Below are 123,112 nucleotides of genomic sequence, written 5' to 3' on the forward strand. Positions count from 1 at the left end.
AACACATCTATCTGTCTTGTGGGTTGGGAGCTCCGTATATACCCCCCCCCCCCCCCCCCCCCCATGCCGCGGCTTAACGTGATTGCTTTAATGGCCCCATTCTCCAGACACTTCGGCCTCCAAGTTGTCGGCGCTCTGAGCGAAAATTCACCAGCGTGCTTCTGACATGCAGTAATCGGCAGCAGATATGCCCGATGGCTGATTGGTCGTCGGTTTGACGTCACGAGACAAGATGACATGACTGCGTTGACAGTAGCTGCCAACAGGGGCAACTAATTTGATGTGGCAGGGCGAGTTGGGAACTGAACCCTTGGAACCTTTGGACACTGCCCAAATCAAGCACTGTGCCTTTAATAGGCCACACAGTGTATTTCGTATGGCTTGATTAAAGCAGGCCGTTATATTTACCATGTGGTTTCATATAACGCGGTATCTTGAAATGGACATAGGCAGGACATGTAGTGCGAAGAGAGGATAACCGATGGTCGCTTAGGGTAACCAACTGGATTCCAAGGGAAGGAAAGCGTAGCAGGGGGCGGCAGAAAGTTAGGTGGGCGGATGAGGTTAAGAAGTTCGCAGGGGTCAAGTGGATGCAGCTAGCACAGAACCGGGTTAAGTGGAGAAATATGGGAGAGGCCTTCGCCCTGCAGTGGGTATAGTCAGGCTGATGATGATGATGATGTTGATGTTGGTGCATACATCCACATTCACTCCGCACGACAGAAAACGTCCTGCGCATGAACAGTAAAGGTTCGACACATGATTTTTTACTGGAATTTGCGGGAGCTACGATCGTAGCTCCCGCAGATTCCGGTAAAAAATCATATGTCAAACCAACAAAGGTAAAAAAGTTCCAGAAAAGGATTGGTACAGGCTGTAAAAGACGTGCCAGCCGGGAATCGAGACCCTATGTGCTAAGCTCGTTCAGAGATCCCAACCCCTGGAGGCTTGATATTCCATACGTCCACAGCACGTTTGCAAGCTAACTAATCAAAGGGAAGCCGGTGAAGAATGCCACTTTCCTAGATTCTGCTAAACCATCTGCTCCGATTATCCAATGAAATCCGCCCTGGAAATAAAAGAGAGAAAAAAAAAAAAAGCAAACTCTTGGACTTGACAGCTCAAAACACGCCAGAGAAAAGTCTGATGCAGGCCAACAATCGCCAAGGAATAGAATTTGTTGCCCGAAGATACAGCTGCTCACAAGGCATCGAGTCTCTCGAAGAAAGGGCTGACAAATTTTAACTGCTTAATGTCAGATCGGTTATAGTTGTGTGTGGTAGTACTCTGTGTTGTTAAAGCGCCAAGTATGCAGAAACCCAAGCACTAATCACAAACATTTGTTGTAAGTGGTTCGCCGCCGCACTGCGCTCTTCATGAGGCCGAGCAGGTTAGGGGCGCTGTGTGCGTGTATACATTGAAAGAGACGCTGGCCCATCGAACCGAGATAGTCACGTGTTATGACTTTGCCACTTCATTGAGACAAACAAATAGGCCTGCATGACTCTTTCTAGCCGCCTTCAAATTTCTTCTGCGGTTGTGGCACATGCGAAACACGTGACTACCGGATATTTCGCTCATGTTTCCACCGCTGTACAATCCTCATCTCAATCTCGTTTCATCACCACGCTAGCCCCTCCCTCTTAATTTCAATCTCGTTTTGCTTTTGAAATTGAAGACTGAAGGTATGGAAGAGCGAGAAGATCGTTACTGCCGGTAGGCTGGCACAAATTAATGTATTCTCTGGCTCATTCGCATGAGCTGCAAGAAATTGTGTGGTCACCAATTACCCTGACACTATGATGAAATTAAAAGCGGGCATACCATAAAAGCAGGTTTGCAGCTTATGGTCAAGGAAACAGTAAACACCCAGCTAAGGTATTTTTGCATATACAATTAATATGATACACTCAAAGCAGTAAAGAACTGGTAGGGTTCGCTTCAAAGTCTCGAGGAAAATAAATATGTTCAGAAAGACTTTATGCTGCCCTTTAAAATGGCTTGTTTTTCTGTATTTATTCTAAACTGTTTAACGCCTCATCTTTTTTCAGAAGTGGGAAAAAAATTACGTTCTGTTCAGAAAGAAGTAGAATACATGAGATGAATGAAAATTTAGAAATAGAAGCAGGCATAAACATTGACTAAGAATATGCGCGAGAGTAGAAAATAGAAGATAAAGAAGTAAAATTCAGTTATGAAGTCTAGTCTTCATAGGAACATATTTCAGTAAACTGAAGGAAAGAAACTATAGCATTGCAATCTACTTTTGCTACCGGTAATTAAGCAAGCCACGAAATATTCATGGACACGGAAGACATATACAGCACTTTTGCAAGCAGGTAAAAACTCCTACTTGAGTGACAGATTGTCGTTTCTTGGCTCACTGATACGCGCCGCGCTGCTTCCATTGTAAAATAATGGACTGAGAACTGTCGGTGAGCCTGCGCAGCAACAGGCTTAGAGTGAGTAATTAGCGTGACGTCAAGGATGAAGCGGATAGGTCTAGTCTACGCGGCGTTGGATCATGCGCGGCAAGGGTTACTTTGCAGCTGCTGTACCCTCTAACTGGTAATGTAAATAGTGAGAGTGTTGCAGATTTAGCTGTCAGAAAATGGCATCTGCGTCGAAGGGTTTGGGCGTCCGTGATCCACCGAGCGCGGTCACCTGTGTGCAGCGAGCCATGCGGCGGCCCTACTACACACGCACCCTTGCGAAGCAAGCTTGGTGCTGCCCTAGGTCGCTTTAGAGGACGAGCATCCAATATCGCGGTGCCCCAAACTACGGCTGGTGGGCCGTAAAAAAACTGGCCGCTAAAAAAACCACCAGGCCTACTTCATATCTTCCTCGCGTCTTCATTCCTCGTGCGGTGAAAGCGCCATCTGTTTTCCATAATTGAAAATACAAAACGTATCTCTGGCGCGCTACATTCAAAGAAAAGATAACGGGCAGAGGAGCCGGGTAACGCACTTGCGGATGAACTGCGATTTCAGGAAAGATAACAAGATTACAAGCTTCTATGAGGTAGCTTGCTAAGGAGCAGCTGATGGAGCCTATTATCTGCAGGATCTGTTGCTCACAGATCATATTTTAGCCACAGTACTAGAACACAGCCTCCAACACATTTAAAATCTATTAGCGCATGATAGGACGGGGGGGGGGGGGGGGGGGGGGGGTATCGTAGCTCTGATTTCGCTAAATTTAGACACGTGACGTGGTGGGCATTCTTACTTGTAAGCAAGTCCGACACAGTGACTATTCACGTTTGGAGTATATTAACTTTGTACGTGTGGCAGTCGAAATTCTTTTGCACTGAAGCATATTAGCCCCTGACTGTTAACACGGTATCCGTTCACTACCAAACCTACACGAGCGAGAGGCGGATGTTTTAGACAGGCAACACGCAAAGCCTTTCTTACAGCAATTCTTTCGGTTGGTTTTGTAATGAATTGGACGACGCGCAGACTGACACCAAATAAATGGAAGTGTCTAAAGGCACTTCCTACGTAGCCATTCGATTGTCGACAAAGGTACGGCGGACGCCAATATAAGCCCATGACTGAACTCACGCCTAACGCATGTCCGCATTTCGCTTGCTGCGCGTGCAGTCGCGGACAGAAGTATATGGACCACTCTCTGGCGATCAGACTCTACAGACGTGTTAACTAGCGAAACATAAAGCATGCTCTTTGCACATGCTTGTATTATTTACTTTTATCTTTTGCAAGTGAACACAGCAAAGATACATGTTTCAATTAGATGACGGGATAAAAAAGTTTGAATGCGGAAGTCTGGTTCATTTTATTCTGTTCGCGAATTTACATATGAAGCTCAACCTTCGCAATTATGGAGGTGCTACGAAGGATTCACCCATTCTAAAATAGTTGCAGTCGCACATTCAAGCACATTCACGCACATTCACGCAGATCAATGCCTTCACTTAGGGTTGTGTACGGTGAGCATCGCTCTCCTACGCAAATGTTGCATGCAAGCGACAGCGCAGGCGACTCGACGTTATAGCGATGTACACTAGCAAGGATACACACTTTTTCTCGTAATGTAAGCGAGATACCTCTAGAATTTGCGCTCCCTTCGATCTTACATCAACCTCCGAAGGTCGAGCGCCGGCATAACCGCACGTCGCCGCGCTCTGAGAACCCGTCCGTACCGCATGAAATATGCTATGCCTGTTCTTTGCATGTAGATAGAGGGAATATGATAGTTCTAATTAAATAATTCATTCAGATTCTACCTCGCCGCCATGACAAAAGGCATGTCGAATATACTAGAGGTTTACACTATTACAGCGTCGATGATCACTAGGCCGGCGAGCCTGTCGAACTGAAGACACGCTGCACCACATTGCATAAATGTACAACCAAGAAGCAGGAAGCGCGAATGATCCATTTCCGTACGAACAGCTAGCTACCTATGTTTTTTTGGTATTTAGAGAATGATATTGGGTATTTGAGAAGGCACCCAAGGAGGAAAACAGTTCGCCCTGCAGCTTTTTCATCTCGTGAAATTTTGCGTAGATGGCATTTAGTCCGGTAGGTTCGAAGTTAGCGTGAGGCTATTGAACGGCCCCCCATTAGCTGTCGTCACGCATGAGCGGAAGATATGCGGCGCTGCACTTCGGTACCCGATAGAAAATTACATCTGCGTGAAAACAGCCAGCAGTAAATCTGCAGTTCAAAGCTACTGCCAAGCCACGTGTGTCAAGAAGTTAGCTGTTTTCACGCACGTACAAACGGTGACAAGCAATGTATTTTTGGCATTGAACACCAATAATCCCTTTTCAGGCAGTGTGTACACTCGAGAAAAAAAAAAAAAAAAACATTGTTTGGAGCTAACCATCCCGTGACTTGTGCAATTGGTTCAACTTGGATTAGCTGTGTTACAACCAATAGTAGATTGAAATACACCGTTGTATTTGTGGTACTAAGCCTATATATGCGAAAACCTCTAGTGACACGTTGAACTTTGAAAAACGACATACCCAGGGAATAAAAAAGTACTGGGGTCCGTTCGATGTACCGTATATCTTTAGAAACAGCATCAAAATACAGCGGGTGGATCCGTCCGACGTAGCTTTGGCCACAGCCAAAATAAATAGCTGCACTCAAAATCAGTGATTATGAAGTAGCTTCAGCCCGCCTGGGCTTCTGACAAAATAGGTCTTCTATTCCGGTTATACGGTTAACTGTGGTTACGCTTAACGGAGGTTGCCGATCTTAACTGCGGCTAAGGCGGATCGCAGTTCGCCTTTCTTACCCAGCTCACCACCGTTCCCGATTACAGCGCTTATTACCCCTTAGTGAAACGAACTGAGTGACACGGTTATCGCTAGAACGGCATTTCATTTTCAAACGTCTTAGTTGCTTACAACTCACTGTCTAAAGTGCAGACCGGCTGTCGCGGAAATAGCACGCTCAAGTGTGGTCTGATAGCGGTACTGCCTACAGGGCCGCGTCGACTACGCCTCTCGCAAACCGCCCGCCCCAGCGATACGGCGTATCTCTTCTCGCGTAATATAAAGAGAGATAATAGGAACCAAATTAATCTACATGAAACAGTTCTGATGTATATATAAGCGGAAAGCTAATCTAGCCATCTGCTCTCCTGAAGACCTCATGTAGACAATGTGCTAATTCAGCCCTGTCTGTTAGCTACATGAGTTATATCATTCGTGTACATGTTGCAGACTTCTAGGCTACCTTGACTAACTGCATTTAAGACATTTAACCGTTTTGTAGCTCTGCCTCGCCCTCAGTGCCGACCATGCCATCCGCGCTAACAACGGCAGATCTCTTTGCAGGAAAGTAAAGGTAATAGAAACCAAAGGTAATTTACGTCGAGCCATTTTTATGCCTAGTTGAAGTATAAAGGGAAAGTTAACCTAACCATCTGATCTTTTTAAGACGTCCTGTATAGGCTAATGCAGAGGCAAATCTGTTAGATACACGAGGTATACCGTGACGACTTAAGAAATTTGTAGCTGTACCAGACTGACAATGTAGAGCTATTAAGGGAAGAGCCCATTGCTTGATGCCTTAAAAAAAAAAAAAAAAGATGTAGAATCCGTGCAATTTCGTGTCTATAACCGGAAAGCTCTAGAAAAAGTGCATTGAATTACTGTTCCCCCTCTGAATGGATGCAGTGCTGCTTGCTGCACCCAATAAAAGGGTGCATCAGCACCTGAATGCACCCTTACTGGAGGTTGTGGATTATAGAAACGAAAAGGACGCGATTTTGTTTACAACGTGGTAGAAAACTTTTTGCTTGGCTGGCCCTTGTCAGACGTCTGACATTCAGCCTGTCCACAGATTTAAGGCGTGTTTGCTATAAGCAGAGGTCTAGATACCAGACGATTGATACATGTGATGACACTGCAGGCAGCTCCACAAGCTATACTACGCTAAACAACACTCGATTTTATAGCTCTCTTACCAGTCCCTGCCTACATCCGCGCTGTCGAAGTGTGACCAAGAACCGGCAATACTGACGCGATTCGTTCTAAAGCAACCTTGTCCGAAGTTTCTAAAAATGAGAGGAGCGCAGAGAGGAAAATAGAGAAAACAATTAGCATGCACGACACTATGCCCCTCTGCCGCGGTCTGCATAAGTGTACTATAGGACTTTCGGGAAGCTACTGTCCGATCTCTCGACCACTTCAAGCGCCCAATGAAACGAAGGGCCAGAAACGGCATCCATTGCCCCCTCTCTTAGACTGATGGGTAAAGGGCGAGCGCAGACCACACACTGCGTCACCCGATCGTTTCGTACGCGCTTTGCTGTCCCCCGCCGAACACTTGAATGCCAAGAATCAGCGGTGTTGTGTCTGGTTGCTGCTTCACTGCACCGTACTATGTCCCTGTAGATGTTTATTTGTTTCAACATTCTTTCCAAACTGAAACTCCCGATGTGTTTCATTTCATTTGCGAGGACGATGGCTAACTTGCTGTAACTTGATGTAGCGTAAAGGTGAATATTTAATTAAGGTTGACTAATTAACGGTGATGAAGACTTTTAGTGAGACCAGGGCAGTCACAATCGACGTACGCTATCTAACGGACATGATTTGACGCTGTAGCATCTAACTCAATTTTTAATCGCGATTAACTAATTGAAGATACTAAAGCCTAGAATTAGTCCAGGGCCGTTACTCTCGATATAAGCTATCCAAAATTACGACTTGATGATGTGCTATAAGGTGCAATTTTATTCACAATTAACTGTAATTACGGCGCCTAACTATTAGAGCTGTCAATTTGTAATGTGTTAGGGAACGGTCACTGGGCGGTGTGGTCATGCACGAGTTCAGCATTGCACGCTATACTAAGAGAAACTTGTCTTTAGGCTGGCTAAGTTCCAGTTTCCATTGGCTGAGCTTTAAGGTCATCCGGAGATAGCGAGGCGTCCGCAGTTTGTGCCTGGGATAGCAGAGCAATCGCTTTAAAAGTAGAAACAAAAATGTCTCATTAAGTAGGAGATGGAACATGGAGGAAAGGAACTCAGGCCACCTTTCTCAAGCCAAGTACCTTGAATTCAGTCCTTTTCATTTTTTTTTTTTTGCTCTGAGAGTCTGCCTAAAGCATCTAATGCCTTAGTGTCGTATATGTTGTGCGCGCAATGCTACTGCAGCGGCAAACAAAGCAGTTTTTGTTGCGCTGGTGCACTCATGCGCCGGAGAACCAATATTATCGCCTCACGCTATTACATGGCGGGATCACGTGGGCGTCGGACTCTACAATTTTTAGTTCGGCGTCTTGGCTTCAAGGTTAGTGCCTCCTGAGTTTTCTTCCTCCATGTCTATATCTCCAGCATCGAAAAAAAATAGAGCGACTTCGACCTGCGGAGGCTATGGACAAAACAGAATAGTGAAAAATTTAGAAGAAGGTTGGAGAGAGAGAAGCGCGGTGAAATAGCCTGATTGCGATTGCTGTAACTCTGTTAATAGCTTGTAAAAAAAAAAAAAAACTGTTTGCAGCCGTGCGTACCTGTGACAATGCTCCACTGTCATAGGCGTAGAAGGTAATTTTTCCAGGATGGTAGTCAGTGGGCCTGATCGCTAAACATATTTTTGGAAAACACCACCGCTTAGGTAAATTTAAACTGGTCATTCCAGCGAAAAATGTCTGCCTATAAATATCAATACATTGAGTACTGAGCTGCATATTAAAAATGTGTCTTACATTTTTTGTCAGTTTCGATGCTTCTAACGGTTGGTACATCCCTGAACTGGCCGTGGAAAACAAAGCAATTTCGCACAGGCCGTAGCATTGCGTATCATGCACTGGTGATTCGAGACTGAAGACGAATTCTGGAGGACTCTGTACGAAAGACCTAAGCGCAGTGGTTTCGGGGTTCAGTCGAATTTTAATTTTTTAATTTTTTAATTTTTTAATTTTCCTCCCATGTTTATATTTAATCTGTGGTCTATCTGCTGCGATCCCACGCGGCACATATTCCAGAGAGAGAAAGGGTAGAAGTTGCAAGCTGTCGAGAAGTTGAAAAAGAAGAAGCATCTGAGGAAACAGCGTGGAAGCGACATGGACGACCGCGCCCGAGTATGGGAGCAAGACGTCGACCTCGACGTCGATCCCATGGTATGTGTCGTCGCATCCAGACAGATGGATGGGCTATCGCTACAATTGTGAGCTTGGTTTAACATTTTCGGCGTGCCTACGTGTATTTGCTTCCATTATGTGCCTGAGGCACAGAAACCTGAGACTAGCACCTGCATGCTGATTACCTCGAAGGTATAACAATGAAAAAACTTCGTTGTAGAGATCTGTTTGTCAGGAACGTTTTGTCTGACTTGCGGTGGCGTTGTCTAGCGTAAACAGCCAAAGTAGTTTACATGGTGAGCAAGCTTGTCTAATTGGCCAGAGAAGTGTACTGCTTAGCATATAAGCTAAACCTAAGCACAGCTGCTTTCTTAGGGGCACAGTATAATGCCAATGCTGCGAGCGTCCGTGCTCACTTCACATGGAGACGAGCGCAAGCGTAGCTTGTGGAATTAATTACCTGCTTGAGCAATCTGCCTCGTTTGCTGCAAAGAACTCAATTCTCCAGCACTCCGTACAACCCTTTTATTCATTACACTGATGAGGCAAGCAATCGAGTGTGTGCGAGTGTGTCCGCGTGTCTCTAGAATGGAAGCGTTGTACTAGGAACAGAACCAAGCGCAAAGTCGCTTGGTTTTGTTCTTGTGCTTGGCTCTTTTCCTGCGGCGCCTTAGAGCAAGCACCGCAGCAACTGAATTACTGTAATGAAATTACTCCATTTGCATTTCTTTTCTCGGAATTGGTAATATAATCATTAGGTTTTTGGTCTAGTAGTTTATTAGTTTTGTGAAATAATCTATGGCAGTAATTTTGCGTAAAACGTATCTAATTATTTTCAAATTTACTTTTCTAAGGTGCATCTTCGCTTTTTGTGTAAGCAAAGCAACGTACGCCCGGTTAAGGCACCTCGAAAGCAGGAACGAAGCGCGGCATTCGTTTACCAGCATGAAGGATCAGCAAGAAGGCACGGAACTGAGTAGAATTGCGCGTCCAACACCGCCGAGGGGCCGCCCAAGCGGCAGATAGTTCTGGACGGAGTTCAAAGGTAGTCAGGACTCGGGAGAATTCAGTCAGTGACGCTCCTTAGGTTGCGTCGGATGAGGCCAGAGAGATGTCAGGTTACACTCGTCCTTACGGGGTGGGCGGTATACGGAACAGGCGGAAATGGCCATGGCGCGAACATAACCGGGCGGAAGCTGCCAAGATTGATTCCCGGGCACGAAATCAATAAATAACCTGCTTCGGTGGCTTCAACGATGGTGATAGCTCTGAGCAGCAGAGACGCTGTTTGCTGCTCAATTCTGTCTTGAGCGCAATAAAAAAGGCGAGCGCTCGACTAAGCTTCTGTTTTTCATTTTTGTGTTACCATGGTCTTATCTTTCCGATGGCGCGTGCTGTAGGTAAAAATAGAGAGTGAATAGTTATCTGCGGCGGCATTTGGCGTTAAGACGAAATAATGTCTACGTCGGGACATGTGGCGAGTGGTTGCGATATTTTTCACTGAGTTTAGTTGTTTTTTTGTTCACAAAAACTATAAAGTAATTAGTGGATAATATAATTATTTTTCTGAAGTAAATTGAAATGTAATTTTTGTTTAGAAGAGTTTGGTTCAGTTTATGGGGTTTAACGTCCCAAAGCAACTCATTCTATAAGAGACGCCTCAGTAGGAGGGGGCTCCGGAAATTTCGACCATATGGAATTTTTTAATGTGCGCTGACATCGCACAGCACACAGGTGCCTTGCTTTTCCCCTTCATCGATTCGATCCCGCATCATTGGCTGCAGCAGCCGAGCGCCGTACTGCACCGCTGCGGCGGGTTTTTGAGATCAGCAATTGGTAATTTAATTTAATTACCTTTGCGCGATTTTGGAGAGTAATTGATAATGTAATTTAATTCTGTTTCGAAAGTAATTTTGCATCTATGACTTAGCGCTTACATCAAACTTTTATATATTGCTCTGCAGATGCATTCTTACCGGGTCCAGCTGCTCACGCCCCACTTATGTGCTTTCCCACTTGAGTCACTGCCCTATCCTTAGCTTATCCGCAGTGTAGATGGACACATTTTGCTTGCTCGGGAGATTCACGTCTACGGCTGATATATATCGCTGCCGAATCTAGTTAAATCAATCAATCAATCAATCAATCAATCAATCAATCAATCAATCAATCAATCAATCAATCAATCAATCAATCAATCGCAGGTTCGCTACCCGCTACTGCTTTTCAACTCGGCGCTATGGCTCATAGGGCTCCTACTCATGTCTGTGGGCACTTTGCTGCTGATCAACTCCGAGACAAACGCGGCCGACGCGGCGGCGCTGGCCAAGCTCGACCTGTCTGCACTCGTCGTCACCCACGTCGAGGTGGCAGTGTTCGCCGTTGGCTTGGCGCTTTTCATCGTCACCGTGTTCGGATGCGTGGGCACGCTGCGCGAGAATACCATCCTTCTTCGCATGTACTCATATGTGGTCAGCGCACTAATCGTGGGTAGCGTGTGCGGCGGCATCGTCATCTTCTTCATGCCCGGTGAGATGGTCCGCGTGGCTCTGCCACAGTGCACGATGCACACTGCTTTATGGCACGCCGCATATTCGGCCCAGTTTGTGCAGAAGAAAGGTCATAAAAGACAGGGCATCATCCGCGCGCTGTGATGAAGAGACTGATTTGGCCGTGAAAGATTACTTCCAGCAAATCGCTGCATCAAGGCTTCATCGACACTGCTAATCCGTAGAGAAAATGAGCCCGATGACACTTGAAACTAGGTTCAATGTCGATCTGCTCAAATATAATGAATCAATGCCTGAAATGACTCGAAAGCATGTAGACTTCTTAGCAGCCAGCAAATCTGCTTTCGCAAGCACGCATTAACATCGTATCCAGAACGCAGTACATAAATCCTTTCCTAAAGATATGCAGGCCTGGGTGTATGCAAGCGATCGCAATATTCTTGCTCCTCTTATTGCTGCTGTCTTGCCTCTGATTGTCCGGGAATACATTAAGCGATTCCTTGAAGTGTAGCGCTATAATGATCGTAGTGATTAACCCAGGTGTGATATTATTATTTCCAGGAGAAGTGCGGAGGGTTATCGCGCAGACTATGACTCTGTCCCTGGTCATGGCCTACCGCGAAACCACCGAATCTGTGCAAGTTGTGGATGCCTTGCAGAGACACCTTCAGTGCTGTGGAATGACCGAGTTCAGGTTCAGGGATTGGAACGCCAACATGTACGTGGTTTGACTGTGCTGACATTGCAGGAGTGGTTCTCTCTGCACTGCTTCTGACGGAGGCCGTTTCGCTATAGTGAATTTGAGGCGGCTTCTAGTCAGTGCCACTAAGCTTAGCAGTCTAGCGTTTTAGTGGTAGATGCTGGGCTTTTTTTTTTTTTGAATAATGTGACTAATCGTAGCAACAACACACAGGAGCTTTTCGCAAGTTGTAGTTTGTAAGTGATATTTCACAGAATGAGAGCTGCGGCACCTGCCTCAGTCAGAACTTGTATCGACAAGCATTCAATGATATAAAAAAAGGCGTCAATGGAGAGAGCTGAAATTAAGAACTAGTTTTTGGGGACAAAAACCAAATGCCTGCCAAGTCTACAGCTCCGATTGCTTTTTACAGCAGTTACAAATAGAACAGGGACCTCAATTCCTATCGGTGAGCGCCGTGCTCGTCGCAAAAAGAGAAGGTGTCGAAACTGACATTGTATGAGCCGGCTCAACTTGTCTCGCACAGTGTAGAGACACTGGGTATGAGGACATACCGTGGCGCCAACTCTTGGCAGGGCCGCGTGAAGCATTAGGCGGAATAACGTGCAAGACATTGCTGCTGTTTGAAGCTTTCTTGGGCAGTTTAGTTGCGTTTAATGCTGAATCTATTTCATATACACTTCGGTCTGGGCTTGTTGAGGCCTATTTGAGGTATTATAGGTACCCTCATCCAGCAAGAAACTACATTAGAGAGTAAGCGAATTGTCCAAACGTAGTCCAACGAGTTTGAACTACTGCTACGACGTCGCTCACCTCCCAACGTGGCTGTCGCTGTTGTTAAAGAAAGTGAACATGTGACAGATCCAGTCAGAAGTAATCGGTTATATCTCATTAACCATTTTGAAAACATTGCGAGCTACTTTACTCGGTAATCATATTTCTCTGCCAGAGGAACGGAGCTATCAGGGGGTGACATGTGTGGGTCAGTTTGGACAGTGCTGGCAGAAGCGTCGAATTCGGCTGTCCGGGAATAGGCAATTTGTGCAGTGGTGCGAAGAAACCTTTTAATGCAACTCTGCAGAAGTGCGCTCTTTTTTGCACACTTACTGCGGTCATTGCCACTCGAGCTTCGGGTGGGCGTTTTCTTTTTCTGCATCGTTTTGTTGACCGTTAAGTTAGCAGATCATGGTATGCATGGCCATGTGCATTCGTGGTCTTTTGAAATTACTGCTGAAGTTGCTTAAGGCGAATCATAATGCGCTCAAAGTTCATTTCAGTGAGACTTTCGTTTCGGGCATCAGTGCTTTCAGTAAGAAGATATTTGACACATCTCCGCTTTCGGACGAACTTTCCTTTCTCTTTGTAGGTACTGCTCGGCGAAAAATCCGGTATATTTTCTCTCCCTCCAACAATCAGATTTCGGTAGCTCCACAAGCTATAAACGCAACAACATAAACTTTATTTAGCTCCAGTCCTTCGGCCACAGGTTGCAGAACTCTCCACCTCCGTGTAGATGAAATTGGCCCATTGGCGTGGGCCGCGGCCTGGGCTCGTTCAACCAAGGCTTGTTGCGCCGTCAGGTCAGAACAGCCTAACAGGACCACCACGTAGCACACAGCTTGTTTAACCAAGCTTATTTCAGCTTATTTCTCCGGTATAGATGAAACCTCGCGCTGGGATCTGTCGCGTATACAGAGCAGTAACTGGCCATGTCAACAGCTTAAAAACTACAACTGCCACAACGACGACGCACGATGAAAGTTTGCGATGCTAACACTTGCCAAAAAGCAAAACTGCAGAGAAAACCGCGACTCTTAGCTTTTGAAACGCGCAAATTCAACCCAGTGCCTGTTTCAGCAGCAGTAGCGCGCAGTCACGCGATCCCCCTTGCTCCCCTATAGGTGGACGCTAGCGCCGTTCACTCCAGTGGTGGAGCTCGCTGCTAATAATGAAACGTGTGACCACACCCAAATACGTGCCGCAGCTAGCTGGTCGAATTCTTCATGCACTGCATGGAGTCTGAGGTTCTCAGAGGAGACTGTCCCTGCCGCGATGAGGTATTTTTTTTTTTCGGCCGGAGCTGCAGCCTTCCGTTTTCTGCCATGACGTGACAGCGAAACAAGTTAACTAAACCATTCTCTCGTATTCGTGGTAACATTGTTCTGTATTACATAACGCAGGGAAATTTGATTAGCTGCTACATGCGGCGTACTCAACGCCGTGTGTCTCAACTATCACTGATACTGAACAATGTTCGGAGTAGCCTTACCTTGTTATCGGTATTTCTACTTTTCGAAATTTAAATGATTAGCAAAAATAATGAATTATCTAAAACGCTGAACAATCAGTTGTTCATCAAAATATTGGCTTCAAGAATAAAGTGTTAAGTGATATCTTATAGACTGTTTCGAAAAACCACTAGCTGAAAACTTAGTACCATGGTATCGATTGCACAGCTTTATTTGCTTGTCTAAAGAAAGCGCATCATGTGATAGCCGCCAATGCATCTTTCGCCTATGTGCACACCCAAATCCCATTCATGGGCAGTGCTTCAGAGAAAACGATTTTTTCTCCAGGTATGCGTGTTGTGACTTTGAACCAGCTGCCTCATCAAGTGAAAGCTATTTTTTCTCTGCTTCACGTCGATGGTAGCTTTGCGGGAATATTTCAACCACCTGATTTTAAACATTATCTACAATATCTCAGTCAACGGTCTATTCCCGCAGTCGAAATGAACAGTTACCTAATACGTCTAAACAAATTATTTAAATTCAGAGAAGAACAATAGCTCGCGGCGACGCCTAATTATTACAATATTGCATTAACAGTAGGTCTCCGTTCTTTAAACTCCTTCGCTCGTGGTTCTTATCTTCTTTTTTTTCTACGATTAGCCATGCATCTTAAAGACTAATACACAGCGGGAAGTTCCCGCTTGTCATCTGCGTTGTTTCATTCAACTGTGCCGTGTCTTCAAAAATGGCACATACAGTCCCATAATAAACCAACTGGCTATTGCGTTTAGCATTACCAGACCCGTAATTCTGAAGACTGAACGGGCCGCCAGCACAGAGTAGTCGAGCAGCCAGAGCACGCCTTCGTGCAAAGCGTGTGTTCTATGAACAGTAAACAAAAGAATATTAGCTCCCGTCACAAATGCGGTGGACAGCATAGTTCTACAATATGCCGATTTTTGACAAGCACTTGCTTGAAGTTAAGTAAGCGAGGGCGTGTCTCGAAAATCGAAGGGCGTCTACACCGTTGAGGAGCAAATAGCAGAAGTGTATTCGTTTACCATCAGGTGAAGGAGCAAAGCATCATTTGGAAGTCCACATATTTCACAACTCCCGATGTGATGCTAAATGGTCAGAATGCTCATGAAAATTGGCATTCAGGCCAAATTTATGATAATGTCTGTTTGGAGTAAATGTCTCCGAGTCTTGCTAACAGCAGCGAGAGTTGATCTGGGAATCAATAAGGCGATCGAACTTGAAATGTGTGGAAAAAATTGCACACAGTCGAAGAGAGCCAAATAAATTAAAGTTATCACTTGCAGCTATAGTTATAGCCGAAATACGACTAAGGTACGCGCATGCAGGCATTTCTTGAGGCGATTGGCACACTAAGGTAAGAACCGAACACGAGGGGCCCATGCATCCTCAGTCAGACACGGTACTTTTAGACCACACAGGCACTTTCCTGCCTTGGTTAAAGCGGGGCTTTGTATCACTGTCAGGTCACAGGTGGTCTTCAACATAATTTTGTATCTGTGCCCTCGTGAGTATGAGTGAGATAAGGGGTCGACAGATTAAATGATTGGGGTAAAGTGACTTGTAAAGTGCGTTAGTACAAGAAAGAGAATGTGCAAGGTCAGCCGTAGTCGAGAGCCCTTAATCCTGTCGTGTCATTCACTTCTGGCCGAGCTTAAGTATCTGTCTCCACCGGCCAGTACAGGACAGGTTTTCTCCAAGAGGTAAGCGGATGATGTGGCTGAAGGTAATATCGAATATCAGGTGAGAGGTACGCGTCTGTCTGTAACTGGTGGTACATGACAGCTTCCTCTCTCAAGGGAAAGAGTCACAAGTGTGGTGGGAGGGTGGACTTCACCTCGAAGGTTCCTCACCCGTCCCATGCCTTGAACTTTCAGCTACTTCAGCTGCAGTGCCGACAACCCGAGCCACGAGCGGTGCTCGGTGCCGCACTCGTGCTGCAAGACGAACGCGACCACTGCCGGCCTCCAGAGTCTGCACTGTGGTCGCGGAGTGCTCAACATGACCGACAACCAGGCCTGGCACGTGATCCACATGCAGAGCTGTCCGGACGCCGCGCACCGCTACCTGAGGGAGAACGTGACCCTCATCGGCGGATGCTGCCTCGTGGCAGCCATAATCCTTTCCTTCGTCGACATGATGACTAGCTCGGTGATCAGCGAGATAGAGACCATCCACAGGATATACGGCCGCATGCGCACCGTCAACTGTCAGCGCACCTAGCGGAGCGCGGAGAACTACTACATAATTATGTCGTGACCTGTGGGACGAGAGGGCCAGGGGGGATAGATGAAGGTTCGAATCCTTGTAACTTGTTTCCTTTAGTTGCTATTCTTTCTGCTTGGGCTGCTAATATATAACGAGTCCGACAGGTTTCCTTGTAAGTCTGGGTTGCCTAAGTTGACGGGCTGCTTTTTGCTTATGACCTGTTTTCCAGAGCAGAAAGTATGAATAACGGTATAGGCGTAATACAATTGTCATGATGCATCATTTTTTCAGTACTTTTATTTCTACACCCGGCAAGCATCGCCACCAGTGGTTGTGGGTGCATGTCCTCGACGAAAATTTAGAGTTTTAGCGATAATAATGCTCTCCAGAACGGCAAAATAACATGAATGAATAAGCTTCAGCTTTTCACGCAATGCTGTCGCTCGCACCTACAAAGTCAAGCGTCGCTGCAGCGAAGCCGCGACATCATCGTCGTTGCTGAGCAGGCCTACAGTAAGACGAGGACGCCACCTTAAACGTTATGCTTGGGGCATTCGCACCGTGTTGACAGAGTGTGTGCTAGACTAAAAATGCTCCTTCATGCGGCTTTTCGAAAAACTGATACTAAATAAAAGTCCTTTAGATGCCTACTATTGGCGTTAACTGTCCATATTTGGTCCTGATTGATAAGGTCGAGGTTTTCCGGTCCGTCGTTCAAATTGAACGATTTGTGTATGCTCAGTAAGCAAAAGGGTGAGAAGAAAACAAAATGGATTTATTCTCAGTGTCTTTATAATCAGCCCAGTGAGCCGAAGTATGACGAACTTGTGTGCGATGGGAAGTTTGGCATAACTGCTAGTATCACGATTCCATACAAGAAATAACATTTAAACGCGGACAAATAAATAGAATAGCAAGGCTATCCTTGCCTCATTGACTGAGTGCCGGGCCCAATTCTGGCGTGATGCTGCTGCGATGATCTGCGTATAGTACTGGCGTTGAATCAGACGCTACTTCTATAGTGTCGACCGCATGTACAGAAGCTTTCTGAATAGCTAATATTCCTCCAGCAGGAAGCAATTCGACAGCGGAGAACGCTAAAAATATAGTGGCATTATTCAATATTGCTTTTTTAGATAGAGACTCATAACAATTAATTCTCTCCAATCTCTAAATTCTACGTTTAAAACGAACTAGAGAAACTGCGTATTTCTCCGAGTGCGTTGGCAATGAATGCTTTACTGTCCACAAGACTCGTGATTTTCTGCCCCGTGCCACTTGATATGACGGTGTCACACGTACACTTCCTGAACACATGCAGGTCACTTTTGGGGGGAACGCATGATCGAGGTACAGGCATGTATGTACATTCTGACGAACGATGTTCCACAGCCGAAGCGCCAATAAATTGTTTCACACGTTGGTCTTCGTCTTTCACTACAATTGATCTTGGCCAAAATTTCATTTAGGTATGCGATATATATACTGTCACGTGGTGGTGCCAAGACCGATGACAACAAATAGCCTGGAGGGCATCAAGGACACAGATTCTACGCGTCAGACTAACCACAACAAGCGAAGAGGACTTCTCTAAATGGCTCACCGACAACGATAAGAGCGGGAGCCTGCTCCGGTTCCTTACGGAAAATAATTTAGATGAGTTTCTATAATATGTATTAAGGCAAGCTAGCGTAAAAAAAAAAATGCACTAAACAAACTCTTTACTGGGCTGAGTTACACCCGCAAAACAACTAAGCGACTCGACGGCGGTGATAACAGTAAATGTGCTCGCTGGTTGCCGAACAAAGAATGACTGTCGCGCCCATCAACGCTCAATTTATAGGCTGCGAAGAAACATCTAGGTAAAGCGCAAACGGTGACTAGCATAACCAGGAACATAGAAACACATGAGGGTGGCTAGAATCTTCGAGATACATCTCGACGCATCTTGTGCGATAAAGAAAATGATAAAGCGTCGTCTCAGGACAACGACCATGAATAAACAAACAATACAGAATCGATCCGCGCGCTAGATTCAATGATAAGGCCGCATGCCAGCGGCTGTGCATATATATATATATATATATATATATATATATATATATATATATATATATATAATATACGCTATTGACTGTAGGGAGTGTGCTTGCTGAGGAATAGACTCGGGCAGTAGCAGGAGCGTATCTTCCCCTCCGGGTTCCTCGGCCTTTGACGGGGACTTGAACGCGGGCTGTCGACGCGTGTACGTTGTATTCTGGCTTCAGTACAGGCCTGAACGATGTCCTGCGCACATGCACCTGTGCGGTGCCGACGCTGCTGAGTCGGGAGATTGATTTGGCACGTGGTTCTCCGTCATCGCCGGCCAGTGCTGGTGGCGACGCGCCATGAGCCTTCGATGTGCGACCTGCCTCGTCAAGATGCGCTCCGCGCATCCTTTACCCTCATTTGTGAAGTGTCGCATGCGCTTCAACCCTTTGTTTGGCTGTGCGGACTGCGAGGGTCGCACGGCCAACCAAAGGGATTTTTAGTATAGCGCTACCGCCTACCGATACCGCGCGAGCTTCAGTACGCATATCACCCCATGAGCGACAGATGGCGTCACGTTCCTGTCAAATTCCGGAGGACTCCACACGCAGCGACCAATCAGCGCCTGCTATGCTGACGGCGCGCGGTAGCGGTAGACAGCCGCGGTAAGCGGCAACGGTAAAATAAATGTCTGTTAGCACCGCCGCGAACGCATGCGTAACGTTTGCCTTGCAAGCGTGGTTCCACGGCCCCGATTTTGGATGTTGCTACAGGACTATGGGTTTTATTAAAATCTGAGGATTAGTTAAGTGTTTTGCAATGCAGCTAATGGGGTCCTCCTTTCTTCCGTGTGAGAGCGCAGGCGCGCAGCGAATGCTGGCTATGCCTTCAGTTTGCTCTTGCCTGATGCCGATGAGGTGCCGCCGATAACATTACGCGATCAAATTAAGGGAAGTGTTTGCAAATTATGAGGCTTGCTCGCACGTGACTGCATAAACAAAGATTTATTTAACAACGGGTGACGAAAAAGCTGTGCTGTACATGGCATAGACGAGTACATCAGATGTGGGAATACAGTCCAGATGAAGATCTTTGCAGCCTAAAAATCATTCCTTTTGAGGCCCTTTTAAAGAAAAAGCAGCAAGAATCGCATACAGCGTAGAATATAACTTTCAGGAAACATCTGGGGACACACGTTGTTTAGATTTGAAATAAGGGAGCAATTACTGGTTAGCAGGCAACCATGAACAGCCATACACTAGGAAAAAAATAAACTATATACCTTTCTTACGAACTTATATTTGAAAGGAAAATTTGGCCCTGTCTTTTGATGTAGTCCGGGACCATTTTTGCTTGGTAGTCGTCATAATAATTAAGCTACACAGACATGATAGTATATGACAGGAGTTGGCTAAATTTTTCAACTGGAAGTGGAACACAGTCCAAGTGTATAGGGGAACCTACCAAGGTAGAGCAAGGTTTGAAATAATCGGGTAGTTCCTTGTTGGAGTCCACTAGGCGCGGAGATATTTGCTACAGTCCTATGGTTCTCCACTGACGCAAACGCATAACGTTCCCAAGCACGCTGGCAGGGTCTAGCTCTATCCGCACGAGACAGCGGTAGTGGCTCAGCTGCAGAGCCAGTAGCAGGCCCGTGCATTTTCGTTTCATTCTTCCTACATTCGCAGCAACAACAGCGCCTTTCCCTTCATGTGAAGAAATTTATTATTGTTGTTATTATTATTTAATCAGACACGCACCCTAAACAAGTGTGATCGAAAAGATATTACCGACAAAATGCCAGTTTTGTGCAAAATGTGAGCTCTAAATATGTACCTGCTTAGCCGAGAGACACATTGCGATTATTGGAGAACACGCTATAGTTGGAAAAACAATCTAGAGAGTCTAGGCCTCGTCTGAGGTACTAATACCTGCCTGGGCGTTATTTTTTGTACCTAGCTTAATAGACTACGAAACTTACCTTAAGAACCTTTTTTTGCTTATAAGCAAAAGGTTGCTGAATGCTACTGAATGTAGAGATGAAAGGTATCTTTAGCGATGCGAGCGCCGAGTTGCGGTTGGGTTGAGTGTGCTCACACGCGAGTATTCCGCGCTTTGCGTTTCTAATATACAGCTGGGCTCGAGGAGAGCGCGCGCTTCTTCGTGTTCTAACACCCGTGTTCTATTTAGTCTCCCAGTTGTTGGTTTTCTCTGTGCTTGTGAAATGGCGGACGACGGCGAGCATTCAGATTTGATCGCTCAGTTCTGCGTCGTCACTGGAGCTGACAGTTCCCGGGCCAAGCTATGTCTCGAGTCCGCGGGTTGGAACCTTCAGGTGAGCGCCACCTTCATTGATAGATGAAATTAATAGGCCGCTTAGTCATAGAGAAACATACTGCTTTGTTGCGCTGGAGGTGATGGAATTGTGCGCGACGTTTGGACCGGAGAAACAGAGTCCACTTTCAGCACTTCTCGACGACAGCATCTCAAGAATCTGCGCAAACTATCAGCCTCACTGATCCAAAAACCTTGCCAAACAAGGCTGCGGCTAAGTTCAGCTAAGCCCGGTTATGCAGGCGAAAGGTTTGGTGTCACCTGGTTAAGCTTCGGTTCAGCTGTGGCCAGGTCTGGTTAGCATGCATTGTCAATCTTTCGCTCGCCGTTGAGCTAGTCGAAGCTGTAGCTTTTCATCGGTTTCGACTGCTCGTTTATGCGTTTGCGCTCCCTATCGATTGCCGAATCCCTCTCCTGGTTGGCAACGCTGACCGGATGATCAGTCTGCGACCGCCCACACTTGAGGACGTCGGTTCCGACTTTCTTCATCCGTAGCTAGACACTGGATAGGCAGCGCACAGACTCCGCCTTTTGTGAAGCGAGCGAAGACACTATCGGTGGCTGCATCAGGGTCTAGCCACGTGGCACAGGCGCAGAGGCTGCAACAGCTTCAGCGAAAGCGAGTCACGTGGTACGGCAGCGACGTCGGCGGAGCACGCGGCTGCCACTGCGGCGAGTCACGTGTTACGCCACATGATTACGCAGACTCCTGTTCAAGGTCACTCGTGCAGATACGGGGAGGTCGGCGCCGCAAGGCTAGCAAATCCTTCGCTTTAAAGTTGTCTCCCTTCGCACTGTTTTGGGAAGAAAATGCGCGATGCCAGTGTGGCAGTCCAGCTAAAAGCAAGGTGTACATGTATCTGACCCGTCTACCTTATTTATTTATTTCATGCCTTGAGGGGGGGGGGGGGGGGGGGTTAACAATGCTCAATCAAAAGCTGAAGCTACGAGGTTCTTTTATTTAATAGGGGTTGCCGAGGCTGCCAGCGTCTTAACTGGGTGTTCGTTTCCACGTACCTTCAGAAGACGCGGGTTGCAGCTGCTGCAAGCGTCTCAGCTGGCGTTTGCGCATCCACATTTCTTTAGAGCGCGAGGTTGCCCGAGGGTGGTAGCGTCATCTGGCGTTTGTTCTCCCACGGATCTTTAGAAGACGAGGGTTAGAGGTGCTGCAAGCGTCTTAGCTGTCCCTTGAGCTGCACATTTGCTCAAAAATTTCTAGGGGCACTTTGTACCACTAAGGTGCGATGAGGCGAAAGCGTCTATTGCGCGGTAGTCCGAAGCTCTCCACTACGGCACCTCTTTCTTTTGTAGCGAGAGCCACACTACGCTAGACAGCAGCGCATTTCGCCGTGTGTAAAAGAGATCACTAGGGCTCATGCGCGGAAAGTGGCGAGGAGCAACATCAGAGCTCGTGACCACTGCCGACGCAGCAGAGATGCCTGAACAGAGAGAACGTCTTGCTAAGCGGAGAAGCCAAGATGCAGGGCAAAATAATAATAATAATAATAATAATAATAATAATAATAATAATAATAATAATAATAATAATAATAATAATAATAATAATAATAATAATAATAATAATAATAATAATAATAATAATAATAATAATAATAATAATAAAATGGTTCACAGGAAAGGGAAGGGGCTGTGTCTGTCACACTTGTTTCAGTGGGCACCTGTACCGCTCTCTAATGGAAGGTAGGAAGGTGGGAGATGAAGTGGAAAGAAAGAGGAGCCGTGGTGAAGGGCTACGGAGTGATTTCGACCACCAGGGGATCTTTAACATGCACTGACATCGCACAACACACGGACGTCTCTCCGTTTCGCCTCTATACAAATGCAGCCGGCGGCAGAGCGTAAGAAGCACTGCGCGGCTCCTAGGACATTTGAAGCAGACTGTGAACAGTCCGTTTGGACACGTGTAGTGTGCGCGAGAGACTGGGGCACCAAATGACGATAATAAAGAGCACAGCGCTGCTCAGAGGCTCTTCCTCAGAGTCCGTAGCGCGGCTCCCACCATGGCGCGCGGCTTGCCTCTGTAATACTCGAGATGGATTTTAGCGATCATGACTCTCGCCGCGCAGCTGCTCACGCGTTAACCTACGTCCCACGTCAGTTGACCTTTGACCTTGGCTTTGACTTTAACCGTGACCTATGGTGGGACATAGGTACCCAAAGTGGTTGTGGCTTAAGTTCCAACTTGACATCGAAGCTGTTTGGTCACCTGAAGCGTACGGTGGCGTTGGCCTTACCTCGCGTAATGACGCTATCACTTCAATAGGGAGAGGGTGGCCGAAGCGGTCACCATTTCAGCTGCCATTTGCGCTTCCACGTTTCTTTGGAAGGCGAGGGTTGCCAATTTGGGCAGCATCTTAGCTGGCGTTTTGCGCTCCCACGTTTGCTTAGAAGGTGAGACATCTTAGGTAGCGCTGCGCATGCTCTTTTCTTTCCCTGTAAACCAATTTACAATTTTTAGGAAAGGCACTATATCTGTCACTCTTCGTGTCATGTGTCTACGCCGAAAGTGACGATGCTACGCCTTCCCTTTTTTGTAGGGGGTGTTGCTGACTACCGCACCTCTTTCTCTCTTTCCACTTTCATTTCAATCTTTCTGGTATCCCTTAGGGCGGAGGCCAGGTACCCACGAAAAGTGACAGGTGCTATGCCTTTCCTAAAAATAATTCTTCTTCTTCTTTTATTATTATTATCATTATTATTTGGAAAGGTGTAGTATCTGTGACACTTTTTCTGTGGAAAACTTTTGTGCCCTCCCTGACTGTACTACCCATCGCCCTTGAATAGGCATTCGTTTCAGCTCCATTGATTAAAGCTCACTCTTTGGACATCTGACCCGCGTCGTAAGGGAAGCAAGGAAGGTGGGAGCGAAGGTGGAAAGACAGATAAAGGAGCCATATTGGAGGGCTTCGCAGTCATTTCGACCGCCTGGCGATCGTTAACGTGCCCTGACAAGCACACGGAAATCTCGTTTCGCCTCCATCGAAAAGCAGTCGCCGGCGGTCGGATTTTATGTCGGCTGGGCGATATCCATGCACGTTAAAGATCTTCGACTACCTGGATCTTTAACGTGCACTGACATCACACATCTCTCTCAGTGCACGTTAAAGATCCACAGGTGGCCGAAATCACACCGCAGCCTTCCATTACGGTTACCCTTTCACATGCTGTTCTTTCACTTCCATTTTCCTTCCGTCCACAACAGCTCGGTTCAAAGGTTCGCCGAGGGGGAACAGATACTGTACCTTTCCCTTCATACAAACCATTTTACATTTGTATTTACTTTTGATCCCAGCGCGACGAAATGCAATTACACACCGAGTAGTAGCACGTACGCTCTAATCCACCACCAACAAGATTACTGCCTATTGATAGGGCACCGCTTTAGAGCGCACCGCTGTATTGGCGATTTCGCTGTACCTTCAGTTAACCAACTCCGGCAGGTTATCGGCGAAAGCGCGCTCCGTCGGTTCATGCTGCCAATGTAATGGCTGGTGTGGTGGTGGGGGTAAAAACGTTTACTGCCAACAAATGTGGAGGGGGCAAACCCCTTTCCTTTACTTGGCAGGGAGCAGCCCTTACGGGGCCGCCCTTATAGAGCAAAATACAGCCCTTGGAAGGCTATTCGATTCAGGGCGTTGGTGATACCCCAGCGCTGCTCTCTAGCAGTGGAGCTGGCCAGGAGAGTCTCCCAGTATGACTCCGCTGTGGTTGTGGATGGAGGATGTGAGAAGGTAGGGCATGTGAGGAGGATGTGAAGAAAGCCGCTCGGTTTCCCGCAGAGCTTACAGAAAGACAGGAACTGATCTGGGTATCGGGAATGAAGGAGAATTGTGTAGGGAGCAGTGGTCTGGAGTCGGCGCCAGCGGGAGGCCTCGATTAGGGAAGAATCCGGTGGTGCGTAAACACGCCGGCTATCTCGGTAGCAGGAAAGAATATCTCTGAATATAAGCAGACGCTCCTGGCCTGGCGTAGGGGATCCGACTCCTGCCCGGAAAGTGAGATCTCGGGCAAGGGAGTAGACTCCTCGTTACCCGGGAGGCCTGCGTGTGTTGGGGATCGGATGAGGGTCACAGGTTGTGCGGGATGCCAAGAGTGTAGGAGCCGAGCCGCGGTGCGGGGTACCAGGCCATTGGCGAAATTTGTTATTGCTGATCTTGAGTCGGAGAGAATTTTTATAGCAGAGGTGATGAGAGCGAGCGCAATGGCTGCCTCCTGTGCAATTTAGGAGGAATCTGTGGTGATGGAGCCTGATGCGAATAATCGGGCCTGATTAGTAGCGACGGTGAGTACCATGCGCGAGCCCGATGAGTACTCCGCCACGTCCACATAGGCTACTTCGGAACTGTCGCCATACTCCCTGTCCAGGGCATTGGCGCGGGCTGCTCTGCGGTCTCCTTCGAGCTCGGGGTGAATGTGCTTGGGGATAGAAGGGAGGATGAGATGGGAACGTAGGTCTGGAGGTAGCGGGACCCCCTGGGTATGATGAATTATTGGGGTTATGCCTAGCTGAGAGAGCAGAGTGCGGCCTACCCCGGTACCCGACAGTCGAGTCAGCTGTGCTGTTAAGGTGGCTTCTGCCAGCTCCTCAAATGTGTTGCGCGTACCGAGGTTGAGAAGCCGGGTAGTAGAGCTGCTGGGGTGTAAACGGAGGGCGACCTTTGTACAGCTCTTGAGGAGCGCGTTGATACGGTCCCGCTCCTTTTGGTTTAAAGTTAGCTAGGGGAATGCGTACGTCGTGCGACTCGTGATGTAGGATTGTGTGAGGCGAAGTGTGTTCCGTTCCCTCAGACACGCGCGCCGGTTCGCCACGTGCAGGATGAGACCAGTGGCTTGCTTGGGTTGGGACTGGAGACTGGATGGTGTCTCCGTGCGTGCCATGGGAGTTAATGATGAGGCCCGGGATGCGAATCTCAGATACTAGGGGAATGGGGTGATGATCTAGGGCGAATGAGATGGGTGGTGTGGCGGGATAGTGCAGCCTGGGGCAGTAGAGGAAGAATTCTGATTTGGAAGGGGAGCAGGCTAAACAGCGCGCGCGAACGTAAAAGTCAATTATCTTGAGGGCCGATTGTAAGTTATGTTCCATGTCGCCATCACTGCCTCTGTTAGCCCAGACAGTAATCTCGTCTGCGTATAACCTGGAATGTATGTCCGGGACATGGGTGAGTTGGTGTGGGAGTTTTGAGAACGGCTATATTGGGACACGGAACGGAAGGGAGAGGATGGGAGACGGAATAGCACTCTAAGTCGTCCACCAGCTCCCAATGACAGGAAGTCGCGGATGTAGTTGTGCATTCGCGGGCCTACGACAAGGGTGTGGAGGCCTTCCAGAATGACAGCGTGGGTAAAGTTGTCAAATGCTTTTTTATGTCGACGCCGAGGATAGCCTTGGTGTCGCCCTAGGGGAGTCAACAACGTGTTGTTTGAGATCTAGAAAGATGTCCTGAGTGCACAAGCCCGGGCGGAAACTAAACATGCACGAAGGCATGAGGTTGCTGCTCTCCAGATACCGGCTGAGCCTAGTCTTAAGAACATGCTCCATGAGCTTGCCCGCACAGGACGTAAGGGCAATGGACGCAGGTTAGTAAGGTGAATTGGTTTGCCAGATTTGAGGACTAAGACTCCCTGGGCGTCCTCCCACTGCTGTGGGAAGGCGCTGCGCAGCCAGCATTCGTTGAAATAGTTGGTTAGGGCTGTGATAGAAAGGGAATCAAGGTTGCGGAGTGTGTTGTTATGCACTCCATCGGGGCCGGGAGCTGAGGACGTGTTGAGGTGCTGAAGGTCTGCGCTGACTTCCGCCTCGGTGATGGGTTGGCCTAGGAGGTCGTTAGGTGAGCCGCTATAGTCGAAGTGTTCTGCGGAGGGATACGCTGCGGTCAGTACTTCGCTGTCTGCCGAGGTGGTTATTTTCACTCACTGCGCGCACACGTGCGACGTCGTGTGCATGACTCGGAGTTGTAACCACTTCTCTTAGTGAGATCTTTCTTTTGCAGTGAAAGATGGCTTGTTAACATGTCGGCTTTATTTTAATGTCTCGTACCAGTCAAATGGATCCCCATGTAAAAACGTTAGTCCTGTGTTAATTTTGGTTAAATCGACAAATGTTGTCGAAGGTCAGACGGAAAAACAATGGTGAAGGTCATTTCCACCATTGTGGCAATGTCCACCCGGCTGACCCTGGGTAGTAGGGGGCGTACTTATGCTACCTATGACTTGTCTATGGGTACTGTTGCTGTGCTGAGTTTCACAAAGTACACCTTCATGGCCTGATGTGGCACAAGATTCGTGACCGAGTTTGACCGTGTGAGCACAAACGCACTAAAATCGCAGTCGATATCACCGTCGCCAGTATGTGTAAAAACGATATTTATACTTGGTGTTGACAATGCTGAAGGTCGCGAAAGAAGGGATTCTTGTCTCACTTAAATTCACTGTTTGTTGGCTTGTCTTGGGGCTTCAAAACAATTAATCACTTCGGGGACGGCGATTGCAGGAAACATGCATGGCAGTCGTCGCACTAAGAATACCCGTTGCACTTATCAGCGCTCAGTTTGAAGTCTGCGAAGAAGCTTCGCGATAAAGCCGCCAAACCTGACTTGAACAATATCGGCAATAGTGTGAAAAGAGACCGCGAGTTTATTTAATTATTAACAATACTGCATGGGAATCGCAATCGTTTGAGATGACTTGTGAACGTGTCAGCAGCACACTGGTGACTTGCATCGAAACCTTTATTTGCCAATTGCAGTTATCGGTGATCAGAAGGCGTATTTGTGAAGAACGCATGTATAATTAGAAAACTGGCAGTAATTACAGGTAGCTCGAATATGAATTCCTATAGATTCGGTTAAATCTGCCATGACGTTGAAAATGACCAAAAGAAAGAGTTGGTTGTTGGTTGAATGGCCATCTATTAGCTCCGTTGCACTTTGCAGCCATCAGCCAAGTGTATAAAGTGTTCATCGCATTAGCTGATAACTCTGTGGTAACTCCGTTGGCCGCGTGGTGGACATGATTGCAGCGGCAAGCGGATTTATTTTGTCTGTACAGGTGGCATTGGCCGCCTTCTATGAAGATGCGGAAGAGGTCATGGATTGGTCGAGCCCCCGGGAGGCATCCCCTGAGCCTCCCAAGAGCCCCAGCCGTGTGACCATAGCGAGCGCCACCAAGCCGCCTGCTCGTTCAGCTGGCAGGTGGGATTATTTTAGAGTGTAGATGTTTGGTTGTTAGCACAGCCTTCTTTGAAGTGAGAGTCATGCGGGTGTACCTTCTCGGCATATGTTTACTGCTTGAGAAGCACTATTGTCACTAGAAGAAACCGCCGGTTTCTGTGATTAAACCCACTGCCATCCTCAATCCTCCGTCCAACTTCACTCACCAAATCGTTATTGGCAACCCGCCCAACCGCACCCTCCAAACGGGCCAAATCCTGCCACCCTGTAGAAGCCTATTCAGTAGGACAAATGAACGAGCAGGTGTGCAGTCAGGGTTAGATGTGGGAGAGGGAACTGCTTAACAGCTGCCAGAGATGCTGATCGCCCACCAGTTGTTGGTGGGCGATCAACTCTCCAGCTTGTTGGTTGTTCGAAAAATGTGGTAGGGTTCGGGAGTGGACCCCTTGCTTTCCTCTTGTCGCCCCACCATGCTGGTGAATTTATTTGGTACAACTAGCAGGCAAAGTAACATAGCAAAATGATAAAGCATCAAAAGGAAAAGCATACATCAAAAGCACATACCTTGCTGACGCTGTTAATAGCTTGGGACCATATGTGTCTGTCACTGTCTTTAGAGCAGCCTGCCCACCTAGAAGCTGTCCACTTTGTTTCCCCCGTGCAGCCCCCTCCCCCGTCATCTTGCTCGCGGAATGGTGCAACTTTCAGGAAATGGCAAAAATGACAATATGGAAAAATCACCCTCATGAAACTGGAAGCACGTCTTGCTTACCCAGGTAGTTGCGTCAGAGATTTTATATCACTGTTAGTATTTTAGAGTACGGCTATCCGGGTTTTTCGACTATTTCACCTGATAATCAAGTTACTTTCACCAGTTTCCTCTCTCCGGTATAAAAAAAATCTTCTCACAATACTGAGTACAAGCTTTAAAATCGCATGAACTAAGACCGAAACTGAAACCGAGTTCCTATCAGGTTATTTTGCCTGGCGAGGTCATCAAATGGCGTCTCAGTGTCCCCAAATCTAGCAATCATGTTTTTGGTCTGAAAAGCAAAGTCGAAATGTTCTCCTCCAACAAACGCAGAATGAATGTCGATGGCCGTGCGTCCCATGACGTCACCAATTCAACGTTGCCTGTAAAAATCTCACTGACTGGCCCCGAAATTAAAAATTTTAAAAGAAAAAATTTAAAGTCATAGAAGACCAAAAAATTGCGGTCAACGTACCTGGAACATTTCTCCTGAGGAGGTAAAATGTGTCGGAATCTAAATATCTTGTGATATGTCTAAACGGAGAGCGAAAAGACTTGTGAAAGAAGCGTAAAATGCAGCGATAATGATGCACAAGAAATGAGGTGGCTGGACGATAACACATAAATCTCTAAGGTATTTTTATAGTTGTAGAGAAAGGGCATTGATCTACAGTGTCGGAACAGGATTAGAAAGCGTACCGACAGGTATGCAGAAAACCAGGATAGAGAAGTTAAAGATGTTTAATAGGAGCAAGTGAGACCCCTGGGGTGACAAATGTACTGGTTCAATGACAAATAAATTCCTTGGGCATGTACAAGAATGGAAAACACAAATCATTAGGTGACCGATTTATGATAACACAGGCAGTGCCCTAGCCTTTTAAGTGAGTTTAGGATGTGTTTGAACGGGATGATACAAAAAGGAATTTAACCAAAAACTTGAACAGAGGATTAAGTGATATGTATGTGTAGCCAGTGCGTAGAAGCTACGGGAAATAATTTACAAGAATGTGGCAGTATAATGCAGTGTTGTGGAAATGTTCCAACGTTTTGGAATATCGAAGCGAATGAAGCGGTATTCGATTCCGGCTTCGAAGCGAATATCAATGTTCTCAAACGTCGGAATATTCTTGATGTCTGATAATTCAGAAGAATAAGCTGTTTGCACGCTCTGACGCTTCCTCTTGATCGCACTGCTCCGATGTCAACATTCATGTCTCACAAAGCGCGGTGGCGGTAGGGTCACTGAAGGCCGCCAAGTCTACAAACTCGCCCTTAGGAAGCTGTGCGATTCGGCATGTCGTTGACGAGTACACATTGATGAAGTCCGGACGCGAAAGCGAACGCGCCATCGCGGGAAAATCGAAGCGCTCGCCTCACACGAGTCCCGAATAACACTGACAGAGAAGTTATGCAAAGCGACCAACATGCCCGAAACAAACTACCAAATCGAGTTTGCTTTACACAATGTTTATAAATAGTTTGAATTTCGTACATAGTTGCGACTTCGCTGGAAATGAACGTCTAACCTAATTACTATTCACACTCTTTGAAGGCTGAAGGCAAATGAGAGGCGGAACGCAAGTTATAGTATACAGTTACGAGGGGGAGAAAGCAGGGACCTTGGAGCATTTAATTGCAATTGAGTAGTTCACTTCGGAGAGCACCTCCAATTTTTCGCATTCATGATCCTATGATGGCACGCCTCGCCGAGGTTCTCTGCTAGCAGTTCGCCTGTTTAGTGAAAGGTTTCGCCTCCGAAGAGTTTCCTTTAAACCTCCTCTTCCTGGTGAGGTGTACTTCGCACTTCGGCGCTTCTGGAAGTGGGAGAGGGAATTCTGGCATTTGCGCCTCGTGTTGATGGCGCGCCTGCGTCTTGAGCAGTGCAACGTCGTGAAGTCGGTCTGCGCAAGGACCCATTTCCACAAATTGCGGATAACACATTCCCTTATAGGTGCATGACCACGTGCTCTTTCGGCGCGTGCGAGCCTTCGCTGGCATCTTTCGACTTTCGTGTAACGGAAAAATTGGCCCATAACCTCCCCTCTGTTACTCGGTGCTTACCTGCTACTCGGCCCATTGGGGTGAAGTGCTTGAAGAAGAAGTCATTGAATTGACCCATGTAATACAAAGCGCCACTTCAGTTGTGTAGCTCTATAATTACATTAGACATTGCAGGAGAAAGTTTTGGGTGATATTTTTCGAGGAATAATCTTTGATGTGAAAATATATTAACTTGCCTACTACTGACATTAGTTGCTGGTTCATCTGTTTCTGAATCATTCAGTGAGATGCCCTCAGGTTTGTTGGATTCTGATGATCATAGTGATAGGCCTGCCTCTGCCCACTGCAGGAGGAGTGCCTCTTTCATATCTCTCCTGCTAACTGTTCCTTGTTTTGCTCGGCATTCATAATCATCGTCATCAGCCGCAGCAGGACTATACCCACCGCATAGCAAATACCTCAACTATGTCCCTCTAATCAAGCCGGTCTTGAGTCCAATTGACCCCCGCAAACTTCCTAATCTATTTCGCCCATCTAACTTTCTTCCGCCCTCTGCTACGCTTACCTTTTCTTGGAATTCAATATTTCACCCTTAGCGACAATCGGTTATCTTATACTAGCAGTACATGTCCTGCCCATGCCCATTTCTTCTTGATTTAGACTATAAATGTGATAAACTCGACTTGTTGTTTGACCTACACTGCATGCCTTCTGTCTCCTAACGTTACACGTACCATTTTCCATCCATAGCTTTCTTTGTTGTCTTAATGTTAGGCCTAAGTAGAACTCTTTTCGTTATAAACTCCACATTTCTGCCCTATGGCTGAGCGCCTGTAAGATGCGGCTGTTATATAGTTTCTTCTTAAAGATACTGGTAAGCTGCTTTCATTATCTGCAAATACTTGCCAAATGCCCTTCCTCCCAATCCCATTCTGAATAGTTATTTCCTTTTCATTGTGCGGATCTGCGACTACTAGCTGTCCTAAGCAGACTTCTTCCATTGCCAGTTTCAGCGCCTCGCTACATATTATAAACTGCTCTTCCTTTCCCAGGCTCTTGAATATTACTTTGGTAGGCCCTACTATTCAGTACGTCTGACTAGATTATTAATATTTTTTTTAATTTGGCATTGCATTGATTTGCATTACGCGCGATTTAATGGGTATTCCTCTTGTGTTGGCATTTCAGGATCCGGGGAATTTCTGACCTTCCCAAGGAAGACAGTAGCAACGAGGATGAAGGCCAAGCTTTCTACGCAGGTGGCTCAGAGCGCAGGTGGGGTCCCTGCCTTCGGAGTACAGTGGTACCTCGTTGGCATTGCACAGTTGGAGGGTGCTTGAGTGGTTGTTATTCTATAGCACGCATTTTTTCACTTTTGGCATTCTCCCGTTTTTTTTTTCGTTGTTGTTGTACTGCGCTAGCAAAGCACCAGTATTGTGTGTCAGCCTGTGTTTTATGCTGATTTTTTGTTTAAAAAATGCGAGGGCACTCAATCTCCACTTCTGAGGGCGTGTTGCAATAGCGGTATTGGCTCCCGTCTTCCTGCTGCACTTGTCGATTCTCGTTTGCATACATTACATGACGTCGCCTAATTACTAATCCCTTAATTTGCACTTCTGTTACCTCATACAAACAATTCACTACGGTAGTAACTTATAACATTATGATAGCGACCACCTCACATATAAACCTACTTTAACCAAGCTGTGAGAAGTGCGGCTTGGCCTAGGGTTGCATATTTGTCCCGGGATTTCATTTCTGTCTAACTCTCTAATCTCAAAGGATAACCCCGAGTTTACAGCTACTGCTGTCTCAACCATGTCATAGGGTCTTGCGACCTCACACAATCTGCCGAAGAAATAATGCCGGTCGTTGTCGCTTGTTTACGCCACCTACCACAGTCACCCGTGATTTTTCGATTACAACGCCGACGCCACATTTTCCGGAGAACGGTGAATAGAGCCTTCTTCGTTACTACTATAGATGCTTGGAACCAGCAGCTAGGCTAAAAGGGCCTGGTATAGAAAGGAACAGGATGGGTGGGGGTCCTCTGCGGCTGATGCGCAAAATGCGTCGCTGTGTTTAGCACAAAAATATCCCCAGGCGATATGAAGTAGTCTGGAGGCTTGCGGTGGCTGTCGAGACTAGCCTGAGTTGTTTTTCGTCGTCGTTGAACTCCATATGTCATACTGTTGTATCATCAAAAAATTGGGGCGGCATATAGAAAGGTTTCAAAGAATAACATAGCTCAAAAAGACATATACGATATAGATTACTTTACTAAAAGTTTATTTAGAATCTAGTTAAAATGTAGTTAAATTCTTGGAGCATGTCCCCATGGTCTACGGGTCTCTCAGTGGTGTGTAGCACAAAGTGTTTATCTACTCTTCTTGTAGGAAAAGTGAAGGCACTGAATTTATCATCTGTGTGAATGCTGGTAAGATGCCGTTTTGTCTAATCGTGGGCCAGATATACAGACTCAGTGGTAGTAATGCAATTTCTTGATGCAAACCTTGATGTGGGGCTTTACAAAATGACTGAGGCCCTCAGTACCAAACAATTATCTAAATTTGTTTAAAAATAAATCAAATTTCATTAATTTACAGATTGGAGAGAATCGTGGGTGAGCTGTTTAAATCTATAGCCATTGTAGCTTGGCATAGACGCGAATCTGCAGCAGAGCCTGACTCAAACCGAGCCTGGATGAATAATAAAAACGCGTGTTCCCGGCGTTCTTGCATGGTCGATGAAGAGCGCCTTAAAAGAAACTGACAGACACTGGCGCCCCTATATTGACTGCATAATTTTGGCAATATCTATGGTGTGTAGTGTGGTTAATGTGTCCCACCCCTTTTTCCAGTGGGCAGCAGGTGCTTGGACCCGCTAAGAAGGCCGACAGCAAGGAGAACTTAGTGCTTGGGGTGTTCGAGGCGGCGAAAAGGTGAGCAATTCAACTTTCTGTGCGACAGATGCGGTCTATTTTTTGGCAGGGAAGAGAAACACTACTGATTGGAGTGTTTGCCATTGCGTCACTCTGACAATGTTTCAAACGCACGATAGCCGCCGGGTACATTGCTTACGGCATGGCTGCATCACTTCACTGATTGTAGCTGCAGACATCTGTGGACATGCTTTTTAACAGCGTAGATTCCCCAAAAGTTTTGTAATAGAAAAAGTGATTTCGCCAGAACAACCTACCATTGCATATACATCTTACCCCATAAGTTTTAAAAGTGACTATGTTCAACAAAACTCTTCAGTGTACCCGTGTGTTTACTGAATCAATTCCTGGGGATAGCACGGCCCTAAAGTTGCTTTCAGGCATTTGGGTACTTACTCAATGTAGCGCTGCTTTATAAAATATACCGAGATAAGCTTTGCATCCTGACCAAATGTCGTTTTATGTGACCTTTTTTTCTCTAGTATCGTATTTTGCATTACCACACTTTCTGTTTAGTGGACATCTTGGAATTATTCGATGCTCACTGTGACAAGAGTTTGGTTGCAGGTTATAGAAACTAAAGATTTGCATGACCATGGAGTTTCCGTTCGCGGGCTCAATGACTGAGAAATTCGCGCTATATGGTCAAGCGCAGGAAAACCATCCAAGCGGCACCTGCCTCGCGCTTCCGCTTCTTGCCATTGCTGTGTGGTGCTTCACGCTACCCAGTGCTGCGAATGCTGCTACTTTTGCTTCCCTTCCTAAAATCTCACAGGATGTTTACCGTCTTTTCTTTCTCAGCGGACCGCGCCGCGCCTGCTTCGCACTTTCACTGCCACCTTTAATTTTTGTTTTTCGTTTTTGACCCCGCCGGGGTGGCGCAGTGGTTACGGCGCTCGACTACTGTTCCCAAGGACGCGGGATCGAATCCCGGCCTCGGCGGCCGCTTTTCGATGGAGGCGAAAAGCAAGGCGCCCGTGTGTTGTACGATGTCAGCGCACGTTAAAGAACCCCAGGTGGTCGAAATTTCCGGAGTCCTCCACTACGGCGTCTCTCATATCCTGAGTTGCTTTGGGACGTTAAACCCCACAAACCAAACCAATTTTTTTTTGTTTTCCCGTGCGCCACGCACTTCGTCTTTCAGCCCGAAGGCCTTCGCAAAGGTTGCTTCTCGCAGCTCGCTAGCATAATGGTTAAGCCTTCTAAAAAAATGCCACTCAAGACGAAAGTTCTGCTGGTCCTATTACGCGAAAATTTCTTTTTGGTGTTGTCAACACTATAGGTGGTACATCCGTTCCATTCGCCACCGAAGCGCAGAACTATTCATGCACAACAGATATCCCTATGGTAATTCCTTACCTTCCTTTGTCGCCTTTGCTCGCCATGTACTCCTTGACACCCCTAACGACCAGTAATTGTGGCCACATGTTACCCCTATGATCAAAATTGGGAAACAACGGCTCTTCGTGGAGCATTCCGATGTGGTGTCATGCCAATTCGCATCTAATTTGTTATGTACCTGCAAGTGTAGCTTGCGATAGGAATTTGAACTGACGACTCGGGTACCTCGTTTTTTTAAAAATAAAAATAAACTTAAACTTCTAACTTCAGGCATATGTGCTTCCATTGTATACTTACACCTCATTGCACCACGTGACCTAGCTTAGCATGTATTTTCAAAGGAGGAGTGGAGAGGGCGCCATCGCGGAAGCAGGAAGAGTGCATAAGGTATTATTGTTCAACCTGTTGCGTGATGGCGTGTGCCACAGGAGGAAGCCCGGGAACCAGGCGTCGCGGCAGCACATCGCGCGAGCGAGCTTCGTTTTTACACATGTAGGTGGTCTTTAAGTGATTGCGAAACTCTGTCTTCGTCGGTATCCGTTTGCCTGCAATTGGCCTGAGCTGGGCATGTGTCGCGATGCCGTCATTCTTTGGGAAGTACGTTGCCTATGCCAGATGCTAACCTTTCTTTAGTTCAAGATATCTTTACTACAAAGAGAAAAATTCACATTTGTCTATGAAAGGCGTGTTAGGATGGTAGTTCAGTTGACTTATGAGTTTTCATTGCAGCGTGGTTAAGAACGGGTGTTGCATCTTAGTAAGTTTTAAAAGCATGCTAATAACTACGACAGGGGGTGGCATTTCGTGGCGTAGAATCAAATGCCATGTTTCAATTGCAATGCGAGGATAAGCTGTTCCGCAGTATTGTGAGTTGGCAAGCATTGTGGTGGGGAAAATGCGTCACTGGCATTTTGAACTGTGAATAACGCTACTCCATTTCACTTCACAGGGAAAGTGGTAATTTTTAACCTTTTCTGTCCATTTTTGCTGCTCGCTTTCAAAAATTGGACCCATTTATTTCTGAAAACATTGGAATCATAAATAGTAGATTCTTTGTCCAATCATTAACTTCAAATCCATAAGTCCGCAATGAGTGTGGTTGGTGCTCTAAGGGGTGCTCCTGTACTAAAACTTATTTCAACATCGCCTCAGTTTCCTTGCGAAGGTGGTCGGAGACAGCGATGCCTAAAGCCTACGGTCACACATTTGAGCTTTACCGAATCGCCACCTTTTTTACTATTGAATGTTAGCTTCTCCAAGAGCCACAATTGTCGTGCAAAAATTTCCGCCATCAGACCGAAGGCAACCACCGATCATCTGCCACATTTCTTGTGATACGCAATCCAACAGCCTTTTGAACTGACTAATGGGGTAAGTAGGTACTCAAGGCCATGCTCGACACTGTTTCTAACATGTGAAAGGAACATAAGATAGTCATGAGTAGGAGCGCCACTTGCATGGATGAAGCACACCATTAAATGTCCTAAAAATGTGTCTCGTATTGTTATAAGTTCGCACGGGGATTTTTAAAAACACTTTTTTACCGTTCGATATTGCTGTCACACTGCTGTCGATAGGTACCACTTGAATTTGCCAGCATTTATCATTAGTACACACTGCCCCTCTCCTGCGAAGAAGTATTCGCTTACTGCATCTGCAAAACGCTAATGACAATATAAAGTTACGAGTTTGTTCTCTGCAGTGAAGCATTAAAACGTTGCTTTGTGTGCGTTCCGATTGGTTGTAGGGGTAATACAGAACTCTATAGGCTATGGCTGTCAACTGCTGCATTTGTAAGCTCTCTAAAACTTAGCCCCTGAGTCTCAGAGATGCGAGTGTGTGGAGATCTCGATCTAAGCAGCTGCATAGTAACCTTGTTGGAGCGGAAAACCAGAGGCTGCAAGCATCATAATTTCATGGCGCCATGCTACCATGGGAGATGGTCGATGGTCGAACGCTGATTGGTCGACGGGTTGTGTACAACATAATGAGACCATCCATGGGGCATGGCCAAGTGCTGGTGGGGTGTGGAATGTTGTTGTGTTCTTGTGTTTTTCAGTCGAAGAGATGATGCAGCCGAGCACTTTAGTAGCGAGCAGTGGAACACTAGACGTTTATTAGACGAGCATGTCTACATGCTAACACTGACATTTTATCAAAGAAAGTGAGGCTCCGCCTTACAGCTGCTTTTATACAGCTCAGTACATGATTATGATGCATCTGGCGCAGTAGATGGAGCAGAAGGCCGCCACAGTTGCCCGACGGCCATAAAAGAAAAAATCAAATACATCCGAACACCACAGACGTCATACTATGAGACATGGCCGAGAGTGGTGGCAGGCTCCTGCCTTACTTGGTAGATGTGCTGGAGGAAAGACATTCATGCCCAGAGGAGCGGTGTTATCAAAACGAAAAACTTGCAGGACAGTTACTGCTGCATATTTGAGACCTGAGAAGAGTTATTTGGGATGCTTCCTTGTGTTGCTCATTATTATTTTAATGGATAAGCATTAGGTAAGTATGTCGGCAGTGTCGTGTCACCAGAATTGTAATCACGATTACGCAAGAACATAAGAAAAACAATGGTTGCATTAGATAGAGGACCACAAAATCTCGCTGGGAATATAATTTGGTGCATGCGGGTTTTAAGTAAGAGTTCCAGTAAAATGGCGAGATATGAGAGAGTTGGTACATAGAAAACAGCGCTACAACGGAGGCACGGGACGGAGCGGTCCCGTTGTTGCGCTGTTTCCTGTCTAATTAGAGCCAGTAGAGTCAATCAGACGTCGAAATAGCTGGGAGAGGTAATGGCGACGTTCAAAAGCGGTCACATGGTACTTGACTTCCGGTGACGTAGGCCTAACTTCTGGTGGTGCGAACGAGCCGGAAAGGGCGTGATTTGCATCCACATATGGTGCGAATGGTTAAACGTGTGTAGAGAGAGGTAATCGACAAACTGCAGTCTGAAAAATTCTGAGAGTACTGCAGAATCTGCTTGGGAGAAATGCGAAAGCCTGAGCGTTGCTGTGGCACACGGTTTGTCGCGAGTCCCTTGACCTGCGTCGCGCGGCACACGGTAAGTCGAGCGCAGCCACGCTCAGGCTTATGCATTTCTCCGGTGCACATTCTGCAGTCTTGTCGGAAATATTATTTTCTGGCAAACAGGTGTTACATCACTATACTATCAAGTGAGATGTCACCCAGTTGGGCGACAAAGATATTTGGTTGTGGTGGCGCCATACGTGATGTCGCTGCACGGAGACCGGAGCCAGCGCGGTTTTACGCTGACGTCACCAACAAGTTAATTATGTTTGTTGCTGTAAAATGGCAGTTTACTTTGCCCCTAGCACAGTGCTGTCGATGTAGCAGCAGCCGTGTGGTGCCTCTTGCAGGCACGGTGCCCAAGTACTGGAGACGGGCAGCGAAGGGCGTCCCACCACTTTGGCTTTCCAAGGCAGAGGGCACCGACTGGGGGACTCCGCATCGGATGGCAGCAATGACACCGCCGTGGGCACCCCGGCCACGAAGCCCCGGCTGCCCGTGTCACGGGTGCTGAAGATGTGGCGCGATGGTTTCAGCATTGATGAGGGCCCCCTGCACGCCTACGGCGACCCCAATAGCCGAGAATTCCTTCAGGCCATCTGCCGGGGGTATGTAGTTCATCGGGGTTTTACAGCGTATAACGGAGTATCAGTCGAATATGACTGAAAACAAAGAGAGCACTTTGAGGCAATGCAGTCATCATTCTTGTGTGTGTGCATGCGTGCGTGCGTGTATGTGTGGTTGGGTAAACAGTTTGCAATGAAACATTTTTTCTACCCGTTCTTTGTGAGACCAGTGTGCATGCACATATTTCATCGTCCTCAAGAAGACAGAAAACTTCATTGCCCAGGCCCATAGCCTGGAGCTGCCTACGGGTCCAGAGCTTAAAAGTTCACTGAAGATGTCAGTCTCCAAGAAAGTCAAGTATAGGGTTGCCTGTGTCAAATTTAATTATTATTATCTATGCAGAATAGAGATGAAAATAAAATTTATAAAAGAAGAACCTATTCACAGTGTCTGGAACAGTATCCTAAAAAAGCTAGCAAAGCAAGCTCTAACGAACACAATATATGTTGGAAGAATCCCCCCTGATGGAGTAGATTTGGAGTAGATTTGTTTTGGTAGAAATTACTCATTAACTTATCTGCCACAGCATGATTGGTAGTAAGAAATCATTCTATAACGATGCACACTGGTGCATGTGATATCGTATTGTATTTTAATGTGTTCCCTTCCGGTTTATCACAAGGTTCGTTTCAATAAGTGCATCCCCCTTATGGTGGCAGGGAGATCCCTCGCCAGCTGCTACAGGAGGCGGATGGGACAGAGGTGAACCTGAACATGGAGGATCACCGTCACGAGCAGTTCATACCGCCTGCAAGAGCCAAGATGACTCCTTTCGCCGGACAGGGCCATAGGCTGGGCTCGTGAGTGGTCTTTCACACTAGTCTTCCGAGTCTCCAGGATTCGACACTGGGCTTCAGCCGAGACCTATATGCTTGTTTAGCGACTTGGGTTTTACGTGTTGCATGTGAATTTCTTTGTCTGCCCGAAATTAATCAGCTCAATATGAACATTCAGTTGTTTATGAACCAACGAGTGTTTGATTCATTTTTCTTCTCTTCTGGCAGTTTTCTAGTGGTTGCGTTTAGTAAATTAACTATGAGAGGGTCTAATTGGCACAGTAAACCTTGGTACAACGAACGCGGATACAGTAAATAATATTTTTGGGCACCCAATAATAAAAACATTAATAATTTGATGTTTGAAGCCCTGTCTCTGTTGATGCCCATATTAATCTGGCGTCGGACGCTCGTTAATTTGGACATGGGCGAGTTCGAATCGGTTAATTCAAGCGGGGGCAACATCGCATGTATGACTCGCATAGACGACAATTATCCCGGAGCCAGCAGACCTCGGGCGTGCGCTCTATGACAGACACTGCGGCGATCGGAAGTCCCCCATTGCCGATATATAGCCCTGCAGCATATATAATTTTTGCTTCTATCAGATTAAGGCCATATACCGCTGCTGCTAATGGGCGCACACATCGGTCAGTTGCCCCGTTTCGGACAGAGTTGTGTGCTTCACCAGTATTTTCAAGTACGCTAAATCACTGCGCGTTTTTACCATTCTTTAGAGCTGAAGTTTTGCGGTGAAGCATCCTTAAAATGAGAAGATGCGCCGCTGCTATTGGGTCGCACTCCGAAAAGACTGCGTAACGATTTCAGAGCCATTCTTCCGCATTCCCAACAGTGTACGCAAGGAAAGCCCTTCATGACTCCGCGAAATATCGGCGTTGTGGATTTGTTTTCATTTATGTTGTAGACTCCCATAAACTGTATTTTGATTCAATAAATTTACTGCAATGCGAATACTTCTCAGCAGTTCGTTAAGGTCATTTGATAAAACATTAGAGCTAATCTGTCATTTTTCTCAGTCCTTGATGACTAAATATTTAGCAGTACTTAGCGGTTCCTAAGTATTTTAACACATACGTTTTACCTTATATAGATCGCATGCGGACTGTGTAAATTGGATGCAGTTGGCATGAAACCACCATACACTCATGTCACACTTGGTAGACCCACTTGTATAATCGGAACTAGGAGCATGGTCTTGGTCGACACCCATATATGTCTGGCATTGGGCGCTTGTTGTTATGGTCATGGAGAGGCTCGTTGGACAGAGGAGGTGCACTGCATAATACGCGTGCCGCCATCATCACAATTATAAGCCTGACGCCGCTATACGGCAAATGCCACTTTCATATCCCTCCCGTTAACCCGATGTTGTGTCTGCTGCATCCACATGACCCCCGCAAACTTCCTAATCTCATCCGCCCACCTAACTTTCTGCGTTCCTCTGCTACGCTTGTCTTCCCTTGCAATCCAGTCTGCCACTCTAAGGACTATTGGCTGTCATGATTTTGCACCATGTGACCTGCATGTGCCTATTTCTTCTTAATTTCAGCTTAACTCGCATTTTTTCTTCGATCCATTCGGTTCTTTTCCTGTCACACTATAACACCACTGATATATTACTGTTTTGAACAATTGCTTAATCGTCGTGAAGTATACCTCATCGGAATCTGAAATAATCTGATGCAATTTTCACCCGATATTTGTCTTTTACCGCAAAACTGAGAATGGGAAACGTATGGTGTGTATGACGCAGCGTCACTCCAATATTGAGCCGCCCAGAGAGTGGCCCAACTCCGTCCACGGAGCAGGCAGAGGTGGATGCAAAGAAGGCGATCAACCTGGATGACTCTCGGCCGATCACGATTATACAGATCCGCCTTTCCGACGGCACCAGGTATGGATACTGCTGTAGCCCGGTGTGCCTGCCTCCACTAGATAGGTTTTCTGTGAACAGTGGCAGGCGCAACCACTGGGTACAATTCTTCCTTCTTTCTTTGGCACCTTTGTGTGTGTCTGTGTGTGTAGACATCTCCTAGTTAAAAGGTCTAAAACCATCTCGACCGCTGTGAAAATGTGGTTCATTAAAAAATTAGGCATATGCGGTTAGCATACATACTTACATACGTACTTGAGCACCATGACCTGAACTTAATACTGCATCCTCGGCTTTTAGAACTGAACACTGCTACCACTGAATCTCGTCTTGCCGCCGACGAGGTGGACTGCCATACGCAAGTGCTGTACCGCGAGGTTAATCACATTTGCCACTTTACGCACCGTGGTGTATTCCCTGTGGTCGTCCTTCAGACACCGGTGTCGTTTAATGCGTTCGCTGGGGCGTGGTTACAGATGAGTGGCATTACTTAGGGTGGCATTACTTATGATTGCCGCGCAACCAGAATTACAAGGTCACAAAATGAAGAAATGCGACAGACTTTATAGTGATAAGCTTTAGACCCCGCAATAAAAATTTTCCACGGCTTAATTGTGTGACCCAATTCCAGGCTGCATAGCACTAATACATGATAGGATCTAACTGCGACCCCGCCGGAGTGAATGTGGTAAGATCCATGAGTCGTGGTTCTTAGCAGTTGAGTCCTGCTGTGACGTTGCTTGCTCAGGTACGCTTGGTGCTATTTTTAGATGCCATTCAATCAAAAGTACTGCAAGGTGGCATACGCTCCCCATACCTTTTGATCTCAGAGAACCCGAACTGCCTGAATATTTATTTATTTATTTATCCTATGAGCCCGGGACTGGGCATGACATTGTGTGTGTGGGACGAAGGGGGGGAGGTGTTGCTATACAGCAGCAACCGAAAGAAAATGATAAAAAAAGTACAGCAAGCAGAATTCAGTCAACACCTGGGCGTAACAGGGTAATAATGAACTGTACAAATACATTGGTACGCAAAACAACGTCTGGCACTGTTGATATCACAGAGAATAACAGAACATAAGCAGAACAAGAAGGTGCAGGTAAAAAATGTAACGACATTCAAAACAATTACAGGTATCAAGCACTTCAAATCACCCCACTGCTTACCTTTAAAAAGTGGAAAAGTTATCAGCCAATCGCTGGGCTCAGTATGACAGAACCTGTAAGCGGGAACTAAGCGTGCCAAGTCTCACCAAGAAAGCAGTGTTTGTGCGACATTGTTGTTTCAGCGCTGCTTTCCAGGCTCTGCGAGGGTAAATGTAAGAGATGGTACAATGCGAAATGCAGCTCCAGCCTAGAGTTCTTGTTTGTTTCTAGAGCTGCGTCATTAAATTTTCCCAACAATAAAAAATTCGTGTTTTTCCAGGATCATTAAAAACAGTTTAGAAATTGTTGCTGCCCGCTTTAGTTTATATGTGTGCACTTGGTGAAGTTGGTTTTCTTTCACGTACCCGTTTATGAAATTAGTTTATTTATTATATATTTCTGCCTTTTTGCTCGCTGTAGACTCTCCTTTTAAGACTATAGTGATGCTAATGATGCATTAAGGGTTATGATTGTTTGGTTTCCTGTAATCACGGGAAACATTTGAACTGGCTGACACACAAAAAAGTTCTGCAAAGTCATTTTTATGCTGTAATGGGCATAATGTTTCTACAAACTTGTTTCCTCTACTAAATAAACTAGAACGTCTGTAGCGAAGCGTTGTTTTCGCCGGTATGAGACCTCAAATTGCTTGCAGAAATTCTACCTAACTTCTTCTGCTATGAAAACTGCTAGGGGAAGCCTCTGGTCAATCACGACACTGCATTCACATCACTGGCTCAGTATCATCAAACTACATGGAGAAAGTTTCCGTATATACTGGGCATTCAGAGAATAGGAATTCTTTTCCTTTCTGTTTTCGTTGACTTGCCGGGATTGAGGTGCTGGTTGCGTATCGTAATTTTCTACGGTTAAAATACGCAGCATTAAAGGACCGAAGGTCATGGTGTATAGTGCGCAGGTTAGCCGCTCAGTCTTCCAAGATTATTGTTATGGACATCTTGCGAAATATAAGTAATCCTCTGCACCGCTTGAAAACAAGTCAAAGGAACTGTGGTGAAAGGTAGCTGAAAATTGGTTTTTACCGGATGTAGCTCATGAAGCACCCATCCATGTCTTTTTTTTTTTTTTCAGAGATTGACGATTATGGTTTAGGGGTGTACGAAGATCACCTATGAAACAAAGTGTTAGCATGTGTCTAGTTGGGAAATATGCTTGAAAGTATCGCTGATCCGTGTAACAGTGTTTGACCTCTGTCTTACCGGGATTCAGTCATGTGGCGTCATTAGAGAGGAGAGTGTAACAGGAGTACGAATCCATTAATTTAACGCTATAGCTTTAGAGGGCACGTTAGGCAGAAAATCGGGCGACGTCGTAGGTGTCGGCGTCGGCGTGTGAGCGAAAAATCACAGGCATGGCGCTGGCAGGTGGTAGCTGCAGCTGACATTGCTGAGCAATGGTTTTTCGATGGTTTAGGAAACAACATGATAGAAAGTTCGGAGGAGCAGCGAATTCGGGTTACTCATTTAAGGTGGGGAGTTGAAATAAAAATCAAGCTTCCAGTGCTTTTGGATGCCGAGTTAAGCACGCTACTCCTAGGCCGACGCCGGGTTCGTGGTAGACTACATTATCGCGTCATAATGTTAAAGGCAGAGCTAACTGTGTCCCATGTTTTTGTTTTCTCTTCTATTCCCCCAGGTTGGTTGCCCAGATGAACCACTCGCACACCATCGGGGACATCCGCAGGTACATTGTGACGTATCCTTTTCTGGTGCTGCTGCACATATTAAACGAACGTACTATCGCGAGGTCTGTGTGCTTGGATGCCGGGATATACATGGTGTTCTGCAATTATCTGTCAAGGTTGTAAATATTATTGTGCCAAAACTACTGAACTACTTGATATCAACCGAGAACCGCAATGTAACTTGTGATGGCCTGCGTTTTCGATAATTGAATATCTAAGCTTTCCTCCACTCTCAGAAATCGATGGAAAACTAGTCAGCTGCGGCAAAAGTTTTCGTCAAACAAGTGAAGCAGCAGATTTGACAAAGTGTGTCATCTGACCAACTACAACACAACGAATATTGTGAATAGAGCGGAGCTGACCTCGCGGTTCTCCAGATGGGACAGCCTGTCGAATCGGCTGTGCTCGCCGCGATAAAAAGTAGCGCCGCGGACGACTACAGATTTTCGCCGATTCCGAGAAGAGCAGGTAAGTTCAGATGTTAAAATGCTTATCGAAACACGCAGATTACCACTTCTATCGTGGTCGGCATGTGAGCCCAAATAGAGTATTAGTTAGCGCAGGAAACGTTTTCACGACCCGGATAGACAAACACGGAACGCCTTGTATGTGGTCGATTTTTACGTCGAAAGCCCTTTTAGATACTCATGGTGAAAATCGCGCGTTCACGAGGTGCGTTCGCGAGATTGCGCGAGATGTGTCTGCGAGACGTTGCAAAGGCTCGGACGTCGACATTATTTCTTCTGTCAGGACGTTGCAATAGGCTATGACATCGGCATGATTTCCCCTTCATTTTCGAATGTCCTGGAGAGGAGTCTTGAGATGCCGATGTCGCCGATGACGAAACCAAAGAAGGAAAGGAAGGAAGGAAGGAAGAAAGGAGGGAAGAACGAAATGAAATGCTAAGAGGTACACAAACACGCAAATAGAGGTAGAAGAGAAAAGGTAGACAGAAGAGGTAGAAGAATATGAGGAGCACAGGCTTTCGTCATTAAGCTGTTAATCGAAGCAAAGTGCAATACTGCAATTGTTTTTCCCCTGTGAGTTTTGGGAGCACTCTCAGCCGCTGGCTTACATAGCTGTCATGCTTAAGTGCGCATTTCACATTCAGCAAACACGCGGAGGGCAGAACCTTTGGTCAGTGTGGCACCTCATTCCTCGAAAATCGAGGTCTCGAGTCTCTCTCCTGGGCGGCGTGCGAGCCTAGAAAAGATGCAGCTTCTCTTTGGGAAGCTGCATCTTTTCTCTTCTCTTTGGGAAGCTGCAGCTGGAGGGGAAGTGTCAGACAGATAAACCGAGTCAATTTGATCCCTGGTCGTTCAGAAATCCAGTCAAGCTGCTAGCGCGGTCTGGGCCGACTGCCAAGCCAGACTTGCTCCGTTTAATTAGGTGGGTGTCAGTATTGATACATGAATGGCTGCGGCGACGTTTGAACAGTACAAACAGTGATCGACGGAATGGCCTTCATATGGGCTCATCCGAAGTCTATAGATAATTTTCACTCCCGAGACTGTGCCATTGGTGCGATCCGCTGCTATAAGGCATGGCTGAAGTTAGCGTCACAACATCACATGATCAACCCTACAGTACAGTGGTTGTGACTGTTTATTAGTCTGAACAGCATCAATAATTGGCAATGCCCTGCTAAAAGTGACGTACTGTTTGAATGTGTCGTACCTGAAACCACTGGCTCGACGCCGATGGAAAGGTCTTTTTCTAAGTAAAATCTGGCTCTTTGTACATCGCACGAAACTTCTGCAGTTCTGCAGGGGAGCTTTCTTTTCACGCATGACGGCATCGCATGTGAGGAAGCTGCACTTCTACCGCTCCTCACTATACAGAGGCTGTAGTGGCCTTTCCCCTTCGAAGCAGCGCTTTTAACTGCAAGCGGCATCGTGCCACATCATGTGCAATACGTAATTCGTCTCTAAGCTTGCGGAAAGGAAAACCACATGGATTGCTAAGTGCCCGGTCATAGTTTTTTAGAGGGAAAAAAAAATTATATTGCATGGAAGTGCGCAGTAAAGCAAGTATTTCGAATTTAACACCGCAGTCGCTGTAGTACGTCAGCAGCGGAAGTACCATCCGCACGGAGCTTCATGCGTTTCCAGTGCGCTCAGTTTCAATTTCGTGCGCAAAAAAAAAGGGCAACATTTCCTTGCTCCACGGGCATTTCGGTAAATGCCTTTTTCCTTATTTAAAAACTGACATGGTGTTGTCTTATTCATGGGTTCGAATTCCCCATTGGCGTGAACTGCGCTTAATAATTTATTAGAAAGTTTGGTTGTTTAATTGCATAATTAGAAGAGCTATGCATTGATTAAAGTGTGTCCGCCAAGGCTGAGAGTTCCTTCCTGCAAATTTTATATTCCATGCTCCTTAGCATTAGGAATTTGAAAACGTTTGGCTAGAACACACAGTATAATTCATTCCGGAGCGTAAGTTGGTAAATGCACCTGCAGTTTTTGTCAAATATTTCTTAGGTATTTTTTTGTATTTCCATGTAAACACATCTGAAGTAGCACACATGGGTGTCCCATTGTATGCGCCATATTTAAACTACAAATACCTCGAGAACAATATCGAAGTCATGCGAAACCTCGCGCCTTGCCGTTCGCACTATGAGGTTACAGATGCCAAGCAAGCTGACATTATGTTATGGCATTGTGACGAGGTGAGAAGCCTGGAACCTGGAGCTAGATTCGGGCTTGAACTTGTGGACATCGTGTCGTGCGTCGCTTCCTCGCAACTCAGTCGATATGACTGATCTGAGGGGCTTCTGTAGCACGGCATTGCTTGTGAGCAATGTCAGGGTATTCAAGTTTTACCAGTCGTTACAAATTGTTGTTGAAAATGTAACAGATTATACTAGTAATTTATAACTGAAAAAAAAAAAAGCTGATTGCAAGACAAGTTCCACTCTACAAACGTTATAATCACAATAAAAGTTGAAGTTAGTTGTATGATATTATGGTGAAGCTTTCCATGAGGCGGAATTTACAAGCTATTACTTTATAGGTTTTCAAAAGAGGATTGATATTTTCTCTTAACAAGAGTTTCATCTCAGAGCTCGGCCAGAGTACGAGGCGGCGACCTTCGGTCTACTGATGACCTTCCCACACAAGGAATTGGCGGACGACAAGGTGACCCTGAAGGACGCCAACCTGCTGAATGCAGTCATTGTGCAGCGCCTAAAGTGACAAGCCCCGGTGGCGTAGAGAGGTGCTTGTCACCTAATAAAAATCCGTCGACATTTTCAGATTTATTGAGTTTCTGTCAGTGTGATGAATATTGAAGCATGTTTTCTAGGAAATGCGTTCTAATGTCTACCTTCTCCGTGGCAGAGCCTTTATTACCACCTTGCTTGCAAGATGGCAACTCAAAATGAAGCAAATTATTGCTCGTCCACGAATTATTTTGGTAATTTATGGGAAAACTGCGAAATGCCAATGTATCTGCTGGTAATTGGCAGTAAAAGTGTTCAGAGTATACCCGCATGTGCATTACCTGCAAATTTGAAATTTCATGACAGGCCCGCGTCGGTGGCTTAGTGTTCAGGGGACTAAACGCAGAGACTGAAGACGCGCGGGTTTGAGCGCTACCGTCGGTGTCGCTTTTAGATGGAGGCGAAAAGCAGAACGCGCCCTGTGGTGTCGGAAAAGTGCACTCCGAAAGCGACGCTGAGAGACGCCGAGCTCAATGGTGTATCAGGGTGTCTAGCTACCGGGAAAACCGGGAATTGCCAGGAACATTTTATGCACCGGGAAAAAGCAGTGAAATGACAGGAACACTATCAAATATTTCGCCAAATCAGGGAATATCGCATGATATATTCAGCAGTGCATTTTCATTTTAAGCTGGTGCGGAGCAACATGTTATTCATGCAGATTTGTTTTGCTGTCTCGCCAATGCGCTGCCGGTATGGCGGCCGCGCTACAAGGCTAGGCGCAATGTATTACTTTGACGCCAGCACATGGCTGAGCTGCTGCTATAGAAGAACCAATACGCACATGAGATGGGTACTCAACAAAATATGCGGAAGCGCTGCGTCTGTACAGTACGCATCAAAAAGCAGAAATAACCGCCCCGGCAGCGGCCAGTGCTGCCAAGAGCGCGCGCACAGTCATATTATAGATTGTATTGGCTACGCTGTTTAGGGTATGGGTGGCTGCGTGCTCTGAGGCTGGCATCAGAGCGTTTTTAATTTTCACTAAACTCCTGACCATTTTAACGGCCATTAACATTATAATGACAGCATTTTCACTTTTGTAAATTAATAAACAGCTTTTGTTACGAATTATTCTTGTATGCTCATCATCAGCAGCTACATTTTTGAGCCTCTCCACTCGTCAGGGAATTTGAACTGGGATAATCAGGGAAAATTTAGAAAAGTCAGGGATTGAGAAAATAGTGGTTTGCTAGACACCCTGCATTGCGGTTGCCCATGCGTCCGTGCGGAAATGTAACAACTATGTGTTTGGCTACGAGCTATAACACTGTAAGCAGGTACCTCGCGCAATTCAGAAATTCCATCTAGGGAGGACAGGATTGATTCAATCCATCCACCATAAACCAACTAAAGTGATAATCTGAGTCAGCAGTGTTAAAATGACCCTTATCAACGCCCGGCCGCCTGCAAAAGCATGACAAGCACGAATGGGGCGGCCTCGCCCCATTCGGTGCTCTGTAAGAACCCTTAATAAGCCCATCCAATACCAGTTGCATTAAGATTTGGGTAGTGAAGGGAGCGTTAAAGTGTCTGTCTGGTATTAAACACTCAGAAAGGTAGCTCCTTACTTATCCAGCGCGGGCAGTTGTTGCAATGGTATTGTTCCGCCCTTGATTGGTATACTGGCAAAACTGGCGCGTGTGCGCGCGAAAGCACGCCCGCACTTGCCCTCATGTGTACACAGTGTTAAAGAGCTCAGCACGATGAAATTTGTCCCTGAGAATTTCCGCCAGCGTAGGACACATTTCCGTTCAAGAAGCTGCGACGCTGCCAGCCAAAAAGAAAGGTACAAGAGGCAAAATAGAATCAACTTCGGTCGTTTCATGAAGCTATCAGTCAGTGCATCTTTATTTTGTAATGCACAAACCACAATAAATGCGAGAAATATGAGGTGCTCTGTAAAGACAAAAATGTGGGGAGTTTATTTTTTCACAGATTGTACGGTGTAGTTTTGTGCTGAAAAATAATGGGAAAAACTATCTATTCAAAAAGGGAAAATACTAGAAGGAAATACAAGATTGGTTTAATAAAGTACAATTCATAGCAATAACAAAATACAAGCTCGAAACATGTAAACATCAAATGTACGAATGTTATTGAAAGAATGACGTGACTTCTACGCTGCTACATGATATGAATTATAGGGAGAAGCAAGCTAAAGAAAAAGCTAACTCAGAAATCGTAACAGAACATTAAAATTGAAAGGAACAACTGTGTGAATTGTGCAACGCCTGCGGTTATGTTGATGGTAGATGCATTTTTGTTGATTAAATGAACAAAATTGTCAAAGAATCTAGCCTCTTACCTGCCGTGGTCGATCTTATATGTGTCTGTCAGTATTAATTTAGAGAAGCTTTACTCCACTGTCACCATAGAGATGCGTAGGGTATAAGGTGTATCCTGAATGCCACCCGTGTACTTGAGAAGTTATCCTTAAGATTTTGATTCAGTATAAACTGAAGGAAGTTGCTCTTATCGGGAGGCAACGGGCGGCCTAGGTACGAAAGTTTGTCACAAGGATCTTCACAACTTATGTCGGCACTTCCTTTGCCCTTGAGAGCACGTAATTGTAACTGCTCAATCTTGCAAGTACCCCTTTCTGAAAGGTCGTTGACGTTGTAGATGAAGTCCTCATGATCACGCCCTTCTCCATCTGCGTGAAGCGTTCCTTGGTTAATGTTGCTCTGTCTTCGTCTTCGTACCTGAATCGTCATTTCTTCCGCACAACCGTAGAGATGGTCTCACGTTGGTGTCAATGCCGATTCATTTAGCAAGAACTTTATGACCTTCGCTAACGCAGTTTCGTATGCGGCGTCTCGGTATTTGGAAATGCATTCAAAGCATGCTCTCAGCAGCTTTGTACTTGCGACAATGTCTACTGCTTTGAGCTGCATCATGCGCTTGCTTAATTGACATGAAATAGGATATGTCGTATCAAATTACTAGGTGTACAAGAAACTCCAGGTTTAGCTGTTCGACCGAACGTCTTCGGGCCTCAAACCAGCCTGTGCCTGCTGAGAATCAACTAGTTCAAGAAAAGCATCAACTGCCTGGTAACGGACGGGCTTCAGGCTTTGAATTCTGCACTCCCCGGGGGTTGCCGCTCGAAGGTCCTAACGCAAACCCGTGTACATGATTTCTAAGGACCTTTCCGGCTGAGCAGAGAGATAAAACAACTATATATTTTTTGAAGAATTCTCAAAACAGCAAGAGATTTTTTTGAAGACGCTGGAGCATCTCCAATGACGGGATTGATTCAATGACATCCGCTTGAATAAAGACGTGCTTTAGGATTCAAATAAAGAGTTCTTACTTGAACCACTTATGTTTTCGGCTTTATGCTCTCGCCTTTTTTGTTGCCTTGACCATGACAACCTTCAGCTTTGATCTCAAAAACTTGTAACACGTTCAGTAAGGCCCGCTCCAATGACCTCGCTCACAGCTTTAAACAGGGCGATATTTATTGGGTATGGACCATTCCATTAACTGTGTCCAGGAAACGAACTGTAATCGATGTTAACTTCGTGTCGGGGATGTCAGGCGTACAGTCCAGTATTACGTAGGAATAATTTGCAACCTTTATTATGCGATGTGGTTGACCGCCTTAGTTGCTTTGGGACGTTAAACCCCACAAACCAAACCAAACCAAACATTCTTTCCCTACATGTCAAGAATTTCAGTCTGAGTTTTTTTCACTAGAGTGATCTCCCACGTGGGATTCCGTTCTCTCTACCGTGGGGTCCTCTGAGCAGCGTCACTGGCGACAAAGCGGAAATATTGTCAAAACGAATAACGGCGCATTTAAAGCCCTAGAGTCCCGTCGCTTCTGTGGCGTAATGGACTAACACTACTTATCTCAGCACTGGATCAAATTTTCGAATCCCATTAGTGGGCATTTTCTGAATTCTTTTACAATTCACAACATTAAAATAAATTACATCTTTCAGGGTGTGTGTTCCTCTTTCGATTGCAACAAAATATATTTTTGATTCCTAATAGCCGCAAACCCCGCCATGAACAGAGCCAGGAGATGACGGCGTGGCAAAGGTTACACAATGCATTTACTTTCGCCGTAATTATTTCCTGTCTTCAGTGAGTGTATGTTGCCTTTAGGTTGCGTTCAAATACATCTCTCGGCAACAATCGCCTCTTAACCTGCTGAGCGACAACCAGTAAGTTTTTCCTGACACGGGGTCCTGATGTTATTACGGCCGCAACTGGTGCACCTCCCGTATGAGCGTGCGCTCGCCACCAGCTGTTACTTCGACCGCGCTATCAGAGAGAAAGCCAAATGGGCGAAAGTACGTTAACGCTATAGGGTTAGGCGTCCCGTTCAGCTGAATATTTGGCGTAGTTCACGTTATACCGAACAAATGCGGATTGGCAGAGAGGCTCTTGGCATCACACAAAACTGATGTAGATTGAAACAATTGATGAACTGTGGTTATGAAGCCGCAACGTGATTTGCACTTCGTTATGACATATATGAATGTAAAAAAAATTATTTGCGATGAAAAGAGTGTTGGCGTAATCAATGAGAATATCGCCTTTTACCTTCTCGTCGCGAGTAACATCTGCTACCCATAGGTAAGCGATGCGCATGCGTCCGGAATGATGAAAAGGAGTTCTTGTCTATCTTGTGGCAGTAAAACAATAAATAAAATGAAACCATCCTCCCTGTCTGTGATGCGATTTTCAATCATGATGAAAGCGGCGCAAGCAGGAAATCTCACACTATGTATAAGACTTACCGCAAGAGTCTGTTCGTAGAGCAAGAAACACAAAATTAATTTACTTGTAGCATTGAGCGCAAGTGTTGTTTATGTGTCTTTTGTCCACATTAGGGTACAGTATGGAAATGAGGGGTAACCATAAAAGTACATGTGCATTTATTTATTAATCAATTTATTTTATTTCCTAACGATTAATCGCATATGAAAACGCCTTGCGTTCTGTACAGATTAAAAATCGCGATTAAAAACCCCCTGGTTTAAATAATGTCCTGTTTTCTAGCTTCAAAAGACTGGGATGTTCACGGATGTTAAACGTCACTTAGATATTAGCAACAAGTGCAACATTGCGCGGGATATTAGTGGTGGATGTGTGTTAATTCCAGACACTGCACTCTAATTGGTCATTGCGCATTGCAAATCACAAGGAGCCCTGTAATTGCCACTAAATAAATAGACCAAGAACCCTAAAATCTGCCTGAACAGCTCTTTAATGGAAATTCGTTTCACCGACGCTGCGACACTGAGCAAAGAACGCTTTGTCAATGCTGTCACACTATCAGGTGCAGGAATTGGTCAAAGATGCCTGGGTGCAGTCGCACAGCTCGCAGTCTACAGAAATGTATGCGCTTCATGTGGGGGTGTGTGTCGCAGTAACAGCCAAGATTGCATCCAGTATGCGCAAGGTAGGGAGTACACTGAAATATAAGGAGAGAATAGATAGGCTAAGTGGTGGAATTAACATGAAGCTTAATTATTACACAATCGCGGGCAAACATTTTCCCGAATATTCTCTGGGTGAGAGAGGAGTAGCCTATTTGGTAAATCTAGTGCTCCGTATTAATACCTCAGCTATCGGCGATAGCTTACAGGTACTTTTAGAGACTGCCTTCTAACTCTAGTACAAGTCTGGATGTAGATTGTCGGAGATGTACGAGGGAGGCACAACAAGGAGAGAGCACAAGAGAAGTATTAAAGTGTGGGATCATACCTTTTGCTGTGAAGACACAAATACGAAAAACCTCGCAACGCGGGGAAAAAAGGGCAGCAAAGTTTCCGATTTTAATTATAAATTTAAGTGATTTATATTCTGTCAAGTTTTTGCTCGAATAAAAGAGGGCAGGGACGCAGGACAAAGATAGAGAAAGGACACACAAATGTGTCCTTTGAGTCCTTTCTCTGTCCTTGTCCTGCGTCCCTGCGCTGTATTATTTAAAGATACAAAACCAACTCGCCCAAACTCGTTTCACCACAGTTCTTGATATAGTATTGAGCAGTTGTTTTAGAGATATGAGTGAAGCTATTGTTGATTAGCAACCAACGTTTGCATTTATTTTGCCTAACGTAGCCTACAGTGTTACTAAAGACAACTTGCAGCGTTTTACCTTTTCGCAGACTTTCAAATGTGCGATCATGCCGCTTTTCCTTTGGATATCCCGAGGCAAAGAAAGCGATATTCGACTCTGCTAGTCTCTTTCCCCTGATACGTCACAACAATGGGCTGTTCCATATCTTGTGTCCAAGGCTATCGACTCACATCCCTCAGAAAAGAGTAATATGTTTGGGATATACTGCGATATGCTCGAAATGTATTTGAAATATAATTTGTATTCAGGAATGCGCTAAAAATATATTAAAATAGGTTTGTTAAATTTCTTAGCCAATATTCGAAATGTATTTTTAAAGTATGTAAAAAATAACATATATGTGAGTACACTTCGAGCATACATTGAATACGTGCAAATGCATGTGCTTTTAGCATGCTGGGAATGTTTTCAAAATTTGCTTTTGTAAATATAAAATTAATTCGTCTGAAGTACATTTAAAGTCTTGGCTGATACCCAAAATGCATTTTTAATGTGTCAAAAAAGCTAGACTTCAAAGTAGGCTCATATTTTGAATACGTGAAAGATAAATGTTTTTTGCCTACTGGGAATGTATTCAAAATGTGTTTCGTTAAATATAAAATTAATTCTTTTGAAGTAGGCTTCAAGTCTTGCACGATATTCAAAATGTGCACTTATTCCTTGAGCTATATTCCCTGTCGAAAGCAGCCATAACTTAACATGGTACTTTAAAAGAGCAATCGCCTGGCAGCACTCGGAACGCGGCGCTAAGAGGGGTTGAGGAACAAATACCTGATATATAATTCTCATCACTAGCGCCACACTGACATCCACCAGGAATGACGTCTATTGCTACACGACACCTCTTGCTTGCGCGTCTTTCTCTCTCGCTCTTCTTCTTTTTATTTCTTTCATCTTTATTTTCTCATCTGTGTCACAACAGGCAATAGAGGTGGCTCAGCTACAGAGCCAGTAGCCGGCTCGTGCATTTTGTTTTCCTTCTTCCTACAGTAGCAACAACAACCTATTGCTCCGGTCATGTGCCTTAGGTTTATACGTGCAAGCACACAGACGGGTGATCTATCGCGTAATGACCGGGGATAGCATGGATAAGATCGCTTTTCGCCTGGATATCTACGTAATGCCAACTGGCGTAAACATTGCAAAGTTGGATAGCAAGGGCCATGAAAACGGAGGCTAAGTTCACTTATTCGGAGATTAGCGAATAAAAGTCTTTTTTGTTTCTTGTTAGCCAGCTCTGAAAATGTTGTAATGCTTTTTTTTTTCTTACAGCATTTTTGAGTATACGTTTGGTGCAAAATACATTTTTGGCACATTATTTGTATACGTTCTGCTAACATAAAAAAAAAAGCTTCATGAGTACATTAGTAATGCTTTGAAAGTACATTATCACTCTAACGTTAGAAAAATATTCATCCCTGCATAGCTATAAAATACATTTTTAATATGTTAGAAATGCACTAAGCGGGCAAAAATTTATATTTAACATATTTGAAAAAGTATGCAGTGTTGCACTCCTACTATATAAATAATGTATTCACTCTGCATATTAAGTACAGGGACAAAATAACACGAAATACATATGAAATAAATACGTACAATACATTATAAATAATTTTTTAACAAATCCTTTTTTGGGGGTTGTTAAATGGCATCCATAAAAATTAGTTGTGGTTTAGCTCTGGTTAACCCTAGTTGAATTGCGAAAGCAACGGCGGAAGCTTCTTTTGCCTGCTACATTATTCCCCTGTCACACCCTATGAGTGTAAGGTGCTACCTTATTGGGGACACTTAAGCTCATCCTTTACCCACCAGCCCACATATAAAGTCACGCTTCAATTAAGCCGTATGCACGTGCCTGCGTGTAGTAGGTGTAATGAGAATGCCAACAGTTCTGGCAAGGTGATTTTGATATGGCTCTCCCATATGAAAGAAGCACCTTAGAGGTGGCAGCTCCTGCCCGTGGCATATGGGTAACGTGAATTCAAATGTCGTGGCAGGCTGAGTTTTGTATTAGGAGACCGTAGCTACGTCTCTTCGCGCCTCTTCACGGCGTAGTTGCGGCCACCCGAGGTCTCGCTTTGGCTGTCATAGTATTGCTTTCGCAATGAAATAATATGCGCATTGGCGCCCATTTCCCGGACAGTTTACATCGTCACCGTGCTAGAGGGCAGTAGGTACTTTCGTGATTCATGATTGGAGAAAATGTTCTGGGCAAGTAATCCAGCGTAACTTCTTGCACTCAGTGGGTATTGTGGTCAACGAAGTATGCTGTACAAATACACACGGTACGAATCACATCGAATTCACTGTAATAGCTTACAGATATTCCCACACATGACTTTCTTGGGGGCTCGCGCATACAACTTGTATATAGGCATGTGGACCTTTATGTCAGCCTTGCCGCTGCGGCGAAAAATAACCTCATCACCAGTACAAAGGATGTAAAATTCGGACAAGTCCCCTTTCTTCGACGACACGAAACACACAAAATCGGTTGTGTAGGATTTCAAGACTGTTTTAAAGTACTACCGAGGCTTTGAGTGTGCGCCACTTCATTGTGTCAGATGTTGCACATGCTAGCGTAAAAAAACAACAAAAGTCTAGAATGCTTAAGCTAGACAATTAAGACTGAAATGCGATTGCATCATCATGTATTGTTCGCATCCTCTACTGAAAACTCGAACACCGGCTTATGGCAAAACAATTTCATGACTCTCTCTCTCTCTTTCTCTCTATGACTATTATACTCTATTACGTATGTTTGACAGGCGTACACATTGGAAAGGATCTGTAGATAGAGTCCTGATAACGGCGACAGGATCAACCATTCGATTTCAGTGAAGAGATGCTACTTTTACTTGCCACCTTTTAGTCTCGATGAAAGAAAGTCACATATTTTTTCGCATTTAAGGAGCGTATTAGCCTAGATGTATAACATTTACCTAACACCTCCGAAGCACGAGCACTGTTAAGGGTGGAGCTAGGCGATAGAATTGTGTAGCATCATCACTTTCCGACGAAGCCAAAGATTCGATGTAACTAAACAAATAGAGGGATTCGATGCCCTAAACAATATTTCACAGCCGGTCTTGCGTATTGTTAGTAGCTGTAATTGATGCATTATTTGTTCTAGATGGTTACGAAAACAACCACTAAAAGAATAAACCTTAAATTAAAAAAAAAGGTTGTCATGTGACACGTGGACAGTACAAGAATGAATTTCACCAAGCATCGCTCCAACTCCGCTTCACATGTATTGCGTCACTTACTCGGGAAAGGCCACATCTTACTATCTGCCGCTGAATTTCTGTAGGATATGCACTCAGGGGCTTTCTAAAAGAAATAAAAGAAAGCAACACATCGTAGTCAAAAAAGTTATTCTCGAATGAAATAATTGTCGCGACACCTGGCGATGAGGCCAAAAAACAGACTATAAAGATAAAAGTAGCGGTGGTCTCCAGTCAAACTAATGGGAGCTTGTTAATTCACCGTTCATGGATCCCGCAAAAAAAAAAAAAAAATTCGAACGCCAGGCCAGTTATTAAGCTTTTTGAAGAGTGTGCGAGTATAATGACAGAACCTTTAATAAATTTTTCTTGTGCTGTAATTATCACTGCCGGAATATTCGATGCATTGATAATCTCTGTGGATCGCGAAGGAAGTGACGCTGGGACTGCCTGTCTATATTAGGCAGTTCTTGCAGCATGACTTCTATTTCTCGGTGTGTAATATCTCAGGCGGCTGTGGAGTTAATGACGACGATAATTGTGCCGCCCTTCTGCTCGTACTTGCCTTTACTGTCGCAACGTCGGCGCATAACAATAATTATCGTGAAAGAAGCGATAATACAGCTCATTTCTGGCACGTGCTACACAAATAGAATTATGAGAAAATTTGTGTTACGAAGTGAGTAATTTTTCATCCGTGTCGCATCGTGGCTAGATCTAGGTTATTTCACACATGTCATATGTTCTGAAGCAAAAATGAAGTAAACATCGCACGTTGAGGTTAGAGTATTAAGAAACTGATTGACAAATTTTCCGGAAACATTTTCACATTGCCCTGTCAGCTGCCATCGCACAGAAAGCATTGACCTTTGTTAAGAGATGTGTCCTTTAGATGTACCACAGAAAATTGATGCACACGAACCTATTCGCGTACCATAGCTCAGAAAGTTTTTGTGGAGAATTTCCGTATAACCCGGAAATTATTTAAAAGAATAAATTTCAGCTGCACGGCTTAGTCAGAAACAAACAGCTGGTGAATAGTGTTTTATAAAATGAGGTCACCATGCCTCATAGAGAATGAACACATTATTAAGGTGTACGTGTGTTTCATGGCACACGATTGAGGATGATATATACTTGCACAGCCGCTACTGTAGAAGAATCCCATGTTTAATAAACTTCTGTGAGTCCAGCATGTGATAGTGTTGTGTGCGTAGTAAGCACTCAATGAATTATCACCGCTATCTTTTGTTACTCTTCTAAAATATTTGGGCTGTTATAAACAGGATAATTAGACGCATGTGCCATTTAGACGGTACAAGCACTATCTCCGTATTCCCCAAGTATTATGTCTCACAGGCCAGGAAACGAGTAATCTAAGTGACTGTCACAAATTGCTGTCATCAAATTTGCATGCTCTCGCCACAAAGTGCAGATGTGTCAGAGTTCAGGTGATAGGGGCATACTCTGAATGATGATACGCCTGCATTTGACATATATTTCTCTTCAAGTAATTGATTTTTTCCCTATGATTTTTATTATTATTCGGGCTAGTAAGTAATAGCAATATGCGACATGCACAGAATCGTAAAATTGCTGAACGGATGAGATTGCTCGGTCCATTTGTTTTACAGCTGGGAGCACATTATACGATATAATGTAAAGGTCATTCTCAGGAAACAGCGGAGTAAATAGATACTCTCAACTGACGCTAGTGTTCACATTAAGTGAAATATGCATTTGTCATTTTAAAAAAGAATATAAGGAAAAATATGACGAAAAACGCTATTTATTTGTCATAACGCCTAAACACACATCATGACTTGTTACAGTGGTGTTAACGATGGCATTAACGTCCGATGACGATTGGAACTAGAGCGGGGCATTCCTACTTGTCAGTGCTAGGTAGTGAACATTGCAACAGTCGTGTCGCATAACAGCGCAAAATGCAAAAGCGGCCGTTGTTGAAGAATATACGAAACGCACATCATCTGTTGCTAAAACTAAAGATTCTGCAACGCTCTCTTCAGGAGCAGACATCTCACCGCTGCTCGACTGCCTCCGCCAGTGGACCCAGTTGCACTTCGACCACCGTGACGCGCATTGGTGGGCCAAACTTTTGGGGCGTGATTTCGCAAAGGCAGACGTAGCTCTACCACACTGCAGAGATGGTTCAGGTTCCAACAATGGCGTAACGGTAGTACGAAGAAAAGCTGGCTGAAAATTTTCAAAAACAGAATTGTCTCATCTAGGAGACGGTGCATTAAAGGGTACGCAGCTGCCTCCCCAACTGACATAGCAAAGGTGGAAATTTATACATTATTTACCCTTTGCCGGTTGCCTATTGAGGCAGTCGATTTTGACGGTGCGCTTGCCGAAATATTAAAAATATTTGCGAAGGTTTGCCTTTCCATAATTTACGGTTTTGAAACTCGCATCATTTAAAGCTTGAAACGAGGTGAGAAAATTTACAGCGCTTTCAAGGAAGGCGCATGCATTCTGGAAATGGTTGCCGCGACCAGCTACACTCTTTTCCTTCTTTTTGATTATTTAATAATAAACCACTACTGCCCCCCACCATAAAAAGCTAGCTGAGTGGGGCGACGCGGGACACGGTGTTGAGTAACGAATCAGGAACCGGCACGTGTTACGAAACAATTATAAGACTGCACTTAGCTTCGCTTAAAAGCTTACTGGCAAAAGCCCTTTCCTCCTTCTTCTCTTCTTCTCCTTCTTCTGTTTACCTCTTTTCTTCATTTACCTTGCGTGTGTGCGTACTCTGTATAATTTCATTACTTTCTTTTCTTTGGCTTAATCGTCAGAACCTATTGCGACGTCCTTACCGGGGAAATTGTGTTCACGTCAGGACCTATTGCGACGTCTCGCTCAAACATCTTGTGGAATCTCGCAGAATATTGCTGACACATCTCGAGGACAGATCTCGCAGACGTGAGATATTCACAATGAGCCGAGAAAGGCTCTCGCCTTAAAAACATGGCGTTAGCGTTAGGACCTACAAGCTCTCACTGCTCGAAAAGAAAATTATGAAAAACAAGCCTGCCCGCAATAAAAGTTCTGATTGCGACTGAGGGTCTCATAGAATCCAGCGTAGACAAAATGATCACTTACTTGGTGCCGCGTGCATCTGTCACGATAATGACGAACCATACGGCAGCGATAAAGCAGAGTGGTCTTATATAAGAACTCATTCGGCAGCGACTGTAAAGATCACGATGTAGAGAAACTTTGCTGCGGTCTGAGCTTCCGCACCTCTTAAATGCGTCCTCATAATGTAACATTCGAGTTTTGCGTAATTGACGCACTTCGGCACAGCGAAACAGAGCACATATTTAGCCACGAGCGGCATTATGCATGGAAAAACTGTCTCGCAGCGCTATATCTTTTTTTATAATTAAGCATTCATGCTAATGAAAATAATATGCATCAGGCAACGGCGAATTGTTGCATGCGTATGTCGAAAAGAAAAAAAAATGAATTTGCCGCTGCCGCAGAACTGCAGGAGTGCCGAGAACAGTGAGGGAATTTTACAGATATTTAACTTATAATTTAGTAATTATTCTTAAAAACACGGTAGACAACAAAAGAAACGTTAGTAGATGAGCTGATATTGCTTGAGGTGCGCATTTCTTTGTCACATTCGGCCTGTTCGTGCTGTGTGTCGCTCGGTGAAGCCACGACAGTGTTATAGCCAGTGTCCTAAGCACTTGCTTTATTCACTTACATGATACTCTCTAAATGGCTCGTTTTCGAGGATGGGGGTGGTGCGGGTGGAGGGCTACCCCGAGATCGACTCAACGAATGGCGTTGCCCGACGAAGTAGCGCAGCTGGTTTAGAGGTTGCGGGATGTGTAGCGCGGTGAAGGACAACTGTCGTGTCCCGAGAGTGGATTGTTGCGCAGAACACGTATTTTGAAGTTGTAGTGGAACCACACCCTGAGGTAGGGGCACGGGATAATTTATGGTTCACTCTATAGGAGACTGTGTTGGGGAGGAGGGCCGCTTCATTTGAAGCAGGTATGTTTTGTCGCTAGGCCGAAAAATTGACTGGGCATGATTTTTCAGTGTAACATTTCTTGCTAATGTGGGAGGGGGTAGGCAAGCAGGGCATCTTAACATCTTAAAATAAATCTTAAATATATCTTTTGTTTGAAAAATGTTCAAGAAATGCAAGCTTCCCATAGGACCGATGCGCCAGCGTTACCAATAAAATCGCCGCTGTGCTCGCGTGACTCAAATATATTGAATAATTACCTTTGAATAAAACAGGATAGGCTAAATGTCTTTTCTGCATATATTTTACCGTTCGGCACTGCAGCCTGAAAATGCTAATTATGTTGTGGGACCTGTCCCTAAAGGAAGAGATAAGTTGTGTGGCATTTTTATGTGACGCTTTCTTTTTTTGAACCGCAATTACTCTCCCCATATCATACTCATTTCATGGAATTTGTACTTTCCCGTTCATTTCGACGCTAGTTGCTCTCTCTGTAGCAAGTACAGGTTTTCTGATCTAGTTCATGCAATCATGTTTGAGTTTTTTTACTCTAATCTTAGTAGCATGTAACTAAATGACCAGCATACCTTCGAAATAAAATATCGACAGAGGTGAAGGCGTAAGTGTTCATATGGGCGACAGGAGATTTGAAGCACATTTCCGACTTTTGAAGCAGAGAGTGTCTTAATCTTGTGCCTAGGCTATCAACATCAATTTCCTCGGTGCAAAATAACTGGACCTCGGCTTCGGCCTGACGTGAATAAAGTTTGGCGCATTACTTTTCAGAGGAGAGAAATGACTTGTCAATATGAGCCAAACATGCTCACGATACGTGTAAATCGTGCGAGGTTAGCCAAAATACACCACATTGTTCAGCACTGCTACGAAAAATGAAATTTTTCTTGTACTTTTTTGGTTTCTCGTTGAAAACTTTTATTGCTCAGCAATAATTTTAGTATTCAGCCTTCCGTTTGATGAAAAAGCTAGGGTCTTGAACACTGCGTAAGAGAATACAACTATCACCACTGGTTGTAAAAATAAGTATTAATGTTTGTTTATTATATTCGCAACAAGGGTGGGAGGAGATTTCAAAATAACAGCAAACGGTATTATTCTATAACGGCAGACTCAGCAAGTTCATCTTTTCTCATCGAAATGGCCAGAACTATCATGATATTTCATCCGCAATCACAACAATGCACACATATAGTAACAACTGTAGCAATAACATTGTTTTATTGAAAAATAAGATAAATTTATTTGCTAGTTGTTTTGCAAGCTTTCATCATTCGAATCATTTCTTTCGCTGAAGGTTAATTTTTCAGGCCAGCCGATTCGTTATTATAGGCTTGCGCTCCTCAAAGGCCTAGATCAACTCGGCACTTCATATATCAGATGCTTAAACCCGTTTTTCGAGCCTAAAGAATATATTTTATTCAAGCTTCCCACTTTAACAATACGCTGCCACCGCAGGCCATTGAGGAAGGAAAGAAATAGTGAGAACATTATTATTCCGACGGAGATCAGTAAAAGAACGCGCTGACGGAAGCTGTAACGCATGCTCAAACGCAGAGGCGCAAGGCTAGAAACGCAGGAATAAGACCAAGTCGAAAGGCGCAAGTCACAATCGCTAGAAATAACGAATATGGCGCTTCAGCAGCAAAATGACAAGACGAATGTGAAGAGACTAGAAACAAAATAATTGAAAACTGGATGAGCGCAACTGTCTGTCATGGCAACAGGCAGAGTGCCTGAGGTGGACGGTTTTTCACGGGCTCCGCTGTTATCATTTCATTTGATGCTTATACATCACGTAGGCCACAAGCTATGATAATAATCGCGCTTGATCACAAAATTGGGTGGTTTCGATTCTCTCTGACCACTCTGGTGGCGACTAGGACAACTTGAACGTCCGCCTATTACGCATCCGGCGAGCCCACCGCGAAAACGGGGCATTACTTTGGGGAAGGGGCGTGCTGTACCTGGCCCGGCGTCACCAAATTGACGTTTGCGACCGCAACCGGTGCACCTCCAGCTTCAACGTGTGCTCACAGCCCTCTACCACTTCAGGCCGCACCATCAGAAAGTCATAGCGGCGAAAGTACACAATTGTTAACGCTATGTCCTGTACCGTTTAGCTGAATATCTGAGATAGTTAAGGTTATGTGTCGAAACTGAATCAATCGAGGGAATTCGACGTCACGCAAAAATACATGTTGATTGTATCATATGAATAACTGTGGTTGTAAGGGCGCGCAATACGACAAAAAAGGTCAGTATCACAGAAGATAAAAAAGGTCAGTATGACATTTGCACTGGAAGTAAAGTTACCTAGCATTTAAAAAGCAGCTCGGATGATCTGAATCAGTAGTGTCGCGATTCAGGGACTGCATGTGTGAGGATCTCCAATTGCAGAGATGTAATCTGGCGTTTGGAGGTGTTATTTTTAGTGTGCAACACAATAATATCACCTATTCTTCATGTATGCTTAACCTGTGCTTTATGAAGGCGACAGTAATTTACCAATATCAGAGACATACGAAAGTATGCCGATTCATAAGGTGAACACTGAACTGAAACATTTGCACTCCTAGTGTATGGCATTAGTCGGAACTGATCAAAAACTTTTTATCATTATATGCCACTCCAAGAAATAAAAAAAAAAAAAAAACGTTGCACTTCATCCTGACATTTTATAACAAACTTCCCATCATTCATGCTACTCAGACAAAATTTATTGGAATAATAATAGATAGCTAATTCGGCATGGGCGCTCTGTGGTTCATAAGTATTCTCACTGTCTACATGACCTCTCCAAATGCAGAAATTATTTTCCATAGAGATATATTTCATATTCTTTACTACAAATTGTTTCATTCTCACAAATACTACTGCGTGGCTCTATGGGGATGTACATATAAAACCCATCAAAACAATCGGAAAAAGTTATGAACTACATTAAAACGTAAGTCACTAAATATTTTTAACGCTGCCAAATGCGCGGTGCGTCGATTGTCGGCGGACCGGTCGCCACAGACGAGACCGCGGAGCGGCGCAGTAGTAAAGCGCTGCTTGGTTTGATACAGCATATGTTCGTATCGGGAAAGAAAAAATGTTATTGTAAGGACTGTCTGCTATAGACCGTTTTCGCGGCGAGGAGGAAAATAGCCTGGAACCGGAACGCACTGCGCGGCTCCTCCTGTCTGGTATGTGGGGACGCGGGGATAGCAGCGGGGCCGGCAGGGCATTCTACGGAGAAAGGGCACACGTTGCAGTCTTTTGCACACAGAGTGTCTTGAATAGCCGCAAAGTATCTAAGCCGATGTGAGCGATGTGCTTTCTTTCCCTGTTCTTTCTTCTTTCACCCCTTTCTTTCCTTCATTTTCCTGAACGTTCCATTTCTGCCGGCCGCAGTTTAGCTGCTAAGAGCTGCCGCGGTTAACGCAATCTTTTTTTTTTTTTTACTCAGTTGTTTGCATTAATAAAAAATAACTAAAAGGAGATGATTAACAAAGATTAACAGCAGTGGTATGCGCTTGTGTTGCTCTACACTGTTCCACTTGCAACTCACTCAATTGGGCGAAGACGAGCAGCGTCTGATTTTCAAGCCCCAATCGAAAATGCTTCGCTTTGGCAGCCTTTCGTGCGAGTTCCGAACACTGTGTTTGTAGAGTAGGGACCGGAAAAACTGAATACCCATGCAATAACGGCAGACTTTGGGCAACAAGCGGATGATATTCCTTGGGGCAAATATTTACGAGATGCTGTCAGGTAAGGAAGAACTATTTTGATTCAGTCACCTGAGGTTAATGCAACTTTAAAACAACCTGTCCCACTTGACAACGATATACTAATAAATTGGTTGTCAACTTATTCAGTGAAACAGCGCTAAAATATTTTTTTTAAACACGCATCTCGTAACATTTTGCTGCCGATAATAAATGGGAATATGATCATAGGAACAGCAGCGATTGCTTGCAGTAAGCAAACCTTGCGACGAAAAATGGACTATGTAATTTTTGATAAAAGCAACTTTCGACAAGGTCATTATGGGACATAATTTAAAGTCTCTATTCTATAGGTATCATTTGTCCATTTTGTCTTGTATTTTAATTTCAGCATGACGGCAGCGTCAGACAAACGCAACTAACGCCCAGTCACAGAAATTGCAGGATAGCAGCTTCCGCTGTTGGGAAGTCATCGCCACTCCCCGTACATACCGGCAAACAGGTGGTTGAGTCATGTAGGCAATGCTGAAATCCGATTGCCTGTAGTGGACGCTTGCCTGATTGTCACCCAACAAAAGTAGCCAGGGTAGAGTAAATGGATCCGAAATGGATAATGGATACTTAAGAATAGAACTCCAGTGGAGGTGTGGGAACTTCCACAGTAGCCGCTCAAGCAGTAAAGAGTATATGAATGATCAGTTGACCCAACAAATCTAGCGCGATTAGCGTTGCTCCTAAACGTGACATGAAACAGCTACATTCACTTTCTTTCTTTCCTCAAATTGTTACGGTAAGCCGTCTCTAGAAATCATTTAAGAATAAAAAGTAGATCGAAAGCTGCCATCACTGCCAGTGGTGCGCCGCCGCCTCTCTGTGCCACATCAAAGGTACACACTAATTGTAATCAGGCTTGTAGCCTTCAGCCAATCTGATGAGGAGCATAATTTTTTGTAATTTCTGACCGAATGGCTGCGCTGCTACTGAAAACTTTTTTTCTTTCAGCTAGGCACTTTCAGAAAGCAAAAATTTGCACGCGAAAGCTTCAAGATGCCGATTTGCGCTACTTGTCGCCTGTTCCGCGGATGGGACTCCACATACCAGCATGGCGGTTGTTCACAACTCGGCCGCTAGATGGCGCCACATACACAAAATGGCAGCGCCCATGATAAAACGGTCTATAGTCGTGCAACAGTAGCACGCTTGCACAAGTGCGGAGCTTTCGGCAACGGCTGACGATATGCGATATGTACACTACTCGTCGCTAAGCCTAGTCGCTGTTAGCGGATGGCACTTCGGAGCGGGCGAAGGGCCTAAAGGTTGTAATAAAGGTTGTTATTTTGACACCGCTTTAGAGGGAAGCTCAACTTATAATTATAAGGTCAATAAGGCGTGTGTTCGGCGACCGTCCTTGATACGCCTAATTTGCTCTGCACAAGTACCTTCGACGACTGTTGCCGGCCGCTTGCAAATTGCTCAGCGGACCAGGTCACACTCGACGGGAATTGTATATAGCTAAACGTTATGAAATCTCTCTCCACAACCACCTGATTCGCGCACACGAAAGCGATACCTCTGTGCGATGTCTCAGTGTGACCCCGCGAGGATTTTGCGTGCCTTCCTTCATAGTCAAAGAGAGGTCAAATTAAAGTAAAGCCTCTCTCGCTATTGAAATTTTTCACAGTCCCGCATATAGCGCAGGAATTGTTGCGAAATTACCTCGAAACGAGTGGCTCATTTGGCCGATTTCTCAAAAGCGTTCGTTCTTCGACATTGAACAAGTTTATCAGTGGCCGTACATCGCCGCTTTCTATGGGCCTTCAAGTTAATTTAGTGCCAAGGTTTGGATTGATTTTTAAGTGCTGCAGTACAACTGGCCACGTTCTCGCAAAATCTCCATGTCTAAAGCAGATTTGACATTGGACCTTTCCGAGGGACTCCAGGTGTCCTCAGAAAAAATGTGACAGATACGGCGCCTTTCCTGTAATCGAATTGCTTTCCTGTAATCGAATTTTAGAACGCCATGTAAATGCCATGCCATTTTCGTGTTGTCTATCAGCCTACTCGTTATGTCTTATCGATAAGCCTCAAATGATGGCCAAGCAGCGTGTCGGTTCCTGAGGGCAGTACGCTGCCACGGCAGGCTACACAGGAACTTCTATCACGTCTCTACGTGGTTGGGGTTTCGCTGCATCTTTCTCTTCCCTCTGTCTTACTTAAGTTCTTCCTTCCATTATATGCCATCCCACGAGAACCAACCGGAGAACGAAATTGCTTAAGCTCCCATTATTTTCTCTTCCTCCGCCATTCTCACTCATTTCATTCGCATAGGAGTCTCGCTTAGTATTGGCCCGACAGCAATGAATAAGTGACGAGAAGTTTAAAAGCATATTGCGAAAACAACGTCCTTAGTAGGGTGGCCCACCCTCTTATCCCATCTGAGAGAGCGGGAGCTCTAGGATGGCTTAAAGACAGTTTTGGAACTAGACACACTTTAGTGCCCCCAACTTTTCTAAAACGATCACTGCGGCCGTAATTAGAGTCAAAAAGAGATAGGTAAGCCTTACGTCGCTTTGTGTATCACGGGTGAAAAGCTGACAACGCAGTTCCCGCTAATATAAAAAGCTACTAGGAGCCCACACCTTTGCACCACGCATGGTCAATAGTTTTGGTTGGTTTGGTTGGTTTGTGGGGTTTAACGTCCCAAAGCGACTCAGGCTATGAGAGACGCCGTAGTGGAGGACTCCGGGAATTTCGACCACCTTGGGTTCTTTAACGTGCACTGACATTGCACAGCACACGGGCGCCTTGCTTTTCGCCTTCACCGAAAAGCGGCCGCCGAGGCCGGGATTTGATCCCGCATCCTCGGGAACAGTAGTCGAGCGCCGTAACCACTGCGCCACCCCGACGGGGTGGTAAGTAGTTTTCTATGCAACCCCCTCAGCGAAAAATTTATGAGGCTACTCAGGTGCTTCAAAAACAAGATTTGAGAAAATTCAGCTGACAGGACTTGCAGAAGTAGAGATTACGTGTCTGTCACGTCGCCGAATGCTTTTCGAAAAACATTCCATGAGAACGTGGCAACTATGATCAACTCTATGTATTCAACAACTATAGCCTCCTATAAGCGATTGACATATAGATGGCAGCTTCGCTGACCGGACAAAATATTGCGGCGTCTAGTAGCCCTCCATGTCGTCCTCGTCATCCACGCAGAGGTCGCTGTCGTGAAGTGGCACCGCAACGCCACATTTGTCGTGAAACTGCTCAAGGCAGCGGACTGGCACCAAGTTTTCTACGGTCTTCGAAACCCAAAGTGTGCATTCTGCGAAGAAACAAAATGTGTGCATGCATGAATTGAATCCTGCAGCAACAAAGGAAACATACGTGCAAACAAAACGCACTACATATGCTTAGCCGCCCATACTGGAAGGGGCACGAAGTAAGGGGTACCAGAACGCTACTAAATACATCACACAGAAGAACAAAAAGCATGGTGTCACTACTGCCTTCATTGAGTCCGTGTTGGAATAAGCTCTCGTATGCACGGTTAAGCACAGCGTTAATTTCCAAAAACGCTGGATAGTTGTAAAAGCATAAAAATAGAAAGGCTGGAAGGCGATTTGTTTTTCCGTTTTCAGCTTCAGAAATGGTGCAGATGTTTCTTATAGAGTATAAGGAGATGTAAGGTGAAAACAAATTGTCTTAGGGGACGCAAAATACATTACAGATGAGACGGCACAAGGCCTATATTGCAGTTAGTGTCCTCCTATGCGAATATGTGCTCAAAATGGCCTCCTTAAAAGATGTGCGGATGAAAGAAATTAAAATATCTTATTACACTTTGCTTATACTTAGACTCACATTTGTTTTCATTCAGGAATGTTTTTCCTTGACATCAAAGTTGTCTTAGTGCTATTTCTCAATTGCAACGTTGATCAACGCTGGCGTGATTTCTGAAGCTGTGAGTTTTTCTTGTTTGTTGTGTAAGACTGTATCGTGACACACGATATCCACATAAAAAGAAAAAGGGAACCAGGCGGTACCCTGTTCGGCCTGTAGCGTATTCTATATGAATTTACCACTCGTATTATGCGTGCCTTGTTATGGAACCTGCTATTTACCCGTAGCTTCCCGCTTCAACCTTTGGAAAAAAAAAAAAAAGAAACCGCTTGCAAACTCGGTGCGCTTCTACTGCAAGTGCTGGGTTTGGCGTCTGCCTTACCTACTTGTGTGAAGCACTGTCTTGTTTAGGTGATTAAGGTAGTTCAGTGCATATTGAATGGCCTTCTTTACGTTGTTCGCCACTCTTCTTCTACAATTCTTCATGTTTAACTGCGAGTGCAATAGCATAGGGCATAAATGTACCTTACAAATTGTATACATCTCATGTGACTTCTATTGCCATATGCAGTTGAGTGATGCTACATGTGCATGGAGCAGGCACCCATAAAAAGGACATCGAGGAGACGCTGAACTTTCCTTCTACTGATATACTGAGGTATGATATAACCAAAAAAACTATTTAAACTGAAAATAAAGCTTTTATTAACCGGAAGTGTAAAAAGAGACTACTGGCGCCATCATCACCGGCCAACATCGTAAATTAGCCGTGAATAGTTCATAAAATTTTCTGTGTTTACGTCTCGAAAGCACCGCCATGCAGACATTCGCTTGAAGACGAGGGATCGCAAAGTCGATTCGTTTGGGAATAAGGTGGATTTCAAATATTTAAATTCAATTGTTTAGAAGAGGTCAATTTTCTGCTGCTTAAAATATCGGCAGCGCCACGAAAGCCAGAATCAATTTAGCAAAAACAAAAAGGAGCGGAGGGGGGGGGGGGGGGCGGAATTCCCCGTGGTGTCTCGATCTACATAGCAAAACCATTCAACTAGTACGAAAAAACTCTTTCGTTCACCGTGATACGGCACTATTGTAATGGCGCAGTCCTTGTTGTCGCTTCAGAGGAAGTAGGCGACTTCGACTGTATTGGAGTCTGCGAAGAATCGAGGTTAGGTAAAAGTATAGCTTCATCTTCTCAAAAGGCTCACTATTGGTGCAATCTTAATCTATTTGATGGGTTATTTTATTTACGGTGGTCGCTTGCAAATAATATATATGTCTGTGCTTTTTCAGGTCGCTAGATATAAAATCGTCACTCACCATGGGCAGTTCATTCCGCCATTCAGAATGCAAGCTTCTTGGTATATCTTTGTTCTGCATTGTTCGGGCCCACATTCGTAACATTGATTGCACAGAACTGATGCAATTGCCCCCAGCTGGCTGTACAATCACTGTCGCGCCAATAACATCGCACAAATGCATTGAAATAATTTCGCTGCCACAGAAGCTCCGCATTTAAGGATATGATATGGCCGAGCATATTAACTCCTGTTTTCCGAATTTCTTTGCGGACACTCTTTCGCGTACATGCCATTTGCTACTTTATTAATCCTTAATATTTTAGCTTCTGCCGTATTATCCCACATATGCTAACTAACATGCAGTTTTAAACTAGCGCACTATATTAAATACCACGCAACCTATATGTGTAAAGCTCTGGTTTAACGAAGTCGTATAGCCAAGGGACATATAGAGACATATACTATGGTGAGGCAGGACAAAAATTGAATAAAAATAATGCGCCTCTGCACATGCCACTAAGTATAACGGGCTACCCATATAGAGACAGTGTTTCTAAACGTTAATTCAAGGATTCAGGAAAGGGGGATTCCGATCGCACACCTACATCTCAAAAAGCCCAAGCTGGGAGCGTTTAGAAAATTTCCAAACCATGTGGTCTCATCACGTAACGCAACTTGACAGCCATTCCAGTGCATGACCATATCAGTTGTTAACTAGCAGCTGCCGGAGCCATGTACGTGATATTGCTCGCGCAACTTCGACGGTGACAATGCGTCCATGATGGAATGTTTGGAGAACGAGGCGTTTAACGCTTTTGCGTTATGGCAGTCTAACTCAGCTCATGGCCTGCTAAGTGAAGGCCACGCTTATTCCACATGCAGACGCTCCCACATCCACAAATATGTTTTTCCTCATTCGGGTAACTGAACACCCCTGTAGCCGCAGTAATGAGCGCTCCCATGAACCAATAGCTGTCTCCTACACGCCCTTGAGGTGATGAGTCTAGCCCTAAGACAGCAAGCACCAGCATATATTCCATGGGCACAATTTTCACTGCCCCAGTTTCCAAAAAAAAAAAAAAAAGCGGGGAAAATCTCGGCGTTTCTTGCTTTTGCAAAACAAGAGATCTAAGGTATGAACCCAATGCTTCGCAGATTATGCCGACTCGAAATTTCACCACACTAGAACTCAGGCATTACATTTATTCGAGGGATTGTACGCCCGGCGTTACCTCCTGCATAGTCCCGCCCTTCTTGAACGCAGAATGTTGTTCGGCGAATTCACCGGGCAAAATTTCGTCTTCCACGACACTCTATTCAGGACACTGGAGGAGTTGATCTCCAAGGCATTGCAGCCAAGGAGGACACCTATGCTGCTCTTTCTCTTTCTTTCAGATGGCTGCAGCTACATTGCTTAGCAAAAATAAAATAACTGGCTTGCTGAGAACCGCTCTAAGTATCTGAGGTGACTTCATATAATTACCTTCGCCAACGGTGAAGTTCGTAGCGTCAGGCGTAGCACCGGCGGTGTGGTGGAATCCAACATGTTTTCTGGGAAATGAGACAAACCACTTTTGGGTACTGCTAGTCTCCAAGGTTGTTTAAACTCAGGACAGTCGGCTTCGTTGGATTAAATTCTCAGAAAAAGTTGTAGGCGTTAAGAATTCAGAACAGTAAGGATAACAGTGCTTTGTCACACAACCTACAATTTTTTTTGGTAACCTCTAGTGCGACTGTTGTATCCCGTATGGAGTGGATGGTTAGAGGTTGTTCATGAAAATGAACAAATAGTTCTTGACGTCACCCTGTTAGTGTTTGGAATGCGTAGCAACACCTGTTCACTAGCATTAAACGTTGCTGTTGGAAGCAACAGTGGAGAAGGTATTGCAAAATCCTAACGATGAAATCTAGTGCCGAGACCGTGTCATACCATCCGTAAGAGTAAGCTCGTGTTCTTATATTCTAGTCCAAGATATGGGATCCTAAGCTTTGAAACACGGCCAAATGCATCTGTGGTGACATTTTCTGGCAGTTGCAAATGTCACTCTGCGAAGTTATTGATTTATACGCGGTAGCGTAAAAGCTTTAGTCACCGCCCCCCCCCCCCCCTCCACACACACACACGCACTCAAACAAGAAAGAAATCTGGCGTTATGAGTGAAAAATTACCAGCATGCCTATGGCTGCTGGTGCTTGGCAAGTGAAGTGGTTGTAAGGATTCGCTGTAGGGGCGTGACGCCACGAGGTCACATGACATGGCCGAGTTGTCAGGAGCTGCCAGCTTCGGCAGCTTCTTAGATATAGGCGGGATAGATTGGAATCTAACCCATAAGAACCTTTAGATTCCGAGTCAGAAACGCATTCCCTGGGTCACGCAGGCACATTAAAGTTGACCTTTATATCTCGTCGGTTTGTCTTGTGGCAAGTCAGAAAGTGTATCCTGATGTTATGTGATATAATATGCAATATGTATGCATGATGTAATATGTGTGATGTAATCTAGTTCTAACATTCCACTTATAAATGGGGCGGAGGGAGGACTTTTTTAGCCTGTGAAGAAGCATCTTTTTCTCCAACACCCTTTTTCACAACCTCTGAAACAAACTTTGGCTTATTAATTGGTAATAAAGGCGTAAATTAGGCAAGTAGCAAAGTGCCAATGCGCGCAGGGAATCCATAATGAGACCAGTAGAAGGGTGGCATAAAGTATGTCGCGTCATATTCTTAAAGGCGCTATTAAAATGTCTCCCAAATTGTACACATATTTATTACCTTTTGCCATTGCCATCATTCAGCGACCATACATATGTGACTCTCTTGGCAACCGGGTCAAAGTCTTTGCGTTTCGCAGTCAAGCATTCGAAGATGTCATTGTTCACGTCGGCTATGCCAACGGCATCAGGAAAAGCGGCAAAAACCTGAAAACCAGGGAAACGTACAGTCGTTTGGCTAACGCTCCCCATAAATAAATTGGCGCCTTCAATAATTATGCATCTCGATAGGATTCGATATTTATGTTATTGTTATGTTATTATGTTATGTTTTTGTTAAAATCACAACTGAGTCGACAAAAGCAAATAAAAGAAAGAGGAAAGTTTTATCCGTACATATGTCGTAATTGCTTCCGTACATGACATTGGTGCGTTTTAGTTTTTTACTCCAGTCGTCGTGTAGGCCATACAAGGGAAGAGAAGGATGTGCAAAAGAAAGTTTTTAACAAAATATAAAATGGGGGTAAGGACACAATTGAGACGGATGCAGTAAGGGTTTTCTTTCACGCCCTAATTGGTTGTTCATCTGTCGTTGATGTCGAGGAAGGCCTATGAAAGGAAAGGTATGACAGACTGTGCCATGTCCATTAGGTTTTCCGGCACTGAATCCAAGAAAGAAGTTGCGTTTCAAGTCGTTTCGAGGCACAATAAATAAATCAAGCTAATTTATACAGGCTGACATACTAAAAATAGTTTTGACTCTTTCCGATAGTTTCCACAATAATATAAATGTGTAGCCCACCAAAAATGGTTAAATGACCTAACCGAAGTTTCATACCTGAAAGGCGTCTGGTACGTTCGCTGGTAAAATGTTGGGCCCTTTGCCCGCTTCAGAGCACGCGACCAGCAGTGTCAATGCTAGCAAACGGCTCATTTCGTTTACTGATTACTCGTGTCTGCCTGGAGCCAGGCTATTTATTTCCTGCATCGGTCGTACTCAATTTCGACAGGTAGCAATTTAGGAGCGTAGCTGTCCATTTGATTATGCTCACCTCGACGGCAATGTCCTTTTCACTCACGTGCAGCGACGACACTGATTGTTTGAGTCAATTTGACATGGCTTTCATTTAGATCGGCTTGCTGTCACCGATTTTGACAGCGCTGTTTTGTTAATGTATTAGAAGCACAGCTCTAGAACACTGTGATATCAGTGGCTTTACACGTGGCCATCAAAGAGAACATGGTTCCGCTTTGTGAAATCTGTCCTGTGATTGGCACAAGCGAGTGACAGAACCATCCTACGCGCCTCGTTCGGCTAAATAAAATGAGCACGCTGCACCAGACAACTGCACCTACCTCCGTCACACATCGTAGTATCCCAGGATTGCTTACTCGTGTCAGGTGAAGCGGAGATCATGGGAACATTTTAGAGTACACTAAGTCGCCAATTCAATAACTTCCGAAAAAGCGCTAAAGATGCAGGCGCTGAGTAGGACATTGTTTTTTTTTTTTTTTGCGAAGTAGCCACTGACAGCCACATGCCCTTTTACAGGGGTGCGCTCCCAGCAGTCGTAGGCCAAAGAACCATGAAAATATACAGATATGCACAATAAAATGTAGTGAAATTGAGGAAGATGATGGCAGGCAAAATCGGTTATATAAATAGTTAAGTGTCGAATGGAGTTCGCGCCTCACTGACAAGAGCGGGTTTTACCTGAACGAGCTAAAATCCTGATGCAATATAACAGGACCACACTGGGACATGACTTTAAACGTACACTTCATTCACAAAATGGACGTTATTTTAAACAGTGTCACATCAAACCCACTGCTTTGCTGCCCTGCACGTCCAAGCTCCCGACTGCTGGTAAAAGATGCTATTGTCCATACAATTAGTGTGCCCGTGCAAACACCTGAGAAGAAAACGTCCTGTAACTATCGTCTTGCCTCAAAGTCAGTTAGGTGCAGAGCGCGCAAGACCGCTCTCATCAGCATAAGGAGCATAGGACCGCTCGGCCTTGAGATTCCTTACAAACATTTCATGTACCTTTTCGAAAGATTTATGTGCTCCAGGTTGAATGCCATAAAACAAAAACAGACTCAACTTTCGACTATGCAAGGCTCCGGTACAGAACATCATAAAATAAAGTGCTGTGCAGTACCTTGGATACGCAGATTGCCGTGCCAAGCACGGACAGGCTTCTGGTCTTGACATCTAGGACGTGATGCGAAAAAACCAACCTTCTTCTCTAGAAAGGCATCACGATCGGAAATAGCAGACACCCTCATAATCGACATATTGTTCAGAGTTTAAGAAATCTCAATGGGGTAGGCCTCGCATGTATTTATGGCAACGGAAGTATTTGCTTTCAAGGCCAACATGTCTGACAAGAACCACTCGAGCACAGAGTTGGGCCTGTCTTGAATTAGGCTGAAGTCAAGTGCGGAGGGCAGTATGAGGAATGTATTCAGTTCGTCAACATATCGGGACATACGTCATTTAGCAACAACTTCGAGAGGGTGACTGAGGAGGAGATCGAATAACACATTAAGTTCGATCCATGATGTCTATCGTAAGTCAAGCAGCTTTGTCAAACCTTTGCGTAGGTAGCAAATCAATTACAATATGACTTAAGGAGACTTTAGTTCAGCAGGTTTTCTACAAGGATGCAGTCATCTATTACATCAAAGGTCTTGCTGAAAGAAAAATAGTGTCAACCTAATCACGACAGGACTGCAGAAGCAAAACTGCAAACAGCTGACAGGGTAAGCTTCACAAGGTTAGGTTCAATGACAGTGATGTAATTTCTTTCTGCCGTAAATGTAAATAGACTAGTCGTAAAGTTGCACGCGCGAGTACATCAGCACTTGTATCAACGCGAAATCGGCTTCGGGGCGTGGTAGGGGACCCTTTAGCTTCACAATTTGACAATTTAATTTGGCTTCAAACAGGCGAATCGAAAAATAAATAGGCTTGCGCGTGTGCCCCTGCTTCTTAGCTGCGTTGAGCAAACTGGAGTGCACGTGAAAACAGAAATAGGTGGTGGAGTTGTGCAATAAACTGGGTTGTAGTCTGAAGCACTTGTCATGATAAAGACTGTGATGTGGTGTGTATAGCGCGAATTTTCAGACGTCAGAAAGCATTTACACACGGCCGCGGAAACGTCCAGCCAAGCAACGGTCCTGGCGTCCGTCAGCGCAACGACGGCTACACCGGTAATAATTGTGTGCTTGTTTTAATGTAAAGTGATTGCATTTAAGAGTCTCTATAACCCTTTTGCAATCATGGGGACACATGAAAGTTGAGGTAAAAACGGAGTTATAAACTTTTCGCTTGAGTGAATGACAAAACCGAAGCGAAGAATGCCATAATATTATGAAGCACCGCCATGGCCTCCGCAATGCTTGAGCACACATGTTTGGAAAGGCTGTCATCTGACGGCGAAACTTATTTTCTAGCTTCCTACCACTGCCATAAACTACTCAGTACCACAACAAAAGTATAATTTACCGGGCTTCGGACATGTTGGCCGACACAAATGATCGCACGAAAAACCTTTATTGCTCATAGGAGGCCCTGGTGAGTTTAGAGGGAAGAGCCCCTAGTCTAAGGTCACTGCTGCTGGTGCACTATGCAGAACCGGCCCATTGGTGTTTGATATTTCAGGCGCTCTCTTGCTAAGTTTCGGGTTGCCGATACATAAAGGTGCTGCTCCCAATGGAAAGTTCCATCTACGACTGGCCCTAGGGAATATATGCTGCCAGGCTCCACACGAGGCCAAGGACGCCAACGAAATTCCTGTCATTGTATGACAGCTTTTTCAAAGCCGTATGTTGGTCGGGTACTTGGCTCTGCATTTTTTAATTAAAAAGTGAAGCCACTATATGTAAGATACAAAAAAAATGACAAGGCCGTTTTTGATGCCCCATGATAAATAATATAGTCTGAAGAAAATAGAAAAGCAACCTGCACGACCCCTACCTGTGCGGCTTTAGCAGTGTGTGTTTGCGTTGGGCTTCATATTACAAAGCAGGCTGTAAGGGCTTATTGCATCGTTAAATCCTGGCGATAAAGGACGAATTCTAGTGTCTACCGAGCATAAGACGCAGTGCCTCTCAGGAGCGGGAAAAAGCTGCTCCCGAAAGTCTGTGACGTTTGCACTCCCTCGGTAAATATTATCGCTAACGATGTCTTCAGTGCACCGACTGGCTCACCTGGTTTTGTGGAGCCTGCATTCATTCTCCTTTGCTGCTGCGGCGCAGACTGAATGGCCGGAAGGACTCGATGAGGGCATTCCGAATGCATTTGAGGTAGGGAAAAGTGCCGGTATAGTATTCACTGCATTTTAGTTCACTTGACATAGTACTGCACTGACGGAAAACAAGACATTGCACTTATGCACAAACTGCCAGGGAGTCTTGCTGCAATACTTGGACTGGATGTTACAAAATATATCCACTCACTCGACTCGCATAATTATGCAGTTGTATTACACCAGCTTCGGGCACAGCGATGGCAGCCAAAATTTCTCGCCGCGTGGATGTTTAGCAGGCTTAAAATACGCCAACAACGCAAATCAGGCGGCTTTGAGATTTTTCTTACCTTATACTGTGCAAAAGTATTTGCAGCTGTGGAATTCTAGCTTGGGGAAAAGTTTTAATTGAACATTGCTAATGTAGGCTCAAATTGACAGGAATGAATATATGAAGCCTTTACTGTTGGTTGTGCATTGATTCTTCCTGCCTTCTGCTTGTTTAGTTCAGTTTTGCCAGCATTTGTTTGCAATCAGTGTTTTGCTAATTAAACGCCTCTTACTCATGCTCACACCCCTAATCTAAAAAGAAGAAATCAAAAGGAGAAAGTTGCACTCGCAAGATCAACATGGTTCGACCAGCTGGGCGGAGCACAGAATGAAACGGCGGCTTGCCTGGTTTTCGCTAGTTACGATTCCTGCCTTAGCGGCAGCGCATCGTACATGTATTGTACTGTTTAGTTGGGTACTTTTTCGGCACATATGGGCTGACTTGCGGCCGAACGTTCCCTGGCGCCCCCATCAAAGCGCCCTCAAAAACGCCCATTGAGGCACGCATGCTATTCTTTCCTGGCTTGGCATGGCTAGCTAGCTCGGATGTGCAGCCCATGACTTCAGGTGCCAAGGGCACTAATGTCTGATCCCCAACGCCTTTTACCAAGCGCTCCTTCATACATTTTAGTTGGGCGTTTTAGAAATGCATATTCTGATGGAGTAGCTTGACACAATGGCAAATGCTCGTAGCTGTCCACCGCCTCTACTAATCAAGAGCCTAAACAAACAGACGGTACGAAGCATATTGGCGCGAAGGCAATGTCTGTGCTGCGGAAAGTGTTTATAATGTCAGAGCGACAAGGCAGACGCTTGGGCATGTTGGTTAGACATTATCGGTGTAGCGCATACGACGAGGACGAGAGGAGACATAGACACAGCGCTGAAAGCACATAGCGCTGAAGTCAATGTGTCCATTAAGTTCTATTAATTTTGAATATGCGTGGGCGCCTATCAGGTCACTCTTCTGAGATAAAATCAATTTGGTGGTCTCAGGAAGACTAATATGTTTGGATAGGGCACTTAATGCATAAAAAATGATCTCTAATGTGACAAGGTGTGCACAAACTTCCAGAACATAGCGTTGGGATAGTCGTGAACGCTCGAGGAGAACTATGGCAACCAGAAGAAACATTTTACAGACACTCGTTCGTGGTTGCGCCTTGGCCAAGTAGACAAGACCGCAAATGGCTTGGGTGAAGCGGTGACGGATAGCTGTGCCATGTGGTCTTTCATAATTTGAGGTGCCTTATGACTTATTTTAATGAACATGTATTAGATGACAGAGGCACAAATGTCGAGATAGATTATTGAATAAGTAAGCAGCAAATCGCAAGTAAGCGAAGAAACATCTGCAAAGACAGCTCCCGAGGGAAGCCATTAACGCTGTCACGTCACGACATCAAAGGCGGAGCCTAAGTATGCGTCTTCCAAGTTATTATTGTCCCACCCTCTTTCGTTACAGGTATTCGAAATCGGTTTGGTTTGGTTTGGTTTTGTGGGGTTTAACGTCCCAAAGCAACTTAGGCTATGAGAGACGCCGTAGTGGAGGCCTCCGGAAATTTCGACCACCTGGGGTTCTTTAACGTGCACTGACATCGCACAGCACACGAGCGCCTTGCTTTTCGCCTCCACCGAAAAGCTGCCACCGAGGCCGGGATTCGATCCCGCGTCCTTGGGAACAGTAGTCGAGCGCCGTAACCACTGCTCCACCCCGGCGGGGTAGGTATTCGAAATCGTCAAGTACTCTGTGGCCGTGAGGGATGTTAACCCAGACCCTATTTTCAAATGCCTGACAGCATGGCGTACTGATCTAAATTTGGAGGCCCCTTCGGCGAAGTATGTCTGGTCCCTCAATGCAGGCGAAGGTCAGCCGAGGTGAGCCCTTTCTAGCACAAAACACTCTCCGTGGAAAAGACTGACTTTTTATTTTTAAATGATTGTGTGAAATGTTTGAGTAAGGAAAGGAATTGCTGGCACCAAATCGTGCTGCTACAAGAGTTGCGAAGCGAGGGCAAAGGGCCCCGTAGCACCTTTCCAAACCAACTGCTGGAGACATGCAAGAACCTTGCAAAATACTTTAGGCTGTGATAAAGATAAAAAGGAGCAAAAAAACTTGTTTGCTCCTGCTGCCGACTACCGAGAAACATAACAAGAAGAGCAATGTAAGTTGTCTGTTCCTGCTGCCGAGTGAATATAAGACACGAGTCTGCACTCCACAAAGAGACTAGAGGAAGAAACCGCGGTTATATTTGCTACGCTGCTGATCAATAATGAGAAAGTGTTAACGAACTTGTCTTTCTCTTCGGTGCGTGTTTGCACGCGTCGTGGTTGTGACATTTTTGCGTAATCAACTCCTCTTCTGTGCGTATCTCTTTGCATATGGTATGCATGTAATAGCAAGTTTTTCAGTACATGCGTTTACTTCCTTTTTTGTTGCACAATCTTTCTCACGAATTTTCACTCGAATTTGTTGAAATGCTGATGCCGAATGCGGCTGCTCTCATAATAAGCACTATACCCAATTATACATGCTACGTAGTTTTCTTACTTTTATAGTTTGATACTCTATGTCCTATTTCTTTCTTCCTCTTTTGCGAAAAGCCGCCACTAGCATCCGCCGAAGCTTTTCTCGGGACCAGCAGCATCGATAGGCTAGCAGCGCCCTATCAAGTCAGAGAAGAGTGAGCGCTAATATTGGCTCATCTCAGCGCCCGAAACGCGCTGAGTAGTCGTATAAAATTTTTAATTTACTCGCGCTTTTACATTTCTAAATAAAAACGGCGGCACTAATGCTGCCTCATTGGAAGCGCTTAGTCGAGTCATATTTGTGGGGCTCGAGAGCGTTCCGTTTCAAGTGTGATAATTTAAAGATATACTTAAAAATTAATGATGATCATGTCATTAAAGTAGGTGTGATAGAAAAGAACGGATCGATGTTGATGAAAAGACAAGCGAAGGGCACGCGCATATCTCTTGTGGTAATGTTTAATAACTGAAAGTGACCCAACGATACATGCAGAGCAGAATGCGCAAGCATCATTTTATCTTCTAGAGCACAGCTCACTCATTTTGTGTTGATACACAGGACGCAAGGCCTGCGCCGTACATTTTTTCTTTTGCAAAGTGGGAATCATTGTTCAAGGCGAGGTGCTTTTCAAAAATTGCCAAATCATTATTCTGTCCAGTGTCCTATTTCGGGTGCGGATGTAGTACAGTCTTTGTAAAAAGTGTAGAACCCAGGAGATTAGCTTCTGAGCCACTTCGTGGGTCTTGTAATGCATACCCAATGTTCCGAATCTATTAATGGTGAGATTTTTGTGTCGTAGCCTCTCCCATCGGAATGAGCTTCACTAATGCTAAATTGGTGCCACTACACGACTCTGAAGCACACCCCTAGGGCTCTACATTTCTGCCAAAAGACTGTACGTAGTTTGCGAACATCACGCGATGTATACTTGAATATGACATTCTCGCTGTCAATTATTGGATCAAATGAGACGCGCACTTTTGATTTTCACTTTCTAATTGTCTGCCGGTTTGTATGTTTTTGCATTTTCTGAATATATTTGCAAGATTAAGCACGAAATTTATTTTTAGGCACGAAAAGGCAGTTTCATTAAACCTTTTGCTGCTTATCTTTGATTTTTTACATGCAGGACAAATGCCACATTGTACTACACTCCAGGCCCCTCCATTAGCGCTGCTCATCTCGTTGTAGACATGGGTAAGAGAAACAACTAAGTCCACCTCGTGTCACCGTGACAGTTTCTTCTATCACCCCATTCTTACTAACATGTATGCCGACGAAACGTTCGAAAAAAAGGAAAATGACTTAAAAGTAGCCTCCACTATATTATGAAAGAGCACTGAGCAACGGTAGAGGGGGAGACTCAGTTCGCAATCCGAGGTAAGGTTTAAACACGTAGACTTGTCTTCGTCGAAACTTGTAAACGCTGGCTCGGCTTGCGAACTGAGCCTCTCCCTCTACCCTTGTTCAGTGCTCTTTCATACTGTGTAGCCATCTTCATTATCTCGTTCTACTATGGATTATCCGTTATGATGTGGTTTAGTTTCAGTGCGTTGATCTCTTGCAGTGTCCCTGATTTTTCGTTTCCTTATATGCCAGACACCACAAACAGGAGCACGCAGAACTGAGACTCTAGTGTAGCAGCCTTTAAAAAAGTCTAAATTCATAGCGTTTTTGCTTTGTGAACGAGAACAGTTCTGCCTGTTTTCTTTCATTTCCCACAGATGTTGATCACCCTGATACCGTCCGCTACCTCTACACAGACTCGGACTGTGGCGTCATGGAACTGCACTATTTTGGATATCGTAAGGACCAAGTTGCATGTATTTTTGAGCACTAGCCCTACTCATTGCAAAAAGCCGCGTTTTGTATGTGCGCGGCAGTTTGAGCTTTAGCCAGCCTTAAGGTCCAACATTTAAAGTGAAACGTCAGTAACATCAGTGTTGACCCATCACCATCACCTTGACCTTAGAATTTCACCTATGAGCTTGACATACAGTGATGTCATCCAGACAGACACTACGTCACAAAGACCGTGAATCCGTTATATAAAGAGGCTACCGAGCCTCTCTTTCATCAGGCATTGATCAGGAGCCGAGAAAGTCGGACAGTGAAGCTGGCAGCGGTCACCATACCAAAATCTATAGCATTACAAAAAAAGAGTTTTCAGTCCATCTTCGGTTTGACTAAGTTAATTGAACCCCTGCTATTTCGTTATTCCAAACTCTCGCCATAAAGGGATAATCTAGATACCATTCTTCAAATGCGTCTTGGACGGTTGGATGAAGTCAATACTAACTGACACTTTGAAGCGCGATTATCTATGGAGTATTACTAAGTCGATGACACTATTATACCTTTCAGACCGGCGCAGGCGTGTAGGTATCCTTATGCAACAAATGTGACAAGCAATGCGGTGAAAAGTTATTCAGATTAGGGCAATTACAAGTTCGAAATCTTGAAGCTGATCTGCTCTCAGCCGTTGTGTTGTACGGCGTGCCAAAATTGTCTTTTATTTCACAGCAATGCATTGGTTATTAAACTATGTATTCAACAGCGTATCAATCGAGCCATACAGACAACATTCGAAGTTCACAACAGAAGCCGTAATTCTTGACTGAATTCTAGATTGCAGTCCTTAACATTGTTCATAATACTATATCTACAAGTTTCGGATCCTGGTACTTATAGGGTAGCTAAACCAGAAAGGAATGGTGAATAAAACCGTTAGAAAACAAAGCTGTCGGGTTTGCTTAGCTACTTCATTCCAAAGAAAAATACAGACAGGAAAACTAAGTAGGGCAAATGGGAACGTTTCTTTTTTTCTGGTGCACATAGGAAATTAATAACGTGATCATTGAATGGGTGATACATGAAAACTTAGAAAAGGAAGCATCCACAAGTCGCTGGCTGAATTCCACTGCCCGACCTACGAATTCGACTTCATAATGCATCCATGACTACCAGGCGTCCATAGCGCCAATGCTGGGCGAGGCTGCTACCATTCTGGGCAAGGGTTAGCTCGAATAGCACAAAAACACATAACCACATCTTCACATATCATAATAAAATTTGGCTAAAAGCACGTGCTTGTGCACAAGGCAAAGCATACGGGCACTGAGGATGCCATAGAACGGTCGCCTTTGGGAACACCTGATAGCTCCGTTGTCGCGCGCAGCTACCTGCTCTTCTGCCTGCAACACATGGTAAACAATTTTATTGCGGGCTTTACATAACAACAGAAAGATACCGACAATTCGGCAACAGTAGTTGCTAGAAAGTATAAAGAGTAACAGTTGGTATACTAATATGCGCGAATCGCTCTGAGCAGTTTAACGAGAAACTCTGTATGCTGGGAAAATTGAGATATTGTTTATATAGAACCCGAGACTTCTTAAGAATTATCATTTACCATTATTGGTTACTGGTAGTCAGGCAAGTTAGCTGATGCTTATGCAAATGCTCATCAAATATTAACTGAGAAATGAACAATTAGTGCGACCTAAGGCGTGGCTAACCGCAGTTTCAACTATGCATCAGGTATTCAACCTTGCTATATGCCCATATTGTACCCATATTGTACAGCACGAATAATTGCGTCCAAATGGAGATTAAAGGATCCCTTACGGGTCGCCTCCTCAGTCAAGCTTGAGAGAGTGCTTCCATTAAAAAGTACTTGCAAGTACTGAATTGCTCTTTACATTATAATAGTACCGATGAAATGACTGTAACAAAGAATGATGAAACCGAAGAGTACTTTGGAGAGAATACCTTAGTTCGACATATGATTGTAGAGTAGTTCAACATGCCCCATGCTCTTTCATTCTAATCAAGGTGAAATAACCTTGTTGTCATTCCTCTCATAGAGATATCCAAGTGCATGACCGTTGCCTTTCGCTTAGTACTCACCTTTTTAGACTTTGAAGTGACACTACAACATATAAAATAAAAAAGACAACAGAGTTATATAATTTTTCGTATGAACGAAAATAGAGAAATGAAAAATGTCTTAAATAATTCAAGCTTTCTAATGGAAACTGCAAGCGAAACAAAAATTTCATGAAAATTACATGTGCGGCCGCTTACTCCCTGTTTTTTCCTTGGCACTTTTCAGCATGCATGCTTTGGGTGCCTGAAATATCGCAAGGGACAATTCCGGAACACTGTATCAGAGTTCACACATATATTTGTGGCAAAAGTGTTTCTCTATACGACAGAGAATCCTGCAGTGATAACAGCGAGTGAATATACCGAATCGTAAAGGAGATGCACACCGACAAAATGATCTTCGCATAACGAATGGTGATTAAGTGCTAGCCAAGAAAGAAATCAGGAAAGCAAAATAAAAGTGTACGTTTTTACATGATGACAGACGCATTTTATTTTGTGATGTTGTAAGCAGTAATCGAGAAATGAAGATGCTCTTTTTGAAACTGTTATTATCTGCTTTGGCTTTTCATAGTGCTGCCCATTTTTCAAAACTCATCTTCGCGTAAAAGAATGTCCCATTAGATGTACAGAAGGGGGAAGGGGGGATGCATTTGGCCTGCCTTTTTAGCAGGTTGAAGGTATAATTATCAAGGCAGAAAAATCTGCAGTAGCAGTCTCATTGTGGATCAAAACGAGCGCCTCACTTGTGCGAAAGTGCGCGGGTAGAGTTCATGAAAAAAAGCAAAACTGACTCCACAGGGAGGAGTTTCACGAGTAGTGGCATACAGTTGTCATAGGCGCTTGTTCACTAAGCACACCTCACTACGAGGCCACTGCATCCGCAGCTGAGTGTCAGGAGCTCGAGCTTAGCAAACAAAATCCTTAGTCGCTGAACCAATGGTGAGCAGAAGCCAGAAATTGCTCCTGTCAGCCGGACGATAGATTTCAGCTCGTAGAGACGCTTACGCAAAAGAAAGCATCATATAATCTCAGCACAGCGAAAGGTACAACATGACCTTCATTATCGTGAACAAACGCATAGGCTTTTCAACTTTCATAGTTGTCATCATTATCTTCATTAACCAGAGTACACCCCCTGCAGATCAAATACCTCTTCCACACTATCACTCCAATTAATTAATCTTATCCTGTGCCAGCTAAGGCGCTTTTATCCAGAAAATGTCTAAATCTCATCCTCTAGCCTGCCTTTCTGCCACCCCGCGCAAGCTGCCTTGGAATCCAATAATTTACCCCCAGAGCCGTGTATGCAAAGGGGAGGAGGAGAAGGAAAACCTTTATTCAGACGCAGTGTTATTCGTAAAAATGTCGTGGGCCAGGGTCAGTAAAGCCAACTGTTCCATGAGCTAGTCAGAGCTAGCCAATCCCGTCACGATTGCCGGAGATGGGTGTCGGAAATGAGGGCAACTGAATTGCAACTGGGCAGGAGAAAATCCAGTGTTCTAAATTAGCATAGGGTGAACCCTATGCTAATTTCACCATTCGGGACATTCGGGCATGTGGGAGATTGTCTTACGCGGAAGAGAGAATATCGGGCCGGGGTAACGATTGTATTTAGGTATATGCGTGGAAGAAGGCGTAATTGCGTGGTAGTAAGGGATTTGCCTTTACCGGAAGTGTACGAAGAAGTTCTCTAATTTTGTAACAAGGAAGACTGATTTCTTGGAATTGGAATTGATTTCTTTCTTGCATAGAAGAGTACCGTCCCACGTGGGCGGATAATGCCAGATAATCCTATACGCCCGGTGGTGAAGTTCGTGGGAGAGGCAATACACCACTCATGGCCTGGGATTCCAGCGTGACCAGGGATCCACATCAGTATGGAAGTGTGGGGACGTTATTTGGTAAGAGCTTCATGTAGCTCATACTGTAGTTCTGAAAGAATACAACCCGTATTAATGGCACGTATAGGTTGTACTGAATGTGTGATTATGATATTCCTTGAATGTTAGGGTGTACTAGAGAGAGGTCTTGAATAGTGGCTGCTATTGTAGGCTCTATAAAGTCACTGTAAAAGGAGCATCAGTGTAAGGGCCAAAATTATGTGCCACCACTTCACTACCGGTCTCAAGTAAGTAAGCAGCTACTCCAACTTCCGTGATGCGTCTGTGTAGAAGATCGTGGAATCAATAGGATGGGCCTGGTTGGATACGCGAGTAGAAAGCCTTCCTGGGTTGGTAATGGGTCCAACGTTTTTTTTTTTTTTTTTTTTTTTTTTGGAATAGGGGCGATTTTAAGTTTATCCTGGCGTGGGGACGGAGGCTCATGGTGATATGTTTTAGTTCAATTTGGCAGAATATCCAATGTCCTTGCTTTGTCCTAGAAAGCTGCTACATCGTCTGGTCACGATGCTGCTGTATGACGTCTGCCAGGGCCAAGAGCAGCCTCGTATACACTATAGGCGCCCAGTGGGCTTAAATATGGGAACTTAGTGCAGCCTTGTACAATGCATCAAGAGCAACCTCGATCTAATGTGACAGGTTGCAGTAAAGTGTAGAATTGTACCGAGAGTTTTGCTGAGTGTTAATCCGTGGACTAGCTGCCTGAATCGACCTTCATGTAGCCCGGTGTGCTAGGTGACAACGTGGCGGACCAGGTACGTGAGCTGATTGCAAACTTTAACAGTTGTGGAAACACTGACCGGATTAATTTACCCACAGTTTGGAAAGTCCAAAAATCCGTGAGGTATTGTGTGAGCCGCCGTTGTGAGTGTAATTAGACGTTATGTTGTCGTTGATAGCGAGCTTTTGCAATGAGGTGCAGTTCGGATTCTTAAGGTACAGGAGGCAAGCCTACTGTATCCAGATAACTATATTGGCAGACGTTTCCAGGAAAAAGAAAGAAATCAATTTAATCTATACTTCCTGACGTACTAAATCTATTTTGAACTCATTCCAAAATTTTCGACAATAGTATCATGGTATAACCCACCAAACGCGGTTAAGTGACCTAACCGTAGTTTCATACATGATACGCGTCGGGACACAGGACGGGAGCACAAGATTAGAGGACGACACAACGAGCGCTGAGCTCGTTGTGTCGTTGTGTCGCTCGTTGTGTCGTCCTCTAATCTTGTGCTCCCGTCCTGTGTCCCGCGCTGTTATCCTCAAGATGCATAACCAACATGACCAAGCTGCTATTCTAGCGTCTGAAACGTTGGCTGGTAAAACGTTTGGCCCTTTGGCTGCCTCGGAGCAGACGACCAGAAGTGCCAGGAGCCCGGCCGAAGTCAATGCTAGCAAACAGTTCATTTCTTTTTCTGATTGCTCGTGTCTGCCTGGAGCCGGGCTATTTATTTCATACGCTGCCTGCATCGGTCGCACTCATTGTCGACAGGGGATCTTTTAGGGGTGTAGCTGTCCATTTGGTTATGCTCATTTAGAAGGCAATGTCCTTTTCACTCACGTGTAGCGACGACACTGATTGAATGAGTCAATTTGGCATGGCTTTCACTTAGATCGAACTGCTGTCGCCGATTTTGACAGCGCTATTTTCTTAATGTGTAACAAACACAGCTTGAGAACAGCGTGATATCAGTGGCCTTACACGTGCGTCCATGAAAGAGAAAATTATTTTCGTTTTGTGAAATCTGTTCTATGATTGGGACGGGCGATAGACACTATCTTGTGTGCCTCATTTGGTCATATAAAATGCGTACGCAGCACCGGCAAATTGCAGCTACCCCCGTCATATTCTGCAACACGTCGTGGTATCCCGGGATGCTTACTCGTGGTTACTCGTACCAGTTTAAAAGATCATGGGAGCATTTTAGATTACACTAAATGACCAATTTAATAAATTCCAAAATAGCGCTTAAGAAGCAGGTGCTGAGTAAGGCATTTATAATTTGTGTACGAAGTACGTGCAGCCGCAGGCCTTTTAACTTGACGCGCTCCAAGCAGTCATAGCCAAAGAACCATGAAAATATACACATATGTATAATAAAATGGTTGGTTGGTTTGTGGGGTTTAACGTCCCAAAGCAACTCAGGCTATGAGAGACGCCGTAGTGGAGGACTCCGGAAATTTCGACCACCTGGGGTTCTTTAACGTGCACTGACATCGCACAGCACACGGGCGCCTTGCTTTTCGCCTCCATCGAAAAGATGCCGCCGAGGCCGGGATTCGATCCCGCGTCCTTGGGAACAGTAGTCGAGCGCCGTAACCACTGCGCCACCCCGGCGGGGTGTATAATAAAATGTAATGAAATTGATGAAGTTCATGACAGGGAAAAACAGTCTATAAATAGGTAAATTTCGAATGGTGTTCGAGCCCCAGTGATAAGAGCAGGTTTGCCGGAAAGAGCTAACATCCTTATGCAATATATCCGCACCATACGGTGACATGACCTCAAACACTTCCTTCATAAAATGGAGCGTAGTTTCAAACAGTGTTACGTCAAAGACACGGGTTTGCTGCCCTGGCCGTCCAAGCTCCCGAATGCTGGCCAAAGATGCTATGTCCATACAGTGAGTGTGCCTGTGGAAACACTTTAGAAGAAAAACAAGGTCCTGTGAATGCCGTCTTGTCGCAAAGTCAGTTAGGTGCAGTGTACGCAGGACCATTCGCATAAACATAAGGAGCATAGGACCACTCGGCCTTTGAAATTACTCACAGACATTTCGTGCACATTTTCCAAGGGTTTATATTCCAGGTTGAATGCCATACAACGAAAGCATGCTATACTTTCGACCATCCAAGGCTTCGGTACAGAACATCATACATTAAAGTGCTGTCCAGTACCTTGGATACGCAGATTGCCGTGCCATGCACGGACAGGCTTCTGGTCTTGACATCTAGAACGTGATGCGACAAAGCCATTATTCTTCTCTAAATAGACATCAAGATCGCAAACAGCAGACACCCTCGTAATGGACATGTTGTTGAGAGTGTAAGAAAACTCTGTGGAGTAGGCCTCGCAAGTACATACGGTAACGGAAGTATTTTCTTGCAAGGTCTACATGTCTGACAAGAACCACTCGAGCACAGAGTTGGCACCGTTTTGGATTAAGCTGGAGTCAAATGGGAGCGCAGTATGCGGAATGTATTTAGTTCGTAAACTTAGCGACAACTTTGCAACGTATTGATGAAGATATAGAATAACGCAGTGAGTTCGATTCCTTCTGTTCATTGTAACTCACGCAGCTTTGTAGGACCTTTGCGTAGCTAGTAAACCAATTACAATATGACTTAAAGAGACCATAGTTTGGCAGTTTTTAAATAAGGACGCAGTTACCTATTACATCAAACGTCTTACTGGAAGAAAAATGAAGAGCGTCAGCCTGATAAAAGCAAAAGACCGCAGAAGCAAAAGTGCCTAAAACCAGACGAGGAAGGCTTCACAAGGTTAGGTTCAGTGGCAAGGATGTGCAAGGTCTGTCCTAAATAAAATGAGAATAGTCGTGGCTTTGCACATGTACCAGCACGATGGTGAAACTGGTTTCGAGGTATGGTGGGGGCCCTTCAGCTTCACAATGTGACGAGCTCATTTGGCTTCGAACAGGCGGAGGGAATGAATTGGCTTGCGCGTGTACCCATGCTTTTTGTTGCGTTGAGCAAACTGGAGCGAGCGTCGAAACAGAAATAGGTGAATGTATTGGGAAGTTTTGTAATGAGCTGGTTTGTGGCCTGAAACATTTGTCACGATAAAGACAGTGATGCGATATGCAGACTGCGATTCTTCAGTCGGCACAAAGCGTTTACACACGGCCATGAAAACGACAAGCCAAGCAGCGGTCCTGGCGCCCGTCAACGACGGCTACGGTTGCCGATAATGATTGCGTGCTTGTTTTAATGAAATGTGATCTGCGTTTAAGAGTCCTCGTTATCGGCCAATCTCTAACCCATTTTGTAATCATTCGGACACGTGAAAGCTGAGATTATAGAGTCATAAACGTTTCCCGTGAGTGAATGACGAGTATACTGCTGCGAAATCTAAAGCGAAAAGTGTCAGAATATTATGGAGCACCGCAGGGCCCTCCACAATGCTTGAGAACACATGTTTGCGTAGGCTGTAATCTTACGGCGAAGACAATTTTCTAGCTTTCTGCCGCTGCCGTAGAACTATTCATTACCGTAACAAAATTATATGGTCCCGATCTTCTGACATGCTGGCCTACACTATTGAACTGGTGAAAATATTTTATTGCTCATTATAGGCCTTGCCGAGTTTGGAGGCAAAAGCCTATAGTCCAAGATTAATTCTGCGTGCGTAATGCAGAACCAGTCCATCGGTCTATTTTGGTATTTCAGGCGCTTTCCTGCAAAGCTTTGAGTGAGATTTAATTTTTGCGGACACGAAGAGGTGTTGCCGCCAATGGAAATTTTCACCTACGACTAAGGATATATGCTGCCAGGGCCGATAAGAGACTAGCGACGCCAGTAAAAAACTTTAGGCCGGCGTCTTTGCACACCTACCTTGCACTACATAGTGGGCACGGGACACTGCTTTGTCTTTACAGTTAGCACATTGCGGCTACAATAGAATGTTGGAAAACAAGGAACTTTAATCTTATGTACTATCTCTGCATCACGCTGGGGCCCGATCTAGTTCGCTTTACAGAGTCACAAGGCCCAGGTTGCTTGGTTCTTCTTTCTTTATCCTTTTGTTTAGTCATATACTCAATGGTGAGGCATGCAACTGTTCTAGCCAGTATCTTGTAACTTAAAAGAAGGACACTCTGCATTCCACCCATGCAAGAAATATTACGTCTCTAAAATTAGTGTTACATCTGCAACGACGCAGCACTGGAGAATAACCTTGAGAACGGTAATTCTGCTCTGCTTCATGACACTCATTATCCATTTTGCTCCAGCGTGTAACTGAAGCGACACATCCCGGATGCATTCAGAAAGAGCCATACAAGGAAATGTTAACTTAAAGCAGCATACTAATATATTATTAACAACGTTAACATTGAATCAGACAATGCAAATGAGGAGGTGCCGTAAGAGGGGCTGCGGAATGTTTCCACCACTAGGGAATCTACGTGCACTGAGAAACCTTTCTTAGTTGGTGTTGTTTAGGTGTTTACATTCTTAGGGAAAGTAAGGCGCAGCGTCTCTAACTTCTTGGCGGATATACTTCGTACACTTACAGTTAACTGCATACAGTTAGAGATACATATGTTGTCGGTTTGAATCTTTGTAACAAACTATCGTGCAATTTGACTAACTGAGGAATGCCACATAGAGAGCAAAATAATATGACACCAACTTGAGCGGCGCACAAGAACGACTGCGTCACAGTTTCGGCGCAAATGCGCGTGCGTGTAAGCGAGTTGATTTTCGGGTTACAACACGGTAGCCCTACGCTATCGCGGAAATGTTTGTCTATAAGCTGCCTCTATTGCAATGGCTGCGACTTGCTTAGTTAGACGTGGGGCTAATTGTTTTGTGATGCCCCTGAGTTGCTCCAGCCCTTCGTAGTATGAGATACTGGCTCTGGCTTCTCCGCATCGACCATCTGCTCGTCTTGTGTGTCCTCAACCTGTGAAGTCTCCTGCGTGGTAACCTGGCGTGGCGGCCTGCCCTCGTGTGCATAAGCTGTTAAGTACTTGTCTTGGCGCCTGACTGGTCGACTTAGAAGTGAAGCGCCGTAATGCATATCAGTTCGCTTGCCTGTTGTTGCAGGGACGTCAGGAAAATGTTCTCGAGGGTATTGTGGAGAACGATATTAAACACATATCCACAACTAAGTACCCCAATGAGCTGACAACGTCCGTCCAATGCCGAGCGGTGAATCTGCCCGAATTGGTGAAACAGCGTATCATTCAATGACTAAAACACCATATACTATAAATTGCAAATATATTCTAAACCATAAAATTCGCTCATTTTCTGGGAAAGAGTTTATGAAAGTAGAATGTTCGCATACTGCATAACTTCACGATAACAATCGAAGTATCACACAGATCGTTCTTGGTCAGGAGGTTTGGGGCAGTATTTTGAACACGCCCCATTAACTTTTTGTGCCAGACCTTATTAGCTCAGTACCAACCCCAGGAGCAAAATTGTTCTACAGATCAAATGCTTAGACCGTTTTTGTTTTTAAAGTATCTGAATATGTTCCGCTCATGCCTCTCAATAATAATAATAAAAAACGCAGCTTGCTGGTTACCACGGCTGTTTTTAGTGTTTGCGAGCTCAGGAACAACTGTAAAAGCAAATTTTCGCCACTCATCACAACTTAAACCATTCTCATCAACGTGTGCATAACACTATCTTATATTGCAATCGACGGTTACCTCGCAATTAAAAGTTATGCCGATAAGTTGGACTGGTTGGAGTCATGCCAACTGCCTTGCGGTGCGTCTCTCCGAAGGAGCACGCGATCGTTTGTGCTGATGTGAAGAGTTCTGGCATTGTTTCTAACTGGACAAGGAAGAAGAAAGAAAAATGTGAAAAACCAAGAACCTGAAGGGACCTTTGCACTGCTAACCACAGAGGAGTTTCCTCTCGTAATTGGAGTCACTTAACGCAGTGTTCTCTGTCGCATTCAGTTGCTGCATGTACTCAATAAAATTATAATATATACATAACTAGAAGATGCGCAGATGAGACCGCCTGTTTCCTGCGCAAAACCGTATCAGGTAATTGTCACTGTGTTCGAAATTTTTCCTCCCACAGAATAGAATAAAGATCTTTAGGAGCAAACAATAAAATTGAATAAATTTGCGTAAAGCCCAGCTGGGACTAAAGATATTCTTCTATCGATCTGACCCACTTGTACTAATGCACCTTGCTGAAAATCTGATTCCACAAAGATAGAAAAAGAAATGAGCTTCGAATCCCGACGCCGCTATTGCAGGTCGAATATTGCATGAATGCTGTACAGGTGTGTGGCATCCTCTTTCAGTTTATTAACCTTTTCAAAGAATTCAGGTCAACCTGACCCATTCATTGTATGACAGCTTTTTCGGTGCCGTATGTTTGTCGGTTAGTTGGCTCTGCACTTTTCAATTAAAAAAGTGAAGGCACTACATGCAAGACACAAAACATAACGAGGACATTTTTGATACCAGGTGATAAATAATATAGTCCTAAAATATACAAAAGCCTTCTGCAGAACCCCTGCGAGAAGAAATGACTGTGCGGCTGCAGCAATTTGTGTTTGCGTTAGACTTCATATTCCAAAGCAGGCTTTAAACGCTTCTCGCACTGTTTAATCCTGGCGATAAAGGGCGCATTCTGGTGTCTACCGAGCGTGGGACTAGCACCTGTCAAGAGTGAGAAAAGGCTGCTCTCGAAAATCTGTGAGGTTGGAACTCCACCGGTAAATATTATCGCTTACGATGTCTTCAGTGCACCGAATGGCTCTCCTGGTTTTGTGGAGTCTGCGGTCGTTCTCCTTTGCTGCTGCGGCGCAGACAAAATGGCCGCAAGCACTCGATGAGGGCCTTCCGAATGCATTTGAGGTGAGAAAAAGTCCCGGTTTAGTATGCACCACCTTTTAGTTCACTTGGCATAATACTGAATCTAGTGCTTCCTTCTTTGCTGAAGGAAAACAAGACATTACACTTATGCACAAACTGACAGGGAGTCTTGCTGCGATTCTTAGACTGGACGTTACAAAATATATCCACTCACTGGACTCGCGTAATTATGCAGTTGTATTACACCAGCTTCGGGCACTGCGAAGGCAGCCAGAATTTCTCGCTGCGTGGCTGCTGGGATTAAGAAGCCTTAAAATACACCAACAGCGCAAATCAGGTGGCTTTGAGGATTTTTCTTATACTGTGCGAGAATATTTGCTACTGTGGAATTCTAGCTTCGGGAAAATATTTATTTGAACATGACTAATTCAAACCAAAATTAACAGAAATTAATATATGAAGCCTTCCCTGCCGTCACAATCAGGCGATGTTGGTTGTGCAATGATTCTTCCTGAGTTCTGCTCGTTTCGTTAAGTTTTGCCAATGTTTGTTTGCAGTCAGTGTTTTGCTAATTGAATGCCTGTTACTCATACTCACACCTCTAATTACAAAAGAAGAAAGCATAAAGCTGCAGTCACACGATCAACGTGGCTCTACCGGCTGGGCTACGGCAGAATTACATGGCGGCTCACCTGGTTTTCATTAGTTATCTTCCGCTCTCTGCCTTAGCGGCTGCGCGGCGTAGGTATGTTTTACAACTTACGTAGGTACCTTTTTCGGGGCATATGGGCTGACCGGCGGCAGAACTTTCCCTGGCGCCCCAATCAAAGCGCCCTTAGAAACGCCCAGTGAGGCACGCATGCTCTTCTTTCTTGGCTTGGCATGGCTAGCTAGCTCGGATGTGCAGCCCATGACTTAAGCTGCAACGCGCATTATCGTCGAACCCCAAAGCCCGGCACCTAGTGCTCCTTCGCACATTTTAGTTGGGCGTTCTAGAAATGCACGCTCTGAGTAACTTAGTACACTGAAAAATTCTCCGAGCGGTCCACCGCCTCTACTAATTAATAAACATAAACAAACCGATGGTACGCAGCATATTGGTGCTATGGCAATATCTGTTCTGCGGATGGTGCTTATAGTGACGGCGCGAAACGGATGAATGAACTAGGATAAGGACAGCCAACGTTTTACAATGGGTATCAACAAACTAGGCATTGTATCTGGTCCGCACGCATAGGAAAAAGCGGGCCAAGGGCAGTGCACTGGGACTTGGTGGAAGCCACAAGAGCCACTCGCAGAACCCAGTTTGAGATGTAAGGCTGTTTTTCGCACGATATGTTGTACTGCATAGCCACGCACTAACCGAATCATTAGCATTAATTCTTTAGTTGGTCGACTCTTGGCCGGCGGACATTCCGAACAATGAAAGCGAAGCTAATGGATGTGTGTGACCTGTTTTGTGGCAAGATCATTACGTATTTCGTATGAACGAAAGAACGGATGGACGAACTTATGGACGGGCGAACAAACAGAGGAGGGACGAATTGCTTCCTTGATAGCTGGGCTGGCGACCACGGCTTCTGTCGTTTTCTCCGGTAAATGCGTAAGGTTTTCAAGAACGCGCATCCACCGAATGCTGAACCAGAGACAATCTTTTATTTTTGTCAAATTGATAGCTACTTGAAGATACAGTAGCTCTGATCGAATTTTACATCTGCTTTGGGTCGCCGCAGGTCAAGGCGAGTATACGCCGATGATGCTACAAAATCGCGTCAGACCGACTTCTAGACATGGTTGAACCTCGGTATACTACAACAATAAATAGTCAACAAAGCTACAGTTAACAAGAACTTCAGTTCTATTAGTTTTGAATATTCGTTGAGTGTCTATTAGGTCACCTTTCTGAAATAAAATCAATTTGGTAGTCTCAGGAAGAACGCTATTTTTTCGATGGAGCACTTAATACCTAAAACATGGTATAAGATGCCACAGAGTGCGCACACTCCCCTAAAACTTAGCGAAGGGCGAGCTGTGAACGCTGGAGGGGAAGTATAGGAATTAGAAGAAATCCATTACAGACACTCGTTCATGGCGGCGCCTACGCCAAGCAGGCAAAATCGTATGGCTTGGGTGATGCGGTGATTTCATAGCTGTGCCGTGGACTCTTTCACATAGTGTGGCACCTTACGACTATATTGTAATGAATATGCCTTAGATAACACAGGTGCAAATTTAGAGAGAGACTAATGAATAAGTGAGTAGCTAATCGCAAGTGAGCAAAGAAACGTCTCCTAAGACCGCACCCGACGGGAGCCATTCAGGCTGTCGTGTCATGACGTCAAAGGCGGAGCACAAGTCTTCCAAGCTTTTGTTTTCCCCACTCTCTATCATTGCAGGTGTTCGAAACCGTGAAGTATTCTGTGGCCGTGAGGGATGTTAACACAGACCCTATTTTCAAATGCCTGACTGCGTGGCGTACTGATCTAGATTTGGAGGCCCCTTCGGCGAAGTATGTCTGGTCCCTCAATGCAGGAGAAGGCCAACCGAGGTGAGTCCTTTCTAGTGCAAAACAGTCTCCGTGTTGTACTTTTCGTTTTTCTTAAATGATTGTGTGACATATTAGACTGCTAAAGATATGAATTGCTGGTACCAAATGACACTGGTGCAAGAGTCACAAAGCGATGAAAAGGGCCCGACAGCACCTTTCTGTGCCAATTACCGGATACATGCCAAACCTTGCCAAAAAAGCTTTAGGCTATGATGAACAAGAAGAATAATACGAGGAGCAAAGCAGCCAAATTGTTCCTGCTGCAGCCGACCATGAAAGATAAGAAGAGGTAAGTAACTTATCTTTTCCTACTGCTGAGTGAATAATAGACACGAGTGTGCACTCTACAAAGAGACTACTAAAGGAAGAGACCGCAGTTATAAATACCATGTTGCTGCTTATTCCTGAAAAATTGTAAACGAACTTTTCTTTTTTTTTCGCGGCGTGTTTGCATGCGCATTGGTTGTGACTTTTTTGGCGCAATCAACTCCTCTTCTGTTCGTGTTTCCTTTTGTATGGTATGCATAAAATCTCAAGTACTTCGGTATATATTTTTACTCTTTTTGTTGCTCAACCTTTCTCATGAAATTTTACCCGAATTTGTTGAGATGCTGATGTTGAATGCGGCTGTTTTTCTTATATTAGGCACCACACCCAATTATATACACTGCGTAAATTTTTCTCTGTTATAGTATGATATTCTATGCCCTATTTCATTGTTTCTCCTTTGCGAAAAGCCGCCACTAGCAGCCACCGCACCTTTTCTAGTGACCAGCAGCCTCGCGAAGCTAGCAGCGCTCTACCAATTTATAAAAAAGAAAGCTCTAATATCGGCGCATTTTGACATACAGAACGTGCTGTGCTGTGGTATATAATTTTTAAATTGCACCTGATTTCTCTTTTCTAAATAAAAACGGCGGCGCGAATGCTGCCTCAGCAGAAGTGCATATTCGGGTCTTAATTGGGGCGTTCGGCCGGCAGCTTTCCAGCTCAAGTCTGATAATTAAAAAAATATATTTAAAGAAAAACGCTGCCCACCTCATTAAAGTAGGAGGAATAAAAAAGAACGGATCGATGTTGGCGAAAAGGCTATGGGAAGAGCACGTACATACCCTTGCAGTAGTCTTTAATAACTGAAAGTGGCCCGAGAATACATGCAGAGCAGAATGCGTACGCATCATTTTATCTTTTGAAGCACTTAACTCGCTCATTTTGTGTTGATACATAGGACGCAAGGCCAACGCCATACATTTTTGTTTGCAAAGTGGGGGTCATTGTTCAAGACGAGGTGCTGTCCAAAACCTGGCAGATGATTATTCTGTCCTCAGTCCAAAGACCATTGTACTGTCTTTGTCAAAAGTGTAGACTCCAGGAGATCTGCTTCTGGACACTTCGTGCGTGTTGTAATGCATACCGAATGTTACGATTCTCTTGATTGTAACATTTTTTGTGTCATAGCCTCTCCAATCGGAAGGACCTTCACTAATGCTAAATGACCGCCACTACCCGGCTCAGAAGTACACCCATTGTGCTGTACATTACTGCCAAAGGCTGCACGTAGCTTGCGAACATCAAACGGTATATACTTCAATATGACATTCCAGCCGTCAGCGATAAGATCAAAAGAGATGCACATTTTTGATTTCCACTTTCTATTTGTCTGCCGGTTTGTACGTTTTTGCATTTTCTCGTTATATTTACAAGAGGAAGCACGAAACTTGTTGTTAGACACGAAAGGGCCGTTTCATTAAACGTTTTGCAGCTTATCTTTGATTTTTTACCTACAGGACAAATGCCACATTGTACTACACTCCAGGGCCCTCAATTAACACTGCTCGTCTCGTTGTAGACATGGGTAAGAGAAATTACTATGTTCAACTCGCGTCACCTTGACATCTTCTTCTATCCCCACACTCTTAAAAACATGCGCGCTGACGAAACGCCCAGAAGAAAGGAAAATGACTTAAAAGTAACCTCCGATATATTATGAAGCAGCCCTGAACAAAGGTAGTGGGGAGAGCCTCAGGTCGCAAGCGGAGCCAACGTTTCGACAAGACCTGTCTTCGTAGAAACTTTGAAATGCTGGCTCGGCTTACGAACTGAGGCTCTCTCTCTACACTTGTTCAGTGCTCTTTCATACTGTGTAGCCATCTTCTTTCTCTCGTTCTACTATGGATCATCCGCTATGTTCTCGTTTAGTTTCTGTACATTAATATCTTGCAGTGTTCGCTATTTTTCGTTTCCTCATATGCCAGACACCTTTAGACAGCAGCCTTTGAAAAAGTCTTAAAGCTTAGCGTTTTTGCTTTGTGAATGAAAACAGTCCTGCCTGTTTTCTTTCGTTTCCCGCAGATGTTGATCACCCTGATACCGTCCGCTACCTCTACACAAACGCAGACTGTGGCGTCATGGAACTCCACTATTTCGGATATCGTAAGGACCAATTTGCAAGTATTTTAGAGCGCTTGATTTATTCATTGCAAAAAGCCATGTTTTATATGTGTGGGGCAATATATGCTTCAGTCAGCCTCAAGGCCAAACAGTTAAAGTCAAACAACGCTAACATCAGTGTTGACCTTAGACCTTCACTATTGAACCTAACATACAGTGATGTCATCCAAACAAACATTACGTCACAAATTGCGAATACGTTGTATAAAGAGGCTGTCGAGCCTCTCTTTCGCCAGTCATAGATCAGGAGCCAAGAACGTAGGACCGTGAAGCTCGCTGTAACCATTCGAAAACCTATAGAATTACAACGAAGAGCTTTCAGTCCATCTTCGGTTTGAATAAATTGAACCACTAATATTTTTCCTTTTGCAAACTCTCAGGTTAGAGGGATGATCTAGGCACCTATCTTTAAATGCGTTATGGATGGTTGGATAAACTCAACACTGACTAATTGAGACTTTGAAGCGCGATTATCTTTGAAGTATTAATGTGTCGATGGCGCTATTATACCACTCAGACTGGCACAGACGTGCGCGTATTCTTATGTAGCAATTGTGACAAGCAGTGCGGTGAAAAAGAATTCAGATTATTGTATTTAACAGTTCAAACTCTTTAAACTGATATGATCCAAGCAGCCCTGCCGTGGTGGTGCAGTGGTAAGACGCCCGACTACTGTGCCGGAGTTCCCTGGTTCGAACCCTTCACGGCGGCTGCGTGGCGTCCGTGTGCTGTGCGATGTCAGCGCATGTTAAAGAACCCCAGGTGGTCGAAATTTCCGGAGCCCTCCACTACGGCGTCTCTGATAGCCTGAGTAACTTTGGGACGTTGTACAGCGGATATGTTGTACAGCACGTGCCAAAATAAGTCGTTTATTTCACAGCAATGCATTGGTTTTTAAACTATATATTTAACAGCTTATCAAGCGAGCTATACAGACAACATTCAATGTTCAGAACAGAAGCCGTAATTCTTAATTGACATATAGATTGCAGTCGGCAAAATTTTTCATAATAGTATTAATACTATATCTGCAAGATTCGGATCCTGGTGCCTATAGGGTATAGCTAAACAAGAAATTAGTAGTGAATGAAATCGTTAGAAAAGAAATCAACCGGGTTTGCTTAGCTACTTCATTCAAAAGAAGAAAACCGCCAGTAAAACTAAGTAGGACACATGGGAAAGTTTTTTTTTTTCTCTGGCGATCATAGGAAATTAATAGCGTGATCATTGAATGGGTGATACGTAATCAATAAGAATTTAAAACCGAAGCGACCACGAGTCCGTGGTTGGATTCCAGTGCACGACCTACGGATTTGACGTCATATGTGCACCGGTCGCTAACCTCTCAGCCGTCCGTAAGGTCAACGCTGGACGATGCTGCTGCCAATCCGAGCAAGCGCAGCTCTAACAGCCCAAAAACACAGAACTACATCTTCACAGATCATACAAAAATGAGGCGAAAAGCAAGTTCCTATGCACAAGGCAAAGGATACGGGCACTGAGGATGCCATAGAACGATCGCCATTGGGCACACCTGATAGCTCAGTTGTCGCGCCAAGCTACCTGTTCTTCTGATTGCAACACAGGGTAAACAATTTTATTGCTGGCTTTACATAAAAACAGAAAGATAGCGACAGTTCGACAGCAGTAGTTGCTAGAGGGTATAAAGAGAAACAGTTCGCATGTTAAGTTTGCACGAATCGCTCTTAACAGTTTAATGAGAAATTCTGTATGCTGTGAAAATTTGAATATCAGTTTGGTTTGTGGGGTTCATCGTCCTAAATCAACTCAGGCTATAATAGACGCCGATTTGGATATCGTTTGCATAGAACCCGAGACTTTAAAGATTTATCATTTATCATTTTTGATTACTGGTAGTCAGGTAAATTATTTGATGCTTACGCAATGCTGATGCAAATTCTTATCAAATAACTATTAGAAAGCGACTATTAGTGCGATTTACGGCGTGGTTAACCGCAGCTTCGACATTGCATCGGGTATTGAAACTTTCTATATTCCCTTATTGCATTGCACACAGCTCGGATAATTGCGTCCAGATGGAGATGAAAGAATCCCTTACGTGCCGCCTCCTCAGTCAAGCTTGAAAGAGAGCTACCACTAGAAAGTACTGAATCGCTCTTTATACTAGAAGAGTACCAATGAAATGGCTGTCACAAAGAATGGTGAAAGCGAAGTCTGACTTGGAGAGTACCGGAGCTCGATATATGACTGCGAAGTAGCTCAACATGCCTTATGCCTTTTGATTTTAATAAACAAGAAATAACCTTCCTCTAAATTCTTCTCATAGAGACATCCAAGTGTATAACCGTTGCCTTTCACTTAGGACTCACGTTTTTACATCTTGAAGTCACACAGGAACGTTTAAAGAAAATCAGCAGAGTTATTTAAATGTTAGCCAGGACGAAAAGGGGGGAATAAAAATATGTGCTAAAATAACCGAGCTTTCTAATGAAAACTGTAAGCGAAAGGAAAAGTTGAGGAAAATTACATTTGCTTCCGCTTACTTTCTGCTTTTGCCCTTTGTTCTTTTCAGAATGCACGCTTTGGGTGCCTGAAATATCGGACGGGGCAATTCCGGAACACTGCCTGAGAGTTCACGCAGATATCTGCGGCGAAAGTGTTTCTTTATACGACACAGAATCCTGCAGGGAAAACAGCGAGTGAATATACCGAATCGTAAAGGGGACGCACACCGACAAAATTAGGTAAAAATCTTCGCATAACAATTAGTTATTGCATGGTAACCAAAAATGAAACCCGGAAAGTAAAATAAATATGCACGTATTTTCATCAAGACCGAGGCAGCTTTTTTTTTTGTGGTGTTGGAAGCAGGAATCGAGAAATTGAGATTCTCCTCTTGCAACTTTAATTCGCTGCTTTGGTTTTCATTGCTGAACATTTTTTTCAATATATGTTTCGTGTGAAAAGGTGCCCCTTGCATGTACAGAATTCTGGTAAAAAATACGATTTGTCCACCATTCAGCAGGGTGAAGGTGAAAATTACCAAAGCAGAAAAAACTGCAGTGGGTAAAAACCAGCGCCTCCCTTGTGCGAAGGCGTGCGTGCAGGCGGATCTTCATGGAAAATAGAAAAACTAACGCCACCTTTCACGAGTAATGGCATACAGTTGTCATGGACGCTTGTTTATTAAGCACACCTCAATACCAGGCCGCTGCATCCGGAGCTGGGTGCGAGGAACTCGAGTTTAGCAGACAAAATCCTTACTCGCTGAACTGATGTGGTGAGTAGAAGCCGGAAATCGCTGCTATCAACCGGACAATAGATTTCAGCTCGTAGATGCCTACGCAAAAGCAAACATCCTATAATTTCAGCATAGCGAAGGATACAACGGGATCTTCATTGTCGCGAAGAAACACATGTTTAGACAGGCTTTTCAACAATCATCGTGGTCGTCATCATCATCAGTCAGAGTACACCCTCTGTAGGACAAATGCCTCTTCCACTTCTCTCCCTTAAATTTATTAATCCTGTCCTGCGCCAGCTGCGGCCCGTAGTATCACGCAAAGTTCAAAACATCCTCTCATCTTGCCTTTTCGCCCCCCCCCCCCCTCCCCTGCTATCTTCCTTGAAATCCCCTTCATTACCCCCATGCCAAAGGGGAGGAGGAGGAGGAAGAAGAGGAGGAAAATCTTCATTAAGACGCAGTGTTATCCCTGTAAAATTGTGAATGTCTTGGGCCAGGGCCATCCATCTGTTCCACCAGCTTGTCAGAGGCTAGCCAAGCCCATCAGGATTACCGGATAAGGCTGTGGAAAATCAGGGCGATTGAATTGCAACTGGGCAGGAGAAAATGCAGTGTTCTAAATTAGCATAGTGTTCAGGACATTCGGGAATGTGGGAGAGTGTCTTTGCGGAAGAGAAAAGATCGGGCAGGGGTAACGATTGTATATTTAGGTGCATGCGTGGAAGAATGCGTATTTGCGTGGTAGTGAGGGAGTTTTCTGAAACAAGAAGTGTATGAAGATTTTCTTTAATTTTGTCATAGGGAGAATTGATTTCTCTTTTGCATTGAAGAGTACCGTCCCACGTGGGCGAATAAGGCCACAGAATCCCACACGCCCGGTGCTGAAGTTCGCGGGCAAGGCGATGCACTACCTCATGACCTGGGATTCTAGCATGACCAAGAATCCACCTCAGTGTGAAAGTGTGGGGACGTAGTTTGGTAAGAGTTTCGTGTATATCATCCTGCAGTCTCGAAGGAATACAACCCGTATTAATGGCACGTATAGGTTGTGCTGAATTTGCGTATATGATATATCTTGAATGGCTAGGGCGTGCTAGAGCGAGGTCTTGAATGGTGGCGACTATTAATAGGGGTCTCTAGGATCACTATAGGAGGAGGACAAGTGCAAGCGCCAAGATTAGGTATCACCACTTCACTACCGGTCTCAAGTAAGCAAGCAGCCACTCCAACTTCGTGATGCGTCTGTGTAGAAGATCGTGGAATGAATAGGAAGGATGTGATTATTCGTGGAAACGCGAATAGAAAACTTTCCTGGGTTAGTATCGTTTCCAAAGTTTTTAGGAATAGGGACGATTTTAAGATTATCTGGGTGCGGGGACAGAGGGACTTTATTGGGCGGTCAATAGGCTTTAGTCCAACTTGCTGAAGCATCCAAGGTCGTTGTTTTGTCCTAGAAAGGCGCACCATTTTCCGGTCTCGATGCTGCTGTATGACGTATCCCGGGTCCAAGAGCAGCCCCGTATACATATAGCAGGAATCGAGAAATTAATCCTTAATGTTCTCATACATTGGGCATATGTATGAGAACATTAAGAACCGCCTTGTACAGTGTATGAAGCTCAACCTCGATCTGATGTGACAGGTTGCAGTAAGGTGTAGAAGTGTGCCGAGGGTTTTGCTGAGTGGTAATGCGTGGACTAGCTACCTGTCCTGACCTTCATGTAGCCCGGTGTATTGATTGACAACCTGGCTCACCAGGTGCGTAATCTGATTACAAACTGTAATAATTGCAAAAACAATAACGGGATTAATTGACTCACAGATAGGAAGTTCAAAGATCCGTTAGTACGATACGTGAGGGATTGTTTGACCCGCGGTTGTGAGAGTAATTAGACTTTATAATGGCGTTGACAGCGAGGTTTCGCACTGAGCAGCCATTCGGATTTTTAAGGTGCGGGATTCAGGCCTACTGTATCCAGATAACTATCCTGAATGCATAAAAACATTTTTGTTGTGTTCTGTACTGTTTCAGGAGACCAAGAATTGCGTCGAAGATTAAGGTCGTCTGCATGGAACGTATGTTCATGGTTTGGGATAGATGCTAGAATACGAGATAGAGGAACAATTTTGAGGGTGAAAAGGTTTAATGATATAATATCGCCCTGTGGGTGTACCACGTTTCAGAGGAAGAAGATTGGAGACAGAATCGAGGGACCAGAACTTGGCTATGCGGTCGCGCAGAAATGCATTGGGGTAGCCGTACGTCTTTGGACCGCAGGCTGTAGGGGAAAGTGTGCTTAAGATAAGATCGTGGGTAAATGATCAGACATTGCGGACATCAAATACAACTATGGCTTGGAGCTGACAAGAAGAAGGAGGGTCGAATTCGCTTGCGAGGAGGAACGAGATTATGAGTAGACACACCTTTTCGAAAGACAACTTGTTGAGAGGGAAGAAATCCTTGGCCTTAACGTGTGCCTCGAGTCGACTGGGCGCCATCCGATTCCGCGATCTATACCAGGCAAAAGGTTAGTGAGACAGCGCGGAACTTTTGAAGCGTGGCTATTAAGGACGCGGGGATTTAGATATCCACATTAGGCGATCTGTTTTGCTTCGTTGTGTTTAGAAAGGTTTTGTTAGATGCTGACATGAACGACAACACATGACCAAAACTGAAAACGTACACGGTTATGCACACAAAAGAGAAATTTTATTTTGTACAAAGATAAGACAACGTATGCACACTAAGGTAAAGGCACGTATTATCGGCTACATATTCAGGTCCCGTTATCCGCCACGATTACGTCCACCAAAGCAGATTGCCCATGCAATGTCGTCCGGTCACTATCAGAGGGTGTTTAGAAAGTTTCGTTTATTGTAGAAAGTCTTACTTCAAAATAAACACAGCTTAATACGTGCTTAAAACTTAAAGTCTTTTTAGTTTAATAACTTCAGTAATGCATCGCGATGGTACAAGATTGTTAGTTAATATAAAAAAAAAACGTCTAGACCGGTTTCTAATATAGATTAGTGGCCCAACCTTGCGCTGTTAATGCGCACCGTAATTTTGTTTGCATCGCGTTACAGATGCACCCAGTGAGCGAGCGGGGCGTGTCACAGTTGCGGACGTAGCGGACGTCACTAGGCAGCGCTGTACAAGCGTATGTTACTCCGGACTGAGCAGCCGTGTGTCGCTCTGGAGGCCTCACTTCGCATCTCACCCCTCAAATCAATCACTCCTAAGCCTTCATGGACATCAGCGCGGTGCTGCTTGGACCTCGGCTCCGAGCCGCTCGCTGCGTCGTGAAGCAGCTTATGCTTAGCCTGTGCTTACCTCCGCGCCTTAACTGGCGCTCGCCTTCAATCGTATTTCCCTGCTCTTGGATTACCTTTCTTCGTCCTGGAGACCTTCTTTCACTGCTCGGATGTGTTGATGCCAAATCGCTGGAGCATCTGTTTTGCTCCCTTTGTGCTTCGTAGCGACCTCAGAAAAAATCTACGGGTGCTGGCAATATATGCTAAGAGCAGAAGTGATAGCGGTGGAGTTGCGAGAGGAGTCGTTAGGGCATGGTGAACTGTGTGCCATTTGATGGCGTTCGACTAATTTGGTAATCGTTGCAGCATATATTTCACCACATGCAGATGAAACCACTGCTTTACAAACTGTGTATGCAGGGCTGCCAGCCCGAATTAATAATGAAACTTCAAATCTGGTTGGCGATTTTGACAACGGTTGATGTAAGCCTCCTAACTTAATGAAGTAATTGGAAGAACACCATAACAGAAGGTTGGCAATGACTGAATATATGGTTACCACGCAGTGGCACAGTGTCCTATACCTCGTATTTGAAAGTGGATCTGCCTTTCTAGTGTCAAATGCCGATGGAAATACTACACAGATCACAAAACAGTGTTCGTTCATCTCTATGAAAATTTATAAATATAAAAATTAGTAATAATGAACTACGAACAAAGAGCGGAATAATATACATGAGAACGTTTAGTATCAAAGCAAAACGAAGCATAACAAAGTGTAAAACGCATGAAAAGTATAGGAGCGATAAGAACTGCTACCCACCTACTTCACATTTATTTAACTATGCAAATAAGATGTAATTTTTTTCTTTGGCGTTGAGGTTTTGGCTAAGTGAGTTGGTAATCTGATCTTCACGAGGGCTGGCTTTCGCTTTAGCAGGTCTTTACTCCCGCACATTTTTTTTTTTTTTGTTGCTATGTAACCAAGCCTCTGGGGGCAGAGGTTTGGTCACGGTGTTACTACACCATGTAGTTTTGGCATATCTGGCCTCAGAGTTTCTGCTTCAATTCAGCCTTTATATGTGAAATAATAGTTTTCGTGCCGCCAAAGACGCAGACATTTCTTTCTTCAAACTACCTTTAGCATAAGCGTACGTAAATTTGCGATTAATAAATATCACGCGCTACGTACGTAATCGACAAGCGCATTAAAAGCGAACAAAAGCCGGCGGGTAGACGCAGTAACGCAGCAGAAGGAGCTGACGTAGGCTTCTGGAGATTGCCGACAGATGGTGCAGCCTTCCCGCTTGCTGGGCGTAGTCTACGGACTTGAAAATGCACTACATTAACGTTGCACTGACTTGTGCTGTAGTAAAATCCTGTTGTAAATATATTGTGATCATTTTTATGATGTTGTAATAGTCCAGAGCACGATTCGCGAAATTTATGAAGGGGCTATTCTGCGGCGCAGTGACCTGATGCATTTCGATTCTGTCGCTTTGGCTGCATAGCTAGGTAAAGTTTTCCGGTAGTACAGCTCCCACTGGAGATCCCAGAGGGTAAACTAGATATATTCTCGATACAAGGATTGTAGTTTATTTATAACTTCCTTAGCAATCTATTACAGGAGGATGAACTCAAACGGCCTGCCATCTACACCCCTGAAACAGACGCTGCCTCCTCTCCCGTGCCCCGTCCCCACACCCTCTGAGAAGCAGGCTAAAGTAGCTCAAGAATGTCTGGAAACGATGATGTGCACTGTGCAGGGGAACAGCAGAAACCTGAATAGCAATCGAGCCTTCTTTAGCCGATGGCTCCCGACTTCGCCTTTGTAGCCTGACGTCATTCTCATTCAGGAATTGCGTGCTCTCAATGGTTTTTGGGGCTAGCATGCTCTGCATACTTCTCATGACAAAGATGGCGTTCCCTTAGTTATATATTCGCCAGGATCTTCGGTTTGAGGCCAACAATATTAAATGCCCTTCTGATTACGTCTGTAGTTTACCTCCAAAAGAATTTGCTTTCCTTACATGTGCAAAAACGAGGGTATAATATTTATCACCTTATAGCGCTAATGAAACTTTTAAGAGCAGGCTGACACAACTGCGGATCGAGTTCATTTGACAGTCACGTCATGATCATTGGCTAAAACGCCACCTTCAAATAGAAGTAAAATATATAGTGTAACGTTTAGAGAAAGGCAGCTTAAAGGAAAGCCAGAACAAAAGTGCTTGTTACCGTAAGTTCACTCAAGAAGAAAAGCTTCATTGGGCGCATGTAAGGCGCAGCGCGCACAATGCTGATTCGTTATCTGTTTATTTTTATTCAAGACCAGATGCATTGAACTCTTTGCAGTCGAAGAGAACCTAAACGTTTCGGGGTCAGTATTGGGCTAGGTGCAATGAATTGACAAGAACACATGCGTCATATGGCGTATAATGTTAAAAAGAAGTGCTGGACTCCGCTTATCTAAAAAAAAAAAAAGAACGAAAACGTATTATTTCGACCCTGAGCGCAGATTAGCTGCTGCCGAAGATAACCTCTTGTATGTTTCAAAATATCGCGAAGCGTTAGTAGGTCCATAATGGAGTCGTGAAAATGAAAAGGGGGCAGAAATGTGGAGGGAATGGAGTTGGGTAGCCAGTGCCATCGCCCGTGGCTCGATCATATAATTCAAGACCCAACACAAAAAGGGCTGATTACCGGGTATGTTCGCGCGATCGGGGATCCATATCAGTGCCACTTCACATGAGAAGGTAGGGAGGAGTGTTGTAAGCGGGCAAGTCGTACTGGGTGTGAGAGAGAGTGAGGTCAGGGTGCGGCGGCAAGCTGCCATAGAGTCTATGGGAATATTGCCGCGTGCCTCTCTGAGACCTAGTATATAAAGGGCACTGATCAAGAATAAAGGGAGTGCCTCAGTTCGAAGCCGAGCCAACGTTTTGACAAGTGGACTTGTCTTCGGCTGAATAAGTCCACTCTTCATTGCGCAGGTGCGCATTAGCTAAAGGTAAGGACAGTAAAGAAGAAGAATTAGCAGGATTATAAAGCCGCTGTGCGAAAGAATTTAGAGCTTTGCGAGGGTCAAAGTCATACATAGCCTGTCACATAGTCACGACAGCCTGGGGGTGGAGCAACACTTGGCAGGGCTTTAGATTTGGCATTCGATGCCGTTGAGTACTGTCCGTGAAAAAGCAGATGAATCATTGCAGTCATACGAAGCACAACGAAATGAGCAATTAATTACTACGAGGTCCGTTTCTAGTGCATGAACTGAAGATTGAACTAATCAGTCGGTCAATCAGTAGCCAGTTTTAGCTTGTCCTAATCAAGTGCATTCTGGACCAACCAGCCGGCAGACTAGCCAACCTTGCCGAAGAGAGCCCAGCCCAGCTCAGTCCAGCTAATCTCAGTTAAGCCTAGCGCTGGCTGGCCAAAGCTAGCCAAGACTAGCCAGAATTGGCCGACCCAGTTAGCCAGGCAGGGGCATCTGACTGTAGTCAATCAAACCCATTTAGCACAGTCCAGTTAAATCCAACAAATGGCATGACATGCCAGGCGAGGCTATGTAAGGAAAGGACTGGTGAGGTCTAGCGACGTTAGTTTCTAAGACCGTAATTAATGAGAAGGCGGCGATAAAAATGATGCGCAAGCCTCCCCGGAGAAACAATTGATCCGAAAGCGACATCAACGTGAAGACAACCGGCAGGGTTTAAGGAAAAGGTTGAGCTCGGCCTTAAGGTTTAGATGCGATAGTGTTAATGCATTGCGGAATCCACTTTCAAAATTATAACACCGACGCGCTGTCTGCACAGATACAGTCGCATTTTCAGGTGAAAGCCTTTAGTGATTCATACTGTCGGCGTTCGCTCGGTCACATTATAGCTGTCAATCAAATGAAATCATGATGACGTCACCAGACAAATAAAAACCTACCTTCACTGGGAATCGAACCTCCATTCCTTGGGTCCTCAGCCGAGCGCTTCAACCAACTGCACCACACCCAGAATTTGTTTTCTTTATTGCATGCGAAAACTTCCATAAAAAATAAAAACCCTCAATTACTCAAACTTGTTCATGTCTAACGTTACCGGGCTGCTTAAACGAGCCTGTTATATCCCTAACCCGCTATATCCCTAACCCGATTAAAACATCATTCATCTAGGTACGGCAGCCAGTTTGGATGTTCTTCGCGTGCAGCATATACACTCCTGACCAAAGCACACTGCTCACGAAACACGGATTTGGACGATCTTGGTGGCTCGGCATGTCTGTTTATCATACGGCTTTTTCAAAGACTTAATAGTCCCATCAACACAAACAGATCATAAGGCACAATAGAGTTTTGTCAATAGGCAAAAACCTGGTAGTCTATGGCGTAATTTTAATGCCATTTTTAAGAGTTTGTTTTAGTATGTCCCAAAAGAAGATTGCATCACGAAACAGAATAAAGCAATGACCAATTGTTTCAGGCACATTGCACAGACAGCGATTCACCGTCCAGGGCCCAAACATCATCTTATCACGATGACATGTCTTGACCGGCAACGTCGCTATGTGTAGTTTGAAAAAGAACGTTTTTGCGCTGTCTGAATGCACAGTTGTCTAACACGCTTTAGAACACTGGTGTCCAAAAACCCCAGATAACTGCCGATACAACGATGTAGGGAACAAAGACTCAGTGAGAATCTTGGTCACCTGTTTTCTCGACAGGCTATACAGGTAATCTACAGAGAAGCGCATAGTGAGGAAATTGAAAGTGTCAGCAACCTTGAAAGGGATCCCCATAATGCCGCCTCACAAGCCTGCCCAGTCGGTGCGGATAGGTAAAGAAAATATGGACTAAGACTGCCTAACGAGCACAGCTACAAGAAACGGGTGATTTGCCGATTTGAAAATAAAAAGACGGGAAACAGGTTGATGGACAAATGCGTGTATCAGGCACAATCCATCAGACCCTAAGCGAAGGAACAAGTCACGCCATTTAGGCTGCCATTGATAGCGCCACACAAATGTTGCAAATATCCTGTGTATTACTTGTACCTTCCTCCTCGCACATTGCCGGACTTGAAGGATACACGCAAGCTTTGCAAACAAAAATATGTTACAGACCCGTGCCCTAGCAAACACTGAGAGTTCCCTACCCATTCAAGCCTGTGTTTGTCGCCACATAGGTACGATTTGTGAATCCCAGTAGGCTGCGCTGTTGCAAACTTGGTGCAGGTACTGAAGAGGGCTACAGTCCAAGCATATGCACCCAAACTGTCTTGGCCTAGTGCCCCAATGGCCCAACAAAAAAACCCTTGGATTTATCTAAATAACAGCCGCGCCTGATACATCGCAGAATTGTTTAGCCAAGTGTAAATACTCAAGTACACTCTTTTTGTCAGAACAAACGAGGGCGACATCATCAGCGTAAGCTAAAATTTTAACTTCACATTGAGCCAGAGGGAAACCACGTATAGCTGCGCTGTTAATTATACTGAGGCAGAGAAGTTCAAGATATAGGGCAAACAACAATGGAGACAGTGAGCATCGTTGACGAAGAGATGATTCCAGTGGTACGCCCGGGACTGTGCAACAGACATCTGAATTGTGCTGTCTGTCGTGAGGTAGATAGTTGCGATGACAATGACGCTGCAATTAGTGATAATGACAATAATTACATTAGTAATGGTAATGACGGTACATTTAGTTAGCAATGATAAGGAGAGCAAGCGGGATGCCACGTGTGCACCAGCAACGCTTAGACTAGCATTTCTGCAGTGCAGATTCCATAGTGCTCTGGAATTTTTAGAAGCTTTTATAGTTTCCCGTATTCTCGGATGAGTCTAACACGATTGCAATAAAATAGCTCAATGTTTGTGTATATCATGGCAGAACAGCTATAGCGGAGCCTGGTTAGTAGAATGCTTTAAGAAATGTAGTGCGTAAAATGTGTGTTTTAATTGGAGTACTGTGCTTGATTGGTGCATTAATTTCTCTCTTACGTATACCGACCCATTGCCGCTAATAAAGACAGGTGGGATCCGCACTGAAAACCTGTGACCAGAAAAATGCACATACGTGATGACGGTTCGCTCCAAAATAAGCAGCACACTTGTATGCATAACGGAGGAATCAATATGAATCATTCACAGCGGAATGATGTCTTAACACTGATCAAATCCCCTCTGCCCTAGAGAGATCGGGCTTGCCGCAAGTAACATAGAGTTTGATGAAATGTTTTCTTCTCTCTGTCGTGCAAGCTTGCCACGTGTCTAAAGGATACGCAGGAAAGCACCCCTTGAACTTCCTGTGCGGAACTAAACAGTAAAATTCTACCTTTGCTCGAAAATGGTAGCAACAGATACGAGAAAGAACGGGAAAAGAAAATCAAGAACAAAAGGATGTGGGCAGCACTCACTCCTTCGGATTGTCATTTTTGTCTCTGTAAGGGTTGTGCTTTGTTGTTGCTGCATGTCGTCATCTGCGTTCGCTACAACGATAACATAGAACCGGTGGCTGGAGGCAGATGGGCTGTGTAGACTTTCTGTTTTTCGCGGAAACCAGAACTATATATGCGTCGTGTGCTTGACAGTTTTACGCAGGGAATAAATTACAGAACTATGCAGAACACACAGATATAAACTACTCAACTTCCTTTTCTGATAGTTAATATGTCAGTAGACAGGCTACATTTACACAAAGCTCTACTGTAGCTAAATGTTGCCTTTTTCTTTGTTTTCAGCCCCGTGCGTACGGTCAACGTGTTTAGAATTCCTCTACAATAACTTAAAAGTACTGCAATGTAGTACGCTGAAAATGATCACCGAGGTGGAAATGTCTTTTCTTTTTTGAGCCACGTGCGCAAGGTTAACGTGCTGAACATTTCTCCACAATAAGAGAAACGCGCTCCAATGAACACTGCAAATGATCGAGGTGGGAATGCCATTGGTACGTCGATTTCGCATTGAATTAATTTTTCTGCTAAAAATAATATTGACCCAATTGTTACAGGATGACCATTTTATACCATACGTCAGGAGGTGATGACGGCACTCGTCTGCTTTATTATTTTGTGGATGTTGCGAGCTTCGCATTGGGAAGGATAATTTATTTGTGTCCGCTGTACTTAGGTAAAGGCTCTGAGACTTTAGGTTTGAGTCGGAGCTCAACTCAGGACGCCGATACTCGCTTCTGTTGCAGATAGAAGACTCTTGGCGGAAAACTATGCAAGTCTCATCCCGAAGCATCGTTTCATCGCTGAGAGTGCCTTCAGCGCACCGAGTGGCATTTCTTGTTCTGTGCAGCCACCAGCCTTTTGCCTTCGCAGCTGACACACAGAGAGCCTGGCCGAAAGTACTCGATAAGAGTCCACCCAATGCATTTAAGGTGAAAAAAAGTGCTGGTACTGGGGTTCGTTTATGAGGTTTGACATCCCAAAGCAATTCAGGCTGAGTCGCCGTAGCGGAGGGCTCCAAAAATGTAGAGCACCAGCCTGGGGTACTAACTTACACTGACACCGCAGAGCACATAAGCGTCTTACTTTTAGCCCTCATCCAAAAGCAGCCACCACGGATGGGATTCGATCCCGCGTCCTTGGGCACAGCAGTCGAGGGCTTTAATCACTGCACCACTGCTACGGGATACTGGTACTGTGTTCAGTTCATGTAGAATATATCTATCGATGTTGTTTTCAACGTTTCTTTCTTGAAAAAAAAAATTGTTTATTCTGCGAAAGTTTACGATAACTCCAATGACCTATCAAGAACGTTAAGTTTTAAAATGTCTTTCATTGCAACATGCTTATGTCTTACCACTATATGAGTCACATCAGTGAAAATCAGTGTATTGCTCATGAAATATCACTTTGTTTTCATTCAGATTGCCATGAACTGCATTATTGTACCTGAAATTGTTGAAACAAGGTACCTCCTCATTTGGTGGTTCTAACGTGATTTATAATCTCTTTAATAGATGCTTTTCATTTGACTGTATGGCACGGCTGAAGAGCTAAAAAGGTGTTATATTTCCACTCTACTCCATAACTTATCAAATATCATATGCCACTAGCGACTGTCAGAGTTTTCTTTTTATCAGCAAAAATATACTTCGAGCGTTGAAATGCGGTTAAGTGGAGTACTTAAGCTTCCATCTCGTGATCCATGGTTCGACTTGTGTAGATGTACTACCAGCAACATACGAAATTTTAAGGAAACTCAAATACCAGCCGAAAAATGCGAATGCATCACCTCCCAGTGCTCCGCCACAATGGCTATTTGCACTGTGCAATGTCAGTAAACTTCAGACAACCTCAGGTTATCGATGTTTCCGGAGCCTCTCACTACGGCGCCACTGATAACCTCCAAACCAACCAAACCGTATTAGCTCCCAGGGAGAAATTACGAGATAGTTTGACTGCGATTTCTATATGAAGGAAACTTTCTTAAGTATTGAGCTAGCGGTAACCATGACGTCTTTCTGCTTCTTTTTTGATCGAGGCAGGGATGCCTTGGTTACTAAACATGGCACACCTCCAGATGCTATCGCCTTCAATCAACTTCTTTATCTTGGCTTACAGAGCAGTAAGGAGGACCTTGTTGCCTATAGTAAACGAAGTGGCCTTATACGAGCAGTGTGATGCAGGGCTTCTCACTCTGCTTAGTGGAATTCTCTGAACTTGACTGCGAATTGTACACTTATGTCTTCGAGTTGAACTATTACCTCACGGACGTATTTCCCCTTATTCCTCATCCCCTAACTACGGCCTCAGGCCTTCCTCCAGTAATAAATTCATTCATTCATTCATTCATTCATTCATTCATTCATTCATTCATTCATTCATTCATTCATTCATTCATTCATTCATTTTGTTTATCGTGCTCAGTTGTCTCGTTGTTGCTTTACTAGTTGCTCAGAGCACTGAAACAAACTAGGTTCTTATGGAGTGAAGAGAAGCAAAACGAGGAGAGCTTTAAAATATGTATTGTCACGTACAAGGTGATTGAGGATATCAAGAATAGCAAGGGGTTAGCTCCGACACATCAGCAGCGAGCAGCACAGACGCAAAACCGCAAGCGACACTTCGTCGTTCTTTTTAACTTCGTCCTCCTTCACTCAGTCATGCGCCACCTGGCAACGCTAGGTGGCATTACCCCGCCGGGGTGGCGCAGTGGTAAGACGCCCGACTACTGTGCCGGAGTTCCCGGGTTCGAACCCGACCTCGGCGGCTGCGTTTCGATGGAGGCGAAACGAAGTGGCGTCCGTGTGCTGTGCGATGTCAGCGCACGTTAAAGATCCCCAGGTGGTCGAAATTACTCCGTAGCCCTCCACTACGGCTCCCCTTTCTTTCCACTTTCACTCCCACCTTCCTCCCTTCCCTTACGGCGCGGTTCAGGTGTCCACAGAGCAAGTGTGACAGATACTGCGCCTTTCGATTCCTGTGAACGAACCAACCAACCAACCCCCCCTTCCGAAAAAAAAAGAAAAAAAAAGTGAAGACAGCCGGTAAGAACGGTGTGCAAAGTAAGAGAATGGTCACAGGAGGTGGCCGTGCGTTATCGTTGGTAGTACGGCTTCAGCCGCACAATGTGCACAATGTCCGAGCTGGCCTTTCGACGTTTTAGAAGTGCGGCGCCGTCTGGAATAACTTCATAACTGAGGTCACTCACACGACGCAACACTTTGTACGGCCCGAAGTAGCGGTAAAGGAGTTTCTCTGACAAGCCTGGACGGCGAACTGGTGTCCACACCCAAACTTGGTCCCCAGGTTTGTAGTGAACCTGGCGGTGCCGGAGGTTGTAGCGGTGCGCGTCAGAGGTCTGCTGCCGCCCGATGTGCACACGGGCGAGCTGGCAAGCTTCCTCAACGCGGATGGCATACTGCTGGGCATCTGGGGGAAGCTGGTCATCATCTGGGCACGGGAGCATGGAATCGAGCATGCTCTGAACTTCACGCCCGTACACAAGTCGAAATGGTGTGAAGCGCGTTGTTTCTTGTTGGGCTGTATTACGCAATCTGACGTACGGCAGCACCTCGTCCCAGGTCTTGTGCTGCACATCAACGTACATTGACAACATGTCCGCAATCGTCTTATTTAACCTTTCGGTAAGACCATTGCTCTGCGGATGTACGCTGTGGTCTTGCGGTGGGTAGTGTAACTCAACTCAAATATGTGGTCGATGAGCTGCGAAGTGAAAGCTGTCCCTTTGCCGGTAATGACGTACGAAGGGGCGCCATGCCGCAAGACTATGTTATGTATGAAAAACTCGGCTACTTCGGAAGCTGTGGCATGAGGGATTGCCTTTGTCTCAGTGTATCGGGTCAGGTAGTCAGTAGCGACTACTATCCATTTGTTTACCGGCTGCGACAAAGGGAAAGGGCCAAGGAGATCCATGCAACGCTAGGTGGCAATATACTTACCATTGTCCTGTAATTTACCCACATGCATAATCTCGCTGTGTCCGATACAGTGTTTTGTGGCTAATTGGTTATAAGGTCGGTTCAATTTATCTTTGAACATTTGTTAAATTGATGTACTTCTCTCTTGCATCGCAGATATTTCAAACCGTGGTGTACTCGGTGGCTGTCAGGGACGTTAACCCTAACCCCATATTCAAATGTTTAAGAGCCTGGCGCACTAACTACAACCCGGATGTCCCTTCGGCGACATATATGTGGTCCTTTAATGGAGGGGAAGGCCAGCCAAGGTAAAAGTTGCTTCGTGCTAATATTGCTACGCATTCGCTATGAAGAAGCGCGATGAGCTTTTTCACATAAGTTAACGTGGGGATACCAGACTTGCAGCTACACGTTTTGTGTTGTTTTTTGGTACAGGGAATGGATAGAAAGAGGCTTGATCTAGTCCGCTAAGCCAACATTTAGAGACACCTTTTGGGCATTTGAAACCGCCCATGCAATGAAGAAACGAAAATAAAGGAAAGTACAGAATTACACCGATTACTGTATACATTGCAATTTGAGATTTAGCAACTGCGTTTCTGACATTTAGTTTTGCCGTATATGTAGGTAGTGGATTGGAATGTAAAATGTATATGCTTATTTTTATAGAAAGGTAATATATAAATGTTTCGCACAATATCTTTCTTCACTGAATCATTTTCTGCAGTTTACCATTCCAGACGTTCGCCGTCACTGTTGCTGAACCGCTCTTCGCGCGGCGCATGGCACAACGGCCACTGCAGACTGGCCGTGCTACATTCGTCAGCTTTCACCATTATCTCTTTAATGGTCTCTTTCTTTGCTAACTATAGTTCTCCTGCTCATTGCTTGCATTCCACTATTCCACTATTATATAGCATTGCAGTTAAGCACACCAATAAGCGCAAGTGGGAATAGTACTTTTACGTTTTCAGTACTATAGACTTTTTGCGGTTTGCTCTTTTATCATATATTATGCAGAAAGGAGCAATAAAATTGTGTTTAGAAGCGAACTGAACATTTTATATCGTGTTTTTCCTTTGTTCATTTCCCTTGTTTATCACACGCAGAAAAAACGCAAGCTTGTACTATACCACAGGGCCTTCGATTAACACGGCTCGTCTCGTTGTAGATTCAGGTAAGGAAAGTGATTATGTCCGCGGCCTCCCTCCATAATTGCAGCAGCCTCTAGTGATGTTACTGCTACTGCAGCTGAACAGAGGCTGTGACGCCAGTTGCCAGCAACTGTGGGGACCTGCGCCACATATCTTTAGGGCTCGTGGCGCGTCGCACATTTAAAGGCCGCGCCACTTCCCAATACTCCCTGCGCGCTGCCTGTTTCCGCCTCCCCGCTCGTTCGGGGATAACTGATCCCTCTTGAGGGGGCTATAAAGGAAGGCACGCGCCGCCGTCTCGCCCTCTTCGCTCCTGCTCTTCGCTCCTGGACGCGCTGGCTGTTCGCTGCCTGCCCTCCCGGACGACAACCCCGACTCCTGCTGGAGTGAGATTAAAGATGTTTGTTACACGGCCCGCTGTGTATTTGTCTTGCACATCGCTCGGGCAGAGGAATCGCCCACACAACCCAGCATGATTATGTAATACACAATACCATCTTGTTTCTAATATATCCAGGCCGTTTATGCAATTAACATCTCTATACGCTCTCTATGCGCTTATTAGCGTATGCTTCCAGCAAGCCTGTAAAAACGAAAGTGCCTTCAGAGCAGCCTGAGGTATTCTTTTTTTTTGTTTAATTATGACTGCTTCATTGCGTGAACTGTTTCGGTATTCATTGTTCCTTAACAAGTAAATATACCGATCGATGCCATAAATGCAGTGAGTCGACTAAGGCACTTGCTAGAAAAGAAATAAGCGTATTAAAAAAATCGAAGTGCTTTTAGTGAATGAAAACTGTTGCGATTTTCTTATTACGCAGATACTGCTCATCCTGACATCGCCCACTTCCTCTACACTCACAATGACTGTGGAATCATGGAGCTGCACTATTTCGGATATCGTAAGACCGCATTGGATGTGCTAACGCAGTAGCGGTAAAGGACTCGCTCTCGAGAAAATTCAACTTTGTGAAAAAAAAAAATTTTTTCACGGCTGGGTACCGATATTTAGCGGGGGATCGAATGACGTCCCGGGGACATATTGTCGGAAATGGGATCGAGCTGGCAGGTGTTGTTAACTCGAGCAGCCCCTGTGAGATGGTAATCGAACCCACAGTAGCCCTTCAGTCTCGAGTCATGCATGCCGCCTTTCGGCCACTCGGGCAAGCTCGTATGGAATCGTTTATATCTGCGTCTTTCAGATATAATTAGCAATGTGTGCTAATGTGCATGTGAGAGGTATAAGAGGAGAAGATGAAGACGTTTGGGGTAAAGAGAGCAGCAAAGTGCATATCAACAAGAAAGAATCTGCAAAGGTAGCCGCAGACGGCAGCCATATAACACAGAGGCGTCATACCTTTAAAGGCGAAGGTTAAACTTCCTTTGCAATTTACTCCCCACAAAATATTGTTTTGGCTTCATCATACGCAACAATCCATGTTCGTCCGAACGCATTCGGAAGTCAAATAAACTGAACAGAGAATAATGACCGTTGCATAAAAAAATCATGATGAGCATGCATTTTTTGGAGACACATTAGAGCAGTGCCCCCATTCAGCTCAAAAGTCGAGCATCGTCCCGGGCCTGCGTTTGACCTTAATTCATTGAAAGTTGTGGAGGAGATCATAGCAAAAAAATGGTTCTATCTTACAGAAAAGTAAAATGTGGTGTACATCACTTACACTTACCTATCACCCCAACCAATGTCTGCCATGGTGGACATTGTGGACATGACTCATGACCTTCACCCATGACCCCTGGCCTGGAACCTGGGACCTTTGAGTTTGACGCTGAACCGATGTACCTCTTGTCAAACTACGTTCAAAGCCACGTTATTACTGTAACCTATGTGAACGGCGCAAAACGGATTGTCACGAGAAGAGGATGCTCTGTTCGCCTAGGAACTATTCATTGTTTGATGCGCGCACCAGTACAAAAGCCCGGAATTCCTGTGCTGCCAAGAATTATGTTATGTGGTGTATTCAGAAATCCCGGCTTTTATATTTTCATAGCAAATGCAATGGGTGCTTTATGATCTGCAGGGTTTTACATTCACCACAGTCATGCAGCCATCTTGATGAAAGAGTTAATGCAACTTTAGAATTACGAGATAATTGTTCGATTCCTTCGTATGAATATGCAATCAATAAGCAGTCACAAGCTTCCTCTGATCATATGGCGGCCAACTGAAAAAGAAAAAAAAAAGATTCCTTGAAGCAGTTCTCATAGCTTAAAACAATTCGTATTTTAATTGGGCGTGACAGGCAATCAAGTCACTGGGGCACCTGATCTCAGTTGACAGTTCGTACAAAGCCGAGAGCAAACGAACTACTCTCAAATCAGGACTTTCTTATGGTCCATTTTGTACTCTGTTCAGGGATTTAAGTAGTGGCTACGAAACCCACATAGTCGGTGACAGGAAACGAGAGATTTATCAGTGAATAAGCTATAACTCGTTATCGCCTTGTCTGGACCCTGTTGTTTTAAAATGGATACATGAGAAGGGGGGGTACTTAAGAACCGAAGGAGAGGTGCATCAGGAATATAACAACGTAACACCTTAGTATTGCCCACTCGGGCCAAGGTGGCTCATGGTTGACCTTCAATCAGCTAGAAGAAAAAAGTGTTGCTATAAGGAAAGACCATGCACCACCCACATCGTGTCGCACCATAAGTGGTGCCATGATGCGTGACGTCACGCACCATACGCAACCATCATACTGAGAGTAAAAAAAAAATATTCGTTTCGACCGTCAATCGAACCACCATTTCTCCAATTCCCAGCCGAGTACAAAAATCATGCCGGGAGTTTTCTCTTTACTGCATGGAAGTACTTCAAGCGCGATTTAACATGGTCGCATTCCGAACTTGTCATACACAGTCGCGCCAGGATCAAAGCTCTAACTTCGCTAACACATCAAACTTCCGGGAGACATATACATGCATCGAGTAAAGGTAACCAGGCAGGAGGTGAATTCTGTCGGGGTGGTGAGAAAGAGATCGTAATTCTCCTTGTCTAGCGTGAGGGTGGTAGTATGCAATGACCGTGATGATACAGTTAGTGATAATGATAATGATTGCAGTAGCGATGACAATGACGGTACATATAGTTATTAATGATGATAGTAGTCATAGGGATGATAACTAGATGGAAAAAAACGTATCCAAGCCTTAAGAAGCTTTGCTTCGGATGACTTTAGCAGGTTTGCGCAACTGAATTCTTCAAACGCTGTCAAAATATAAGAGGTAACACTATGTGCGATCAGCCAGTGAGGCTATTACCATAAGTGACAAACACTGAGACAAGCACTTTTGCAGGTTTGGAAGTAACCTTCGATACAGCACTCCACAAAAGTATACACAGAATGTAGCATTGCATAATAAATTCAATGTGGTCAGAATTTTATCGAATTTTTATCGAATTAAAATAGATATTGCGAGCTAACAGAATTCGCTGACGAAAACTGCTGGCGTCTTATTTCTCTCAGCACGCTTTATAAAGGCTTGTGTAGTACATCGTGCGAGTGGCAACCTTCGCATTGTTTGAAAATTCGAATTGAAATTTTTCGGTGTCTTGAAAGGTAACCAAAGAAGAAATATTTGAAAACAATATGTGCTTCCCAATATTGAGCCTTCTGTCTGTTTTTGTTTCTTTTTTCAGAATGCACGCTGTGGCTGCCCCATGAAATGGAAGGTCCCATTCCGAAACACTGCCTTAAACATCACGCGAAGCTATGCGGTGAAGGTGTTTCATTATACGACAAAGAAGTATGCAGTAAAGCCAGCAGTGAATAAGACAACCATGAAGGCGATGTGCATAAAGACAACAGAATAATAAACTTCTTGTAGTAACAGTTTGGAAGCTGGCCTTATAGAGGCCAAGACTGTGAAAAAAAAAAAGGATATCAATATCTGTGATTGCCATCCTGGCAATCACGATAAGCTCGCATGCTTTTTTGCAAAGAGCGAATTTTTTTTTTGTGTATTCGGCATATTGACTTTCGGAGGTCATGGCAATATAGCGCTGCTAGAGGTAGCTAAGGCGTTGCCGTCCTGGCCAGGTAACTATTTAAGACGCGGCAAATTGTTAAATTGCTTGTTGTCTTGCTTCTCAATGGGTCTTGTTATTATGTTGGATAGATTATCGTTTGCTCTCATAGTTGTTATCTGTTTGGCGAGATGATTATTGCCCCGTAATTGGTTGCTTCATTTGTGAGTGTGGTGGTGCGCATTCGTAAGTTTGTTTCGTCTGACGCTACGAGCTCTTGACAAACCCGTATCTCGTTTTCAACAATTACAGCAGGTACTACCGTAACCACAACCAGGTATCTGTTACTGGTTTAGAAATTTTGCACGTGGGGGCAAACAATAAAAGTCTATGAAACAACAAATATATATCTACTCTACTTCCTTTTTATATCTCTCCGACAAGTTAGGTTATATGACAGAACGAGGTAACATTTGCACGATGCTCTGCTGTATCGAAATGTTTCCCTTTTTTGTTTTTGTTTCAATCCCTGACGCCAAGCGCACTGACCATTTTACTCCCTGAAAATAGAATAGAAGCGTACTACAACGTACGATGCTTCAAATGTACGAGTTTCATCAATGGGGCGCCTGTTTTCGTTTGAAATAAATTAAGTAGTCTTTAGCAGTTCTAAAGTAAATTCATTTGCTACAGGACAACCGTTTCCTGCGACAAAATATTGGTGCTGAAGAAAAGGGAACAGTAACAACCACATAAATCCTGCGGCTATGTACATGAGCGCTGCAGTTCCGTTGCAGCCCATTACAGGTGCCGTGGACTCCACGTTAAAAAAACATGCTGCAGAAGTTTACCCTTTCAGTTAGCCGCCGAGCATACGTCAGCCGTAGTAATAACAGGTAATATCATTAATAGCAGTGACGAGGACCACAGTCACAACCATTCTTGTCAAGGTAACCCGAGCCGGCCTGCAAAAAAACAAATAAAAATATTGCACATAGTTTAATACAAGTAGAATTTTATTCACCCTTGAAACACTAGATTAGACAGTGCCCATTATATGTAACCGAGAATTCAGAGAAATATTTCCGTTCGTATACGCCAGAACACTTCGCCGCGACAGTATTTTGTGCTACACTTTGCCCCAATATATTTTTAGTTGCATGAAGAACCCATGAAGACACTCTTAAATATCGAAACTTTCTTATGTTAGCTTGAGGGTCTTATGTTCGGCTATGGGCTCAAAAGTTGCGGTCATACTAGACCGCTACTAGACAAAATTAACTAGACGTGTATTAGGGCTCGCGTTGAAGACCAAATACCAAGCACTCATTTCAAATGATGAAATCACCGCGACTGAATGAAGGAAAAAGCCGAAGATGCTGCAATCTCTAGTGGGTGCCATCCAACAGAAAGCGAGACAAAAGGCTCTTTCCTTAAAGTCACGTTTGTAAATATTTTCCGAAATACCCTCCCACGCACTCACTCCATTCTCTCTTAGCTTCCATTGTAGCTCTCGACCTAAAGAGCACTACAATATCACTCAAGGTCACACAAAGCTGAATAGCTTTTCTTTGTTGTAGCCGTATGGCTGCCCTAGGTGGATGCCCTTACACTGTGGGCTAACACATTTGTCACCTTGACTTATTTATCGGTTCGCTTTTTGCGGCCTTTGTTCCTCTCTCCATATGTAGAGTATCCCACTGGGAGTTGCCTAGTTAACCTCCCCGGTTTTGCATTCTTCTGTTTCTCTTTCTCCGTCTCTTTACGACGGGAGCTTTTCAACACATCCGAACGCTTCAGTCTTTGTGCTCAGGACTATTAGGTGCGCACCGTACTCTTTCATATATTGTCCTCGGTACAGTATCAATGGGACGGATGTTCTCCGCGCTGTCACCATGACAATAAATTACCTGCAAGAGTAATTAAGGCTGCCTCAACGTCCCAAACGTTATGTCAGCCGAGCTTCTGCTTACGTAGCATGGAGCTTTCGACTGAAATTTGTAACAGCTTATTTTTGAATATGATACATGCTGGGAGTAAGCCTCGTATTTAGCAAACGTTTTTATATTCATTGTGCGTTGATATATTTCATTTACTGTAGACTCTTGCAACTGCTTGTCCTTAAAGAAAGAATGGTTCGAGGAAAGGCCCAGTTATTCAGCCGTTAACTTAGGCAGGGGGGATACTTGTATGTAATTGCAGAGAGTGTACTGCTATTTCTGGGAAGCGGCGACGGAAGTGACTGCAGTTAGAACGAAGGGAATAGTTTCGCCTATTAAAAGACAACCAGTAACGTCGGCATGCCGCCACAGTTCGAGCTACATAGACAAGGTATATAAAGCACTGCACGTGAGCGTGTACGTTTTCAACGGAAATACTGGTAGTAGGCATAGTCAAATTTTGTTTTCTATTCCATGCTAAATTATTTGTATTGAAAGTTCTAGAAGAAGTTTGCAGTAATGCTAATAATACTGACACACCATATTTAATCAACTGTACCGCAGGAGCCATGGAGCTGCGCCCAGGTTTTGACACGTGTTGACAACAGTTGCACTCAAAATCAACTGTCAATTCATTCTTTGAATAATGACGAGTATAGTTGCTGCTACTTGCCCTCGCTATCATATGCGATGTCTTATCACGCTCACGAGTTATGGGATAGCCTTTTTTTAGTCACCGTAGCATGTCATCCAGATGGTCTGCTCACAGCGTGAATATATACTCGAGAAACAAACTCATTCTTCTGCGCGCAGTTGGACAAGCGGTAAGCACGAACTTTTCATCACACTGATGTGATTCGTTCAGTGCGCACTGCGGTACAAGAGCAAAATGTTTCGTCAATTCTACTTTTTCGTTTCAGATTCACTATAACTAGCGTGACAGACGTTCGATAGGCGACATTGTGAAATACTGTAGCGCTCTTTAGGTCCAGAGTTGCACTTGAAGACAAAACAGAAAGAGTGAGTACCTGGGAGTGTAAGCATAGGACTATAGCGAAAAAGGCTTACAACCGTCATATTAACGACATTGGGGCTTCCTTTCTGATGATGATTAACAAAGAACTGTTGCATCTACGGCTTTTTTTTTTCTTATAATGGGCTGTCGCATTCAATGATGGTCTGTTAATAATTTAGTTCCTTTTACGGGTTTTGACGTCCAATAGCTACTCAGGCTGTGAGATACGCCGCAGAAGAGGGGTCGGAAATACCTACCAAGTGGGGTTCTTTAATGGGGCTCTTTAATGTGCAGTGACATTGCAAAGCACACGGGTACTTTGCTTTTTGCCTCCACTGAAAAGCAGCCGCCGCGACCGAGATTTTGATTCCGCATCTTTGAACAGAGCAGTCGAGCGCCTTAACAACTACACTACCAAGGGGAGAGGGAGGTTCATAATCTAAAAAAATGTTTATGGTATTTGGTCTTCCGCACCTGCCCTGATGCAGGTCTACTTCATTTTTTCCTTCACGGTCTAATATCACTATCATTTTC

At 44.7% G+C, this 123,112-nt stretch overlaps 4 protein-coding genes, 1 long non-coding RNA gene and 1 pseudogene across 5 annotated transcripts; 4 read left to right on the top strand and 2 right to left on the bottom strand.

Annotated features, from left to right (window-relative positions):
• Positions 1-8,549: 8,549 nt before the first annotated feature.
• Positions 8,550-16,323, top strand: LOC146207679 (tetraspanin-33-like). Its single transcript, XM_084577211.1, has 4 exons — positions 8,550-8,606; positions 10,763-11,096; positions 11,639-11,795; positions 15,922-16,323. The coding sequence occupies exons 1-4, from the start codon at positions 8,550-8,552 to the stop codon at positions 16,265-16,267; spliced, it is 894 nt and encodes a 297-aa protein (XP_084433337.1). The 3' UTR covers positions 16,268-16,323.
• A 4,181-nt stretch (positions 16,324-20,504) lies between these two features.
• LOC146207680 (NSFL1 cofactor p47-like) lies at positions 20,505-47,286 on the top strand. Its single transcript, XM_084587136.1, has 9 exons — positions 20,505-20,615; positions 27,686-27,828; positions 31,751-31,837; positions 33,423-33,503; positions 38,237-38,494; positions 39,173-39,313; positions 41,064-41,204; positions 43,991-44,050; positions 47,107-47,286. The coding sequence occupies exons 1-9, from the start codon at positions 20,505-20,507 to the stop codon at positions 47,237-47,239; spliced, it is 1,155 nt and encodes a 384-aa protein (XP_084443262.1). The 3' UTR covers positions 47,240-47,286.
• Positions 47,287-52,196: 4,910 nt separating this feature from the next.
• LOC146207681 (uncharacterized) lies at positions 52,197-59,922 on the bottom strand. Its single transcript, XR_014703335.1, has 3 exons — positions 59,725-59,922; positions 56,638-56,701; positions 52,197-52,696 (listed from the first exon to the last, which is right to left on the bottom strand). It is a non-coding gene; the product is annotated as an uncharacterized LOC146207681 (long non-coding RNA).
• Positions 59,923-67,498: 7,576 nt separating this feature from the next.
• On the bottom strand, positions 67,499-73,121 carry LOC146207682 (uncharacterized; annotated as a pseudogene).
• Positions 73,122-92,377: 19,256 nt separating this feature from the next.
• LOC146207683 (uncharacterized) lies at positions 92,378-100,416 on the top strand. The gene is made up of 5 exons (XM_084587137.1): positions 92,378-92,663; positions 95,018-95,169; positions 96,957-97,024; positions 97,522-97,602; positions 100,175-100,416. The coding sequence occupies exons 1-5, from the start codon at positions 92,541-92,543 to the stop codon at positions 100,303-100,305; spliced, it is 555 nt and encodes a 184-aa protein (XP_084443263.1). The 5' UTR covers positions 92,378-92,540; the 3' UTR covers positions 100,306-100,416.
• A 12,189-nt stretch (positions 100,417-112,605) lies between these two features.
• Positions 112,606-119,430, top strand: LOC146207684 (uncharacterized). Its single transcript, XM_084577238.1, has 5 exons — positions 112,606-112,665; positions 114,638-114,789; positions 115,591-115,658; positions 116,457-116,537; positions 119,297-119,430. The coding sequence occupies exons 1-5, from the start codon at positions 112,606-112,608 to the stop codon at positions 119,428-119,430; spliced, it is 495 nt and encodes a 164-aa protein (XP_084433364.1).
• Positions 119,431-123,112: the final 3,682 nt, after the last annotated feature.

The sequence above is a fragment of the Amblyomma maculatum genome, chromosome 1 (assembly GCF_055883805.1).
Source record: "Amblyomma maculatum isolate TAMU_Amacu chromosome 1, ASM5588380v1, whole genome shotgun sequence".
Classification (NCBI taxonomy): domain Eukaryota; kingdom Metazoa; phylum Arthropoda; class Arachnida; order Ixodida; family Ixodidae; genus Amblyomma; species Amblyomma maculatum.

Coding starts and splice junctions, on each gene's coding strand:
- LOC146207683 (XM_084587137.1), top strand. CDS start 92,541: ATGTCTTCAGTGCACCGAATGGCTCTCCTGGTTTTGTGGAGTCTGCGG. Junction 92,664..95,017: donor GCCTTCCGAATGCATTTGAG/GTGAGAAAAAGT, acceptor CTATCATTGCAG/GTGTTCGAAACCGTGAAGTA. Junction 97,603..100,174: donor ACTCCACTATTTCGGATATC/GTAAGGACCAAT, acceptor TGTTCTTTTCAG/AATGCACGCTTTGGGTGCCT.
- LOC146207680 (XM_084587136.1), top strand. CDS start 20,505: ATGGCGGACGACGGCGAGCATTCAGATTTGATCGCTCAGTTCTGCGTC. Junction 20,616..27,685: donor CCGCGGGTTGGAACCTTCAG/GTGAGCGCCACC, acceptor TTGTCTGTACAG/GTGGCATTGGCCGCCTTCTA. Junction 41,205..43,990: donor CGCCTTTCCGACGGCACCAG/GTATGGATACTG, acceptor CTATTCCCCCAG/GTTGGTTGCCCAGATGAACC.
- LOC146207679 (XM_084577211.1), top strand. CDS start 8,550: ATGGACGACCGCGCCCGAGTATGGGAGCAAGACGTCGACCTCGACGTC. Junction 8,607..10,762: donor ACCTCGACGTCGATCCCATG/GTATGTGTCGTC, acceptor CAATCAATCAAT/CAATCGCAGGTTCGCTACCC. Junction 11,796..15,921: donor AGGGATTGGAACGCCAACAT/GTACGTGGTTTG, acceptor TTGAACTTTCAG/CTACTTCAGCTGCAGTGCCG.
- LOC146207684 (XM_084577238.1), top strand. CDS start 112,606: ATGGCACACCTCCAGATGCTATCGCCTTCAATCAACTTCTTTATCTTG. Junction 115,659..116,456: donor TCGTCTCGTTGTAGATTCAG/GTAAGGAAAGTG, acceptor CTTATTACGCAG/ATACTGCTCATCCTGACATC. Junction 116,538..119,296: donor GCTGCACTATTTCGGATATC/GTAAGACCGCAT, acceptor TTCTTTTTTCAG/AATGCACGCTGTGGCTGCCC.